The 121,655-nt window shown below is 42.7% G+C and overlaps 6 protein-coding genes across 10 annotated transcripts; 3 read left to right on the top strand and 3 right to left on the bottom strand.

Annotated features, from left to right (window-relative positions):
* Positions 1-12,242: 12,242 nt before the first annotated feature.
* LOC133892349 (methionine aminopeptidase 1B, chloroplastic-like) lies at positions 12,243-18,747 on the bottom strand. Of its 2 annotated transcripts, none has more exons than XM_062333062.1 (11): positions 18,545-18,747; positions 17,608-17,689; positions 16,516-16,750; positions 16,249-16,410; positions 16,119-16,160; positions 15,945-16,016; positions 15,580-15,659; positions 14,487-14,584; positions 13,303-13,350; positions 12,763-13,023; positions 12,243-12,680 (listed from the first exon to the last, which is right to left on the bottom strand). In XM_062333062.1, the coding sequence occupies exons 1-10, from the start codon at positions 18,630-18,632 to the stop codon at positions 12,878-12,880; spliced, it is 1,053 nt and encodes a 350-aa protein (XP_062189046.1). In that variant the 5' UTR covers positions 18,633-18,747; the 3' UTR covers positions 12,243-12,680; positions 12,763-12,877. The 2 variants fall into 2 exon arrangements, with proteins under 2 accessions (XP_062189046.1, XP_062189045.1); XM_062333061.1 differs by having other exon boundaries at positions 12,243-12,662.
* Positions 18,748-36,760: 18,013 nt separating this feature from the next.
* On the top strand, positions 36,761-40,527 carry LOC133892505 (probable 5'-adenylylsulfate reductase 1, chloroplastic). The gene is made up of 5 exons (XM_062333331.1): positions 36,761-36,918; positions 37,193-37,484; positions 39,044-39,392; positions 39,486-39,623; positions 39,840-40,527. Exons 1-5 carry the CDS (start codon positions 36,861-36,863, stop codon positions 40,383-40,385), a joined length of 1,383 nt encoding a protein of 460 aa, XP_062189315.1. The 5' UTR covers positions 36,761-36,860; the 3' UTR covers positions 40,386-40,527.
* Positions 40,528-62,551: 22,024 nt separating this feature from the next.
* LOC133892676 (uncharacterized) lies at positions 62,552-64,570 on the top strand. Of its 3 annotated transcripts, none has more exons than XM_062333576.1 (2): positions 62,552-63,594; positions 64,431-64,570. In XM_062333576.1, the coding sequence occupies exon 1, from the start codon at positions 62,709-62,711 to the stop codon at positions 63,570-63,572; it is 864 nt and encodes a 287-aa protein (XP_062189560.1). In that variant the 5' UTR covers positions 62,552-62,708; the 3' UTR covers positions 63,573-63,594; positions 64,431-64,570. The 3 variants fall into 3 exon arrangements, with proteins under 3 accessions (XP_062189560.1, XP_062189559.1, XP_062189558.1); XM_062333575.1 differs by lacking the exon at positions 64,431-64,570 and adding an exon at positions 63,866-64,130; XM_062333574.1 differs by lacking the exon at positions 64,431-64,570 and adding an exon at positions 63,671-63,787.
* A 233-nt stretch (positions 64,571-64,803) lies between these two features.
* LOC133892675 (ribosomal RNA small subunit methyltransferase, mitochondrial-like) lies at positions 64,804-66,375 on the bottom strand. Its single transcript, XM_062333573.1, has 2 exons — positions 65,812-66,375; positions 64,804-65,703 (listed from the first exon to the last, which is right to left on the bottom strand). The coding sequence occupies exons 1-2, from the start codon at positions 66,163-66,165 to the stop codon at positions 65,002-65,004; spliced, it is 1,056 nt and encodes a 351-aa protein (XP_062189557.1). The 5' UTR covers positions 66,166-66,375; the 3' UTR covers positions 64,804-65,001.
* A 33,587-nt stretch (positions 66,376-99,962) lies between these two features.
* On the top strand, positions 99,963-108,854 carry LOC133892445 (probable potassium transporter 14). Of its 2 annotated transcripts, XM_062333224.1 has the most exons (11): positions 99,963-100,395; positions 103,279-103,507; positions 103,608-103,856; positions 104,015-104,065; positions 104,182-104,442; positions 104,865-104,917; positions 105,012-105,126; positions 105,265-105,519; positions 106,762-107,108; positions 107,203-107,284; positions 108,023-108,068. In XM_062333224.1, the coding sequence occupies exons 1-10, from the start codon at positions 100,102-100,104 to the stop codon at positions 107,278-107,280; spliced, it is 1,932 nt and encodes a 643-aa protein (XP_062189208.1). In that variant the 5' UTR covers positions 99,963-100,101; the 3' UTR covers positions 107,281-107,284; positions 108,023-108,068. The 2 variants fall into 2 exon arrangements, with proteins under 2 accessions (XP_062189208.1, XP_062189207.1); XM_062333223.1 differs by having other exon boundaries at positions 106,762-107,284; positions 108,023-108,854.
* Positions 108,855-118,868: 10,014 nt separating this feature from the next.
* Positions 118,869-121,145, bottom strand: LOC133892669 (dof zinc finger protein DOF5.3-like). Its single transcript, XM_062333564.1, has one exon. It carries the CDS (start codon positions 120,706-120,708, stop codon positions 119,683-119,685), a length of 1,026 nt encoding a protein of 341 aa, XP_062189548.1. The 5' UTR covers positions 120,709-121,145; the 3' UTR covers positions 118,869-119,682.
* Between the last annotated feature and the right edge of the window lie 510 nt (positions 121,146-121,655).

The raw sequence follows: 121,655 nt of genomic DNA, 5'->3' as shown, positions 1-121,655 counted from the left end.
TTTAACTCCGATTTGAGAGATTCTTGCGCTCCAATTTTTCTAAAATCATGATCCATCCAACCATGCCAGTTTCAAGTATCAATTCTCATATTTTTATAGTAGTGTTCCCTTATTAACATCGAGATCCCTCCAACATGAAGATATTATTTTAATTAGTAAATTTATGGTTGTCACAATGACATATAGGTCCTGATCAAATCTACATGTCATTGTGTTACATATATAAGTTTATTTTAAAATAATGTATTAATGTGTAGGTCACATATGTTAATGATTCAATCAATCGTTTCTATCATTTCATGTGGAATCGTTTCTTATCATTTCATGTGAAACCTAAACCCTAGTTCTTTCATCTTCCATAGAGAGTATCCAATCAATTCTGTTCTTCATGTCCAACTCACTCAAAGATCTCAGTCTATCGTTCTTCTCCTTTTATTTGCAATTTGAAGTTTATTTGGTGTTTATTCAATGTTGTTTTTGTTTGTCGGTAGAATTCACGATTAGTCGATAACGCTTCGGATCTGTTCGATGGATTTTAAGATCAAAATTTTGACAACACTGAGCAACATTGGGTAAAAAGTAAGTGTCCTTGATCATCTTGAACCTATGTTTAAATATTTTATTTTATAAAATTGCATACAATGTCTGTCAACTTGATGGGTAATCACATATGTTAGGGTTTATCTAGTTCTTTCTTTACATTTCTTGAAGTCTAAGAGGTAATTGATATGAGTCTCTTAGGTAGAATTGCTTAGCTATACTTTTAGGATGTTGGAAAGTGTCATGTACATGTTTAGTGGATATATGCAATGGTGATGATGAACTTGTTAGTAACATGGGACCCTAGGACTTGGGCAAAGAGTTAGTTTGATTATGATGGTTTATGTGGTGGGCTTGTGAATACGTTCCAAGAAATTTGTTGGTTATTTTCCCTGTTGGTTTGATAATGGTGGTGGGCTTGTGGATACGTTCCAAGCAGAGATGTTAGTTTTGTTGGTTCTTTCCCTGTTGGATAGTATTTGCCCAAGTGTCACATATAAGGGCCGGTTCGTGAAGCTACAACCCAAAAATACCGTTCAAACATAAGGTCGATATGGGTAAGGCTTAGCATATCGATTAGACACATAGCTGACATTTGTTAGAGTACTAGGACCTAATTGATGGACCATGCTTCATAGTGATTCTCCTGGTGACACACCACTTGCATGTGTTAAGTGTCTTGCAAACACGGCAACAAGGATATCATGACTCGTGGCTATAAATTGGACAACCTTTGCAGAGTGTAAAACTATTATAACAGTCGTGTCTATTGTTATGGGAGACTTGGATCCTCACATGATTAGTGGATTGTGGTTATGGTTTTGGTTATAGTACAGGGAGTACTGGACGGTAATGGTATGCAAGGCGGGATCCTTGTATGCTGGTTGTTGTACTGTATGAGTTACATTCACTTAATAATTTTATAATATTTTTTTGAGTCTAAATATCTTTTCATTACTCACATTTACGCAAATATACCATGTGTTAGCCTATTCTTATATAAGTCTGCATATCATTATCTTTCCCACACTTGCTATTTTTCCTATGCCATGCGACATGTATGGTGATGCTCAGTGAGTGAAGATGTTGAAGACTATCAAAACGAGGTTGTGACGTTCTAGGTGCGTGTCTCCCGATTGGTTGCCTGCGGTGTTGTTGGGCAGCAGTGCTTCTGTTCCACTGCAGATATCTTCATAGAAGATAATATATGTCAATTGTTGTAAGAATTAATGTTTATTTAATAAAAATATTACTTTTGTTACTTCACCTGTGACGTCCTTATATTTGTTAAATATCATGGGCACACATAAGTCGTATCTGGTTTTGTCTGTTAAAACCGGGTGTGACAAAAGTGGTATCAGAGTCATATTGATCATAGGACGCAAGTATAAATAGAATGGTCATATCATAAAGTCATATTTTAAAAGTCTATTTTGAAACACCCATCCATATGCTTTTCTAACCTCTCAGTTTCTCTCTTTACTTACCCATTTCAATCTATTAAAAAAATAAATTTTCAACATTCCTCCTTTCAAACTATTAGTTGTTGAACTATCCTGGTTACTTTGTTCGAGAAGGGTGCACTTGAAAGATCTCTCTTGGTACTCCTGCCTTGCGTGAAGATTTATATGATAAAGATGAAGATTCATCACGACAAGGAGGATTCATATACCACAACACTAAAAGCATGAAGATCTACTTGGTTTAGTTTTTTGAGCTGTAGGAGGTTTTATCCACTAATCTTTGGAAACGTTAGAACGATGTTAGTAGTGTGCTTTTGTGTGGTGTACCTTGAGTGATTTGGATTTTCTATTTGATTGCTGGAGTGCGTTGTGGGATGCTTTAGTATCTGGTAATAGTGACATTCCTTATATATCTCTATAGTTAATAGTATAACTGGGTTGTCTCCTTCTAATATTTTCTCTTTTTGTCTCAATTTTCCTCCTCAATCCTGACCAGATGGTGAGCTTGAAGGAAGGTCAAGGTGCCAACCCCAATAACAACAATGGCAACAACTAGCAGGTGCTACCACAGTTCAACAAGGAACAACTCTTGACGACATTGACCTAGATCTCTCAAAGCATGGCTCAGAGTATGAAAGGACTACTACAGATCGCTAAAGCTGTGAGTGCAGAAGATGAACCTAGTCAGCAGGACAACAGGAAGAAGAGTAAGATGTGTATGCTTTAGTTCAAATCTTTTTAAGGGGGTAGACCTACTAGCCAATCTCTTGGTTCTGGACCTAAAGACAGATATGGGAAACGGCTAGTCGGCAAAGGTAATACGGTAACAAAGTGTGCTAAAGGAAGGACGGTACTCAAAAGCTACATTCCAATCTCAAAAATGACCATCAAGAACAAGTACTCTTTTCTCGGAATTAAGATATGCCTCAGTAAATCTCGAGGAATAAGAAGGTCCGCCAAGGTCGATTAGCAGATGAGAAGATCAAGAAATTAAGGAAACTTATCATAAGTACTAAAGCTACGATTCTCAGGAAATAGTTCTGAAAGCACCAAGATATATCATGGTCTCAAGGATCACTGTTGATGGTATAGAAAGAAGAAAGATATAGCAAAGCATGTGACCCTATATGATACATGGCAGAGAGTCGAAGCAGTACCCAGAGACAACTACAACCATTGAAGATAAGAAGCCATCAAAGGCAAAGTGATCAAAGAAAGTCAGCGCAATTAGGATATAGCCAAGAAGAAACAACGATTTGGAAAGCGAGAAGAAAATTTGAAGACCAAGTCCCCTTATCTCCTCTTAAATCTTGAGAGCCAAGAAGAAACAACGATTTGGAAAGCGAGAAGAAAATTTGAAGACCAAGTCCCCTTATCTCCTCTTAAATCTTTCCAAATCTCAAGGACGAGATTCCTTTAAGGGGTAGATTTGTCACACCCTGATTTTTAGATTTCTCAAAATTTTAAATTTTTCCAACATTAGTTGATAGATCAAATAATTAGAATAGGAAAAATCTTAATTTCTAAATTCAATTTCAAATTTGAATTAAGGTTATTAATTGTTTGATGCATTCATGCTGGACTTATGCATTTAGGGTTTATTTGGGTTTTCATTTTGGAAGTTGTTTTGCTCTAGTTTAGAAATAGAAAACCTAAACCCTACCCGGGCCACCCCTCCTCTCTCCCTAGCCTGCCCTACCTTCCCTCCCCTCCTCCCCTTCTCTTCCCTCCTGGGCCGCGCCCCGGCCTAGCTCCTCAGCCCGCCTGCTGCCGCGCCCCGCTCAGCCTGCCGCGCCCAAGACGCCTCGGCCGCTTTCCTTTTTACCCCCGCGCCCACGCCAGTCTTCTCCAACTCGGACTACGTCGTCATCGTCATGTCCGAGATGAACTCCCACTACCGCCATAGAGTCCTGGTGTACCCCGAAGTCCCTCGACCCGCCTATATAGGTCCCGGCCCCCATTTGTTCTCATCTCGTCCCAAAGCCGTCGAGTTCCGAGCCCTCTCATTGAGATTCGAAGCTCCGTCGCTGCCATTGTTGCCGCCACTAGTCGATCTCGCCGCCGAACCGCTCCAGTGCCACCTAGCACCGTTCGAGCTGCCCAATAGCTCCACCGTTGACCGCCGAAGCTATTGCCGCTGCCGTCTTCGCTTCTCGACCACCAGAGACCTCTCCCTGTCAAGCTCCCGAGCTGCTTCACCACCCCTTCCGTTACCGACCACCTTCCGGTGCCGCTTCGCTTGAGGTGAGCCTTTAAATGGATCCACATAATCCTAGTCATCCAACCATGCCACCTCATCCTTCCATGTCAACCCATGTGTAAAGCCACATCAGCCTTTTTGCCCAGTCATCATGTCCGGCCAATAATTCTCAATTTCCAGAAAAAATAAATCAATGAATTCCAGTAATTGGCAATTTTGCAAATAGGCCCTTTAGCTTTCCTATTTTAACAAAAGACCTTATCCTTTTTACAGATCAGTCCCTAAACTTTTCCATAATTTTAAATAGGTCTCTCTATTTTTACAAAAAGTCCCCAAACCTTATATTTTATTTTAATTTAGTCATTTTCCTTTTCATATTAAACCTTAAAAAAATATTAACCACAACTTTTTCGTTTTAACTCCGATTTGAGTGATTCTTGCGCTCAAATTTTTCTAAAATCATGATCCATCCAACCATGCCAGTTTCAAGTATCAATTCTCGTATTTTTATAGTAGTTTTTCCTCATTAACATCGAGATCCCTCCAACATGAAGATATTATTTTAATTAGTAAATTTATGGTTGTCACAATAACATATAGGTCCTGATCAAATCTACATGTCATTGTTAAAATAATGTATTAATGTGTAGGTCACATATGTTAATGATTCAATCAATCGTTTCTATAATTTCATGTGGAATCCTTTCTTATCATTTCATGTGAAACCTAAACCCTAGTTCTTTCATCTTTCATCACCTATGACATCCTTATGTGTGTTGAATATCCTGGACACACATAAGCCGCATCTAGTTTTGTATGTTAAAACCGGGTGTGACACCTGCCTCGCCACCCTACCTCCCTGCCCGGCCTCCCTACCGCCTCACCCGAAGCTCCGCCTTCAATCCCCATCGCCGGTTCATCGGTTCCTCGCCGGATTAGAGCTACCCATCACCTTCTTCTCCAACTCCGGCCACCTCATCGACCTCACCGTCGATCTCTTGGTTCAGGCCATCTCCATCTAAGCCAAGGTACTAGAGAGCTCACTCATTCCATGGTGAGCCTTTCCGGCCCCATCTCCCTGAGCTTCCCCTCTCTCTCACTCGTGCACGACCGATTGTCACTGACGACCTTGCTGCTCGCTGCCATGGAGCTTGCTCCGGTGAACTTCAGCAGCTGCAAATGCATTAGACGGAATCCCCTTAGTGCGTTGAGGCTCTTGCTGTCGATCCCAGGCCAAGCCATCGCGCCGCTCACCACCGGCGAAGTTGCATCATACCGCCGTCATGGCCCTCCTGTGTCCAGCCCGACAGACACCCGAAACCCAATGGGCACCCGTCGGGTGCGGGTTCGAGTCCCATTTTTCACCCCTTAATAACTTTGGGCTCAGGTCGGGTTTAGACTATCAAGTTTCAGGTCAAGCGTGGTTTTGCTCCACCCAACCTTGACCTGACCCGTTGCCATCCCTATTTGCTTCTTGGTTGTTGGAGTTTTCTAGGGTTGATTTGAATCTAGATCATCTGACTTCACCCCGAGCAGTCAGAGGCAAACAGTAATTTGTGGGAGGGAAGTTATTTGCAGTCAGGAACTATAGCAACAATAATGTACAAGAGGTACTGTAGTAATACACTGTTTATGGAAATGTTGTAGCATCATATCTTATCTCTCCGTCTAAGATCCAACGCCTCATAGCGGAGAGAAGTCACCATCACTCACTCCCCCGTGAAGTTAGAGGATCCCAGTTGTGATTTAGCGATTACCTCTTGACGATCTCTTTGGTGTTCAATGGGGGATGGGACAAGGAAGCTAATGTCACTAGGACGATAACATCCAGCTCACTCCAAACCTTAATGTCTAGCCCCCGCCACTCCGAATCCTCCCCTTGTGTTGCTTCCCGCCACCACGAACATCACATAATCTGGTTTTGATGTTGCCCATCTCCTTCACCCCTCCCTTTGGATCCACCACACGTCCTAGTGCCCTTGCAGGAATTCATGTTTGTGCTTGTCGATTGTTGCCACACACTATGCTCTTACGATATCCTAGCTAGCAACACTGGTATGCGACGTGATCGTTGATAGCAAAACTTCTGTGGTTACTTTATCAATCTTTAAGTTCCGCATATCCGGCCTTCAATAGACGATGTATGAGTTCGCGTGTGCTGCTATGAGTGTGTAAGTACGTCTACTAGTTATACTGGTGTTTAAAAAAACACTTTAACCACCCTCATCCTCCTCTTGCTAAGATCACTGCAGCAGATATCTGAGCCCTAACTCGGTGACTTGAGGAGGATTATGGTGCCATCAAGCGGAGCACAAATGAAGGAGGGCACTACACGGTGGTTAACCACCAGAGAAACATATGGGGAGGGTGAGATGCTCTCAAGGGCCTCATTGCTATCCTGCGTATCCCTGCACCCATGCTCCTCCATTCATCCAGGCACATACGAGGGAAGAGGCGGGAGCGCTGGTGCCATAGAAGGCCAGGTGCGACTCAGGGCTACGATGTGCGAAGAAGCTAGCCGTAGGACACGAGAGGCCAGGCGTAGGGCACCGGCACTGGCAGCATTGAGCAGGGGTAGGAGCGCTGACAAGTCTGCATTAGACAACGAAGTAGGCTAAAAAGAAGCACAGAAGGAGCTGAACTTAATCATACATGTGTGTTCCTTTTTTGGTGCACACTTCCTAATTTTCAGGTGCCTGAAATTTAAAAGCGTGAATCAAGCGACAGTGGCCGGTGAGGTTTAAGATTCGGGGAGGAGGTTTTCAGGGTCGTCGATGTACTTCCCGAGCTTAGAAGGATGCCCGGGGAAGCAAACCGGCCCGATGGAGGAGATGAGCACAGGGGTGGGGCGGTGGAGGAGCTGGCGATCGCGAGCGGCAGAGGACGACCGATGGGTCAATGCAGATGGCGGAGGAGGACAAGGACGTCAGGTTAGCGTGCTGGCAGACAACGCCAGAGGATCCAGCGATGGGAGCGCCGCCGAAGACGGGTAGAGGAGGGTGAGCGAGGCTACGGGTGGAGGTTGAAGACAGTTGTGAGTCATTGAATACCTATCCAACGGCTCACAATCGTCACTTGATATATTTTTTTTCAAAAATAGATGTCTGTGTTTTAGCATCCACCTTTTTTTAGCATTACAACTAAGGATATGTTTCTATAAATTAACTCAAGGAAAATTACGGAGACAAGAAAATACAAATTTTAAATCTCGACAAAAGCTGAAATAGGTTTTAAGGAATTCCAAAAATGTTGAATCAAAATGTCTCAGGAAACAGACGTAGAATCAACATAAAAAGAATGTTGAATCAACATCTATTATGCAAAAATGTTGATAAACAAAAGAAATGCTGAATCAACGAAAGAATTTTGGGTCAGGAGCTCTCAGAATAAAATGTTGAAACAATGAAAAAATATTGAATGGTCAATTGTCAGATAAAATATTAAGTCAACAATAAAATGTTAAATCAATCATTTGCCAAAATAATGTTGAGCCGGTAAAAAATGTTATATTAATAAAAACATATGAATCAACATTTCTTATTTAAAAATGTTGAATCAATGGCTCTGAAAAAATATTGAATCAACAATCTCTAAATAATGTTAATTCAAAAAACATATTTGAATCAAAATTGAATGAACATGTCCTGTAAAATACGAAATTAGTAAGTCTTTAATAAAATATTAAATTAACAGGAAATGTTCAATAAAATTTGAGTCCCATGTCTTGTGACTCAACACTAACAAAAGGAAAATGTTAAGTCAGTAGGTCTCCTAATAAAAAGTTGAACTAAAGAAATGTCGAATGGTCCAATCTCAAAAGATAAATGTTAGTGAACACTTAACAAATAGAAATGTTGGATAATGAATAAAATGTTGAGCTAACATGCTTATATAATTGTTGAAACTACACTTAAAAAAGTTGTTCCATAAAAGAAATTGAATAAACATTTGTAAAAAAATGTTGAATCAACACTTTAAAAATGTTGATCCTAACTAATCTCATGCTCGTGCAATTAAAAAAGGACCACTGGGCCAAAAAAAATCAAGAAAAGAAGAAATTGCACTTCGGATTTATATAGTGTTGAAACATAAGACGTAAGGAGATGAAAAGGAAAAGGAATAAAATAATAAAAATAAGAGAAAAAGGAAGAAAGAAGAAAAAGAAAGGAAATACACTTTACATTTTATTTGTGTATAGAAAACAATAAGAAAGGGGGGAAATGAAAGAGATGAAGAATAAAAGCGAAATCGAAAGAAAAAAAGAGGAAAAGCAAAATACAAAAGAAACTACCATAACACAAATAAAGAAAATGGTGGAAGGAGGTGGAAGCCAAAATTAAAAGTTGTGAGAGTGAGAACTGAGAAGCTCAGAAAAGAAAAGTGGTGGGAGGGGAAAGTAAACAAAAAAATCAACCTTGAAGGGAGAGTGACCACTACTAAGTAGCGGTTGACCACCAAATAGAGAACTCCCAAATAGATAGCTAAGTTTCTGGTTCAGGTGACAGAAAATGGGCAAATCCATTATGTTAATATTGTAGTACGGTAAAACAACTTTGTTTTTGCTTTTTTGACGAACTAACGTGGGGGCAAGGAGCCCACCTCAACTTTGTTTTCCATTTGATCTAAAAAAAATCCTTCGTTTTCCATTTCATTGTGTCCAACAAAACAGAGATCGGCGAGGCTGGTTTTTTGGGGCAGGCATGGCGCCCGATACAGCCGGGGTGGGGCCGTGGCAGGATAGGGAGGGATTGAACAGAGTCTATTGTACTCTCTCCATCTATATTTACAGAGCCTATTAGCATTTGGAAAAAGTATATTTTGACATTAATTTCTGTTACAATATATTATTAATTGTTAAAAAACTAATATTTTATTAAAAGATATATGAAATACAAATCTATGGATATATCTTTTTTACAATAAACATATACATAATTTAATAAATTATTAATCAAATTTTATAAAGTTTGACTTTTTAAGCCATAATATGTCTTATATCTTGAAAGTAACCATCTACAATTTGCCGCTGAATAAGTACATATTCTATAATATATCGTCTAGTGTGAGAATGATATGTAGGGTCTGAACCCATCTATCATTAACATACTAATAGCATGATATATCGTAGAACACGTAGTTTATTCAGTAGTAAATAGTAAAATCTCCTATTTTAAAATAAAGAGTACTATATTTTGAAACTGTAGTGACTAACTGATTATCAGTTGATTAAATACTGCAACATGCCCCCTGTACCACGCTAGACCAGTCAACGCAGGTGCTGCAATCAGTGAAGTGCAGGTGCCAGCCAATTCAGGAGACCAACAGCAATGTAAAATACAACATGTCCGGGTTGGAAACTTGTAACGTCATCTTCAACTATATTTTTCTTCATTTTATTCCCTTTCTAATTTCTCTTCTCATTCTTATTCACTTTATTTTCTCTTATCTCTAACAGCTTTTTTTCGAAGGAATTTGTAAAGTAAAAAAAGAGAATCTCATCCTGAAGAAAATAACCTTAGAATCCCTTCGTGAAAGAACGTTGAAGCGCTAAAAAACGAAAATCCCTTTGTAATTTTTTTTTTTGAATTTTGATCCCTGACGGAAATCACTTGGAGATGATCTAACGCCCAAAAACCCAAGAAGTTATGACTCACTCGTACACATTAAATTTAACAAACACAACCTCAAATACCTATGCGTCATGTTACAATCCCGACGATAAACAACACACCAGTTTCCACCAACAAGACACTAGTCTACATTTGCAGTCACTACGTGAAAAATAGATAAAAGAGATATGAAGTAAGTGACGAGTCATGGTCACTATGTAAAAAATAGATAAAATAGATAAAAGAGATATGAAATAAGTGACGGGTCATACTAGTGATAAAAATAACGGGTCATAGTTATGACCTATCATTTATGATAAATTATAAGTGACAGATCATCTTAAATCAGTCATAAATGACGGATCGTAGTTGTGACCTATCACCTATTACAACTCATAAGTGACGGGTCGTCCTAGCCAATTATTGATGATGGGTCACAACTTGACCTACCACCAATAACTACTCATTAGTGACGAGTCATCCTAGCCAGTTATCAGTGACAGGTCAGGTTATGACCCATCACCAATAACTTGATCAATACATAGAGCTATTATTTCATATATTGTGTATATATATACCCCTAATTATTCATATACTTAGGTTTATGTAGATATATATACACAACATTTATGGTTATTTTTATAGATGTACATGATCGATATATAGAGCTATTATTTCATATGGTGCAAAAATATATGTACTTCTGATTTATACCATGTGTGTATATATATGTATAATAGTATAAATATATACTCATATATATATATATATATATATATATATATATATGTATTCTATGTCATTTTTCTCTATTCATCAAGAGTGTATATATATATAATATACAGCCTCAGGAATATATATCTATATATATGTATATGATGCTTAAAAAATTATTTTTCTTTTATTTTTCTCTTATTTTTTCTCACCTCAACAGCATAGAATATGAATTATTGTACAATTTTTCTCAAGTTTGATATAAGAGGTGGCGGCTATAGACACGAACGCACATTCTGAAAATGGTGTAGAAACTTGCAGGGACGAGAACTCAATCTTTCAAGCCGCTTTTGGTCTCAAAAAATTTGCCAAAACTGACGTTATAGATGTTCGTAAAGTAAAAAAAAAAACATCAAAATTAGAGTCCATATGCAAAAGTTATATCCTTTTTACTAAAATTCCAGATATAACATTTCAGAAAAAACATCATCGGTGACGAATTATAATTGTGACCCGTCACTTATAACTTGCATAGGTGATAACCGTTACCTATGAACTTCGGTTATAAAGGTTAAAAGGATATCATATCGGGTTTCTATCATAAGCACGTGATAGCTGAGATGGTAAGGAGTCGGGCGTGAGACCCTGAATGCGGGTTCGAGTCCCATAAAATACAAAGACTAAAATATGTTTGAAGATTATGTGGATTTAACATATGTGACGGACCCTGTATTAGGTGGCTCTCAGATGAAAAAAATATAATTTTAACTTTTTTATGTTAAAAAATAAAAAAATATTTGTCAATCATAAGTGACCCGCCACTTATAAAGTTAATAAATGACATGTCAAGTTTTAACATGTCACCAATGATTTGTCACCAGTAACATTTTAACATGTCAGCAATAACATATTCAAGGTGACGGGTCACCTATGACAATTATAACCCATCACTTTTAAGATTTTTTTTTCACGTATTGTGTCTGAAGGACCAAGTAGATCTGCAGTCTGAGTTATATGGATGAAGACAAGTGCTCAATTGCTTGCTGGACCAAGCATTTGGTAACAAGTGACTTGCAGACATATACAGTAAAACACTAAAATATTACTCCAGGGAAAAAAAGGACAGGCATAAAAACGTACAAGGGCACAGAAATTTTTTTATCGAATGGTTAAATGGGATCAGGTTCGTAGGCCTAAAAGTGCTAGGTGTCTAGGAATCTGAAACATGAACATTTGTCTACTGGTAACATGGATGAACAGAGTGGAGAATGAAAAGATTTCCACTATGGAATGAACTATTGAGGAAAAAAAGTATTCAGAAGAAGAGTAGTATGGCAGGAAGAAACACACCGTGCAAGGGGTCCTCAGTTCTGGAAAGAACTGATGTGGGCGATCGAAGGGGCGGTCAGTGGCCAGAAAACCAAATTCTGGCCTCATGCGTGGGCGTCACCAAGAGACTCGGTAAAGTGGGGATTGGAAAACAAGGTATTTACACAGCCAGATCCTTGTATCCTTCATGGCCTCCTCAAATGGGTGTTGATAAACTTAGGGTGCGAGATAATTTGGCTACTGATATACCTTTGAAAAGCAAAAGCTTCCTCTGGTAGCTCGTTCAACTTTCAAGACAAGGTCCAGCCTGCAGTTCAACTCAAAGGAAGAAACTGGCCTTGTCCAGGGTTCAGAAAACTATGCAAATGCAGTAGAGAACTCTGAACGTATCATGTTCCAAAGCCCGGTAGTTCATCTTGCGTGGTGCATAACATACCGTGTGTTATCAAGACACGGTGTGTAGTGCAACATATTTAACATACGCTGATGCAGGCGTACGGAGGAACGGTTGTGACAGAATAAAGCTGGAAGGTCTTCCTTTCAGCCAAATTAGATGACAAGCATGAATTTCCATCTAATTTTTGGAACAATATCTACTTCCAACAAACTTAACTACTATTTCATATACAGCAGCTCTTCCAGAAGCTTCATTCATAACAAATGCGTCAGAGACAGGACTTCCCCCCAGCAAAAAATCACTGCAGCAGCCAGCAGGCAAACAGCAAAAACGACGAGCAAATGCAGTTGTATGCCCCCACTTATCCCCTGCCTGGTTACCACAAAGGGGAAATCCTGCCACATGTGGGCCTGCAACAGACCTCAAAACTGGATCACTGTGCAGATTACAAAAATAGGATGCCTTAAGATAGAAATGGTTGAGAACAGCAACAAGGAAAAGGAAACATACCTAGGACATTTTATTACAGATCTCCGATGTTAGGCTGGAGGATGATGCTTCTGCATAACCATCTCGTTCTGAAAGTAGGTGGATCACTTCTGACCAGAATCAGCAAGATCTAAACTCAAACTTTTGTCAATATTTCTGCACCAGTCCTAGTGACCAGTATGGTATGCTCAAACTGAGCGGCCCAGCTACCATCGGCAGTGACAGTGGTCCATCCATCTTCCCATGTCACACACTCTGTTTTTTCCATTGTAAGTATAGGTTCTGCAAAATTCCATCAAGATCTTTTTACTCATTTTGAAATTATATTATAAGAGAAGTGTCGGAACTCTGTTTCTGCATAGTGTGCAATACCGAGGACCTGTAGGATTACTTACTATGCCCATTTATCAAAATTTACAAACTCCTGACATTTTCTTTGTACCAAGTTTTCCCTCACAAACATATTCAAGCATCGGTAACTCACTACAAAATCTCCAGTACACAATTATTTAAAAATGGAAGTCCAAACATACAATTGAAAGGACAGAAAATAGCACATACCAATTGTAAATGTTTGACCTTGAATCATCCGCCCTGAGTTTTCATTGGCTACAAAACAGAGAATTCATTAGTCCAATGTATGCTCAATAGTCATGTATTATTTCAGCATATGAGGCAGTGGCGCCGTGGCGGAGCCAGGATCCCTGGGCTGCGCGTTCAAACATCAGAGGTACCATAAAGTGTTAATGTAAAAGGTTAAGGTTCATAATAGTAAAATCCGTAATATAAGGTAAATTTCTTATATTAGACATTACTAACTCAAGTATTTAAGTGAAATTACAATTAATTAGTAAATTTTAACTTTACATGGCTTGGCATGAGCCCATGATTCACAGACCACCGAATTAACAATTGACAATTTGCTAAACTTAAATTATGAATCAACCATACAACCATACTAAATCCTGAGAGTAGAGAGAGGTTTAGCTGTTGGATCTTGCGTGCTTATCAGCTGTGTGCATGTGTGCTGAGTGCTGACACATGACAGTGCTTCTGCTCTCTTGAGTTGGGCCCACCGCTGGCCGCCCGATGAAGCAAAGGCAAAGTGAGGGAACAGGGATCTGGGCTGGGCTGGTGAGTGGAGACAAGGGGTGTCGGTGCATGAAAGAGAGAAAAATAGGGCAATGAAAGGCTGTTTTGGGATCGGGAATGAGATCTTGGCCCAATATGCTGTATACATGTACATATGTCTAATATACATTACATATACTTGATTTTTTACTTAAAAATTAGGCATTCAACTGAATGCCCTTGAATCCAGGGACGTCTGCCCATTATGAGGATAATACTGGAAATAATATTGGCACAGTTCGGCTTAAGATGGATAGGACATGTCAAATTCACATCGACCCTTGGAAAGAAACACAAAAGTGTAATGACAACATCACCAATTTTGTGAAAAACGATTCTGTTCCAATCTTGCTGGTGCTAAATTAAGACACAACACAAAATGACTTGCTTAGCTAACATGCAACTAAAAATTGCTTGGCACTACATATTGCTGGCCTAAAGGCCCTAAACAAGCAATGAGCAATTGTGCCTAACAAGAAATGTAATATAACAAAAATATTAGAAGACATGAGCACTAGTCATAAATCGGGTAATATAATAAGCCGAACTCCAAAAAATTGTTTACCCAATAGAACAAAAATAATGTCAAACAAAAAAAGTAGTAAGATACTCACAATGATGTAAGATAAGTGGCTCGGAATGATACATAGTTCCAATCCCATGTCCAACAAAGCGCTCCACCACATAGTAGCCATAAAAATAAGCAAGCTTACTGAAACAATGAGAAGCAAAATAAGAAGCATGCGCTCTAACATAGAAGCAAAATCAGCAACATTTTAGCAGAATTCTATCAGTGAACTCAATCGTCTGCTTTCTACTACTTTGAATGTTCCCTATGTTTTCTCAAATCAGCAAAAGCTATGCAAATGGTGTCGTTTGGAATTCTCTAGGCTACCAAAGAGATAAGGGGCTGATTTTTATGAAACATGGCTACACAAAGGTAACTAAAACATCATGAATAAATCTAACATCACCCAGAGAGGTATAGAGTGGTGACAACCTAGTGGTGGCCTCACCACTGACATAATGTGATGTACCTGTAACACAAAAGTTGATGTCATACAAGCTCATCTAACAGTTCAGGTTGCCTCTTAGGTGATTTTTTTCTTCTACGAGCACTGTTTCAAAAATAGGCCGCCTAGGTGGCACATAGGCGCTAGGCGCCATCTCCCACCAAGCGTCCAATCGCCGACTAGGCACACCACCCCACCGCCGGAGTAGTACCTAGGGCTTTTTAAAACACTGTCTACAGGTACATCCATTGTGAACCATTTTCACTCAAAGTTCCTTTGATCAGTGCAAAGGGACCTTTCTTTTCTGGAGTCCCCAATTCAATCATTTGACTGAAATGTAAACCAACTCAATGATATTCTGAACTTGAGTGTAGAAATGACAAATCTATAAGCAAGAAAGACTGCTAGTGTTCAGAAAGTTTAGCTTGATAGTTTCTATATGACTGACTCATGAAGTCAAGTTAGAGTTGAATACAGCTTCCCTGCATTAAGAGTCAAGATAAAGGTCCTGGAGGCCACCCTCATTTTAGAATCCTATAAGTGATTGGCAATTTGAACTATGTTGATCTTTTTGCTTACACGTTATATAATTTAACCTGAGCTTATAAGTACCACAATTTGAATACATTTAACCTGCAAGTAAGCTAAAAAAAAATCCAGTTTTCTAAATTCTCGTGATAAAACAAAAAAGTACCTTATTTTCTTGCCAATCTTTCTGTAGTTCACACCATCCCTGCAGACAGAAATGCCCTTCTCCAAGCATTCTTCAGCTGCCTGATCCAATAAAGAATTAAAGACCATTTGTGCATGTTCTGATGTAGGGAAGAATTGTTTGCTCAATAAAGCATATAAGAGAAGAGAACCAATGATATGACCCAGATGCAAAGCCTTCTAGAACCTTTTTCTTCAATGTATGTCTAAACTAGAACTAACATTACAAAGGTATGTGAAAATCAGACGTGCCGCAGCACATAAACATGGCAAAAATTTGCAATGCAAATCACCAGAGCAGCTATTTGAATACTGAATGAACCATCTCACACATCAGTAATGGCTTACCTTCAGAAAATGCTTGATAGATTCATCCACATGTCCACATACGAATGTTCTGGAAGTACCCCCATGGTATCCCTGTGGAATACAAGAAAGTTGTATTAAATAGGAACCTGTCATCAGAATTTGATTATGCCAAATATACCAAGCATATGCACGATTTTAAGAGAGGTTTCTTACATTCAGGAACACATTTACATCAATATTTATAATGTCCCCATTCTGCATCATAAAGACCTTTTGTCAGCCCACAGTACTTCAGTACTACACTGCATATAGATGGGAAGAGGCAAGTTTCATTGGATATAACCTGCAGCTGTGTTGAATCAGGTATTCCATGACAGACACACTCATTTACTGATGTACATATACTTTTAGGAAATCCACGATAGCCAAGCGGAGAAGGATAAGCACCAGCCTCAATGATCATATTATGCACTGCTGCGTCGATTTCATTTGTAGTAACTGATGGCTGAGACGAGATTTAAATAAATAGTACATTATTAAATGTATAGAAAGAAAAATATTGAGATAGAGAACAAAAAGAATTTAGATAACTACAATAGAACAGTCTTACCTTAACTAAAGTTCCAGCAAAGTTCAGTGCACTGGCAGCAAGTTTGCAAGCAGCTCTCATTCCAGCAATACCTTGAGCATCGTGTATTTGGCGCACATCGCATAGTTCTGGCAATCCTTTTGAACCAACATAAGATGGTCTTGTAATGTGCACTGGTACAGGAAGCTGTGGGGAGACCTTTCCATGCCTCAAAGGTGGCCTTTTCTTTGATTTTACTGAACTTTGCTCTTGTGATCTTCAAATGTGAAAGAGTATTAGCAGAATCGTTAAGGATGAGACATAAGGCAAGTTAGTCACTTAATCTCCAGTTTAATGTATCCAACAGACCAACACCCAAAAAATTGTAAGGTGTCATGAGAAGATGGGTATCAACCAGTAGGCAGTTAAGGGTCCGTTTGGTTGGGAGACAAAGTGGGATGGGATAGGACCGTCCCTGTTTTTAGGATGGGATGATCCTGTTTTTTGTTTGGTTGGTTAGATGGGATGAGTCTTTTTTTTGTTTGGTTGGAGGGACGAGGACGGATGAGGATGAGAATCATCAACTAATTATATTTTTTAATTTTAAATAATAATTATTAATAATACACTAATCAACATGCACCAACATGTATTAACGTTACTCTTGCCATAATCATTACTAATTAACAATAAAATATACTAATTAACCATAATCATACTCTAATTAGCTCATTAATTAGCAATAATTAGTACATTAACCCTTACAAATTCTAATCTCGTAGTAATATGTACTAATAAGTAATACAAGTATACTAATATCATTAATCATTTTACTAATGTGCATGATTAGCAAAGGTGGATGGCTTCATCCCATATATTTTGAGGGATATCTTCATCCAGCATATTGAGAGAATATTCCTCAGGAGGGATCATCCCATCCCTGCTGCCTTTGAACCAAACAACACAAAAACAGGGATCGCCCCATCCCATCCCACCTCATCCCTTGAACCAAACGGACCCTAAAAGATTACAAGAGATCTAGAATCTAGACCAAAGATTATGGCTTTTGCTAAATGTCTTGATAAAAAGCACTGCCAAGAGCTTGAAACCAATATAATAGTAATAGAATTATACTTTCTTATCTCTTCTAGCTCATCTTCCACCCATGCAAGTCTACTTGACACAATGAAGCGGCTCTTTGGCGCTATCACTTTCCCTGCGGAAATGCAACCAAGGACAATCAGTTAGGCACAGTTCTAGCACACTGACCTCTGTTATAAGCACACTACTCACAGTGCATGGCATTGACACATGGTGCAAATGACAACTTAACGGCAATAACCACACCAAAACCACCTGAAGGGATGAGCGGCTAGTGTACAAAACAGAATTTTATCATGATTCCCTGGCACCCACCAGTAACAACATAACAATACACAGTAAGCAGTCGCAAGGAGCAGCGCCAAATCAAATGTCACTAGAACTCTTAAAAAATGCAGATAACAAATATGAATATTGAGTGCAGTTTTTCTTATGACAACACAACGCCCCCAACAAATTGCAAATGAATCAGCCTCCTATGCAGCGCAGCACCATGTAAGGCTAACTTTCACTATGATGTATACTCAAGCAAAGCAAACTGATCTTTCGGCCATGCAGAGGTTAACCATATTTGAGTAAACGCTGCAAAACTATTCAGCACAGTTTCGTTACAATTCGTTTGGATTTATACAAGCACACAGATAAACAGCATAGCTCGCTAGTCAACCGGTCAGCCCCCACCAAAGCCTAAGCTAGACCACCAAAAGTCCGCGTATGCTTGGGCACCAGGATGTAGTAGCACAAAATGGGCCAAGGTTTTTCTAGCTTACTCTGCAACTTAACATATGGAACAACTACTAGAATGCACTGCAATTGGTCGCGAGAAAACCGAAAGGAAAGCCGGAAATTATGCTAATCAACGAGAACTGGCACGCACGGGCAGAGAACAACGATCGTTTATTCGATTAGGAAGCGAGCAGGGGAGAGAGCGGGGAGGGGAGTGGACGAGTGGTCGAGTACAAACACGTACCGGAGCTGGCGGAGAGGAAAGGGGCGGCGAGCGGCCGGACCAACAGGGCCTGGTAGGCGGCGGAGGGGCGCGCGCCCAGCCCGGCCATGGAGGGATGCAGGCCTGAGGACGAGGGGATCCAGAGAGAGGGAGAGAGAGGGTTTAGGCGAGAGGAGAGAAGAGGCGAAGGAAAGCTGGAAAGGGGATAAGGCCACACGAACGCTACACGACCCGCTCCTTTCGTCATCCAAGGTCGGGGCCCGTCCCTCCGAGCTCCGCGTCCTTTCCGCAATCTCGAAGACCGTTTCTTCCCCTTCCGTTCTTGGTGGGCCTAATGGGCTGGGCCTATGAAATAGGCTCGGATCGGGCCGGACAAAAGCTCAATAGGCCCACTCATATGTAGATTTCGAAACACAAGTTTGTGTTTTTTTAAGTTTTTAACACCCGTTTAGTACAGCTCAGCTTTAGCTCCACGGTTACATTTTGATGTTATAAGCTATAATAAAGTAATTTTATAATAAAGTAATTTAAGTTATTATTTTTAGTTTAAAATAAAAACTCGCTTTAGGAATTTTTAGAGCAGGATATTCCTAGCTCAGAAATCCGGTAGTTGAGGATATATCTTACTTATATTTTAGACTAAAATATTTAAATTATTTTATATTAACTTATAAACATCAGATCTGATATAAAGATGAGAGCTAAAGCTCCACTAAACATAGCCCTAAGAATACTGTCAAAGTAAACTAGCTAAAGGTTGATTACAGAGAAGAAAAGACACGTGCGCCAATGCTTGCTCGATTTGCCTAAAGGAAAAAATGCACAAACCCTTCAAAAATCACTTGGATTTTGACTTTCCTCCTCAAAATTTATTTTGTTAAAAAAACTCTCCAAAAATTTGATTTTGTTGAAAAAACTTTCTAAAAATTTAAAAAAATCCAAGTGACTTTTGGAGATGATTTGCTAAATTTGGTCCGTTCGTGTGAATATGGTTGCCAAGACGCGTTCTATGTTTTCCCTTCTAGTATACACAGAGCCGTTCATGATCAAACGAGGGAACAAAATCTTATGAGACAGGTCTTTGCCTCATCAAGCTGAACCCCTTCAAATAGTGACGTGGCAATCCGATATGATCAGAATCTGAGTGGTTATCAAAATCAGATAAAAAACAGAATTTTAGAGCAAAGTTTTATGCATATCATTGATCTCCAATAAAACTATAAAAATAGCTCGAGACTCGTAAGCTACTTGAACTCGACTCGATATAAGTTTGATTTGAGCTCGGCTCGATATCCTAACAAACTAAGCTACAAACTCGCAAGCCTGTCGAACTCGAACTCGAATAGCTCATCAAAAGTTCAGCTACCTCTAACTGCTATCGTAGATGCAAAGTCAATGTCCATTCACTATAGCTGAGTTTATTTTTTTAACCTCACCATCCAACACAAAATCCAATCGTCTAACCTCAAAGCCACATGATTACATACACATATGACTTATATAGATTAGACTATAAAAAACTCGAAACTCATGAGCTATTCAAACTCGATTTGCTCTAAACTCGATTCGAGTTTAGCTCTAGGCTCTAACAAGCCAAGCTCAAATTTAGTTATAAACTCAATTAGATCACGCTTAGCTCAAGTTTTTATCAAACTCAAACTTAAAGTGACGGGCTCGCTCGAGCCCTAATCTCCTAAAGCAAAACAAACTGTGATTGGTATGTTCGATCCGGTAATTACAATAGGATAAGAAATGACAACAATCCTCTGCAGGCTGCCCCACACGCGAGGATGACGACATGGCTGCCTGGTACTAAGCAATGGTGCCGCCTGGGGGCATCGAATACGAGCACGACGGCACTGGCGATGTTGTCGCGATGAAAGGCCCTTCCCGGCCGAAGCGTCGTGGTGGTCGGAGCCCAGACCGGCCATGGCATCATGACGGAGCCCGGAGACCGTCCGTGGCATTAATGGAGATGATGAAAACGATGAGCCACGGTTGTTAATTCCCGATTTCCTTATGCTTATGGAAGGATTGGTTAATGGAATCCCTAGGTTAACAGGGTGGTTGGTGGGATGGCTGCCTCAAGATCAGTATTGCCACGTGTTAATATTCGGAGTGGGTCCAGCTTGATGGATGTAGAAACCTGGTCTCGTAGGATTTTCAATTGAGGCCCGTGCAAAATTTAAAAATAGGCCCTACGTATGAGGAGAGTCATCTCTCGGAAAATAGTATAAAAGAATGTACTTCCGAATTTTATTTATTTATTACGCTGGTAACAGCTTTTTATAGAAATTACATCTTTAAAAACATATTTTAGAACTATAGTCTTAACAACTACGCAACCACGTACATGTTGAAATTACAAGACAAAAATAATTAAAAACAAAAAAGTTGAGGATGCACCTTTATATATGGAAGAAAAAAAATGGTGTATTAATACTTTTTAAAGCTGATAGCACCTATTAATTGCAGATTTCTAAATTAATTAGAAGTTTCTAAATAATTGAGAGCAGGAGACGGGGGGATCGACTTTAATTGTAGATTGTTTGATCATGTAATATTATGATAGGGATCGTTCAGATCTGCCATAACTAAAATCAATAATATTGTGACGAGGGCTAAAAATTTTCACAGGAAATTTAATTAAAAAAAACTGAGGTGCACTCTATATATGGAAGAAAATAATAGTGTATTAATATTTTTTAAAGCTAATAGCACCTATTAATTGTAGGTTTCTAAATTAATTGGAAGTTGTCAAATAATTGAGAGTGAAGAGAGGAGGGACCAATTTTGATTGTGACCTGTTTAATCACGTAAGATGTATGGTATAGATAATTCAGATCTAACACAACAGAAACCAATAATATTGTGACAGGCAAAAATTTTCACGGGGAAAATAATTAAAAACCAAAAAGTTGAGAATGCACCTTTATATATGAAAGAAATAAAGGTGTATTAATATTTTTTAATACTAATAACGTCTATTAATTGTATGTTTCTAAATTAATTGGAAGTTTTCAAATAATTGGACCTAAACTCAGGGCACACCGTAAATCGGAAAGATTTATCTTCAAGAATATAAAGGAAAAATACAGAGAACGTACGACACCCTTATATGTATATGGAGCTAAGGAACCTTGCGGAGGATAAATGATACGAAGTTATTAGAGCTACGCAAGCTAATACAAGCCAACAGAACCCGAGGAGGAAGTCGCTGATTAAGTTTAGGTCCATCTAGGCTAGCTACACATCCTCTTATAAAAGACTCAGATCAATACAAGATAAATATAATGTAGAGTTATTTTTCTCAGGGATATTCAAACCTGTCTAAAAACCAATATATATTCCCTTGTAATTCATCTACTTCAAGCATCTTCTATTTCTTCAACAAGTTCGTTATATCGGTTTAATCTAGTTTGTGTCATTTAGATTTAAGATAATATGTCTAAATAGATTGTGGGTCGTTAGGAGTTTTCTGTAAGTTCTAAGTGTAAGTTCTAAGAGTATCTTGTCGTAATAATAAAGATCATATTGCCTATGAAATTGATCGATTTTTTTCCTGTCTTTACTTGTCTTTCTGTGCATCTTCATGTCCGACAAATGGGGTAAGTCGCTTCTGAGGTCCTTCATTCCAAACATGCACCTGAGGCTGCAAAAAGCTTATCTTGACCCCAAGGGCAATATGAGTTCCTTTTGCTTCAAAGATGTTCCTTTTCCTTTTACTATTTGGACTGCCTACCGAAATCTCTATTTTCGAGTAGACAGTCAAGGAGCGTAATAAGTACTAGGTGCTGCAAACCAAAAACAATATATTGTGTACCCTTAAAAACATATTCCAACAAGAAGAGAAGAATCGTTGCGTTATGAACTCAGGGTTGCAAAAAGGCTGTCTATCGCGTTCCATAAGTGACTAGGGGCTACGACGCCTCCCACTCAAGCGGACCGAAGACCGATCATAATAAGCGCTCAACTAGTGCTCAACGTGTCCTAAACTAATAAAATAAAAAAGCTAATAAAAAACCATGATATGCTGTCAAAAGAGTCCATCACAAAGTACTTACATCAAACATGAAAAATATTTAAGTTCCCGACTAAAACTAACAAGATCTACCAAGTGTTTTTACAGACTGCATGATAAAAATATAGAACTACGATGAGGGCAAGAAGTCCATCACGTCTACGAAGTCCTTGGCTATCCCGGTCGCCTCCTCAATCTTGTCAGCCGATGGCTCCTCCATCTCGTTCCTGAAACCTTCCAGAAGGATGTTTGTGTTGTGTTGAACTCTGATTGGTGGGTCTTCAGGATGGCTAATGCATAGGTGAGTACCAGCTCTGCACTCTGTCGGCACTAGCTCAAAAGGTGTTCAGTGACCATCCCTCGGAACACAACTAACACCTTAGCAAGCTTGATGGCTTGGACATCAAGCCCTGGAGTATCCTCTTCGCCGGAAGCCATTGTCTGGATCCTAACCTCAGTAAGCGCTTCTTGGAAGACGTTGAGCGCGGCAACAAGATGTTGGCAGGCGGCTAACATATGGACCCCTTCCTGGGTGATAGCTTCTTGGGTCATGGAGAGTTCTGCAAGGCGACATGTGTAGCGAAAATGATCCTATTAGGTCATGATTGTGGTTTTGGTGATTAATGAAAATATAGTCAATGGGACTAACATATTTATCAAGAATATATGTTAGTAGGTCTCATAGATGCAATACATGAAGAAGCCACCGAAGCTGGGATAAAGTTTGATTGAATTGGAGAAGTCTCACAGAAAATGACTATACAGGATAGTCCGATGATGCCACAAGTATACACACCGGAGCATTTTTCAAAAGGGTAGAAAACTAAGCTGAAATGAGATTGTACTCACCGGCAGGTCTAGTGATTAGAATCAGTGTACACTGAAGCATTTAGCAGAAGATCTGCAACTGTCGGAGACTGAAGATTAATACACCGGAAGGTCCGGTGATGAAAAAACAGTACACACTGGAGTATTTTCTAGAACTCAGAGAAGATGAAGATATATACATCGGATGGTCCAGTGATCAATGTTGTGTACACCGAAGGCTTACACTGGAGCATTTAACAAAGTGTGTGAAAAATCCTAAGAAAATGAAGCTATACACACTGGAAGATTCGGTGATCAGAAGATTAAAACACTGGATAATTGAACAGTGAAGAAGTTGGCTCGGTCAGGCTCAAGTATACACACCAGATAGTCCGGTAATGGAGATGAAGTATACAACGGATAATCTGGTGTTCAGAAGTGGTTCTAAGTGGGTTCTAACAGCTACTTTTTGAGATTGTACATACCGGATGGTCTGGTGCTTGTACTACTGTCATCATCAGGTCATCCAATGTTTATAGTAAAGTTGAGCCATTGAAGCAACGGTTAGTTGGAGAGTTTGAGGCTATAAATACTCACCCACTCGGCCATTTTAAGCTATTGAAGTCCAGAGAAGTCCTTATACACTTGAGAAGACATCCAAGTTATCAAAGTGCTTAAAATGTTCATCCAGGGTGATTAAGCACACCATTAGATAGTGATTCGTACTTATAAGTCTAGAGAGAAGTGTTGCTAGGTGCTGCAATCTAGAGAATAGATCAAGGAGTGATCCAACAGTGTACCGAGAGGTATGTCGGCGCCTTGGAGTCTTAGTGACTCGTTGGTAACTTGTTAACCCTCCGACTTGGTGTGGAGTAGCAGCAAGAAGTTTGTGCGGGACGCGGTGGCCCTTATCTTTGTGACCAAAGCTCCGAAGTGAAGATAGCGCACAAGTGGTCGGAAGAGAGATTAGTAGTGATACCTCACCTTGGTAGCTTGGTGGCTCATCGTGGTTGAGACCCTATCTTGATGACTTGGTAGCTCAAGAGCCATGACCGGAAGAGACTTGATGACCAGAAGCATATCCTTTATGTAATTCTAACATCTACTATGGATGGCTTGTGTGCCACCAATACCACAGGATAAAAATCTCTTGTACCGAGTTTGTCTCTCTACCTCATTTATGTTTTCGCATTTACATACTTACAATTTACCTTGTTAGAGTAGGTTGTAATCCTTTTGACCGGTAGAGTAGACACAGTAGATAAACATAGAGCACATTTATATAGAATTTGATATAGATTTATTTTGTGAAGTTTTTAGAGTCATTAGTTTTTAAGTGTCCTAATTCATTCCCTCTTAGGGCGTCATCGTTCCTCACAACATGTTAGGAAGACAAAATAGATGAGCAGCCTGTCGGGATACTAGAAGCTCACCCTTGATTCGGTCCTCCAGCACAATGCCTGCCTTCTCCTTCTTTGTCGTAACCTAAGAGAGCTGGTGGCATACCTCGCAAGCCTTCTTCTCGTGCTTAGCCACTCAGACGGTGGCCTTATCGACATCGTAGCGGGTCTTATTCAAGCGATGCACGACAAACTTCAAAGAACGATAAGGTCAATACCATTAATTTCACTAATTAGATTGCTAACCTGCAGGTAGAATCTTATTTCTAAGAAGGCGTTAAACATCGAGTCTGGCTGATGGCCTACCCACTCTTTGAGCATTCCCCCCTAGGTTGCATCCAATGGAATCTCGTATCCCTTATGTGGAAGGGTAGTGGTGACCTCAACGTTGGTTATCTCCAGTTCCTAACTGGTAGCCCCCGATGTCGAGGGCTCACTAGGATTGCTGCCATCTCCTTCAAAGGAGGGAGGGGTTAGAGGTTGGGGAAGTCAGGGCTTGGGTACTATTGGCGGAATTACGGTTAGCCTGCAAGAAAGACGAATTCAAACCATATATTCCATCAAGCATAGGAAATTCATTCTCAATATACCTAAACCATTTCTTGGTCAGTGAATGCTTCACCAGGACCAGGAGGGACGCTAGTCTCTTTCTTCCCGCGTTCCTGGGCCGAAGGCTAGCATGCCCAAAAAATTAAGAACAGGCATGACCTCAAGGGATTTGGGTAAATGTTCAACTTACCAAGGTTGGGGCTGTTGTTGATGTCGGCACTGGGTTGGCAGAACCAGGAAGAGCAGGAGCAGTTGGCGTCAGTGGCGTAACGGCACCAGCCACTGAATCTACTCCTGCGAAGTCGTCACCTTCCAACACCATGCCGCTATCGAAGGAGGTGATATTCAGCATGCTGCTGCCACTCTCGCTAGGACCCTTGCTCCCTGTGATAAGTACATCATCCGGGTCTGTAGTCGGAACCCCTGCATTCTTGGCCTTCAGATCAGGCTCTTCGTGTCCAGGAAGTTGTCCAACCTTGTGGTAACCATCACTAAAGGTATGACTACTCGAAAAGAAATCAAGAATTGAGAGGGTTTGAGGCACTTACCGACATGATTCTTACTCGAGCTTCGAAGTCCATCTCCACGATGGGAACTGGTACGTTCTTATGGCTAGAAGAGGGGATGGCCTCAAAAATAATCCAGACCCTCTTATCAACGCCCTCCGGTGATACACTACGAGAAGAAGCAACAATCAGTGAGAATAGATCTTGCAGATCCCTACATATGGCTACTTGGTATCAGGAAGTACCTATCTCACCATTTGGAACCGGATCCAATCCGGCTGGAAACTGCCAAGCCTTGGTAATCCTTAACATCAGAGTACTAAGGGGGTGCTTGATGAAGTCCTTGGCAATGTCATATGTCATCATGTTCCTATCCTTTAGGTGTAAAATCTCTTTGATAATGTTCCGACGAAGGGTGGTCATCACCGGCTCCTCTGTCCAACCACGCCTCGACAGTAGCAACAAGCCCCAGCAAGGAAGCCCCTTCGGGCCAGCTTGACAGTAGAACCACTTCTTGTGTAAACCATACCAGGAGGATTTGGCGGCAAAGTCAATATACTCCACCAACTTGCCTTCTTGGAGGCAAAATCCAGCACCACCAGTGACCTTGTTCTGGAGCCTCTTCAGGACATAGAAGTACCGGAAGAGGTCAAGAGCTAGGCGGACCGCAAGGAAGGCATCACACAGATGCATGAAGATGCTCATCATGATAATTGAGTTAGGACTGAGGTGGATAAGTTCGAGGCCATAGAAAGCAAGCACCTCAAGGAAGAAACTGGAAGGAGGGAAGCCGAAGCCACAGCGGAAGAAGTCAAGTAAGACCATCGAGTTGTGGGTATCTTGGCTTGGGATCATTTACCCCACCGCCGACATGCAGGGGATCAGAACCCAAGGAGGAATCACCTCCTCACTCTCGGCCTTCTCCAGAACCTCCTCTGTGATCTCGGATTCCTACCACTCCAGGATCGCACTCGCCATCTCATCGGCGAAAAGATTGAGAGAAGAGGGTTTTCGGGGGGTTTTGGAGCAAAGGCGTAAGGAGAACAACAAGTGTGATGAAAAGCAATCGATGACAGAAGAATGAACGTTGAAGTGGGTTCCCCCTTTGCCTTTATGCAGAGCTGGGGCTCCCAAAAACGGTGGTTTAGATGATGACATGACACAACTAGAGGCTACAATCTCCCTCTTTATCGTTGCGTCGCATTTAATGCCCAGCACACGCGGGGTAGTTGGCGTTATACCTCGAGGAGTTCAGCTTCTCGCGTTGCTACCATAATCATGGTACTATGGCAGAAAAAGATTTTCACCACTAAGGTATCGCACAGATGCATGAAGATGTTCATCATGATAATTGAGTTAGGATTGAGTTGGATAAGTTCGTGGCCATAGAAAGCAAGCACCTCAAGGAAGAAACTGAAAGGAGGGAAGTTGAAGCCACAACGGAAGAAGTCAAGTAAGACCATCGAGTTGTGGATATCTAGGCTCGGGATCATCTACCCCACCGCAGACGTGCAGGGGATTGGAACCCCAGGGAGGAATCACCTCCTCACTCTCGGCCTTCTCCAGAACCTCCTCCGTGATTTCGGATTCCTACCACTCCAGGATCACGCTCGTCATCTCATCAGTGAAGGAGCTCTCTTTCTCGATCTTCTTCTTGCCTATGGCGGCAAAGAGGATTTTCGGGGGGGGGGGGGTTTGGAGCAAAGGTGCAAGGATGACAGAAGAATGAACATTGAAGTGGGTTCCCCCTTTGCCTTTATGCAGAGCTGGGGCTCCCAAAAATGGCGGTTTAGATGATGACATGACACGACTCGAGGCTACAATCCCCCTCTTTATCGTTGTGTCGCATTTAATGCCCAGCACACGTGGGGCAGTTGGCGTCATACCCCTTGGAGTTCAGCTCCTCGCGTTGCTACCATAATCATGGTACTATGGCAGGAAAATATTTTCACCACTACCCGAAATCTCCACTGCGACGTTTCAATTTTTAAAATTCACCAATGACAACCTTTTTCCTTCCAAAGGGCAAAGCTAACATAAACCTACTCGGATGAAATGGCTTCTCGAGAACTCTCTTGGGGACCTGAAGGCATTCAAAATCCTAAGTAGAAAATCAAAAAACCCAGTTAGATGCTTTACCCTAATCGGGGATTCAAGTCCTACTTGATGACATGGTCAGACAAAATGCTTATCTTTCCTGACTATATACTTGACCCGTCAGAGCCTTATTTCACGTACTGGTGGGGGTTTAATGATGAATAATGAATAATTATCATATCCAAACACCCTAGCGTTTTTCATAATTTTTGGGGCATATCTTTATTTCTGGGAAGGGGGTCACTAGAAGAAAGAAAACCACATGTAGGTACCCAAGGCATCCCGTAACCGTGAAGGTTTATTTCTAAGAATAGAAATGAGGAGTCCAGAGAACATACGACATACCTATATATATACAGAGCTAATGGGCCCTACAGAGGACAAGCGATACAAAGTCCTTAGAGCTACACAAGTCAATACAAGCCAACAAAACCCGAGGAGGAAGTCACTGGCTAGTTTTATATCCATCTAGACTACCTACACACCTCCTTATAAAAGGCTCAGATTAATATAAGACAAACAAGACCTATGTTTATCATCCTCAGAGAGGTTCAAACCTATCTAAAAATCCTTATGTGTTCCCTTATTATTTGTCTACTTTAAGTACCTTCTATTTCTTCAACAAGTTTATTAAATCGGTGGTTCACCAATCATCGACAATGATCATCTAATATTCATAATACAAAATATTTTTTTAAATAAAATCATAGTGCAAATTCTATCAAAGTGACAGTTTTAATGAACAAGGTCCTTACCACTGGCTGCATGTGCTTCTTTCCATATGGAACTTGTGCGTGATTGAAGTGGAAGGAGATGAATTACCATATGGAAGGAGACATCTAGTATGAAAGACAAATAATGAGTGATTGATAGTATTTTTGGAAGAAAACAGGATCTAACTTTGCACGGTGATTATTTAATCAACTCGAGTGGATGGTGGAAATCATCCGGATCTGCCACAACTAGTGAATTATATATGAGTATAGAAGTATAGATAATCAATCTTTTAGATGCAACGTGACATCCTTCTAGCGTTCCTTGATATCAAATCTTTGATTCAATTTCCATATGCAACCTTCTGTAAAATATTATTTTTTAGTACTATTGTAGGCAATCCACTAAATCTTTCTTATGTGGTAGAATCATGGAGCGGCGACACATGTGACTTTGGTTGCTCTGCTTGGCTATGAAACAGGGCGGCATCCTCACTTCCCAATCTTGAACTGACTAACTCTAAGTCTACAATCAACACCGATGCACAACAGTGGAGAACAATGCGTGAGATGTGAGAAGAAAAACCACCCGATAAAAAATAGATGAGAGATGGAGGTTGTAGGCAACGCACCTATTCACTACCAACCGATTTATTTTTGAGAATTTGCAAAGCAATTAGCTATAAAGAGAAGAATTAAAATGGGAGTTAATTTCATATAGAAAGTTAGATTTGTATTGCCTTGTGTCGCTGATGCGATTGGGAAGAGAGAAAAAAATGGACGTGCCTGCCTAGGAAATTTTCTAGAAAGGAGAGACTGCGGGTGTAGTCGGTAGGTTTCTACTTAGCAGTAAATGCTTTTCTTTATTTAGTACTTAATCTTTTATTTATGCAATAATTTCTTATTAGTACTACTAATTACTAGTGTTTACAAAATGAGGGCCCTAGTTTTTTTGCCTGTGCACCCTGCACATGCCATCGGTACGGGCCTGTGTAGGCTATACCATAAGCCTGCGCTCAAGTCTGCCGGAAGACCAGAGGCCATAATGCCTGAGGTGTTGCCGTCTTGCCGAGGTCCACACAACAGCGCCGAAAAGGATTTGAGAATCCGGTCATGACAGGGCCGTACCACAGTATACAGGAACCCTGTATAAAATTGAAATTACACTCTAAAAAAGAAGACATATTTTCTCGAATACAGTTGTATGTGTACTGTTAAAAACAGAATTAATGCTATATATGGTCAATATTTATAAATAAAAGAGGAATATTTGAGAAATTCATAAAATATAATAATGTCCAATCTAGAAGAGTTGTGGTATGTGAAGAGCCTATTTATATTCTATATACTATACCATAATATCCAATTTAAATGAGTGATGAAAATTCAGTTACACCTAAAGGCTAAAACATACTTAGTACTTAGTAGTATAGTTCTATCTAATCTTCGTATAAAAATTCATAAGACGTAGCTGTTCGCAGTGAGATAAATGACCAAATTAATAGCTTGTTGACCTAATTAATAAGCTAAAATTATAGAAATTAATTTTAGTAAAGTAGAATTGATAGCTACATAAGACCCTTGCAGGGTGGGGGCCCTCTGCGGTCGCCCACCCTGCACATGCTAATCAACGGTCCTGGGTCATGTGGTGTGTGTTGTGCCCACTCCCCCGGTCCCTAGTGAAATTGTTATCAGGACATTATTGATGCTACAAATCAGTTGCCTCAAATACGGGGGTTCCGTTAGAATTTGTTGTGATTTCTTACATTCCTAGCGTCGATTTCGCATAAGACCATCTCCAACGGAGTTCTCAAACCTACAAATTCTAGTGCTACAGTACTTTACGGTCTACTGTAGCACTAGAAATCCATCTCCAACAGATCCTCTATCCAGTGATACAGTACTGCTACAGTGTTAAAGATAGGAGATACTGTAATAGTGATAGGGGATACTGTAATAGTATTTTGAGGATGAAAATTTAAGGTAACTATTAGAGATGGTCTAAAATGATCCTTGTGTTGACACTCGAAAAAGACAAGCATGTCGTCCAACTATGCCGTCAGTAGCTTCTCATGCATACATGAAGCTCTGGATCCACACAAGGACTTAAGCCTGCTTGTACGTGCTTTTGTTTTTGTTTTTTTAAAATGCAGTGTTTTTTTTGAAAAACTATTTTTTAAAATATGCTATTGACTTCTACAATAAATTTTTGATTTCTCAGCATATAGCTTTTAAAAAAATATCTCTAAGCGAATTTATCAGTTTTAATTTATTTTTCTCATAAACAGGTTTCTGACTTCTTTAAAACTATTATTTTTAGAATCACATTTATTTTGATTTCTATTTTCTGACATTAATAAAAATAGAAAATAAATAGAGCCTTAGGCCATCTCCAACAGCTACCTTAAATTTTTATTCTAAAAAATACTATTACAACATCCCCCATCATTATTACAACATCTCTTATTTTTTTTCATCTCCAACAACTACCCCATTTTTTACCTTCTACTCTTCTTTTTCTCTCTTCGGTCCCGCTGTCAGACTCTGTAAACAGTACTACTACATTGTTGCTACAGTAACCATCTGTGTTTTCCTCCCTTCAGTCCACTGCAGCCTCTGTGAACAGTTGCTACAGTAGTACTGGATTCTGTAAATTTGCTTTCTCTGCTGGAGACGATCTTATCCGCACTAAGTTATTGTTGCTGGAGGCTAAAAAGCACCCCGCCGCCCGCCTCCCGTTTCAGCGTCCACACTCCACCACAACGAAGGGAACGGTTCTGGGTTGCCACATCTTGTTAGCGATAGCTAGCTGCCGAGCTCGATCACTCCTTTTGGTCTACACTTTCGTGCATGCATCGCATGATCGCAAAATGAAAGACAGTGGCGGTGGGTGTGTAGCCACTAAAAAGTTCAGAAAAACTGCAACCACTTAGACAGAAGCTAACTAAACCGCACAAAACTAAATTGAAACTATTGCAGTGAAAGAGACGGCGAGATTCATGGCGATCTTAGAAGTCCCCGTCACATTGAGAATATGCCTGGAGAGAGAAAAGAACAAATACAGTGGGAGAGCCACGATTTTGACCCTGTATGGTGTAACTATACATAAACAAAACTTGCGTGGCTACCTATTTACAAAAATTCACTGAATTTAACAAACGATTATCAATGTTTTACCTAGAATTTGAAAGGTCCGTTAGGACACATTCACAACTCCAAAGTTCTCATTTTTAGGGTGTAATAAAGGAGGGACCGACGGGATCCAGTTCGTTAAAATTTAGTTCAACTTATAGGGTAAGTTTGGTTAAAGGGCGAGGTTGGATAGAATATGACAATTCATATTTTTTAAGATAGGATGATTCAATTTTCTATTTGGTTTGAATAGATGGGATAAACCAGTTTTCTATTTGGTTCGATGGATTTGATAGGCTGAGTTGGTTATAATGATTTTTTGGTGAATTTACCCATTGATTATGCAGCATTTAGATGAATTTGTGCGTATTTGCATTTGTTTGAATTCAAATTGAATTAAAAAAGAATATCACATGAAATAATAAAAAATACATATAAATAGAGCATTATAAAAGAACTCACTTTTTCACAAAATATCCTAGTATTGGAAATATTTTTATAAATTAGTACATTACATGAGAAGAATATTAATAAATTTTTCTAGATTTGTGAGAATTTATTTGAGGTATTAAAAATTGCAAAACATTATAAAAGTAGACTTCTTTGGAGAAATTTAATTAAATATTGGCTTAATTTTTTTAATCAAACCAATTAAAATGGGTTGCTAGTGAGCTTTAGTTTTCCCAAGAAAAATTAGAATTTTTTATCACTCTTGTACTCTAAATAAAATTGAGAGTTAAATAAAAAAAATGAAAACACACAGCAGACAAAAGCACGAACCAGCGCGGGAGCAGACATTGGATGGCTCTGTCTGGCTTTTTTCGCCTGGATCTTCCCATTCAACATCTAAAAAATAATATTTTATATTTTTAGACACTCTATCCATACAACCAAATACCCTAAAAACTAAAACGGTCATCTCCCATCTATACCCATCTTATAAACCAAACACACCCTAAAGCAATGCTCTCGTCCATGCAGTCAGCGGTGGAGCTTGACAAAGAATTGAGGGGGGAGGGCAGTAGAGAGAAGAATTAGTATATAGTTAACGATTAAGTAGTAAAATTAATACTTTCTTCAACAAAATTTTAAAGTAAAGGGGCAAGGCCCCTATTGGCCCCAAAGAAGCTCCGCCAGTGCATGCAGTCCTTTGAAATGAAGATGTTTGCCTCCCATATATATCGTAAAGGCATACACAACCTAAAATGATCCACCCGATCAGATTCCAAACATTTTCTGAGGTATCATCTGCATTTGACACTCGACAGAATATAAAAAACGCAGAATAGGTGAAACCTAGTTTTTAGCAAACCAGCATTCTTGCTAAATGCTATGCGGATGACAACTTGGAAATTCCATACAAATAACAAGCTCACAATTTTCCTGCGCGAAAACGAGTGTTGATGCAAGGAACCTGTCCAAAATCGAAACGGCAGCCAAGAAACTATTTAAACAAACAATATTTTAAGGTTTTCTATTTCCATCACTAAGTGAAAAACAAACATAGTAGACACTATATAAGTGAAGGATCCTGATGATCTGTCACTAAAGAAAGTGACAGTTTTTGCTACGACTCGTCACTTATATAGTCTCAGATCGGGATTAGATTATGATCGTTACTTATAAGGTCATCAGTGACATGTCTTAAAGTTTATCGTCACCGATGACATAAGTGATGAGCCAAGTTGTAACCCCTTATTTATAATTAACTCATCAGTGATGAATTATCATATACCAGTTATGAGTGATTGATCAAATTATGACCCATCACCAATGATGGGATAGCTTGATCCATCACTAATGACTAGATGACCCATCATTTTTAAACTGTTTAAATCATTCACCAATATATATAAGCATGCACAAGAGCCCAATACTTTATGGAACAGTTTGAGTTGGAAAAAAATACATTGACTAAGCTATGGCAAAAAAAAAAGGCAACAAGCATTTTCATGATTACGTAAAAAGAGTATCAAATTAAGCTTTAATTTATCAATATTTTAAACGGTATATATTTATGGACAAAGAGAGTTGTTAGTTACATGTGTGCAATATGTGAGCATGCCTTTCCATTCTTTTGATATAAGATCTTTTGGTCACTTCATCTTTCACAAATATTTTATTTATTTTATTAATTTTCTCCTATTTTTCTCACCTCAGCAACACTAGAATATGAATCATTGTACATTTTTGTTCAATTTTGATGTAAAGGGTAACGACTATGGATACAAACGCGCGTTTTGAAAAGTTGCAGAAACTTTAAGGGACGAGAAATTTGATATCAAAAAATTCACCAAACCTGATAAGGTTGGAGAGAAACGAATGCAACTTTTTTTTTATATCCGTAGAGTCAAGAAAACATTGAAATCAGAGTCTTTATGTAAAAGTTATGCTTATTTTACCGAAGACACTTCGGTTCACCTATTAAATTGCAATGATTAACATGGGATATTCTGAAATCATAAAATATTTATGCAAATTTGGCATGAGATATTCTAAATTTCATAAAATTTTATATGTATATCAACAATTTGACAAAAATAGTCATCAGCAACGGATCATAATTGTGACCTATCATTGATGAACATCGACAAAAAAGGTTAAAGTAATAAAATATTTGGCTTTCTTCAGAATGCACGAGACGGTGAGGTGGTAAGACGGCTATGCGCAAGAGGGTAGGTCGTTGGTTCTATCCCCATGGAACAAAGAGTATAAAAATAGTGTGAAAATAGCAAGTGACACGTGGCAAGTGGTAATGGCCCATGCGTGGGATGGCTTGGGTGATTTTTTTGACTTTTTTCGTGTCAAAAAATACGAAAATCGTTCATCAGGGAAAAGTCATAAATAACGGATCAAGATTACGATCTATCACTTATGACTCATCATTAGTGACGCGTTTACGGTGACAGGTGTGAAACCTATCACCTATGATAATTATCACCCGTCATGTATGTCTTTTTTACGTAGTGCTTATCTTTTTGGGGCCAACATATGTTTGGGACGTATAAATTTTACAGTGAGGGGCTATTTGGTTGCAGGTCTTATTGTGCCAAGCCAAAAATTAGACATGGTCAAAATCAGAGAAATATCAAAATTTGATGAAAAAATAGTTGTTTGATTCGTGCTCAAGCCAAAATTTAGTATCGTGGCCAAAACTTATGTGGCTAAATCGGCCGCTCAAAATTTACCCTAGCCGTTAGTTGACTGTAGACAAGCACGGCTAAAAAACTCCAAAATTTTAGCTTTAAACTAAACGCAGGCTTAGTCACATGCGTATGATCAAAATTTAGTCTGGCTTCCTAATGTCCAAAACCAAACAGGCACCGAAACATACATTACGCAGAAACTTTTTTAAGGGGGTCGGAAAAGAAGAAGAAGCCAACTATTAGCACTATCAGTTTGCCGATTGCCACTCCTAGAGTGACCCTTTTGGTTTTGGCGATTTGTTGACCCCAAAGATCTCTGCCCCCAGGAACCAGTTAGGAGCCGCCCCCAAACAGCCACGTTCCATAATTTATTCCTCCTTATCGCCGCTGCGCATTACACTTTTCTGGCCTCCCTGCCAATCAGGATCGAGTGGTGTCAACCTACGTCCACGGTGAAATGCGACCTGCCTCGGATTCTTCTCCGAGCTGCCGAATCTTGGCGGTCCACGTCCAAAAGGCTCTCGGCGGCGAGGCGAGGCGACCCCAACCGGCGCAATCGGTCGCCGAGTCGCCGGCGCACGCAAACGCGACGAATCTTCGCGCCGGGTCCGGGCGATCAGCGCGTGCCGTGACGTTAGCGCAAATAATCTTTTTGTGCGCCGTGACGGGCACTGGGACAGGAGTCTTGGATAGAGTCGTCGCGTGATTAGCGACCTCGGTGTTGTCAGGCTGTATGCAAGCGGAGCCAGACGATGGTTGTGTAGGGTGAGGAGGGATCTTCTGCGCGACGGGAACGGTGTGGCTTCTGGGGATAAATAAATGGCATAAAGGGGATGGAACTGCAAGCACGTTGAGATGCGTCGCCTTTGGTGATGTAATAACGCTGAATATGCAGCTGTAAACGTTCTCGCCCGTTGCTGGGTATCGTACCTAAAACTCCAAAAGAAAATTACTTGGACCCTTTTTTCGAATTGTTGATGCTCGGGTTTAATTTGTGAGGCTAGAAAAAGGGAAACATGAGGGGTTATGAATTTGACCTAGACCTAACCAAATTATCCATTAGGATGGATCTGAAATTGACCAGGTTTTATTATGGTTTCTCCCTCCCTTGGTCTGCAGCTCTGCACTGCCTCATTCCTGCGCAGTTATTCCCTCTTTCCTAGGTACAACTAATAGCAAATAGTTTTACTTATTGTGTAATGTTGGTTGAGTTGCTTAACGCTGATCCGTGTGGTCAACATTAAAACAAGCATACACAGTTCAATCTAAAAAAAGTAATTAAGAAAAAAATAGAACACAAAACAAATATATATTTATCTAAAACACATAACAAATATGTACATTATAATACATATATAGTTATGGTTATACTCTATATTTATAGAGAAAGCACATTTTCACTTCACATATACTAAGTTATATTGGATAAAACTATAAACGGAGCTACACCTTTATCTTTACCTGGAACGTTTTAGCGAAAATGTCCATAGTGATTATTTATTCGTTACATTTCTGAGAAGCTGTAGTTCTGATCGCTGAGCGCCCTAATAAACATCTCTTTTTTAGACTTGAGAAACAACTCAACGAGCCATATCTACCATTTGCCTAGGGGACGTGAGGCAGCCACACAACCAGCCAGCTCATCGCCCCCTACGTCAGTTCCACTGCCATGTGGTGCCCACTCAGGCCGGGCCGGGCCTTTCATCTCCGCGGTGCCCAGTGACGCCCCTGCTTCGATCGGCCACGAAGCCGCGCGTGCGCTCAGCCAACCGCCCACTGCCACGTGTCCCCACGGCTGCCACTCCGGAACCCGTCCAGGTGCGATGAACCCAGGCGCCGCCAGCGCTATATGTAACCACCCGCTCGTTTCCCCCCGAACGCCACAGAAAAGAACGCAGGAGCAAACGCATTTGCTCGAGAAAAATCACTGCGAATTTGGAAGCCCCCGGAGAGGCAGAGAGCTTCAATGGCTTCCGCTACCGCCTCCTTCTCGTCGCTCTCCGCCGACCTCCGCGACGTCAAAGGTGAGATTCTGTTCTCAAGCTTTGGCTTTGTTGTGTTTAATTCCGTGGTTTTGTAAAGAATTCTGCTCGAATTGGTGGGTTTAGCGAAAAATTTCTTGGTTCCTAAGCTTGAAGCGTCCACTGTTTCCTGTTTGAATTTGGGGATTTCGCGTTTGGGTTGAGCATTCTGTGAGATTTCTACCCGCGAAATGCGCGGCTTCGTATCAGAATTCTTCCGCATTTCAAGCAAGAGTCGACAATCCGTCTGAAATTCCTCTATCCGTTGGGTGTGCAGCCACGAGGATTGGCGCCGTGAGGCAGCAGGTGGCCGCGGCCCCTGCGGCGGCGAGGGGCCAGCGCGCTCGGGCGGTGCGCCCGCTGCGCGCGGCGGAGCCGGGGAGGCAGCCGGTGTCGGTCTCCGCGGCCTTGGCGGCCCCGGCCGCGCCCGTGGCTGAGGAGGCGGCCTCGGCCATCCCTGCCGCGGTGGACTACGAGGCCCTGGCCCGTGAGCTGGAGGGCGCGTCGCCGCTGGAGGTCATGGATCGGGCGCTCGCCATGTTCGGATCCGACATCGCCATCGCCTTCAGGTGAGTCCAGTGCGCGGTTCTTTCTCCTTATCGGGTTTGATCCATTGCTTGTTGGATTCGCCCATTTGGCTTTGGCTTCGTTACCGTTAGGCTCTTGGTCGGTCCATGGTGGACTGGGTTTAGGCGCGCCGAGGTACGGCCCGTTATGCTCGCGGCATCATGGGAAGGAATTTCCTGCCGGCATCATGGTATCTTCCGAACCTGTGGCCGCAGAGATTCCTATTACTCTAGGTCGCCTTGGGCGTCACTGAACTATGGGTCCCACGACTGACATATGGGTCCAGAAAGGTTACGGTACACGTAGTCTATATTAAGTTGTAGTAAGGATATAATGGAATAAAATTAATTTTCACTGGTGAAAGAGAATATAAAACGAAATTGAAATCCTTCATATACATACATTATGAATGATGATAGTTCATGGTCCTGACAGTCTTACACCCATTAGGTACTCCCTTTTTAATTTTGTAATCATGCAGTTTAAGTGTTTAGGTTGGATTAAGCTAGTACAACCCAACCCGTTAGCTCCTCTTGAAAAAACCCGTAAGCTTCGTATTCCAATGCGTATCTGGACGGGTGAGCAAAGCCTGGGACACGTCCAGGTTCATTGAATCTGGGGGGTCCAAGATTGTGCTTTCGACCGGAGCTAGAATCATGGCCCACCATCCACGCACAAGTGGACAAACTAGTTGTTTGACCATCAAACGAAACCATAAAAGTAATGGCGTCTAAAATTGATATTGTGGCATAACAAGATTCCTATGGGTTCTACTCCTTTTGCTTTCAGTAAAGCTAGAGATATAGATCATGTTAGGTATGACTTTCTGCTTTATCTCATATCTGATTTTGTAATTTAATATAAAGTGATTTAAATATCTACTTTAATCTACATATAAAAATGATTTAAATATCCACTTTAATCTACATATAAATAAGATAAGTTATGTAAACACCTTAGTGTAACCTCATCTTGAGCTACACAAATTTCTAAGCTATAGATATATTACTTTAAAAATTCTTAAAGCTAAAGCTCTGCATGTATGTCAGTATAACATACATAATGTATGTGCTCTTAGTCTAGTGCATACTAGGCTTCTTAGAGGAGATGCCAAAGTATGAGACGCATGTTGAACTCGTCGTGTAGGATTATATATGTTGCTGGTCCTTTAAGTGTGACATGGATGTACATGTCTTGTGTATCAATATACGGGATAGCCTCACCCAGCTTGTTGTTTTGTATCAGGCACTTGGTGCATAAACATGCATATTGGCATGATCCCGTGCATGGTATGATGCCAAATATCCTCACACGGATTTGCATCATATATACAATGTCCTCATAGGTCATACTATGTGCATCAAGTAGAGTACATGTAAACTTGTGATGCAGCGAGCTTAATAAGAGCATAAAAATTGTCCTAAAAGTAGTAGCAATATCGTAACGTATTCAATTCGTAATCCGCATTTAGTTTGACTGTGCAATAGTATGCCCTTCCTGATGATGATCTAAGCAATTTCAACACCTGATCACTGATGTCGATCGCTCTTGCCTCGTGCAGTGGTGCCGAGGACGTGGCGCTGATCGAGTACGCGAAGCTGACGGGGCGTCCCTTCCGGGTGTTCAGCCTGGACACGGGCCGGCTGAACCCGGAGACGTACCAGTTCTTCGACAAGGTGGAGAAGCACTACGGCATCCGCATCGAGTACATGTTCCCGGACGCCGGTGAGGTGCAGGCGCTGGTGCGGAGCAAGGGCCTCTTCTCCTTCTACGAGGACGGCCACCAGGAGTGCTGCCGGGTGCGCAAGGTGCGGCCGCTGCGCAGGGCACTCAAGGGGCTCAGGGCCTGGATCACCGGACAGAGGAAGGACCAGTCCCCCGGCACCAGGGCCAGCATCCCCATCGTTCAGGTACGCTCTTGCGTTCCATCCATGGTGTTTCGATCTCTGTATGGAGTTTGATTTTCTGACGTCTGATTGTGCGCGCAATTGGTGTCAACGCAGGTTGATCCTTCCTTTGAAGGGTTGGATGGTGGAGCTGGTAGCTTGATCAAGTGGAACCCCGTGGCCAACGTCGACGGCAAGGACATCTGGACATTCCTGAGGACCATGGACGTCCCTGTCAACCCCCTGCATGCTCAAGTACGTACTGCTGTTGCAGCTCAAGCTTCCATTATGTCTTGCAACTCACCTATGAACATTTCAGCGCTAGATCGAACAGCTAAAAAAATTGTGTCAATGAAACTATGATCATAAACTAGCTAAACATGTTATTACAATTTTGAACCTCTTCATCTTGAGATGTTTTAGATGTGCATGCGATTGACATTTGCGCACTGGATCAACTGTGTTCTTCAGGGTTACGTGTCCATTGGATGCGAGCCATGCACCAGGCCGGTCCTGCCGGGTCAGCACGAGAGGGAAGGTCGGTGGTGGTGGGAGGACGCCAAGGCCAAGGAGTGCGGCCTGCACAAGGGCAACATCGAGAAGGACGGTCAGGCGGCGCCAAAGTCAGCCAACGGCGGGAACGGCTCGGCCGGCGCCCCGGACATCTTCCAGAGCCAGGCCGTCGTCTCCCTCACCCGTCCCGGGATCGAGAACCTGCTGCGGCTGGAGAACCGCTCGGAGCCGTGGCTCGTCGTGCTGTACGCGCCCTGGTGCCCGTTCTGCCAGGCGATGGAGGCGTCCTACGTCGAGCTGGCCGAGAAGCTGGTGGGCTCCGGCGTGAAGGTGGCCAAGTTCCGCGCCGACGGCGAGCAGAAGCCGTTCGCGCAGGCGGAGCTGCAGCTGCAGAGCTTCCCGACGGTGCTCCTGTTCCCGAGCCGCACCGCCAGGCCCATCAAGTACCCGTCGGAGAAGAGGGACGTGGACTCGCTCCTCGCCTTCGTCAACAGCCTCCGGTGAGAGGCCTCAGGGAGCGAGAACCATCGTTCTCGGCCTCTATGGCGTGTTCGGCGTCCGTGTAGGCATTGTATTTAGAGAGGGAGGGGGGGGGGGGTCAGGTGGAATTGGGCTTGGTAGAGAGAGAAAGGGAGGGTTCAGAGAAATTTCAGATGCAGATGCTGCATCTCTAGCTTTTGTTACCGCAATATGATTGCAGGTAAACCTGAAACCTGAAGCCCTACCTTTAGGGCATAGGGGGAGGTTATTTGTGTGTACTTATAGCTAGTGGGACAGGATTGTAAGGGAAATCAAATAAGAATTTCAGTTTTGGGAGCTCTTTTTGTTCATGCTGTGTTTTGTGAACTCGATGTTGAGTTGGGTAGCAAACAAGCACAGCTTAGCAGCCCCTTGTAGTGAATTGTGGGGACAGTTGTAGGCTTGTAGCTAACGGACAAGCAAATCAACCAGCAAAAAGTAATGGGTCTATCTAATCATCTGATGACAGTTTTTTTTTTCTTCTCCAATGGCCACATCCAATCGATCCAATCCAGCAGCCACCTTTCTGCATCACCCATTGCCTACCTCACGTGCCGCCCACTCCATCGCTAACTTGTCTTCAAGTCACCCTCCCCCCACCATCCTTGCCTACCCGGCGGTCCTCCATTACCTATGGCCGGTGGTGCCTCTGCCACCTCCCATCCCTCTACAAACAAATTAGCCAACAAAAAGTAATGGGCTTCTCTAATCATCTGATGATAGAATTTTCTTTTTGCAAAATCTGTCAAATTTGGAATCATTGGATGGAGATCCAATAGCCCATAACCCTGCCCCCTTTCAATCTCAAGACTGTCTTCCCCGATGACCACATCCAATCGAGTAGTCACCTTCTTGGAGCACCCTTCGCCTACCTCACATGCACCCTTTGCCTCTTGCCCTTCGTCATCGGCGAGGCCATCGGCTGACCTCCGTAACAACACTCATTTTCTACCGGCCTCCTCTCCTTCTCCATCTCCGGTAGCGAGATGCCTTCGCCTCGCCCTGCCATCCTACACCTTCTCCTACGGCGCCCTCCGTCCACTCCATCGCTAACCCGTATCCCTAGTCACCCCCACCATCTCTGCCCAACCGGTGGTCCTTTGTTCCCCGTGGCTAGCAGTGTCCATGCCGCCTCTCCACTCGCCACCGCAACCACCACCACCACCACCACTAGGCCGGCGACCTAGCTAACCATTCCTCTATAGTCGGAGCCCACCAAATCCCCCCTAAATCCTAAACCATAAGCTTAACCACAAACCCTAACTTCACCAGAGAAGAAGACCTGCCAGAGATGACGATGACCCACCAACAAGTATGAATGTCCATGTAAATTCTACAGCTATAAATTCGACAAATCCTCCCAAAGAATATGTCGACAAATATCTACTTCCTCTGATCCCAAATATAAGTCTAAAGTCTATTTAGCATTGTCCTAAGTTAAACATTTTTAGTTTTGACCATACATTTCTAAAAAATCATATAAATTGAAAATATAAGTTTGATGTTACTAGATTCATCATTAAATATACTTTCATAATGTATAATTATTTTTATTTTAAATAATATATTCTATAGATATAGCTAGTCAAAATGTCATTTTGAAGATTCTATCGATGTTCTAATGAATTTATATTTGGGATCAAAGGAAGTAGCAATCTCTAAATTACAACTTCAACACAAGAAACAATAGCAACAACGGTTAACAAAAAGGTAAATAATCAGGTTATAAAGGAAAAGAAACACAATTATTTTATGATGCATTTTTTTCACCAAAAATGTTGCATGGTCCCAAACACCATTCAAGTTATGCAACATTTTCAAACCATCTTCGCAATAAATCCAAACAATATTTGCAACCCAACAAAGTGTTAATTTTTTTACACATAACTTCATTTCCATCGGATATGTCCTAGAACATTAGTCATCCGTGTGTTCGGCCGATTTTAGTTTTTTTTAAGAAAATCATCTGGTTTATATTAATAATAATGCAAGGAAGTAAATAAGTACCAAACTATTACATTGGATATCCTAGATACATAACATGTTATCATCAAATCCTTGAGACGATAAATCCGCTAAACTTCTGTAGCAAACATGCCTTTAGGGAGTTTGTAGCAACTATTTTAGAGTATGTATGTGATTTTAGTAATTAATGATAATATAGTCAATGTGACTAACATGTTTATCAAGTATGTTTTAGTAGGTCTCATGGATGCAATACATGAAGAAGCTACTGAAGTCAAACTCAAAAAAGTTTAAATTGAATGAGTTCAAAAAAGATTGTACTCACTGGATGGTCCGGTGCTCAGAAAGAAGAACACACCATATGGTCTGGTGCTCAGTGAAGTGTACACATCGGAGTGTTTCACTCAGAAGGGAAGATTCGGTTCTATACACCGGATAGTTCGGTGTTGGAGTAATATGCTCACAGGAGCATTTTTCAGGAGAAGTTCAGATCTTCAGAGGGAAGGTTTGAGCGCCAGATGGTCCAGTGCTTAGAAGGAGTGCACACCGGGGATTTCACCAGAGCTTTTTCTAGGAGAATTTCAGTGGAAAATGAGTTGTACTCACCGGATGGTCCGGTGATTAGAAGGTCAACACGCTAGAGAATTGCACAATGAAAAGTGGCTTGCTAGGTAGAAATATACATACTGGATAGTCCAGTCATGGAGTTCAAGTTAATGTCGAAATATTCGGTGTTCACAAATGGGTTTGAATGGGGTTTCAACAGCTGTATACATCAAACGGTCTGGTGTTTGTAATGCTGCTGACGATGGATCATCCGGTGTTCACAGTTTATTGGAGCCATTGAGCAACGATTAGTTCACGGAGTTGAGGCTATAAATATCCCCCCATTCGGCCATTTGAGCGTGCTAGAGTCCAGAGAAGCTTATATACACTTGAGAAGACATCCAAACCACCAAAGTGCTTAAGTGATCATCCAAGGCAATTAAGCACAAGATTAGGAAGTGATTAGTAATAATAGGCCTAGAGAGAGTTGTTGCTAGATGTTGCTGCCTATAGAGGAGATCAATGAGTGATCCTATATTGTACCAAGTGGTACGCTACACCTTAAAGTCTTGGTGATTTGCTGGCACCGTGAGCCTTGGTGACTTATACTTGTTGACCTTCCGACTTGGTGTGAAGCAGTTACAAGACTCTTGTACATGGATGTAGAGACCCTTGCCTTGGTGGCTCATGCTCCGAAGTGAAGCGATGACAAGTGACCAAAAGAGAGGCTTATGGTGAAACATTTCTTTGGTGGCTTGGTGACTCAATCTACTTGAGGCCTAGGTGGCTCATGGGCCATGACGAGATGCCGTCCGAGACCTATAGCCTAGTTGGTTGCTCTAACGTGAACTAAGGATGGTATTTATGCTATCGATACCATAGGATAAAAATCCCTTGTGCCAAGTTTGCTCGCTGTATCTTATTTACGTTTCTACATTTACATACCTGCAATATAACTTTGCATGTTTATCTTCCTATAGTAGTTTGCTAGGATTGACTATATGTTGCAAACCTATTTGAACGGTAGAGTAGACACACTAGATAGACCTAGAGCACATTTAGATAGAAATTGATATAGGTTCATCTTATGAAGTTTTTGGAGCCGATTAATTTTAAGTGTCCTAATTCACCCCCCTCTTAGGACGTCACCGATCCTTTTAATTAGTATTAGAGTCTCGTGCTCTTAATAGGCTTAACATCCTAAAAAATTATGACATATGGGGTAGGGATGGATACCAGGAGTGCTCCACATTTTGACGACACTCATTTCTCCCATTGAAAAATTCTAATGACTTGTTATTTGCAAGCCAAATATTTAGATGTTTGGAGAGTCACCGAAGAGGGGATGAAGAACGACTCACAAACAAGGAGAGACAATTCGATGCTTTAGCGAAGAGTATCATTTTATCTTCTCTAAGCATTGATGCATTTAATTGAGTATATTATCTTACCAATGTTCATGATATTTGGACTAACCTAATTGAAATAAATGAAGGCACAAAAGATATACACAATGAGAAATATCATGTGCTAGTTTCTAAGCTCAATAGCATTAAACAGCTTACCCATGAAAGTGCAAATGACATGTACTCATGTTTGAATATTCTCGTGAATGAGATCAATGGGCTAGGTTTGACGCCAATTAGAGATGATCAAGTGGTGAGAAGAATACTTCAAACTCTTCTTCCAAAGCACATGTTGATAGTCTACATCATCTACGGCAACCACATGGTGCTTTACTCATTTTCCCAATTAGAGATGGGAAGGCAAGAGCAAGAGTCAAGCTCAAGCGAAAATGATGACGATAAAGATGAAGAGAGTGATGAAGAAAATAAATAAAGCACCTCAAGTGATGAAGAAATAGATCCCAAGATCACCAAGCGCATCTCAAGATTGAAGAAAGACCTCAAGAGGATCAACATCAAGATTAATCATCCAATCTCCTCAAAAAACTTGCTCAACACAGTTGATCATATCAAGAAAGAGAAAAAGACCAAAAATAAGAGGGAGCCAAGGAGAAGAGGTAAAGCATTTGCAAGCATAAGAAGATGGAGGAGTGAAGATGAAGATTCAAGCTCAAGTGATGATAGTTTCACTATCTACTCCACCAAAAGAAGCTCTTCCTCAAGGTCATCATTACGCAAGTGCCTATTGGCCAAAGGTATGGAAACAATGTAACTGATGATGAATCTGATGAGATCAAGAAGAACTTCTTGAATTGATCAATGAGTAACAAAGGACCTTAAATAAACAAGCTAAAGAACTTAAGAAATTTAATATCCTTAATGACATTCATGCTTCTTTTGTTTCTAATTTAAACAATTATTGAGAAAATTTGAATTGCTAAATAAGGAGTATGAAGAGCTCAAGGTAAAAATTGAGGGCATTGAATCTAACATAAGGTTCCTTTGAAGTAATCCTAAGGTAGATGCTTTTACTTTTTATGATGATTTGATTGATATATCTAGTTCACCCCTTTGCAGTTAGACATGTGTTGAGAATGTTATTATAGAATCATATAATGATCTCATTGCACAAGAGAATAATGAGCTCAAGCAAGAAGTGGAGAAGCTCAAGAAGAACTAATAAGATTAAAAGGCAAGAACCATATCCAACCTCCTCAAGATAACTGTGATACTATCGTGAAGAAGCTTGTGGAGGTGTCAAGATATGCTTAAGTGTCATCAAGAAGGTTACAAGTCCTTTCAATGCAAACAAGTCAAGAAGAAGACCAAAGAGAAGAAAAAAGATGATGAATCTCTCCAACAAGACCTCTAACATCTACAATAAGTCTAATTACAAGATCAACCACTAAAAGCTCAAGAAGAAGGACAATGTCAAGGTAGTTGCACATATGATTAGACGGAAGGACCGGGGGTGGAACCAACCCATTTGGGTGCCCAAAAAAATCATCACCAAAATGAAAATACTCCAATTGATTTGGGTTCCCAAGAAGACTTGAAGTCTACGGGTCGTGAGGGGATTTGGAGACTTGACCTACAAGATGTAGTGAAGATTCAAGCAAAGAAGTCAAGAGTACATGATTTGACACATTGATGTAGATCATGATCATCATATACTCAAATCTCTTATACGAAGATAAAAGAAATAATGATAGCTAGGTTATTGTTCATGCATTATGTTTTGCATCAAGTGCCTGTGCCTTGTCTAAGATTGCATGTGCATATTTTATTTCTTTGCAATTCCTAGTGTAGATTTTTTTTTCATAGAGTAAATTTAAAAAACATACAACTATTTTGATATATGTTGCAGAAAAGTACAACTTATGGTGCCTATTTAAAAAATATACAACTATTTTGACACATGTTGCACAAAATTACAACTTTCTCACCGTGAGCCCACCTGCCATCCTCTATAGCATGTAATAGGAGGATTAATCATGGGCCCACCTGTTACCAAAGGATGATAGGTGGGTCCACGGTGAGAAAATTATATTTTTTTTACAACATGTGTCAAAATAGTTGTAGGTTTTTAAAATGAGCATCAAAAGTTGTAGCTTTATGCAACACATGTCAAAATAGCTGTAGTTTTTTGAGATTTACTATTTTTCATATAGTAGGTTGCTTGTGTTTTGTAACACCCTGTGTTTAGTATTTTAGAATACAGCAAAATTCATTCATGTTTGAAAATTTTCTAATAATTAAACCAGTATAAAATTAAGGAAATATATATTTGAATACACACATGTATATACACACACTTGTATGTGTGTATTCAAATATATTATTTTGAGATACGTATTCCAAAAAGCACCAAATTAATTTTTGAATTAATCCTTGCAATAATGAATCATATGAATTTTTGGTTTATTTTATTTTCATGGTTCTTTGAGTGTTGTTTTGAATTTGATCCTCTCTCAATTTCAAATCTAATTCTTAGATTTTTTTTTTCATATGAAATTCAATCAAATTCAAATCTTTTAAATTCAAACCTCTATCAAATCCTGAGGCTTCACGTTCAAATCTTTTTGCTAATTCAAATAACCATATTTAAATTAATGTCAATCTCAATTTCAATCCAACTTCATACATTCTTTTTGAATCAACCAAAAATCAAATCCAAATCCTAATTCAAATAAACCTATTTGAATTAGTATCAAATCGTATCCAAATCCAAAGTCATACAAATCATCGACGATTTCGTATTCTAAGGCAAATTTGAGTCGTTCGTTATATATTCTATTCATTCCAGTTCAATCACTTTGCAACCCCAATTCAATCCGATTCAAATCTTGTTTCAAGTTCTAATCTTGTATTTCAAATCATCGTTCCAACATAATGACCATTTCAAGTTAAAATACATCATTGAAATTTAACATTCAAAAGTTCTCTCTCTGAAGATCTTTTCACATCTCTCTCTGTTCTCTCTGCCTCTCAGATCTTTCTGCACTCAGTACATGATGGTTACTGTTCATCAAGCATAGAAGTCGTGGTTACTATTTATCCACTCAAAGAATTGCCGACTACCGCCACTCTCCTCTCTGTTCACACCATGTTTCCTCCACTATCACGATGTCTCCGCTCTCCCTCTCCACCGCCTCTTCCTACGTCACTCCGGCATGCGCCGTCGCGCTTAGCCGAGGCCGTCGACGGTGACCTCCTCGCCCCGGTCCGACCTCTCCCCACTGACCGTCTCCTTACACTACCCCTCTCCCCCACCATGCAAAGCCACGCACCAGGCCTCCGCTGTGCGTGCGCATCTCCCTGTTGCGCCCGTGTGCCCTACGCGTCCCCGCCATAGCCTACTGCGCCGCCCGCCACTCAGCTGGCCCTGCCTCACACACATTGCATACCGTCCTACTGAGCCGCCGAGCCAAACCCGCCATGACGTCAGACCATCTCCCGCATGCGCTGCCCCGGTCGACCATCTCCTTCTCTGTCACGTCCTTGCCTCCCTCTCCCTTTGGTCTCTCTCTCTCTTCCCTGAGCCTCACGCTCCCATGAGACCACAACTGGCCTTATCTCCTCTCCCTCACACCGACAGTGGGTCCTATCACTCTTCGGTCCACCGGCCACCGGTCCATGGTGGACCACATGCCCTCCACCACCCTTCGGTCCATGGCCCGTGCACCGCGTCCATCGCACAGTGCCCGCCGTGCCCATGAAATCAGTCCATGGTGCACCACCCCTCATAAATCCCCTCTGGTTCACATATCCACGGACCAAGTCTGTTTCCCTCATCTTTTTCAGATTTATCCTTTCCAGCAAATCTCCCGTCGACCATATCTCCTCTGTTTCAACTCCGATTTTACCAAATTCTTTCGCCGATATTCCTCTAAAATCATAATCTATCTCCCTTGCCAATTCTTGTAATTTTTGGATTTTGTTTAATTTTCTCATCCGATATTTATTTTCATGTCAGGACATTTAACTAGAATATGTTTCGCCATTATTAATAATATGGAGTTTAGATAATTCAATAACCATGTTTAGGTTATAATCGTAGATTAGTCACTTATGTTAATCTAGCATAAGTATAGGTTTAATCATGTTAATTAAATAATAGTTTTTAGAATAAACTAAATAATTAATATTTTAATTAAATGTTTAGAAATATATTGTTATTTCATGATATAGGTTCTGGATTAATCTTAGTTTTATTAATATAATTAGATTAACCAGTGTAGCTAATAAATAAATAAATACATATCATTAGACTATAATAGAATAATTTAACATTAGTAATTAAATATTGATTACCTTTTTAACAAATAATTAGATTAGGTTAATGCAGTAAATTAAACCTAGTTATTTAATTGCATGCATGTTTTTACCATAACTATACTTTATAGCTTAATTAGAGTGGAAATTAAGCAACACTAGGTAATAAGTTTAATTACTAGATAACCTTGGTTAGTGCTATAGGTTAGGATTTTTAATCAGACACTTGAGCACATATAATCACTTAGAGTTATACTTACGTATATATGTATACATATTCACATACATTAGACATAAGTATCACACATACATTTATATATGTACACGTGCACTAATACACGTAGAAACCATAACTATCACTTTTTGGCAATTAAGCTAGTAAGCGTTCACCTAGTAGTCAATAACTTGATTAGGCTTTCTCTTAAGTTAATGAAATGACTAGGTTAAACAACTTAACCTAGCTTCACTAGATAATCTTGCTAGACTTCATATGTTAGCTTCGCTTAGCTAAGAGTTGCCGATCGTCTTTCTGCTAGGTTAGCTTTCGTCATTTTCCTCGATCATTCTTTCTTTCGCTTTGGTGTTCCTTTGGTTTTGTTTTGATGTTCATTTACTTAGTTTCTGTGTGCTTTTCATTGTTAATCTGTGTAGGCTCGAAGCTGAGAATCTAGGCAAGGATGTGAGGAAGGAACTAAAGGTGAGGCCCAATGATAAAGAACACGAGAGACTCAAACGACAAGACCAATCAAGATTTGACCTTTGTAAAGGAAAGTCCTATTTCCTTGATCATATTAAACCCATGTTTTCAATAATGTAATTGATCAACTTAAAACATGACTTACTATCGCATGTGCTATGTATTGTGCTATTTTCTAACTACTTATAGTAGTTAAATTCTATCAACAATTGTCATGTCTTAAATTTCATCATCTAGAATACATATCACCCTAGGATTACCTGCCATTATCTATATTAACATCAGATGAAGCCTTGATTTCTAGCATGCTTAGGATGGAACACATCTCATCAGAGATGTCGCTAATGGAATACATCTCTTCGGAGATGTCGCTTCACAGTTTATCAATTAACCCATATACCATGAATCGTTGATGGTTGTGAAATCCTTGATGTTGTGTGAGATATGGTGGGTGGTATATAAAATGGGTGAAAACTATTTTGGTGGGGGCATATAGAGTAGTCCCCCGATCGACGATGCTATTGGAGGCTTGAGTAACCTTTGTGGTATAATTGCCAACGTTAGATGCCTGCCCTGGCCGCTTAAGGGCCAAGTCATTGCGTCATCATTCTAAGTCACCCCACTGCAACCATGCACTTGAATGGGCAAATCTTGACTTTTCTTCTCCTGACCGCATTGGGCCTCATACTAGGAGGCTAAGAGCAACGAGGACGTAATTAACTTACCGACTCTCTACTTGAGTGATGCGAGGACCAACAACCTAGGATCTTGGATCATGTACGAGGACTCTGGTACTTGGTTTGTCTCGTAGAAAAGCCCAACAAGAAAAGGTGATTGAAGTATCTTAGTATGATTCTCTCCTCTGGTTGCAATGGTTGGAGACTGAGCACATCTCGTGGGTACAATGTACAACCTCTGTAGAGTGTAAGACTATTCGAATAGTTGTGTCTACGGTCATGGACATGCGAAGCAAATACCTCTTTGATTAGGCTCAGGGGTGCATGTGTCTTGATGAGTGAGTGTGTGGACTAGATGTTCATATAATGAGGTCACTGGCTCAATCAGCCAGGAGTTGTGTGGTAGAAGAGGTACACTAGATATAATGATAAGGACTGTTGAGCGAGGTGTAGTCCATCCCAAAATCGAAGAACTCTTAGATATACCTTATTACCTTGTTTAAATTGTTTCAAAAGCTACTAGCAGAAAATATATAACTAGATACCTGCATAAAACCGCTTTACGATTAAAACTAAACCATAAAGTCTTGTTCTTGCATTATCCCCTATGCATCTATCAACACCTTGAAGTAGTATATGACTTGTTGAGTACCTTCCATACTCAGTCTTGTTACTTTCAGATTATTGAGATGAAGATCAACCTCAACCTAGATGAAGTTAAAGAGAAAAAGTCTAAGGTTGCGTCCGCACCTGAGTTGCTTGAGGTATTAGGTTGTACCATTTGTTTTGCTCCGCTCTGCTCTGCTGTAGGCTCTTTGCTTGATTGGTCCATCATGGATCCTAGTCCACGAGACTATGTTTCGCCCCTTTTAGGTAATTATTTTATTCGAAGTATGTATTTGATACTGTTCTATTGAATTCTGTGCATATCAACTACTTGATCTAGGGGCTAGAACAGGAGGCACAAAGGAACCCGAGGTCGAGGTCCTAACATGTTTCTCTTTAACCCATGGACAACATACATTATTTATTAGTTGTACGCTTTTTACATGGCATATTTTTACAATTGGTATCTTTTATGTGCCATGAATCCAATCTACAGGATAAATTCTTTATTGTTATCAATGATAAGTACATGTTTCTCATAAGTATTCAACACTTATATATACATATTTAGGGAGAGCATATCCTATAGGTTGTGATTTTGAGACTAACATGTATTGCAACTGATATCTTTTGTAGTCTAATGGAGTAATCTACGAGTCTTCAATTGGTACCATTATCAAATAATTTGTTCATTTAAGCTACCACCATGCATAATATGACTTAAACTTCCTATCTTAATATATTGTCTAGTGTGCATGTATTGTAACATACCCACAAGTGATTCATCACAAGTGAGTCTAATTATATTCACACACATAAGGTGAGTATAGACCATAATATGTGAGTTTCAAGAATTGTGATCTATATCCATTTCTACAAGTGGTATCATCTTATATGATCATGATTTATGAAGCTCTCTCCTGTTTGCTCTAACATTTTCTCTTGAAGTCAATATGTGTTTGTAGCCTTTTTGAGATTGTTGATAAAGGAGGAGAATTTTAGCAACCAAAGCAAAATAGCATGCCTAGGGGAAAAACAAGCAAGAAAGCAAATTTCCTAGGGATGCCAAGGTTGACAAAGAGGGAGAAGAATATGCAAGAAGCGCGCAAGGATTTCAAGACATCCACAAGGTTGATCAAATGAGTGTTGTGGTATCAAGGTTGTTGTGGTATCAAGGCTACAAGTGTATCAAGAGTGCGCAAAGTAAAGAGTTCTTGCATGGGTCGATCAAATGAGATAGTGGCGATGGAGAAAGGGGGATAATTATCTTCATGGTTGCCACAACAAAAAGGGGGACAAAGTGAAGGTAAGTACAAGGTATGACAAAGATGTGATCTTTCCTTTACAATTGATCCATTTTCAGTTGGTATCATTGGTTCATTTCAATTGATATCATTGAATTGGTACCATTGGTTGTTCTTACCATGAATCCAAGTAAAGTGGTAAAGCCCTGTGCACTTTATAATTGTTGTCATTCATTATTTGTGCACTTTATATTTAGTATCGTTTATGTTTTGCCACTTGCTTTGATTGTGTTGTCATCAATGACCAAAAAAGGTGAGATTGTAGCTAACATGTTCTTGGAGAGATTATAGTGGCAATGTTAAGGCATGTATACGATTTTGGTGATTAATAACAACATAGTCAACGAGACTAACATATTTGTCAAGTATATATTTTAGTAGGTCTTATGGATGCAATACATGAAGAAGCCATCGAAGCCAAACTCGAAAAAGTTTAAATAGGACAAGTTCAGAAAAGATTGCACTCACTGGATGGTTCGATGCTCAGAAAGAAGATTACACCGAATGGACCGGTGCTCAGTGGAGTGTACACATCAGAGTGTTTGACTCAGAAGGGAAGATTCAGTTCTGTACACTGGATGGTCTGGTGTTGGAGTAATATGCTCACTGAAGCATTTTCCAGGAGAAGTGCAGATCTTCAAAGGGAAGGTTTGAATGCCGGATGGTCCGGTGCTTAGAAGGAGTGCACACCAGAGGTTTCACCAAAGCATTTTTCAGAGGATTTTCAGTGGGAAATGAGTTGCACTCACAAGATGGTCCAATGATCAAAAGGTCAACATGCTAGAGAATTGCACAGTGAGAAGTGGCTCGGTAGGTAGAAGTATACACACTGGATAGTTTGGTGATGGAGTTCAAGTTAACACCGAAATATTCTGTGTTTACAAATGGGTTTGAGTGGGGTTCCAACGGCTAGTTTCTACTGTTGTACACACCAGATGGTCTGGTATTTGTATTGCTGTTGATGCCAGATCATTTGGTGTTCATAGTTTGTTTGAGTCGTTAGTGCAACGGCTAGTTTATGGGGTTAATGCTATAAATACCCCCTGCTCGGTCATTTGAGCATTTTAGAGTTCAGAGAAGCTTATATACATACATCCAAACAACCAAAGTACTTAAAATGATCATCTAAGATAATTAAGCATAAGATTAGGGAGTGATTAGTGCTAATAGGACTATAGAGATTTGTTGCTAGGTGTTACTGCCTAGAGAGGGGATCAAGGAATGATCCTATATTGTACCAAGTGGTACTCTGACACCTTGGAGTCTTGGTGACTTGCCGACACCGTGAGTCTTGGTGGTTCATACTTGTTGACCCTCCGACTTGGTGTGAAGCGATGACAGAACCCTTGTACTGGGACGCAAAGATCCTTGCCTTAGTGGCTCAAGCTCCGAAATAAAGACGGTGGCAAGTGACCAGGAGAGATGTTTGTGGTGAGACCTTACATTGCTGGCTTGATGGCTCAACCTACTTGTGGTCTAGGTGGCTCAGGGTCGTGACCAGGTACTATCCAAAAACTATAGCCTAGGTGATTGCTCCAACGTGGACTAGAAGTGATATTTATGCCATCGATACCACGATATAAAAATCTCGCTCACTATACTTTTTTTATATTTCCGCATTTACATACTTGCAATCTACTTTTGCATATTTACCTTCCTAGAGTAGTTTGCTATAGGTTGTAAACCACTTTGAATGCTAGAGTAGACACACTAGATAAACCTAGAGCACTTTTAGATATAAATTAATATAGATTTATCTTGTGAAATTTTTTATCTGATTAGTTTTAAGTGTCCTAATTTACCCCCCCTCTTTGGACATCACCGACCCTTCAACTTCTTTATCTTCCTCACCTAAGACCTGAGATTTTAAGTGACAACATGATTGTCGATGATCACGGAAGCATGAGATAGATTTTCAACGGTTTTTATTGATGAGTAAGATCTGCGCCATGGTAACAGAATTGTCCATCGAATGAAAATCAAGGGAGGTTTATTCAAAACCAACCATCATGCAATCGATCTTCCACATAGGTGTTGCTATTGTCATCCAAGTGAATTGTTGTAGCAAAACCCATCGCGGGTAAACAAAATCCAACAAACAATTCATTGGAGAAAAATTGTAGAACAAATTGATCCAGAAACAACACAGAAGAATATAAATTACTCCTTGAAAACCACAGGTCCCTCACCCACTCAGCGCTGATGAGAATGTGGGAGAGGAGAGGGTGGGACCGGCATTGGAACACCGGAACACCACTAGCGCTCGTCTTTGCCTCCCTGATGGCTAAAAAGACCAGCCAATTAGCACAACTGCACCAGTGTTTTACTCTTTCGAATACCCCAATAAAATTAGGCCTACTAATAAGTGTTAACCCAACCCAAACCCAACCCCATCCACATGGTACAACCCAAAGAACCCAACCCAAGCCAACCCAAAAAACATCACATACAAACCCACCAAGTTTTTCCACCCAATCCAAATCATCGAAATGGGTTCTAACCCATTCCCCAACCCACCAAGCTGCTGAATGCTCTGATCCACCCCACCCATACTCTCTTTCTTGTCCTCGTTAATGCCACAATAATACCAAGACATCCCAAAAGGAGAGCACCAGAGCGGCATCGGCGCCGGCACCGTGTGATGTGAGCCTCGGCCATGCGGCACCCATGAAAAAACCCATCGAGAAATCCATCAAACTTTGCGTCCCACAATTGTTTTACCATCAAATTGGATTTTCTAGAACCAACAAAAGAAAGGACAATATTATTGTGTTGTTTTAATCAATTATTTAATCTCTAGTATGGAGATGCAACAATATATTAGTCGGATGATGAACCTACTATTAATTACTGGGAGAAGATGCGGCCATAGTCACAGGAGTGGCCATGGGTGCCACAGGTTAGGAGGTGGGCCTTGTAGTCCGAGTGGACAACATAGGCCTTGGAGCAATGAGCACAGGTTCACTAGTGCTAGCTGTTGTTCTTGCAATGCAAATACTTCTTGTTGCCGATGAGATCGCGCAGAGCTTGGGAGGGGTTGTGGTGCTGGCAATTCGGCTCTGGGCTCACGAACACCCACTTCCACACCACCTCTTTGGCCTCCCACTTTAGCAAGTTCCACATCACCTTGTGTCATCACTAGTGCATCTACAGGTTCTAGTTGCAGTGGAACTCCTGCCTGCAAATCTCGCACACATGATTTGACTCCATCAGCATCCATGGAGACAAAAACACCTCCTCCACGTTTGAGTCTTCACCGACTTGCCATTGCCGCACCACACATTATCGACGGGGAGTGGGGAGGGTGAGCGTGACTAGAAGGGCAAGGGCAAGGGCGAGGCGGCGGGGTGGAGTTGGTGACGTCGGAGCATGGTCCAGGGTGGCCTTGTTGTCTTCTTGTTGGTGGCGGACAGGGTCAGAGGTGATGGATCTAGCCACCAGAGGTTGGTAGTGGCTACGTGAGGTGATGGGGGTAGGAGTGGGATGGGGAGGAGGGGTTCCACCCCTAGTTTTCAACCCGGTCTCAACCCACGGGTTTCCACCCATTTCATGTGCTAATGTCCAACTGTAACCCGAACCAAACCAACCTAATTTTTAGTTGAACCCATTTCAACGCAACCCAAAGGAGCCCAAATTTAGACCCAACCCATTAAACCCAAAATAACCCAACCCATTAGTAGGCCTAAATAAAATCCTAACTAAAGAGCAAAGTAAGACTAGCTCCCCTCCACCCCAATACTCAGCAGGCCAGCCCAAGCAGAACCCCCTAACACCTATGCCAAACCAAGCTTCGTACCTGACCCAACAACGTGCTACATAACAACCCAATTAAGACCTATATATATTTGCAAAATTACATGCACATTTTAAAAATTTGCAACAATAGGCTACCCCATGAACGGGCGGCATCTTGTGGGCCCCCTGGTTATAAATAAAAAATGGTGGTTATCAGGGGTCTTACCCGTTGAGCGGGTGAGACCATGCTCTCGCCTGTTGAATGGGTAGATCTTTCTCGCAGAGATGTCGCCCACTGTTTGGACGAGACCTTTTGGGTATAAAATGATACCGCGCCACCTCGGCCAACATCAGTGGCCTCATTTGCATCTAGCTGAGCCGAGAGAGGGGGAGGAGAGGAGGAGAGGGGATAGAAGGGTGGGGAAATTGGAGGTGAAGCCCTGCGGAGGAAGAAGGTACATTTTTTTGATTTTTTTAGCAGTCGGTTTTGACATAGGTTAGAGGTTAGATCTTGGATTTTTTTTATAAACCTAGTGGGATAGCCAGTAGACGTATGTTAGAATGTAGATTTAGGTTTAGGTTTAGACATAGTTTAACAATTAGATCCTATTTGTGCGCATATTTTAGCAATTAGATATAGTATTTAGACATATGTTAGGTATTAGATGTAGGATTTAGACATATAGTAGATATAACTGAGGTAGTAGATGTATGATTTAGAGATGTTTGATGTAGCGACCTAGGGATATTTTATTGCAATGTAGATTAACTGTTGAGCCATGTTTGTATTGAATGTTGCATTATTGTAGATGTAATTTTAAGTATTTTTTATGTCCAGTCGGAACAATGTTAGGGTTTAATGTCGATGGTTGGTAGTTATATCAGATATGTGGTAGTTTATGATTTTTTATAGGGATAATGAAATATATATGGTCTAGAAGAGGTAGTACTGTTGGTATTTGAGTCAATGGGAAAGGGTATCTTCAGACCTATGCAGAAGATTGTTGGACACTTCTACGACAAGTTGATGTGGGGTTTAAAAATAGACCCTGAGTTTCAAGAGATGACAATTAGCATTGTGGGCAACTGTATAAGAGATGGTGTATACTCGGAGGTGTACCCACTCAGGGAAGATCAAGTTTGGAAGATATACTTGCAGGATGTTGTGCGAAGAGGTTATCCACTTATGTTGCTTGTGCAATGGAAGAATAAGGAGGCAGCTGGGGAAATACAGGGTGGGGGTACACGGAGGAGTTGGGTGATGAGCAAGAGTATGATGAGGATGAGGATAATGAGGATGGCGATCCGAATGCTGCACATTCATTGGATGATCTGACTGGTGAGGCAGACGAGAGGGAACAAATCCCTTCTTTAATTAAACAGATGGAGTGGGGCAAACTTGAGGCTAATGAATCTCCTGAGTATGATATGTCGGATGATGAGGACATGAGGAGAATCAGATGCCTTGTGAGTATATGCAAAATGAGGTGATCGATGTGGATAGATATCCTATCAGTCTGGCCATGAAGGATGTTGTTACTCAATGGGTGACATCGCTTTGATAGCAATTTTATGTTGTCAAGTCAAGTAATAAGGAATATGATATCAAGTGCGTGAAGGAGGGTTGCCCGTGGCGGGTGCACGAATTTAAGAGGAAGTGGGTTGGGAGGTATTGATTGTGGTGGACCACACTTGCACGCTGGACGAACTTAAGCCTAGCCACAGGAATACCATCTCAGCCTTTGTCACCAATGTGATGTACGCCTAGATTGAAAACAGCACGAACTATGAACCCGGATCTATAATCAGACAAATTGAGAAGGAGTACAAGTACACTATCAACTATAAAAAGAAATTGAGGGTGAAGATAAAGGCAATTGAGATGAGGTTTGGGACCTACAAAGCATCATATAACAATCTTTCTCACTTACTACAGACTATTGCTTGAAGGAACCCATGGACGTATTATGATATTGATAAGTACACATTGCTATCATAACCTGGCAAGTATGTCCTGAAGTAATGCTTCTTCACATTATGACCATGTGTCAAAGCTTTCGAGCATTGTCGGCCCTATTCTCTGCATCGACGACACTTTCCTTATCTGCGTGTACAAGGGATAGATGTATAGATGTTGACTGCTATAGGGGTTGATGGAACAACCAAGTGCTACCATTGGCATTTGCATTTGTGGAGAGTGAGAACACCAGCAGTTGGTATTGGTTCATGTACCGTGTCAAGATGAAATGTGTACAACTGGGTGATGAAAGGTGTGAGGGGCTTGTTGTTGGTGGGGATTGTAGAGTTCATACTTCAAAGAACCTGCAAGTATTTCAGGGGGCGTTATGCAATAGCACACTCGACGTTAAATGATACTCGTCTAATTTATGGGACGATGATGACCAAGTATATGGAAGATAAGATAAAGAAGACAAAGATGCAACGGTGAAACACATGAGAACTGTACAACACATATACGAAGTCCTTTGCAGGGACAAAGGAAGGAGGGGGGGGGGGAGGGGGCAAGCATGAGAGAGTTATCGAAGAGTGCACCCTCTTCGACGGTATGTGCGTTTGCAGCTACTACAAGTCAATGCTACTGCACAAGCCCTACACATGTGATTGCAGCGTGTGTTGTGAGGGGGATGAAGACTTGGATGTACGTCTCTGACTACTTAAGAAGGAAGCTTTATTCAACATATGGAACCAAGTAGTCTATGGTTTTGAGATGTATGGTTCTTTCATGAAGGATCCTGGGCCTGATTATGTGTTCATCCCCGATCCCGAGAAGATGAATCAGAAGAAGGGACGATGCAGAACGACAAGGCTCCGTAATGACATGGACGAATTAGAAGACGACCGTTGTGTGAAATGGTGCAACAAGTGCAACGGAATAGGATCATGTACACACCTACAAAGCCTCCATGGCACATACCAAACGTGCGTGACACATACCTGGTGCACAGGGACCAGGCGCGTTTGCTTGAGGTACGTAGAGCAGTACGTGACTAGTCTTTTACTACAATTCCAAGTACAAAAAAATCTCTAATAAAATGAAACTTATGTTTGTAGAGGGACATACTATACCAGGCTGGGGTCAAGACAGGAGCGGCCTTGGTGCGGATCAATAGTGGCCTTGAGGTCCCTAGGGGCAAGGTGAGTGCGGTGTTTGGGCGGATCTATCAACAGGTGCATAAGGTGATCAGGTCGCTCTGTTGCAGGTCATCCTAGGACGTTGCGATAGGACCACAAGAGTTGGTTCCTCTTCGGCCACGTTCACCGGTCCCCCCCCCCCCCACCCACCGGTACGTCCGACCTTCATCGCTGAGCCATCGAGGCCTTCTTCCACCCTAACTTCTGACCCCTACTACAGCGACACCTCGGGGAGGCAGTCCTTCACCGGGGGCGGTGACCCAAACTATAGTGGTGTCTGGGCTAGGCATTCTTTCTCCATCACCGGTGACCCTCACTACGGCATCACAGCGTCGAGGCCAGCCTTAACCGGTGCTAGTGACCACTTGTACACTAGTAGTGGGTTGACAAAGCCTTCCTCCGCGGACCTCGGTCTTTTGAGTTTTCATGTCCCTGCCTCAGGTACGTCACTCGCTTAATGAATAACCAATTGTTACATATTTCACACTTTATCGGTGCTAACATGTTTTCTTCATTATTCCATGTGTAGAGATCGGCGATCTTAGGGACGTAGAGGTGCATGGTAGCTACATGGTGATGCTCATCAGGGACGGTACTTAGGTCCCTGGGTACCCATACATCTTCGTACAGAGTGACGAGCTCGATGCGCCGTAGCTACCTAGAGCGCCACTTATAGGGACACAACCCTCCCTGGATGACTACGCCACTCCACCACGCCGCCAGACAGCCTGCATGGGCGATCGTTCCATCAGAATCGCTCATGTATTCATCGCACTATATGAGAGAATAGAGGCGCAGGGTCACGAGGGCGGATGCGACTTGGGGGGTCATCCCCAAGAGGGGACGTAACCTATAGGTTACTATATTATTGTTAGCTTCATGGTGTTATGTTATTGTCGGTGTTACTGTGCTATATTAATGTCGGTGTAATACTACTACCTTCGTGATACTATGTTATTGGCAGTGTCATAATATCTTTCATGTACCGTATTTTTATTTTGTGATTCTATTCCGACCATAGAGTCATACCACGAGCATTCTATAACAATCATAATAAACACATCATAATAGAGCATTCCATAACAATCATAATAAGTATGTCGACCTAACGTACAATGGCATGTATGATACCCATAGTGGTGTACCAGAGTTTTGCCTAACATACCTTAGGGAATGTAAAAAGACAGATTGATGGTACGATGCACAAATAACAACACCATCCCGGTAATGGTTCTAATTGTATTAACTTACAATGAACTGTGAGGAGGCTCCTGAGTCCCAATAATCTCCACCACCGTATTGCGCTGATAGAGGAGGACGAGGTGGAGGGGGAGCATCCCTATTGTGGCACGGGCAGGTACACCATGGATCGATGCATACAGAAGGGTTCTCCATGTGTATTACATGAGGACTTGGCATATTCTCCACCTCTCTCTGCAAGTTGAAGATTTGGTCTCATAGGTGGTGGATATAATCTTGGATATGCTATAGAACATAAGAATCGACCATCGTATTGGAAGTTGTTGGGGTCATCGTCAGAGTCCTGCATAAATATGAAGGTCACAATGTATAATGTTTGAAAAAAAGGATATGAATGGTCATGGTCATATAGTTCTCATCCTACCAAGAGGACATCAGAAGAATCAACACCCCCATGAATGCTCCCATCATACATCTGAACGACATAATCATAGCCATGAGAGCACTTGGTCCAGGACTCATTCGGGTGCTCGTAAATCCTTAGGTGCCTTGGAGGACCAAAATCACTTCTATCCTGCAAAGGGAAGTTGTAGAGATGCTCTTTGTACTCAGTTAAACCAAACGATCCCTCCTATCTCATGACCGGCTGCCCCGCCCCACTTCTTCCTCACCCATAGCCTCCATTGATTATTGTGGCTTCAGTTTATAGATACATGAGCCTTTTATAGATGCGTCATAGCAGCATATGTCATTTTACTGTGGTGTAATTGTTTTCATTGCGCCATATAAAACTTGTCTTTTCATCAACGTGAGGAACACCAACAAAGGTGTGAAGCACTCCTATGCCAACTAGAAGAGAGTGAGCACGAAGCAGCACGTCAACGAAGGGGGGACATCCCCGGTCCATCCAGTAGGAGCCTTTTCCTATCCGCATGAATGTAATATTACCGTCAATGATTATGTGTTACCCGCACATATCCAACAGTGATAATTGGTCACATTAGTAAACATGTACTCCATTTTTAAACATAGCCTTTTCAGACCTAGCATTTTCAAAATAAACATTCTCATCAGTAGCCTTCTCAAATGTAGGCTTTTTAGAAGTAGCTTTTTAAGAAGTAGGCTTTTCAGAAGTAGCATTTTCAGTTGATATGACCACTCATTACTGCAGAATTAATTGCTTTCCCAGGGCTAATTCTTGGGGACTTAGTCTATGCATCAACACGAATCCGCTGTATAAATAGATGATTTTCAGGCCACATGTAGAACTAAACCACTAGGTTCAACCTCCACAACTCCGATGAAAATAGCATTCGATCATTTTCCCAAGAAATACATGTCGACTACTACGTCTGATGGGATTGAAGTGTCCATATGCTGGTGTGGAGATCTTTGTAGGGTTATAAAGTCCTCCGTATTCTCCTACATCTACGGAAGGATGTTCTTCATGTGCCGCAACTATGAGTATGATCCACCCCAAGGAAGCACAAATATTGGCTCCCGTTGTCAGGTAATAACTTCTGGTCAAACTACTACAAAAACAACTAAGATTTGCCACTTAATATTTTTGTCTTCCTTGTAGTCGTCGCCACCACTATGTAACTTTTTCTAGTGGCTGGATGCTGAGTAGTCGAAAGCAGATGTGTTCCTCCTTCACACTGAGCACCGCATCGTTTGGAGATGCTTCCATGAGATGGAAGCCGACGATAGGAGGGAGGCTACATGCAAGCGCATTCACGAGAAGTAGCAAAAGATGAGGGAGGAGTATACCATATGATGGTGGAGGCCTATGAGGTGGAGAGGGAGAGGAAGCGCGAGAGGGAATGTCGGGCACATGAGGCAGGATCAGAAGCGATAAGGAAGAAAAAGTAATCACGTTGCACTCAGTAGATCAGATGTTGTAATCATGTTGCTTACATTTCCTAAGACATGTTAGGTTTAGACGCGATACTTGTTTAAGTTAGAATAATCGTATACCATATATGCCATCATGTATTTCGTAGCTCTCAGTAAAATCATCATGTTCAACCTTCTGTTTCCGTCAAATCCAAGTATCCAAAATATCCCAAACATCTGATGGTACTGGACGAATTGAATTTTTTTTTGATGTATGGACGCCTATTCTGCCAAAAAAAAAGTGAATTAAAGTACAACAAAATATCTCTCGTTCATTGGGCGACACCTTGCTGTCACCCAACCACTATATAAGAGGAAGTTCTCGCCCGTTTAACGGACGACAGTAAGATCTCACCTAATGAATGAACGAGACATGCCACATCACACTATTTTTATTTCTGACCGAATGAGCTCACAAGATGTCACACGTTCATGGTGCGAGACATTACTCTCGCCTGATGAAGGGACAATAATAGCCTATTATTATAAATCTTTAAAACAATTGTGCAATTTTATAAATATTAAAAAAGTATATGTATATAAATTCATCTCTTTTCTTCCACCACGGGAGCCACGCCACGCCTCACCCATCGCCACGTGCATGCAACAGGTGGATAAGCCCGCCACGTGGACCGCTCCACGGCATCATTATTTTTTATTTCCCTTCCTGCGGGCCCCACCCCCTTCTTCCTCGCAACAATATTCAGCCTCTCCCCTCCTCCCAATGAAAAGCGAAAAAAAACCCAAAACCCTCGAGAAATCACCCACCAGAGAGGCAAAAGCACCCCAAATCCACAGGAACATTTCCTTGGCCGCTGGGGGAAGGGAAGGGAAAGGATCCAATCCTAATGGCTCTCCTCCCCCAAATCCTCCACTCCCCCCACCCACGCCTCGCCGCCGCCTCCCCCTCGCGCGCATTCCGTCGAGCACCTCGCCTACATGCCCCCGCTTCGGCCCGCACCTCCCGCCGCGGCTGCCGGGGTCGGGGCGGCGGGAGCGCGTCCGGGCCCGGGTCGTCGTTGCCGGAGTCCTACCCGCCGGAGTCCGACGACGGGCTCGTAGAGCTCCCGCTGTTCCCGCTCCCGCTCGTGCTCTTCCCGGACGCGACCCACGCGCTGCACATCTTCGAGTTCCGCTACCGCATCATGATGCACACGGTGCTGCAGACCGACCTCCGCTTCGGTGTCGTCTTCGCCGGCTCCGGCTCGGGGGGCGCCGCGGAGGTGGGGTGCGTCGGCGAGGTCGTCAAGCACGAGCGACTCGCCGACGACCGCTTCTTCCTCATCTGCAAGGGCCAGCAGCGGTTCCGCGTCGCCCGCGTCGTGCGCACCGAGCCCTACATCGTCGCCGCCGTGCAGTGGCTCGAGGACCGCCCGCCTGTCGGGCCCCCGGCCCCCGGGGAGGACGCCGAGGCGCTCGCCGCCGACGTCGAGGCTCTCATGCGCGACGTCATACGCATCGCCAACCGCCTCAACGGCAAGCCCGAGAAGGAGGTGGGCGACCTGCGCAGGGGACTCTTCCCCACGCCCTTCTCCTTCTACGTCGGCAATACCTTCGAGGGCGCGCCGCGAGAGCAGCAGGCGCTGCTCGAGCTCGAGGACACCGCCGCGCGCCTGCGCAGGGAGCGGGACACGCTGCGCAACACGCTCAACTACCTCACCGCCGCCTCCGCCGTCAAGGACGCCTTCCCCTCCTCGCCGTCGTCAGGATGAGGTGATAAGGAGTTTGTGGAGGGTATAGGACTAAACTTTCTTATCACTCTTTTTCGCCCTTTCTTTTTCGCTTTCTCTTACTATGTTTCCATGGTTAGGTGGATAGCATTTTAGCGTGTAAAATTGTATAATTTGGTGTGTGTCAACTCGAGAAAATTTGGAGCTGTGATGATGGTCCTTGATAAGGATAAGGATAAGGATAAGAATTTTGCTCAGGGGCTGATGCTTATGGTGCTAACATGGAGGTATTCTTACTCTTTGGTCAGCTATTGAATCTAGATTTGCAATTGCAGGTAGAATGTTCAATGGAATTCTATTGTCTAGGAAGATCAGCTTAGCAAGTAAGCATGTAAAACTGAAGTAGCATGCTATTGATCTTCCATCAAGTAAATTAACCATGCTATATGTTTCACTTTATATAGAGATGTTTGGGATAGTTTAGTGAGGTTATCCATAATCAAGTGCCATAAAGGCACGATGCCATGGTAGCATGTAACCGATACGAAAACATTGTAAGGTTTTGAAATATTGTTTTCAATCTTGATCATGTTTGCAGAAGTATATTAGAAAAGACTCTTAGGTTTGATTTTCCAAAGGCCTGTCTAACATTTAAGTTAGGTTGTGCTCCAATGATGTTGTGCATAAGAAAGTCATGATGTTATGACCTTGCATCAGTCTATCCAGCCATCTATTAGGTATGCATGCCCTCTCGCGAAGCTGATGGCATTAGAGCATCTGAAAATTCCCATTTTTGTAAAGATGTTTTCTGCATGTTTGGTTTGCGACGCTTCTCTTGGACTTCAACTTTGCATCATTTTTTTCTTCGTTTTAATGGTCTATATGAGTTTGCTGTTGCAGTGGTGCCTAGAATTTATAAATGCGTCGTGGAAGGGACAAAGGCGTAATTTGAACTTTCAGGTTACTTATGAATCACTTATATTCTCACTGTACTTTCTGTTTCGATTTCTTGGTACATAAAGCATTCTTTTCGCGAAAAATGGTTGCGTCGAAATCAGATTCTAGATTCTTTGTACTCTCTGATTAACAATTGAGAGACGAACTTCTGCTGGTGCCTGGACTTGCCTTGTGCCGCGCTCTCTCACCTTTAGTAATGATCTGATCCATATGGTATGGTAAACATGTTAGGAACAGTCCATATGCAATGATCTGGTCATGGTCAGTTATCGTTACCGAAAGCATATTAGGTGATGAGTGATTGGGCTACTTTCAGATATCACAAAAACGCATACCATCAGGTTGCCAAAGTTCACCTCAGCAAAACGGTGTATATTGAACACAGCATGGATAAGGTTGATACTCCGGGAGCACCCCAAAATGCTGCGATTCTGTGAACGCAGCCATCCACCAGGCGTGGCATGACCTCGGCGACACAAACCTCTGTGAAACCATTCACCGCACGAGGTGTGGTCTACTGGAACCGCACCCCCCGCTCGTTGAACAGCCGGAGCAACCGCAGCAGCTCGTCGTTGGACAGCTTCGACGGCCTCTTGCCGGCTAGCTCGGCAGACTCCAATGCTCCGGCGATCCTCTCCTTGAACGCCCCGACCTCTTCCGCGCTGAAATCAACGGCTCCGTCCCTGCTTCGATCATTGCCTTCATCGCTGACATCGTCATCGAGTGCACCAAGGCCGATGTCACCGGCGCCATCCTCGTGTTCCTCCGCTCTCCGGGGCCGGCTGAACAGCTCCATGACCATCCTCTTCTGCTTGAAGATGGCACCGAGGGTCTTGTTCTTCTGCCCGAAGCACACGCGCGTGAACGCCAGCCACTCGTGGAGGTCGACCCCGGGCGCGATCGCCCTCGGCTGGATCTCGACGAGGGAGGAGTCCACTCTGGGCATGGGCACGAAGTCCCTCTTGCTCACGTCCATGAGCAGCCTCACGTTGGCGACCAGGCGTACGTTAGCCGCCAGGCGGTTGTACTCCCCGTCGCCCGGCGCGGCCACGAGCCGCCGCGCGAACTCCTTCTGCAGCAGCAGCGTCGCTGTCCGGAACTGGTAGGGGCCGAACAGCAGCTTGGCGATCAGCGGCGACGAAATCCTGTAGGGGATGTTCGCCACGCAGACGTCAAACTCCGGGAACTCGACCTCCACTGCGTCGCCCTCGATCACCTGCCAACGGGAGGGAGGAGGAAATAAGGAATCGTCATTTGGTCTTCAGCAAGTGTTTCCTATTGAGGCGTTTGGTCGAAAGGGTGGCGAGCAGGCGGGGCCACGGACCGTGAGCTTGTGCGCGAGGCCGAGGGCGGCGGCGCGGGCGGTGACGGCCTCGACCATGCGCGGGTCGATCTCGACGGCGGCGATGCGCTCTGCGGGGGAGGCGAGGAGGCGCGCGGTGAGGTTACCCGTGCCGGGGCCGACCTCGAGGACGGCGTCGCCCGGGCGGAGCGCGGCGCGGCGCGCGATGGCATCGAGGACGCGCGGGTTGGTGAGCAGGTGCTGCCCCCGCAGCTTGTGCAGCCGGAACCGCCCGTCCCACGCCTCCGACGCTGCCGCAGGCGAGGAGGAGGAGGTGGTGGTGCAGAAGTAACCGACGGCGCGGCGACTCCGGAGAGTGGAGACGGCTCGCTTCATGTCTCAGCTCTGAGTCAACAGCATCGAGAAGTGGCTGCTGCGAAGCTATCACAAGCAGCAGCTTCTTGCTCAACGCAATTTCTCCTCTCCAGAATTTCAGCAGGAACCATTTGTTCGTTTCCTAAGGTTGTGTTTGGTTCAAGGTTTACTAAACTGTTTGGGACACGAAAATCGAAACCCGATGGTAACCGAAAAGTCGTGATTATCACGGTCGGCGTAGCTCAAAATTTATTCGATCAAATTTAAAATTCTATGAGAATTTGGATCGAATCGATCGGACAGTAACCGATCGGTTTGAATTTAGCGATTTATCGAGCGTATTTTCTGATTTTTCGTATTATTGGTAACCGTTCGGTTTTGTCGGTAACCGTTTGGTTTTAGTGATTTATCGAGCAGTTTCTCAAATTTTAGTGAAGTAAAAAAAAAGCTCAACTTTATAAAATCAATAACTAATATATTTAAGCTTCAAATTAAGTGAAACAAATTTTGTGGATTTCTTGTAACATGATCTATATGATAAAATTATTTATACTCATAAAAAGTTGACTATTTTCTATGAAAAAATATATTTTCTAAACTAAGTTAAATGCATGGTTTACTCTTTGCTAATCAAAAATCATGAACTCAATTTTGTTAGTCTTCTTATGTGATACTATGTCTTTTAAAAATACATAAACTTATAAAATAAAAGTATATAAACTCATGAAATAGTTATTGTTACATGCAAGATTGTATAAATATGTAGCAACTAGATTAATTCATAAATAATTCATCACACTCCAAAATTAGTGAAACTACTTTTATTAGTTTACTTATACTATATTTTATATAGTAAAAATAATGGTAGACATGAAGAAATTAATTACAGTTCTATTTCTTAACATATTTTATGCTTGTGAACTTTGTAAAAATCATAAAAAAAAATACAAAAAACTAAATGAAGTGAAACCGATTTTAAAGATTCTCTTAAGATATGTCATACATAAGAAAAATATGTGTTTATATGTTAAGATTTTTTTAATATAAGTTAATAAATGAGCTGTGTGCTTCAATACTATTTTTTATTTTTTTCACAGAAGATCTTAGAATTGTCTCTACTTTTTTAAACAAGTTTATATCTTTATATCTTTATATTTTTTATTTTTTTAATTTAAATTTGATTATCGGATGGTTTGTATTACCAGTACGGCCTGATTTGGTTCGTTGGACGAGTCCATCCCTGGATCAGTCGATCCTGCATCAGAGAGCGTCCGCGTGTTTGGTTCTTGAATCGGACCGTCTTGTCCAGGATGAGTGCGTACAGATTCGTGGAATATTCGTGGTTGATGCTGAACGAGCTCGTGCAGCTGGTCCCGACCGAACAGTCTCGTGTAAACAGTAATAGAAAATTTTCTATTACTTTAAAAATCATAATTTTTTAATCCATATGCAACTTATTTTAATTAGATTCATTAAAAAACTGTGTAGAATTAAAACTAAAATTCTAATAATACTATTTTTATAATTTTTAACAATTATTAGGGTCTCAAATAAATTCTAAAAAATATGAAAAAAATCAATAATATTTTTCTTATGTGATGGACTAATTTATAAAATTATTTTTAGTCCTAATTTATATAGTGAAAAAATAAGTTTTTTTACAATACATTATTTATATGTATTTTTATCATACTATACACCTGTTAGTGTATTAAGTAAATGATACCTTGGTTAACGGGCTTCACAGGGGACATAACAACTAAAGCAACATACTCTCCAAAGTCTGATTGATCTTGCAACCACAGCGACCAGTCTAACACCCACCCGACCAATCTCCTCATACCATCGCTTACACCCGCGACCAACCTCACTGGTCACATGGCCAGATTTGACGCAACCTGTCCAGAGCATAGTTGCTAATATCCACTCAAGTGTCTTTCTTTCCCCAGGCGCAAGCACCAGAAGATGAAGTCATGGACGCCACAATTGGGCATTGCCCCATTCCGTAGCATTAAATGCGGTGGGATAAAACTTTGCAGGCCGACACGACGGCGCACGGCGGATGGGACGTTGTCAGCAGCCCAACCACGCAAGTGTACGGGGTCAGAGTAGAAGGGCACTGTCCCGTCCAGTAGCATTAAATACTATGAGGATAGAACTTTAGAGGCCTTCACAATAGTGCACGACGGATGGGACGTTGTCAGCAGCCCGACCACACAAGTGGACGGGGTCGGTGCAGAAGGGCACTGTCACATCCCATAGCATTAGATGTTGTGGGATAGAACTTTGCAGGCTGACATGGTGGCGCACGACGGATGGGACGTTATCAACAGCCCAATCAGGCAAGTGGATGGAGTCAGCACAAAAGGACCTTGTCCCATTCCGTGGCATTAAACGCACGGCAACTAGATGCATGGTGCCCTCAAAGCAAGTGGTCACGCTTGGTCCTCTGTATTGATGGTCTGAATTAGATATTAGGATGAGCCGAGGTCTTTCTGTTTGGACCTACATGTAAGTGCTCCTCCTCCCTACTATATAAAGGGATGAGGGCCTCGTTCCTAGGGGAGGAGCAGGAAACAAGGAAAAACATCATCTGTAATCAACTGAGATCCTTTATAACACACACAGGACGTAGGGCTAGGGCTATTATCCTCCGGAAGGCTCAAACCTGTATCTCCTTATGTCCCCTAGTCCATCGAACACACACACCTGTTTCGTGAAACACCGTCCATGCATCCACTATCTAGCATACCCCAGAATCACTATCAGAGATTTACCCTCGACATTTGGCGCACCAGGTTGGGGGCGCGTTTCGTCGTTTCAGCAAGTTTGAAAAAAAACTTGATCAGGCAACCCATGGCTGAATCCATAGCAACCGCTGAGTTCCATTCCGAGGACCCCGGTCGCCGCAAGGTGTTCGTCATGGGGTACCACCCGGATGAACCCGAAGTGCTCCAGGCATGAGACACCGAGCCGGAGTCCGAAAGCTCCGAGACCCAATGTGCGGTCTACATGGTGGACCGTACATTGGGAAGCACTGAAGGCCCAAACGCCTCAAACATCAGTGGCGAACCCCGAGCTTTACTCCCAGAGGGAAACCAACCTAGTGCTGGACAGGCGGGTGCTTCAAGACAACCCCCACATCCCCAGCATCGTCCTAAGGAGCTCCTACACAGAGCATAGTCGATTACGAGACCATGATGCCGGCGTAGAACCTATAGACCCTGTGGATCCTCCTCAGACACCTACCGGTATCTGTACCATAGGGCTCGTCTATGGAACCATGGTTGCGTGATCTTGTCCTCTTGGTTGAGACCGCCCGACTCCAGACCACGTCAACATGCATCGCGCCTATCACAAGGGCCGATGATGGTTTTGGTGCCGGGGTCACAATAGGCCTCACGACGGAATAGGTCCCATGCTCCCCTAACCATGGGGAGTATTCGCGGACCACCTCCACGTCAGGATAGCCAACCCTCCGACCTGCGTAACTCTCTGCGCCTACGTGACCTTCGGGGCGTGATCGAGGGCCAGGTGACCACTAGAGAGCAGGAGGATAGGTCTCGGCGAGAGTAGAAAAAGGGCAAGGGACTAGGTTCTCACCAAGGAAGACGCAGTAGTTGGACATGGAGCGTCATGAGTCAAGGTAGACGACCCAGTTTGCATCAAAGTACGCAGTCAGGGATTGGACAAGAGATGTGTCGGGATGGAGACCAGTCGAGAGGGTGCCCTTGACGTAGCACAGAATGCATTTGATCAACACAAGGTGCGACTCATGAGGATCAACACAAGGTGCGGCTCATGTGAATGATATGGTTCTAAATTGAACAAATGATCATGAATTTGCTTGGATTTTATTTGAATTTGAGTGAAATTTGAGCAAAAATTGAATGAATTCATCACGAATTTGAAGAATATGAGCAATTAAGCGCATATATGGATGGACATGCCCTCAAATCGTATGGAATAGAACTAATCTTGCGTTGGATTGAACACAATTCTCATGAATTTGCATGAATTTGAAACAAAATTCAAGAATTTGATCTAGGATTTGCAAAAATTGAATATCCGGTTGAAGATGATGCTCACCACTATGATCTGGAGAGAGAAGACGAAGGTGAGGGAGAGAGCACGGCTGCCGGAGACCTAGACGGCAGCACAGAGGGAGGTGGACGGTGCAAGGGGGTGACGCTGGCCTTCTCAGGCGTGGCGCGGCGCAGGCGATGGAGCAGGACGGCGACGAGCGGTGGCGAGCACGGGAGCGACGGCCGATGACCAGCGACGAGCTTGGGAGCAGCGACACGACGGCGAGGTGGAGCCAGACGATGAGGAGACGGTGGGGAGAGACGAGTACGGGCGGCGGTGCAAAAAAAATGACAGAGCCGATCGAGAGCAAAAGCTTATATGATATGTGGGTCCCGCAAAATTTCCAAGCACCGGAAGGTCTGGTGATGCTTCATACTGAGCACCGGACAAAATTCACCAGAAAGCATATCAAACCCTGCCGAAAACGATTTCAAGCACCGGAAGGTCCGGTGATGCTAAGACTTGAGCACCAGACCAATTTCACCATAGAGGATGATAAACATTGGCCGAGATCAACTTCGAGAAATGGATGTTCCGGTGATACTCTTTTGAACACTGGACAATATCACCGGACTATTTTTCAGCATTTCTAAATTTCTTCTTTCACTGAGTGAACACCGGAAGGTCCAATCATAAACCCTTTGCAAACACCGAACCTTTTCTGAAGGAAAGACTGATCTAACACAAAGAGTACTCCGGTGAGTAGTAAGGAATGAGCACCGGACTATCCGGCGAGAAGAGAAAAATTTCTGCTGAACTAAAATCTCTCAATGAGTCCAAACTTCAAATGACCACTCAACCAAAACACATATTTAGACCAGTTTGAGTGAATTCTCACCTTCTCAAACACTCATTTTCAAATATTTACCAAAATAGCTATAACATACATAATTTTGAAATAGGCAATAAGAACCAGAATAAAAAGAAAGGAGAAACTCCAAAGGAAATGTCTGAGCCATATTTCCTATGAATTTAAAAATTAAGTATTTAAATTCTCTAAGACATGATTCATTAGGCATTAAATATTTATATCTTTCTAGTCACAATGATAGATATGTGTGTTCACATCGAGAGCAAACAACAATATCAAAGAGTGATGTCCTCCTTGTGAGCTCTCTATTGCCAAATCATATGCAATGCAAAACAAGTGCATGAAAGTAAACATGAGTGGAAGCTATATGGCATGTGACTTCATAGCATAAGATAAATCTATCTTGTCATATTACTTCCTTTCTCAAGCTTCTTCATGGTGAACCTATCAACATGCCTTGAGAGAAACTAGGGGACCACCATCTCAAATAAAACACATGTTTACCACTATCTTGAGAAGGTTAGATAAGCATCTATCATGAATGCATCTATATGACATAGCATCATATGACGTTATAAGCATCTATCACGTTCAACTCACTTCGCAAACTACAAAAGGTGGCTTCATCTAGAGGTTTTGTGAAGATATCCGTAATTGATCTTCTGACCTTACACCATTAAGAGAGATATCACCATTAGCCACATAGTCTCTATGGAAGTGATGGCGAATATCAATGTGCTTTGTGCGAGAGTGTTACACGGGACTGTTTGTAATTTTCACGGTACTCTCATTATCACAAAGGAGTGGAATCTTCTCTAGATGAACACCAAAGTCTAACAAGATTTGCTTCATATAAAGGATTTGAGCACAGCATGCTCTGGCAGCTATGTATTTGGCTTCTGCGATGGACAAAGCTACCGAGTTTTGCTTTTTAGAACTCCATGAAACTAGGGATCGCCCTAGCAAGTGGCACCCACCTAAAGTACTCTTACGATCCACACGGCATCTGGCAAAGTCTGAATCAGAGTAACCCAAGAGTAGGAAACTAGCACCTTTCGGGTACCACAAGCCTATGCTAGGTGTATGCTTTAGGTATCTAAGGATTTTTTTTAACCGCGCTAAGATACGATTCCTTAGAATTAGCTTGAAAGCGAGCACACATGCATACACTAAACATAATATCGGGCCTAGATGTGGTAAGGTAAAGAAGTGATCCAATCATAGAACGATAAAGCTTTTAGTCAACCGGTTTACCCGTTTCATCCAAATTGAGATGTCCATTCGTAGGCACTGGAGTCTTGATTAGCTTGCAATCATCCATCTTGAACTTTTGAGGATGTCCCTCGTGTATTTCTCTTGATGGATGAACGTCCCTTCCTTCAATTGCTTGATTTGAAATGCAATGAAGTAGTTGAGCTCGCCAATCATCGACATCTCGAACTTCCTAGACATCATGTCACCAAATTCTTTGCAAAACTCCCTGTTAGTTGAACCCATAATTATATCATCAACATAAATTTGACATAAGAAAAGCTCTTTGTAGATGATCTTTGTGAACAATGTAGTGTCCATCCTCCCATTCTTGAATCCTTGGTTGATGAAAAAGTTATGTAGTCATTCATACCAAGCTTTTGGGGCTTGCTTGAGTCCATAAAGCGCCTTGTACAACCTATACATATGATTAGGATATCTAGGATCTTCGAAATCAGGGGTTGTTTAACATAAACAAGTTCATTAATGAAGCCATTTAAGAATGCACTCTTCATATCCATTTGATAAAGCTTAATGTTATGATGTGAAGCAAATGCAAGAAGGATATAGATGGCCTCAAGTCTTGCCACGGGAGCGAATGTTTCGCCAAAATTCAAACCTTCTACTTATGCAAATCCTTGTGCGATGAGTCTTGCCTTGTTGCGTACCACCATACCATGTTCATCTTACTTGTTGTGGAAGACACACTTGGTTCCAATCACATTCTTGTTTTGAGGTCTCTCTTCAAGAACCCATACTTCATTACGGGTGAAGTTGTTGAGTTCTTCTTGCATAGCCATCACCCAATCTGGATCTTTAATAGACTCATCTGCATGTGTGGGTTCTAAATAAGAGACAAACGAGTAATGTTCACAAAATAAAGCATATTAACGAGAGCGAGTTTGTACTCCCCTAGATGGACTCCCAATGATCAAGTCAAGGGGTGATCCTTGGAAATATATATATGTTTCACTTGTGGTTCTTGATGTGTATCTTGCGGTGGTGCAACGTCTTGAGCTTGATCTTAAGCCTCCTCTTGAGAGATATGGAGATCAGATGATGGAAGTAGTTGATCATCCTTGTCCTCATCTTTATCAACTTGGGGCACCATGAAGGTGTGTGGAGTGGAAGTAAAAGGTACATCTTCATCATCCTCATTAGGCTTGATATCCCCAATTTTCATATTGTTCATTGCATCTCCTAAGGGTTCATCACCTATATCATCACAAGAAACACCTTCCCCTTGGGAGCCATTAGATTCATCAAACTCCACATCACATGTTTCTTCAACAAAACCAGTGGTATTGTTGAATACTTGATATGCTTTGGAGTTAGATGCATAACCAACAAGAAAAACAATATCACAACGTTTTCCAAACTTGCATAGGCATTCTCTTTTCTTGTAGATAAAGCACTTATACCCGAACACCCGGGGGTAGGAGATATTGGGTTTCCTCCCAGTGAGGAGCTCATATGGTGTCTTCTTCAATGAACACCCGGAAGTAGGAGATATTGGGTTTCCTCCCAATGAGAAGCTCACATGGCGTCTTCTTCAATAGTCGGTGGAGACAGACTCTATTTGATGCATTGCACGCTGTGTTGGTTGCTTCCACCCAAAACTTTTTCAGTTACCATACTCATCCAATATTGCTCTTACAAGAGTAATCAAGGTGTTGTTCTTCCTCTCTACCACGCTATTTTTTTAGGGGTGTAGGTTGATGAGAACTCATGCTTCATGCCTCTATCATCACAATACTCGTCCACTTGAGTATTCTTGAACTCCGTCTCGTTGTCACCCCGGATCTTCACAATTGTGGACTCAAACTCATTTTGAGCCCTCTTTGCGAACTTTTGAAGATCCCGACGGTCTTGCTCTTGTCATCTAGAAAGAAAGTCCAAGTGTATCTTGTATAATTATCAATAATGACAAGGCAATAAAGATTACCTCTAATACTTTTGTAGGTAATTGACCCAAAGAGGTCCATATGTAGTAGATCCAAGGGTCTTGATGTAGACATCATGGACTTGTATAGATGAGGGCTTTCAACTTGTTTTCTTGCTTGGCAAGCGCTACATAACTTGTCCTTTCCGAATACAACATCCTTCAAACCAACTACCATTCCATTCTTAAACACCTTCTTAAGTTGGCTCATTCCAATGTGTGCAAGTCGACGATGCCAAAGACAACCCATAGATGTCTTGATGAAGAGGTATGTAGTTAAGCTAGCTTCATTAGAGCAAAAGTCCAAAAGATAGATATATCCATGTCTAATGCCTTTAAAAATTAGATCATTATGCTTCTTGCAAGTTACGATAACATCAATATCACTAAATAAGCATGTGAAACCTAAATCACATAGTTGAGCTATAGAAAGCAAATTAAAGCTAAGCGACTCTACTAAAAGAACATTAGAAATAGAGAGATTATTGGAGATTGCTATCTTACCCAAACCTACGATATTTTTCTTAGAATTATCTCCAAATGTGACTTTGTCATGATAGTCCACATCATCTTCTAGTGAGGTGAACATCTTTACATTACCGTTCATATGTTGTGTACATCCACTATCAAGCACCCAATGCTTTCCACTAGCTTTGTAGTTCACCTACACATATAGAATTAAGTTTTTTGTTTAGGTACCCAACCAAGTTTGATACCTTTCATGTGAGACATAAGAGCTTTAGACACCCAAAATTGCCTACGAAGCTTGCCCTTAGTTTAAGTTTCAATGAATTTTGCCAATAATTTTATCACTCTTAAGCTTATGCAATAAGAAATGATGATCATTGAAAGCAGATTTGTATTTACAAGGCAAAGTAGGAAAGGGTTTTGTAGGAATTGGACACTCCCTCGTGTGCTGACCGATGACTTGACAATGTTAGCAATATGAACCAACTTTCTTGATGAAGCAATTCTTGATCTCCGTTGTCTTGATGAGCTTTTCCACCGGGTTGGGGAAGCACCTAAGGCCTCTCTTGTTGTAGTACAATACATTCTTCATGATAATTTTCTTGTGCTTATACTCCCCCTAGTCAACCGGGCCACACATGACTTGAGACTTACAATCTCATTTTCAAGCTCTTGCTCCCTTGCATGGTTAGTCTAAGAAGATGATTTATTATCACATAAAGATGAGCATGTTATATCAAGAAGATCATCACAAAAAGTAGATTCATTAACCTTAACAATATTAATAGTAGTCAATTCATTCAAGCTAGAATCAATGACATCATAAGCTAACTCAAGTTATTGATATTTGCATTTCAAGTCAACATGCTCAAGTTTTAGCTTCTTGTTAGTAGCCTCAAGGGACTTGCTAGATGCAACTACTTCATCATTTTTCTTAAGCACATCATTGTATTTAGCAAACAACTCATCATTGAACTTGGATATCATTCTTGTGGTTCTTCTCATGAGGAGAGCAAGCTCGGTGTCAGAGTCATCATCATCATCATCATCTTCATCGCCTTCACTTGATGATGGAAGCTTCATCTTCTTCTTCTTGTCAACTATTTTTGCCTTGAGAGCAAGATTCTTCTTAAATGAGGACTCTTGATCTCCAAACAAGAACATCTCATGGGCACATATTTTCCCAACGGCGTTAGTGACGGTCATGTCATTGATGTCCCTTTCATGAAGAAGAGAGATGGCAATGTTGTATTGTGACTTTGGAAGCACCATCAAGATCCTACGAATAACATCTCCTTCGGACAATTAAGTGAGTTCAAGAGAATTAATTTCTTCAATAAGCATATTCACGCGAGAATAAATATCATTGCATAACTCATTTGGAAGCATCTTGACTTGATTAAGAGTATTCATAAGCACATGATATCTTTCTTCACGAATTCTCCTAGAACCCATATGAATTTCATAAAGAGCATTCCAAATCTCATAAGCGAATTCCTTGCTTCTAAACTCTAAAGAAAACTTCTTCACTAATTTCCTCAAATATAGCATTTATGGCCTTAGCAATCCACCTAACTTGTTGTTTGGTAAAAGGTTGATCAAACCCAATGGAGGCAGCTAGCCAAACTTCGGAGGAAATAGCCTCAAGATAGCTCGCCATACGAACTTTTCAACAGGCGAAGTTCTTTCCCTCGAACTTTGGCACGCTACTTCCACTCCCTGAGGCCATTTCTCTAGGATTTTGAGCCTATCAAGAGCAAGAGACTTTGATACTAATTAAAAAGATCGGATGGCCTTTGAGGGGGTGTGAATTGGGCAATTAAAAAAACTTCTTCCGATTTCTAGAACAAGTAGCAACCTTAACCTAGATGCAAAGAAATGCGACTACACGATCAAGCTAAGGAAAGGGAACTGAAACAAGCAAGTAAAAACACAAAGAGATATGTGGAAATAAAAGCTTGCAAGAAAGTAAATGCTCGAAGTAAATACAGGAATGTAAAGAGGTGGACAAGAGAATGCCAGATTTTTTTCCAATGTATCGAGGAGTTGGTACTCCCTTTTAGTCCTCGTTGGAGCATCCACCAAGGATATCGCTCCTCCTTGAGTCACCAAGACTCAAGTACTCCTCCGTGATTGCCACTTCTTCATCTCCGGATTGACGTGCATCAAACTAAGTACAAGCTCTTCTCGAGTCTCCCACAAGAATTCCAAGAGCTCACCAAGAACACCTCAAATCACCAAGACTGGCTAGGTGTTGCCAACCACCAAGAGTAACAACCCAAGAACTTCACTTGACCAAGATTAAGTCTAGACTACAGCTAGATGCACACTTGCTACTCTCCAAGCACTAATGATGTCCTTAATATTCAATTAGGGACTTGGAAATCAACTCGAATGATCTCTCTTGTTTCTTGATGACACATAGTGTATGAACTCCTCTGAGTCACAAGAGTGAGGAATGAAACCAAATGGAGGAGTATTTATAGGTTAGAGATCCAAAAATAGTCGTTGCCTAACCACCCACTTTTTCTGTTATCACGGATGGTCTGGTGAGTATATCCTTACTCACACCAGACAATCCGGTGAGTACAATTTTCATACCTAAGTGCTAGTTATCACTAGCCATTACTGCTAAGAATTAATCTGGTGATAAGCATCCTGTGTTCAATACACTGATATCAGACCATCCGGTCAGTTGAACCAAGCCAAACTTCACTTTGCAAGCCTCTCTGCTGAAAATGCTCCGGTGCTCATACATATCCATTATCGGACAATCCGGTGAGTAGACCACTTCAAACTGCACGAAGAAATCTCTCTGCAGAAATTAGTCCGGTGATCTCAACTTTCAATCACCGGATAATCCGGTGAGTTCAACTTCATTTTTTCCGAAAAAATTCTCTTCTGCTAAAATTAGTCTGGTGCTTTAAACACTCTAACACTGAACCATCTGGTGTAACACTTCTAAAAATTTTGGACATGTGTCAACAAAAAAAAGCATCCGGTGATACCCTGGCCTTGATCATAGGAGCATCCGATGAATATAGAAGTGCTTTTTTTGACTTGTGCAAATAATGCTTTGGTGAGACCAATAACACAACCACCGGATCATCCGGTGTGGTAAGTTTTTCTGAGCTCATCCAATTCAAACTTTTCTTAAGCTCTAACTTCTCAACATCTCAACCACGGACTTCTATGGGCTACCTACTGCTAGAATTTTACAAGTGTATATCAAACCAAGCCTACACTCAACTAAGTCAAGCTATTACTCTTAGCCTTTCTTTATAGTATGGTCAAAAGACTAAGAAAGGAAACATATACTACTTTAAATGCCATTCATCTTCTTTCTGACACTTAGAACTAGAACATCCTTAATCTTGATGCACATGTCCTTTGATTGACTAGATTATCGCTGTAGAGATCCAGAGTACCAAATTTCACTATATACTAAATTTTTCGATTCCCTTCAAAATAAATTGTTAGTCACAATGATACGGTTATCATTAACCACCGAAATACTTACCAGTTAACTAGAAGCCTAGATGCTACATCCATTTCTTTACATCTTTTCCCGAAGGGTCCATTTATAAAAACTATTTTTGAAAAGGGAAAAAATCTACGTGGAGTGATTGGCCGTCACGTGATGCCGCGTGGTATCCATGGATCTAACGCCTAAAAAAATAGATCAATAAAATCTCATAAAAAATACTAATATTAATCATTACCAAGTCTCAGGAAAAATCTTGAGTATTAATACTCATATTAAAATGAAAAGGTTGTCACCAAAATGTCACGAGGCATTAAGGAAAAAAATACGGCCAAAAACCAATGATAAACTTGATTTATTGGGTCTGCCAGTGGACCTCAGTAGAAAAAATTTATCATATTTACATGTATTTATTTGAATTTTATCTAATACATTAGATAAATTATATTTACATATGACATCCGGTAAATTTTATTTACTGGTAAGAAAACGCTGGATAAGATCGTGTGTGGATGCATATCACACTCTGGTTCCTTAGCCGTTTTGGATATTCCATACGGATACCAAACGCATCACGCCATTACCTTCACACCTCACTTCGTGCTGACGGCTCAGCTAGCAGAATCAGCTTCTTGATTACTGAACGCAATTTCTCCGGATTTTCAGTGGGAATCATTTGTTCTTTTACTAAAGCGAACCATTTGTACTAAAAAAGCAGATTAAATATGCCCGACTTTTCAACATGTTCTGTCCACACTGTTACCCAACTAACCAGGTCAGCTTCGTTGTAAACTCAAGTTACTACCATGCGATTTTAAGCTTGGGAGCGGGGCTGCTTACATGCAAAGTTTAGGGACTGACGACTGGGCAGCGTGCAAACGTTTGCAGTCTACTCTTAGGATTTTTCAATGATTTCGGTACACCCCTATGCCAGCTGATGAGCAGGGAACGGTCCAAAATACTGAAACGGCGAGGTCGCAAACACGTCTGTCTAAATCTGAAAAATGTTGTTTTTGTTGATTGGCGTAACATGGCCTCACGCCAGAGCCTTTTTGAAGCAAACGTTAAGGAGAGAGCAAAGGGAACATCAAAGAGTGCTCGTAGTACAGTAGGTAGGTATTTGGTTGATTTATTGGTTGATTTAAGCGCCAATTGACTGTATGTCAGCGAGAATGTCCTGGTTGCATTATTTGCCATCTATAAAATTTGATTTCACTCTATATAACTGAAATGCTAGATTCTTCACCCCGTACCATAGACTTTGTATAACGTCAGTTTATGCTCTGTTTGGCCATACGAAAAGTCCATCGTACCCTATTTTATCCGTTTATGCTCTGTTTGATCATACGAAAAATCTATTGTGCCCTGTTTTGTGGGTTATGGAGGATGCAGAAGCCTGGCCATCCTCGCCGCAGGACGTGATGCTCCTACCCTCCTCGTTGCGGGCCGTGTCTTCCCTATCGTCCTCATCGCAAGCCATATTGCCCGGGCCATACTCGTCGTAGGCACCGGCACCATTGCGGTCCTCGTTGCGGGCCGCAATGCCCCTACTGTCCTCACTGCGGCCACAGATGCCATCCTCGCCGCAGGCCGCGTCACCCTGCTCTCTATGCCACATGCCATCCCGATTTGAGAGCTAGGGTTTAGGAGCCATAGTGAGAGGGTCACGGGTGAGGCATGTGTGAGTGGATCACAATGGGATCTAAGGAGAATGGTTTGGGGCTCTGTTTTTGTCTGAGTGCAATATGGCCATTTTAGAAAGTTTGACATGCTAAAAAGTGTGCTGCGAATCGCAACATCACAATAATTATATGAAGTCAAAGTTTTTTATTACCAGTGATATATAGTGAAAATGGATTTTAACGATGGCAAATCGTGAATTGAGGCGTTTACCCATGGCATGTAGTCAATTTGCTCATGATTTAATGTGCTGTTCATATCTGTAATCTTATCCTTGTAGACTCCAACGCTGTTTGCACTTGAGCGTGTCGATAATATGGTTAGTGGCAATTTTACTGCATTGATTAGGGTATATTTAAGTAGTGACAGATATAGAAGAATGAAGCAAAAATGTATATTAGAGTTGTGATGAACTTATATTTGATGCATTTAGGATAAATCTATATTGATTTATATCTGGAATATGAGGGAGTAGTTGTGTTTTAGAGCTATGTTACTTGTCTCGAAATTAGTGCATGAGCATCTGTTGGGGATCATCCCCAGCCGTCCCCATACCCGAGGGCAACTGCGAAGTTAGTTGGAGTTGGAGTCATCCACAACCGGTCCAATGGATGCGAAGACTGGTCTGCCCCGACTACCCGGCGAAGCTACAGTTCGCGCTCCAAGCCTTCGACAGGAGGCAGCGAAAACGGGGCCAGGCCTCCGCCTGATGGATGCGAAGACAGGACCAGGCCTTCGCCTGGAAGTGGTGACGACCGAGCCAGGCCTTCGCCTGGTGGTGGCGAAGACAAGATCAAGGCTTCGCTTGGAGATGGTAAAGGCAGCTCATCGGAAGGCTAGACGGAGAGGGCTTCGACACCCTTCGGTTGAGAAATAGCCGGATAGTGGGCCCAGCTGTCATGGGTACTGTTGTGATTATGGGACCATATTTAATTGTACCATATTGCCCCCGGATATTCCGGGAATGTAGTAGGTTAGGGGGTAATAAGTGTAAACTGGGTCTATGATTGCGGGGGTGTGGGCTATAAATAGAGCCACATTGTAAACGTAAATAGGATTCTAGACTATTCATTCTCCAGTACACGTCACATAACGGGCCTTCGCCAGTTCTACCCCCGAAGGCCCCATCTTGTCTGGGACTTCGATCCCAACAGTTGGCGCCGTCCGTGGGATCGAACCCACGAAGGCATGCCACCGAAAAAGAAAGCGAAGCCACTTGGAGGAGCGAAGGCGCTGCTAGAACTAACAGCCACAGTGGGACCTTCGGCCGATCGAACCGCCCCAGTGGTACCAGAATCAGGAAATGCCTCAACCGGGGGGGGGGGGGGGCTTCGACCACACAACACCAGAATTGCGAAGTTGAGACAGCGCAACAACAAACTGCCGATGGCCGACATGACGACACACTGCGAGTGGACACCGAGCAAATGCCAATCATGGAGCCGATAGATCGCATTCGCTTCGATGTTCCGGAAAAACAAGGCGACACAGGCCGAAGCGAAGAATGGGAGGACCTAGACGACTTCGCCGAGTTGGGAACATGATGAAGAAACAAACGAAGAATGAAATGCTAGATTAGAGGCTGAGGAGTTGGAAAGACAGATTGCGCACAAAAAGCGCATGTTGGACGGCCTAGCAGCATCCCGGAAGCAAAAAAGACGTTGGAGAGGCTCCAAGAAGAAATCGATATACTTCAAACAGAAGGCATCTCTCGCCGACCAATGCCACCAAGAGATTACATACGGGCTTCGCAAGAAGTTCGGCGAAGACCTTCCACAGGAGACCCTGAATCACCCCTGGAAATGGACCTATAAAATCAGCCATGGCCGATAGGATTCAAGATACCTAGGGTGGTCATGTTCGATGGAGAGTCGGATCTGAAAGAATTTGTCATGAGCTTCGAGGCAGCCATGGAGTCAGCTGGAGGTGATGGTGTAACTTTGGCGAAGGCCTTTGTTTTGGCAATCAAGGGAATAGCAAGGTCGTGGTACTCCGCCCTGCCCCTGGGGTCCATACATTCCTGGGAGCAGCTGCGGGCTGCCCTATACAGCAACTTCCAAGGAAACCGAGCAGACAACATTACCGCAACTGACCTCTTCGCCCTGAAGCAACAACCGACAGAAACTTTACAAAGCTACATGCGCTGATTCGTTCACATACGATGTCAGGCGAAGGGATTGAGCGAAGATACCATCATCGATGCTGCAATTCAGGGAATCAGAGGAGGCCTTTTGGCAGCGAAGCTCAATAGAAAAAGACCCGCAAGCGTTCAAGAGTTATTGAACAAGATGGAAGAATACTCAAGGTCTAAATTCGATCATCTACGAAGGAAAAACGAGTTTACTGCTTCAAGAGCAAAACATGCACCAAATAGGGAGACAGTTCCGAGCAATCCGAGAGACAGACCCCAGCGACCAAGAAAACCGGAAGGTCCGGATCATCCGCGGCAAAAAGAAATCAACCAGATCGACCCTGGCCCGCCCGAAGCATTTCAAAATTCGTGCAAAGCTTACAGTTTATCCAATAGAGGGGGCCGGACAAGCAGGGGAAGAGCCCGCGGAGGTAGAGGTGGTTGACTTTCGCATGACCCGACAACTTTTTACTGTGAACTGCACGGTGAAGGAGCAGGCCACCGGACTAAACATTGTCCACAAGTCATGGCCATGAAGCAAAGTTTAGCGAAGCCGACAGTAGATAACGAACGAGTGGTTCACCACACAACAGGCTTCGCAAGAGGCGAAGGTTGGTAGAACCACAATCAAAGCATGATGTTTCCAAACCAATGGAATCAAGTTCCAGCACCACAATTCGCACCCGCACCACCAATCCAATTTGATCAAAACAGACAACTGAACATACGGGGTGATCTGCCCCCGCCTCCGCCAAGGCCAGAAATCGAGCCACCACCAGAAAGTAGCAAATCAGTCAATACCTTGACCAATGGGTACAATGTGGTGCTGCCTATCTTAGGGGGGTCCAACCAGCAAACAGAATCCAAAAGACAGCGAAAAGAATACGTACAAAGGGTTAACCACGTCGGAGTAGGACCAACATACGTTAATTCAAGATGGTCTAACATTCCCATCACATTCTCGCAAGAAGACATGAGGGTATTAGATTATCCGCACACAGATGCCCTAGTCATTACTGCGAACATTTCGGGAAGCGAAGTACACAGGATATTGATCGATGGAGGAAGTTCTGCAGACATTATCTTCGCCGATGCCTTCGATAAGATGGGGCTACGAAGAGATGACCTGAAACAAGCTGGGTCACCGTTGCTGGGCTTCGGCGGAAGCGCAATTAACGTCTTGGGGAAATTAACAATCCAAGTGTCATTCAGCGAACAGACAAATTTCCGCACAGAGGAAATCACCTTCGACGTGGTAGATATTAATTACCCATACAATGCGATATTTGGGAGGGGGTTCCTCAATAAATTCGGAGCAGTCCCGCACCACGCTTATTTGTGCATGAAGATGCCTGGCCTAGAAGGAGTCATAAAGATCCTGGGAGATCAGCGAGTTGCTAGGAGAATCGAAGTAGGCATAGCCCCAGGGAGAAGAAATGTCCACAACGTCGAAGACCCTTCGACGGAGGCCGAAGCAGGGTAAAGAAGCAACATCGTAGAGAAATGCACGAAGGCTGCACCAGAAGGACCTACCAGAGTAGTACCGCTGAATCATGAAGAAGATAAGAAGATTACGATAGGGGCAGAAGCCCCGGAAGAATATCAGCAACAACTAGTCGTATTCCTTCACACAAACCGCGACTTATTCGCATGGTCCCCCAGGGACCTGCAAGGAGTAAGTCGAAGCATCATTCATCACAAGTTAAATGTGGACCCCAGAGCGAAGCCAAGGAAACAAAAGCTTAGAAAGGCTTCGGGGGAAAGGGAGGAAGCAGCAAAAGTCGAAGTAGAAAAATTGCTTGATGCCGGAGTAATACGCGAAGTTATACACTCGGAATGGCTAGCTAACCCAGTATTAGTAAGAAAAACCAATGGAAAATGGAGAATGTGCATCGATTTCACAGACTTAAACAGAGCCTGCCCAAAAGATGACTTTCCGTTACCTAGAATTGACCAGCTTATAGACTCCGCAGCCGGGTGCGAGATGTTAAGTTTCCTCGATGCCTATGCTGGTTACCATCAAATATGGATGGCAAAGGAAGACAAAGAAAAAACAAGTTTCAGAACCTCCTTCGGAACATACTGCTTCGTGAGAATGCCCTTTGGACTCTGCAATGCTAGAGCAACCTTTACAAGATTGGTGCAAGCTACGTTAAAGTCGCAGCTGGGACGAAATGTATTGGCCTATGTTGATGACATAGTAGTAAAAAGTACCAGGAAAAGCCAACATATCGAAGACCTGCGGGAAACATTCGATAATCTGCGAAGTGCAGGTTTAAAATTAAACCCAGAGAAATGCGTCTTCGGGGTGCAATCAGGAAGACTTCTAGGGTTTCTAGTGTCGAAGAGAGGAATCGAAGCGGACCCTCAGAAGATACAGGCGCTCCTGGACATGAAACCGCCAAATAACAGAAAGCAAGCCCAACGCTTGACAGGAAGACTAGCAGCATTGAACAGGTTCATCGCAAAATCCGCCGAGCGAAGTCTACCACTCTTCAAGGTGTTAAGGAGTTCTAAACCTTTCCAATGGGGTGCCGAGCAGCAGGCTTCCTTCGATGAATTAAAAGTATACTTGACGAAGCTTACAGCATTAACCAGCCCGGATCCGGGCGCAGATTTACTGTTATACATAGCAGCTTCGCCGTCAGCAGTCAGCGCTGTTCTCGTGCAGGAAAAAATCGAAGATACCAGAGTGTTGCAAGCACCAGTCTATTACGTATCCAAAGTACTGGCAGGACCGAAAAAGTCATACACCGAGCTGGAAAAAGTGGCATACGCACTTGTAATGGCATCCCGCAAGCTTCGCCACTATTTTGCTTCTCACAAGATCACAGTGCCAACTTCCCTACCCCTTCGAAAAATGTTTGAAAACAAAGAGGCCATCGGAAGAATAGCGAAGTGGGCGACAGAGATAGCTCCTTTCATGATTGTCTTCGCAGCACGAACATCATTAAAATCACAAGCATTGGCGGATTTTGTGGCAGAGTGGACACCTTCAACTGAACCTTCGGATGACGAAACAGCAGAACCAACCTGGACCGCATACTGTGATGGAGCTTGGGGAGCGGCAGGAGCAGGAGTCTCGGCGGTAATATTCTCACCGTCAGGGGCGAAGCTGCGATACGCTGCAAGGTTGGAGTTCCGATCCACAAACAATACGGCAGAATACGAAGCTGTACTCCTGGCACTTCGCAAGGCGAAGGCTTTGGGAGTTCGAAGAATACTTGTCAAAACAGACTCGAAGGTTGTAGCAAGCCAGATTGAAAAAACATTCCAAGCAAAGGAACCAGAACTTGTCAAGTACAGATCAGCAGTGCGAAAGATGGAAAAGTACTTCGTCGGATTCACGGTGAAGAGTGTATCAAGAAATGATAACAACAAAGCAGATGAGCTAGCGAAAGCAGCTTCGCAAAACATGCCCATGCCTCCAGATGTCTTCTATCAGAAACTAAGTAAGTCGACCTGCGATGACAATTCCAGCCAGATACAAATAGTCGCATCGGTTGAAAATGAAGACTGGCGTCTCCCGATAATGGCATATCTATGGGGTCAAAGCAGTATCGAAGATCATGTCGAAAAAAAGTGCATGGCTCAAAGAGTAAGAAATTACAAAATTGTAGACGAAGATCTCTACAAAGCAGGAGTTTGCGCACCATTTTTACGATGCATATCCCAAAAAGAAGGCCAGCAACTGTTAAGAGAAATTCACAGTGGGCTGTGCGGTTCACATATCGGAACAAGGGCTTTGGTAGAAAAAGCATACAGGCAGGGCTTCTATTGGCCAACGGCTGTAATTGATGCAGCCCAACTAGTACGAAGTTGCCAACAGTGCCAATTTTGGGCGAAGGGATCAAGCAGATCGACAACGAAGATACAACTCATTCCGCCGATCTGGCCATTACGGCGATGGGGAATTGATATTGTCGGACAACTGCCGACATCCCCAGGAAATTTGTGCTACGCCGTGGTGGCGGTAGAGTATTTCTCAAAGTGGGTAGAAGCAATGCCACTCGTAAGCATAACGTAAAAAAATATACAAAAGTTCCTATGGCAGAACATCGTGTGCCGCTTCGGGGTTCCAAGCGAAGTGACTGTGGACAACGGTACTCAGTTCGATAGCACTGGATTTAAAGAATTCTATAATAGCCTGGGCATAAAGTTAATGTTCGCATCAGTCTACCACCCGCAATCCAATAGCGCAGTTGAGAGAGCAAATGGTATCATCTTCGCAGGAGTTGCGAAGCGTCTTCAAGGATTGCCGAAAGGAAAGTGGGTCGAAGAACTACCCAAGGTGTTATGGTCATTAAGAACAACGGTCGCAAGACCAACAGGCTACACGCCGTTTCGCCTACTATTTGGCGAAGAGGCCATGACCCCCAAAGAATTGAAAGCCAAATCATTCAGGGTCGGGAATGACGCAGAGCAATGTGATAAACTTTCGTCAAAAGAAGCCCTCGAAGAAGTAAGATTGCAAGCCGCCAAAAACCTGGCTACTTACCAAGAAGAGACAAGAAAATGGAGAGACAAGAACGTATCTGAAAATGCCTTCGCACCAGGAGATTTGGTATTGCGAAGATTTGGTACAGCAACATCGTTTGGCAAACTTCATAGCAAATGGGACGGCCTCTTCATAGTTAAAAGATCCTTGAGACCCGGTTCGTACCATCTGGCAAATATGGAAGGTGAAGAGCTTCCACACGCCTGGAGCGCATACAACCTTCGCAAGTTTTATGCTTGAGAATCGGCAGCATAAGTCCGAGACTCCAATGTAATTTTTATTTTTTATTTTTTATTTTTTGTTTTTTGTTTTTTCTAGTTTCCGTACAAGCCCATGTAATTATCATGTAAGGGTACTGCACTCTTTTCCTCACAGGGGGACCCCTTCGCTAGGGGGTGAGGGTTTTAACGAGGCAGAAACCCATATGAACAAAGATAGTAACCCCCAAAAATATTTCTTGTCTCGAGTAGCACTACCTTTCGTCGAAGTGCGTCACCTTACAAGATTGGCGCACCAATCGACGACCATAACAAGGTGCAAAGTGTAAGCAGGAAAGCATACACTTACGACCTTCGCGGGATTATAAAAATCGCCAAGCTAAATAAAAGGCAGCGAGCTTCGATAAAAGTCGGGGGCTAAGAGTGCATGCCCCCACACCGAAGGAAAAAACAAACCTTCGCTTAAACGAAGCATCGCCAAGCCAAATAAAAGGCAGCGAGCTTCGATAAAAGTCGAGGGCTAAGAGTGCCTGCCCCCGCACCGAAGAAAAAAACAAACCTTCGCTTAAACGAAGCATCGCCAAGCCAAATAAAAGGCAGCGAGCTTCGATAAAAGTCGGGGGCTAAGAGTGCCTGCCCCCGCACCGAAGGAAAAAACAAACCTTCGCTTAAACGAAGCATCGCCAAGCCAAATAAAAGGCAGCGAGCTTCGATAAAAGTCGGGGGCTAAGAGTGCCTACCCCCGCACCGAAGGAAAAAACAAACCTTCGCTTAAACGAAGCATCGCCAAGCCAAATAAAAGGCAGCGAGCTTCGATAAAAGTCGGGGGCTAAGAGTGCCTGCCCCCGCACCGATGGAAAAAACAAACCTTCGCTTAAACGAAGCATCGCCAAGCCAAATGAAAGGCAGCGAGCTTCGCCAGAAGTCGGGGGCTAAGAGAGCCTGCCCCCGCACCGAAGGAAAAAAACAAACCTTCGCTCAAACGAAATATCGTCAAGGCGATCGATGGAAAGCGAACTTCGGCGGAACTCGTGGGCTGAGAGTGCTTGCCCCCGCACCGAAGGAATAAGCAAACCTACGACAAAATTTTCCTAATCCAACCGAAAGGCACAGCACAAAAACTGCAAACATAAATATCAACGGTGAAAACAAGTAGAAGCCGGAAAACTTCGAAGTCTAAGAATCAGACATCGATCCACCCAAAGTAGGCTGAAGTTACCTGCGAGTAAAAGTCAGGGGGGGGGGGGGGACGGCGCTTCGCAAGAGTAACACTGATTAAGATAAGATTACCAACCCAATGAAATCGCAGGAAACTGCGGCAAAAATCGGGGGATGGTTTTCGTCAAGAAAGTCAACCCGGAGAATTCGACTTACGACCCGGGAGAATTGAACAGGAAAAAAACATACTCCGCGCGACGTGCGAAGTGAGACAAAAAAAACAACAGCAAGTCACAACACAAACCAAGTTTATTCCGCATCTAAATCAACCTCTGGATCAACAAAATCCTTATACAAGCGACTAAAATAAAATTGATACTCGATGCCTTCGCTGGCATGGAAACGCGATGATGGGGCCGAAATGGCCCCAACTTGATTACAACACGTTGGCATGGAAGATTTGTTGTTACTACCACTTCGCCTAGCTACTTGCAAAGAGGGACCACGCCGATAACACAATTGGGGTCTCCGGCAAAATGGCTCGTCGTCTTGCGGTTCAATTTTTGGTTCAAGAAGTACCGATGCACTGTCAATGTTCCCTCTCGCCTTGCGGCGAAGAATTCGTTCAGCTCGCCGATTAACTATCGTCGAAGGACGAACTGATTTCCAAAACGCCTTCATCCTAGCATTCATATCGTCGTACGATCTACACTTCGCGTGCCAATAACGTTCCAAGTCGATATCAGCATGGCAACGTTGAAATGATTCCCAGCAGGACCAAGAGACATAGAAATTATCCCTCATCATAGTCAAAGGAACAGCTTCTTCGGCTACCTGCGCAGTGTCCGAAGCAAGGACCTGCGCAGGGAGCGCAAAAAGGTCAATATCACTTCGACATTAATACATAATGTATTACACAGCCACTGTATTGCATTCTAAATGACAAAACTAAAATATGACAACGACCCTTCGCGCCAATTCATCCCACCTTCCCAGTATCTTCGGCCGCCGTATTAGTCGGTTCCGACGAAGTGTCCTCCCTCGCCTTAGCCTATAAATTTTAACAATAAACAAATTATTGCCTTTGAAAAAAAAAATGCAAGTTTGAAATCTGTACCCTTTGACGATTCACTTCGGCCTCTCGAAGAGCTAGCTCGCGTCCATACTTACACCAATAATTAGTGGTGAATGAACGGGCGGCGCTCTTCGACGACTTGGTAACAGCCGAAGTCGATAGATCCGAAGGATACTGGAAGGAGGGTCGTTGAAGGGCAGTATGATGGTCGCAACCCGTCATCTCCACAGACTGCACGAGACTTCGGGCGGCGACCATGGCGCAGAAATCTCCGTATAGCTGAGCGGCTGGAAGCAGGCTACTGCTGGTCTCGTGGATCCAACCAATAAGTCCACCCAGTCCGACGAGTTCAACTGATGGAGGAATTGCCGAGGCGCCTATACCTTCAAATGTATGGCTGATTGCTTCGCAGGCGGCTACTGCCTTCGGCTCAAGCTCCCCAATGACGTTAAGTGCATCTTCGTTATAAGCCTTCGCTTCGCTCAGTTCAATCTGCAGCCGCTCCGCTCTTTCTCTCTCCGATGCGCACTCTGATTGCAGTTCGCCAACTTGCGCTTCAAAGGATTGCAAATTCTGACGGAGACAATTCACTTCGCCGTCAGCAATATCCTTCGCCGCACGCAGCGCTTCGAGCTCCGCTTCGAGCTTCTCCTGTCGCAATTCTGCATCCTTCGCTCGCCGTGACAACTCGCGCTTCTAACTCTCGGCTTTCTCCGCCCGTTTTTGTAGCAGTTCAATCTGGCCCTTAGCGCTTCGGGCGCGGGCTTCAGACTTTTCTGCTTGTTTGCGCTGAGCTCGGGAGAGAAGTAAAACCGAAAATTTCAACTGACAACTTAGTAAATACAAAATTTCCTTTATTTCCATTCAAAGAAAGAGATACAATATACCTTCGCGATTGCCACATCAGAAGCATCAATCAATTCGCTCGAAGACTTCCGACCAAGCGGGATCTCGACCTCAGGGAGAACGAAGGAGCAAAAAATCCTCTTTGCATCGTTTACCTCCCCGGCACTCGGCTCAAAACAGGCGGGCCGCAAAGCCTCGGGAGCAAGGGCCTTCGCGTCAAGCAGCCCGCCAAGATCCATAAGGCCTTTCCCGCTCCGTCGAGGCGCACTTGGCGTCGAATCTTCGCTTTCAGAAGATGAGGTCGACGACGAGGAGGGCGACGAATGCCCTGCCACCTCTACGTCATCGCCACCCTCATCAACGGGCTCCTCTGGGACACCGGGCTCCGATGCCACGCCCGCCCCCGTCAACTCCTCGTCGTCGCTCAGGATTAATGTCGGAAGATCGCCGCGTGTGCAAAACGTAGATTTCGGCGCTTGGCCCTCTTGTACTCCTTCGGAACTCTCCCGATGGGTCAGGCCGCGCGAGGCAGCGGAGCCCTCCGGTGACGTTTCCGCATGAGGCTCCGGCGCAGCTTCGCGTGGTTTTTTGCGCAGTGCGACAGCTTTCTTGGTATGCCTAGTTTTTGGTGATCGTTCCGAAGCCTTTCTTTTCGCCGGAGGGCAAGAAATAGGCTCTTCGCTTACCTCCACTGATGGGGAACCTCCCACGTTGCTCTGCAGGACAGCCGAAATCTTCGGCCGCTCATCGTAAGACAATCCACGGTACTCAAAGATCATGTTTAACCTATGGTTAAGCCCCTGGTCTGCGCAGAGCTGCGCTTCGCCAGGGGTAACCTTCCCAACCAACATCACAGCCTTCGCTTCAACTTCGGCCACTGACAAATCTATAAACAAAGTTACCATTAAAACAACTGTTAAGCAACAAGATTTAAATCAAGATATAGTGCACGTCCAAGAGGGTACCTGCGAAGCCCTCTACAGCAGGCTGAGGATGGCAGAGCCCCTCAGGCCCTTTCTCTTCGAAGGTCGGTATACTCCAGCCACGGCTGAGAGGCCAGATGCCGGCCGCTAGAAACTCTTCGACCAAGTCACGAGTTGACAGATGTTTCACGCACCGTGCGAAGGCTTCAAGCACCGTTTCTTGCGATGCTTTCAACCGAACATCAGGGGCGCGATTTCCCTTTACTCCTTCACACTTCGATACAAGATACTCTTCGCTTTCAACTTTGTGGTAAAACCACCATTGGGTCCAGTCGCTCGGCCACTTGTTCCTGTATATGACCGCGGGAGTGGACAGGCCGGCGCGGTATGCGAAATTAAGGCAACCATAGTGCGCTTCGCTCTGCACTCCGCGAACAAAAACGGATTTTGGTTGATGGTGCAAGCGGTGCGCAGCGGAGAATGCCCTCGCGGAAGCCTTAACTCCCTCAGATCGGGCAGCCCAAGCGAACAGACTCATTCTGACTATGGCATTGGGCGTCAACTGATGCAAGTACACTTCGAAGAGCTTCAACACCTTAATTACCATTTCGTCGCAGGGAAGTCGAAGGCCAGCCCTAAAGTAATGCACAAAAACAATGGCTTCATCATCAGCGAGTTCGGGAATCTCCTGCTTCCCGGGAAGCCGGACGTTAGATACGTCATCAATCAGCCCCTCCCTGACAAGGCCAGCCAAAACTTCGCTATCCACCTTGGACTGTCCAATCCAATATGTCTTCGGACGCGACGATCTGTATTTCGGCGCCATCGAGTTCAAGGGACTTCCAAGCAGAGCGAAGGGAACAGGGGGCTAAGACTAGGCTGCCCGAAGGACTCAAACTTGCTTCGTACAAGAGCAAAGACTCTAAACAAAGGCAAGGTGAAATTTTTTTTTGACTGCCTCTGTATTTATAGGAGAAGTCGAGCGCGGTTAACACCACTAGCATCGAAATCTCAACCGACGCCGGAAAACGCGCTCGGATAACTACTGTGAACATTAAATGCAAACAGTTACCCCTAACGTTTCAACAGGTCAAAAAAATAATAATGATAAAAAATATATATATTATTATTATAACAACAATAATATCAATAATAAAACCAGGCTTTGCCTCCAACTAACTTCGATAGGCCGAAGGGGGACGGCGCTTAGATACCTCAAAATTCTATAGGCTCGGCCTATCGAAGATAAACCTTGCCAGTAGGGGGCTACTGTTGGGGATCATCCCCAGCCGTCCCCATACCCGAGGGCAACTGCGAAGTTAGTTGGAGTTGGAGTCATCCACAACCGGTCCGATGGATGCGAAGACTGGTCTGCCCCGACTACCCGGCGAAGCTACAGTTCGCGCTCCAGGCCTTCGACAGGAGGCAGTGAAAACGGGGCCAGGCCTCCGCCTGATGGATGCGAAGACAGGACCAGGCCTTCGCCTGGAAGTGGTGACGACCGAGCCAGGCCTTCGCCTGGTGGTGGCGAAGACAAGATCAAGGCTTCGCTTGGAGATGGTAAAGGCAGCTCATCGGAAGGCTGGACGGAGAGGGCTTCGACACCCTTCGGTTGAGAAATAGCCGGATAGTGGGCCCAGCTGTTATGGGTACTGTTGTGATTATGGGACCATGTTTAATTGTACCATATTGCCCCCGGATATTCCGGGAATGTAGTAGGTTAGGGGGTAATAAGTGTAAACCGGGTCTGTGATTGCGGGGGTGTGGGCTATAAATAGAGCCACAGTGTAAACGTAAACAGGATTCCAGACTGTTCATTCTCCAGTACACGTCACATAACGGGCCTTCGCCAGTTCTACCCCCGAAGGCCCCATCTTATCTGGGACTTCGATCCCAACAGCATCCCTAAGAACAACGGCTGTCTCACACGTGTCGACATCACTGGAATACTGGGAGGTAGGGATGAAAGTGGTACAGGAATATCTTAGTTCCGGCCCGTGACCATTTCCCTTTTTACCCCATTGTTTTTGTTTTCTCGGATCTAACTTGGGAACGGGACGGTGATTCTTATAATCTCATTTTTAGGCGGGATATTCTAGTTTTTAGCCTGATTCCAGAGCCGCCCGAGCCCATGACCGAAATGGGGAGCCATCCACAACCCTAGCCCTAGAAGCCGGCCGCCGCTGCCATCATCAGCCACCGACGACAGTCGCCATCGCTAATCACGTTGCTCCCTAATAGTGCCATCACTCGCTTGCGGCTGCCGCCTTAGCCCCTGCGTTGGCCACCGCCATCAACAATCGTGTCCCCACCGTCTTTGCCCTCTGTGCCGGCCATTGTCGCCAACCGTGTCACCGCCACCTTTGCCCTCTACGCTGGCCGCTGTTGCCAACCACGTCGTTGCTACCTTTTGCCCTCTGCGCTGGCCACCGTCACCATAATGCGCCATGTCATTGCCATCTCTTGCTGCTTCGTCATACAGCCACCCAGCCTATGCCCGTCGCACCATCACCGCTGGGTTGGTGCTCCTCACCCCTCAGTCGATTCCGCCACCAAGTGCGTCGCTTGGTGTCTTCTGACCCGATTTTACAAGTGACCTAACTTCAATCATGGTTGGAATCACAAGTTCGGTTCGATAGTTGGTGCTGTACTGAGTGGACAAGCAGTTTTTTGTTCTGAGCAACGGCTCTGCACTCGCTTAGGAAGACTCAGTTAGCCTATCAGCTACAACATGCGAGGAAGCTGAGGAAAAGGCCACTGGTCTACAAAGGATTGAAGATGGCTCAGTGATCTCAGACGAATGCACAGTCAAATGGAGAATCATCACAGATAATGCGCGTCATTTTTTTCATGAGACTGCTAAGTACTTATGTGTATATCACTGTCATGTACTTAGTGTATATGGTTAATTTTACAAACCCATCACTTTCTTAGTATAATAGTCACAAAACTACTACTTGTTATGGCTATTTCATAAAACTGCCACTATCTTGGGTTTTTTCTCACAAAACTACCATTTCTGCGATTCGATGAATCTGCCGTTCGAAATTTACTGTACATCAATAGTACTGTTTATGGGCATGGTGGTCTTCTGTTTCTCCAAAAATCAGTTGTATTCTATCTTTCAAAAAATCCTATAACTTTTCGTACGTATTCCATAATCCATGTGAAATCCATTTTAATTGGATTCACACAAAAATTCTGTGTAAAATTTAAATTAAAATTCTCCAAAAAATACTACCTTTATAACTTCTAACAATTGTTAGATCCTTAAATAAAATCCCAAAAATATGGAAACATTCACTAATATTCTAAGTATGTTATGTAATAATTTCTAAAATTATTTTTAGCCCTAGGTTATATGTTGAAAAAATGGGTTACTTTATAATGCTCTGTTTATATGCACCGTGATAAAATAGATGGAAATAAAGTATTACAAAGGAACTCACTTTTTCACCATATAACCTAGAGCTAAAAATAATTTTAGAAATTAGTACATAAAATAATAAAAATATTAGTGAATTTTTTCCAGATTTTTAGATTTTATTTAAGGTACTAACAATTGTTAGAGGTTATAAAGGTAGCATTTTTTTGGAGAATTTTAATTTAAATTCTACACATGATTTTTATGTAAATCTAATTAAAATGAGTTGCACATAAATTATGAAACACATACAAAAAGTTATAGAATTTTTTGAAAGACAAAAGACCACTAATTTTTAAAGAAATAGAAGACTACCGTACCATAAACAGTACTATTGGTGAACATTAAATTTTGAACGACATACTGACGGAATCGCAGAAATGTTAGTTTTGTGAGAAGAAATCTCAAGATAGTGGAATTTTTGTGAAATAGCTTAAAAAAGAAGTAGTTTTGTGACTATTAGATCAGGAAAGTTGTGGGTTTGTGAAATTAACTCTATTATTATATTTATTTCAATGTTTCAAGTCATGAACTTATGGTTTTGAGGTTCGGTCTTATCGATTTAATCTCCAGTTTCTGTACGATACCGACATATTTCTGTTTGGATTGGTTCGTTTTCATATAATTGGCAATCCTATTGTAGTATCTAGGCATCTAGGTAAGTGGTAAGTATTTCGGTGATTAATGACAACTGTATCATTATGACTAACATTTGTGTTTTCAAGGATATCAAAAATTTAGTTCACAATGATGAGTGGGTTTCTTAGCCTAAGGTGATATAATAGATGATCAAAGGATATATTCATCAAGATTAAGGATCTTTATAGTTCTAAGTATCGCAAAAAGGTGAAGGACACTTATAGTAGTTTAGGTCTTTTTTCTTAGTCTTTTGATCGTACTATAAATAGGGGCTAAGAGTTGTAGTTTGACCTAATTAAGCCTAAATAAGGTTGGATGCACACTTGTGAATTTATAGCACTAGGTAGCTCAAAGAAATCTATAGATCCTGAGCTCCATCCACCAACCCGCTGACTCGCTGCCGCCTATCGCCACCCGCTGTGCGCTAGAGAAGCCTTACCGCCAACCAGTGCACTGCCCTCGCCTGTTCGTCGCCACCGTTGGTTTCCTCACTGTCAGCCACCTCCGAGCTCACCGTCAGTCTCCCTGCTCTTCATCTCTTTGAGGTGAGCACTCATCTTCGGCCAAAACTTCAAATTGCTCATGCTCTAGTTTGAATTCATCAAATTTGCTCAACTTTCATTCTAATTCATGCTAAATCCAACCAAATTTGAGCAATCCTCTGATCATGTGTTGTAATTAGAGCCTAATCCTGTACATTGACCACCTAATAGGGCATGTTGATCTGAATTGTGCATCAAATTGCTCAATTTCTTCAAACTTAGGTCAAAATGTTGCTAATTTGTCTCAATTCATGTGCCTTTTGATCAATTTGTTAAAATTAAAGTCAAATCATTTGAAAATTGATCATTACCTAATGTCGCAAACCTGAATACATAGTACATTCATCAAAATTCTCCACAAATTCTTGCTTAGGACTCAAATTCGGGTACAATTCGTTCAAATTTCTTAAACCAAAAGTGTTCGCTCATCTCTCTTTGTTGTTTTCATCCTCTAGATGGGTCATGAACATCGTGCCAAGAGCAAGGTAGTTGTAGAGCCAAAGAAGAAGAAGTCCAAAGCGTAGAAAGAATGGGATCGTGCAGTCACAACAGCAAATGCACAGCATGGTTTTCATATTAGGGACAACTCGTCCACACCTCGTCGGTTCTCCTATACTCGTTCTTCCATGGGGTCAGGTTTGACACCTTTTGGCCTATCACGTAGCCGGAAGAGGGCTCGTCAAAAGCTAGAGATAGAGGAGGAGGAGCAGCCTCAGGGGAAGCAACCCCAGCAGCAACCAGAGCAGTAGCCTCCAGCATAGGGTGAGATTTGCTTGCGTGACTTGACGTCCTTCAAGTCACCAAGAATCAAGAAGTGAAGTCCATGCTAGTCGAGGAGTGGTTTACCCTGTACAGAGATGAGAGGGGTAAATCCCAAGGTTTTGGACCATTCTACAAGAGAGTTTTCGTGCATCTTACTTGAGGAGGAATGTCAGTTTGAGCAAGCATAAGACACTCAATTGGCACTATATGCAATTGGCTACAAGAGGAGTTGACTTGAGACCTCTCTTTGACATCTTCCTAGGACTCTCAGCTCTGCTTACAGTGGTGGACAGATATGTTAAGGAGTGAGTTAGAGTCTTATATGCTACAGTGTGGATTGAGCCAGAGCGCAACTTCATTGAGTTCATGTTTGAGGGAGAGCAGATGAGGTTGTACAAGAGCAACATGCTAGAGGCCTTGGGGGTTCAAGCGAGTGAGAGGTGTTTGCACGAGGTCGTTCATCCGAACGCCAACCCCCCTCGCCATGGTCTCGTTGGAGGAGTCTTCCCTACAGACGACGAGATTATGCCACTCTTTAGGTAGCCTTTCGTCCCAGGTTCATCTCGCCTATTAGATATTCTTACACCTAAGGCAAAGGCAATTCACATGGTCATGAGATGCAGTTTGCTGCCATGAATTGGATACGCATAGTTGATCACCAATTTGCAGCAGTGGCTACTCCTCACCATTATCACTTACTAGCACTTTGATATTGTGGATCTGATTCTATGTGAGATTTAGGACGTGATAACCGATGGAATGACGATGGTTAGACAACAGCCGTATGCACACCTCATATCTCATATACTTGCTCACTCTGTCAGGTTCTCGGGGTTCCTTCAGGCTTACGAGCAGTTATCGAGTTACTTCAGATAGTATATTCCTACTGCTCCTACAAATAGACATCATGGTCAGCGTACGATGTTTCACACATAGCAGTAGGTGCAAGCCGAGGATAGAGAGAGAGTTACAGTTGAGGACCAGGCCTTAGTTGAGGCCGAGGCAGAGTTACCTCAGGCGTTCTTTGACTTGGACAGTGACAGTGACTCAGATGACGTGGACTACTTCCCACTAGTTGCTAGGTCTCACGATGCCGAGGCAGGAGGTTCCTCTCAGGCTGCACCACAAACTCTAGCTCCTCCTCCTTCAAAACCTGAGATGACACCTCCTGTACCTCCTGTTGCTTAGTCTTCCGAGCTTGCTCTCATTCTTCAACAGATGCAGTAGCAGTAGGCTATTCAGCAGCAGCAGCTGGCAGCTCAAGCGGAGATGCAGGCAAAGCTTTAGGCCAACTATTTGCATCAGCAGGAGTACACCGGATGGCCCGGTGTTACCAGAGATGAACACGCCGAAGTATTGCTTGGGTCAAGTCAAAAAGATCTTAAGTACATCATATAGTTTGATGATCTAAGATTCATTAACACTGGAGTATTTTTGTGTGGTGACGTAGCACAAAAAAGTTGAAATCCGCTTGAATGTTTTGGCGTGTAAACAAGGCTACTCTAGAGCATTTATTGCAGAGAGGAATTCAGCAAGGTGTTTGAAGATTATGCACGTGGGATGGTCCGGCGTGTACACCGAAGTATACTGCAGAGTATTTCTTGCAGAGAAGAATTTCAAATTCTAGATTTCGTGGTTCTACACGCCGGATGATCCAGCGTAATCCGGTGTGTGCCCGGAGGCTTCGTCGAAGTGTTTAATAGGCTTAACAGCTAATTGACAGCTAGCAGTTGGGAGTGGTTGAAAAGTATACACGCTGGATGTTCCGGCGTGTGTAAGTCAGTGCACGTTGGATCTTTTGGTGTTCACTAAAAAATGAGGTAGCTGGACAACGACTATTGGACATCTAGCTTATAAATACCCCTCACTCGGTGTCACTTTGATGTCTTTAACCTAGAGGAGATTATACATTGTGTGTGTCATCAAAAAGCAAGAGAGCACATAAGTGATTTGCAAAGTCTCTAATTGAAAGATTAAGGGCATCATTAGTGTTTTGAGAGTAACAAATATAGATCTAATTGTAGTTTAGGCTTGATCTTGGTCAAGTAAAGTTATTGGCTTGTTACTCTTGGTGGTAAGCAACACCTAGTTAGTCTTAAGTGATTGAAGTTTTCTCAGTGAGCTCTTAAAATTCTTGTGGGAGCCTCCAGAAGTGGGATGTACTAGTTTAATGCATGTCAATCTAGAGATAGAGAAGCTACAATCATGAGGGAGTACTTGAATTTTGGTGACTTAAGTGGGAGTGATATCTTAATAGATGCTCCTTCTAGGACAAGGGGAGTGCCAACTCTTCAATACCTCGGGAGAAATTGATGTCCTCCTGTTCATTTTTCTACTTTCTCGTATTTACTTTAAACATTTATATTCTTGCAAGTTTTAATTCTATAATGTATTTAGTGTCTTTGCTTGCTTGTTTTGTTGCTTTGCTCTAATTTGTCCACGTAGTTGTATTATATTTTATTTAGAATAAGATTGCTATTTGTTTTAGTTTTTGATAGAAGTATTTTTAATTAGAGTTCAATTCACCTTATTTCCTGAGTCATCTGATCCATTCACCTATGTTCTTTTCTTTCCTAGCTTCCCCGTTTTCATTTTCATCTAATTAGGAAAGTATGAAAGTAAAAATGGATAGAGGTTTTCTCGATTGAATGAATGCTGTCCTGAATAGCTAGCGTTTGACATATCCTCGTACATCATGCTGTAAGCACCCATAAAGCTTCTGTTTGAAATATGAATTTGCCCTAAGTGAATTCGACTTTCATGAATATCTAATTTTTCGCTACAAAAGCTTTTCAATTTAATTAGACGAACATTCAACACAAATTTTAACTCCATCCTTGAACCTTCAACTTTCGGGGAGGACTCAAGTTCAAAGCTTCTAGCTAAAGAAATCCAGAAGTTTTCAATAGAAACAACCTACTTTCAACTAGCAACTCGAAAACTTTGAAGCAAAGATTGTTTAATTTCAACAAGGACTGTATAGCTAACGGTGGAACGTAGGCTACATAGAGACGAGACGATGGCATTGGCATTGGCATTGGCTAGCTACGGAACCAGGACTGGATACCTCCTTGGATTTGCCTTTGTGCGACACTGGTGGAGTAGGAGTTCTAAATATACCAATTCCTTTCCAAAAAAATATACCAACGGAGATTACGCTTTCAATGGCGAAGGGGAACGAATCAGAAGAAAGGAAATGAAGAACATGGAACATGGTTACAGCTACGTGGCGTTGTCGCCCCTACCACTGTATCTCTTTGTGTAAAGTCGTTCCCTTCATGCCAGTAAGATCTTACGGTTTTTTTTTTGGCAGCCTTGGCAGTCGAAACCAACAACCGGAAAGTTTGTCCAGCATTTTACAGCCTTGGCTATCAACTAGATTTGTTTTCATGTCTATAAGGTGTCGTTTGACTACTAATTTTTATAATATTATATCAATATATACTAATAAATTATATTTTTATAAAAGCTTTTCTGAAAACAAATCTAGTCATATAATTTTAATATAGTCAATCTTGGTAGTTTCAAATATATCAGTGGTTAAACTTTTAAAAGTTTGGCTGCATGGATTTTAAAAGGATAAATAAAGAGAACGAATGTAGTAGGATTTAAATAAGAAAAATAAATGTATAGATTAGAAAAAAAAGGAAATTTGATTTATGTCCAAAAGTTGACCAATCTTTGAAATATATCCGAAGTTGATGTTTTATCATATTTTTCATATAGACTAATTTGTAACAAAGTTTATCTAACATCTCTTACCGGTAAAATATATAATTAAAAATAATTAACTTTAGATATATTATTAAAGATTAATCAACTTGAAACCTATAATAATTTTCCAAGAAAAAAGACCATTGGAGTAGAGCTGTATCCCATCCCACGGCTGCAGTTCTGTTTCTTCTGTCCTCGTCTCACCCCTTCCCCTTCCCCACTCCCGCACCCCTCGGCGCAGCACCCGAACCCGTAGAAGTAGAACCCTTCACGCGCACGCCTCTCCCCTCTCCGCCCCGATCCGAATGGAGACCGGGAGCGGCGGCGGCGGCGGCGGAGGGAGGCTGCCGAAGACGGAGTCGGCGGAGATGCGGTGGGTGGTACCGGGCGGCACCTTCGAGGAGGACGAGATCGAGAGCTCCGACGACGGCGGCGCCGACACCCCCGCGGCCGCCTCAGGCTCCCGCGGCGGCGGGTGCTCGGACGACGACAACTACGAGGAGGACGAGATGCTGCGCCAGCGCCTCGTGCGCACGGGCCCGCGCGCCGATTCCTTCGACGTCGAGGCGCTCGATGTCCCCGGCGTGTACCGCCACCAGGTCCGCGCTGCCATCACCCTCCCCCGCTCGTTGGTTGAACTGCCTTTCGGTTTCTGGTGCGCGCCAGGTGTTTGCGGTGTTGCCTATGCGAGGCTGCGCCACGCGACTTCCCGTCGCCTCCTGCGCGCGTGGTGCTTGTTGGTATTGCCTGCGGGATCGCGATCGAGCAATGTCTCGTGTAGTCGTGCTAGATGTGTCTGCTTTTGCGCTATTGCTTTCTTGCGTGAGCTTTTGCCGTGGTGCTGACGGGGACTTGATTGGTACGGAGTGGTAAGAGTAAGACCATGAATGTGCTAGGGTGTCTGCTGTGGCCTATAGTTTAGTTTGGTCTGTGTATTTCTGTTGGGCTGTTTTGGTCTGTGCATGCGTGCGAGGTTTCTGCTACTTACTTGGGTAGATTACTAGATTGTATGAGCTTGCTGGCTTGGGTTATCTGTGGCTGTTGTTTGCGCGTAAGCTAATGCGCCCTCTTAGTTGTTTAAATTCCTCGGTAGCATCGATGCGTGAACTCTTGATGCTTGTGGTATTGCTTAGGTCAGTGTCAGTCCTGGTTTCCTGCATAGGCTGTTACATGTGGGTAAAGTGCTTGTGTTGTTTCTTAGATGCAAATGTTTGATTCATGCTCTTTATAAGGTTGTAATGGCTGTCTCGGAGTCTCCATTTTTTATATGTGGTAGCAACATATCTAGCCCTCGTTCTTCATGACATTTATGGTGTTTCTGCTACATACGATGCTTGTGATATGCCTTTTGATGTGGTATTTTGAACAAGCATGGAAGCACCAAGTTAAATTAGATTTGTTCTGTTCTTTATCTTTGGCTTCATGAATACCTACTTGGATGCATGATTGGTTCTTGAGCATTTTTCTTTAGAATTTAGATTAATGTTGAATGATTTAGTTTGATCTGGTAGTTGGTTGGTTCAATGGTGGACTTTCAGTTATTGAATGGTTGGCTGGTTGCCCATAGAGCATAGACAGTGGAGTTAATGCCATATATATATTACCCGAGTTTATAGAAAACAGTGTCGGCACTTGACTACAAGGGCCACTATGAATATAAATCTCCACACATATAGGAAAGAGCAAACTTTCAGTTGATATTACGGATAGCAATGGAGGTATTTCTCATCTTTGTGGTTCCACTGAAAGTCTGAAACAGTTGAAGCTGGAATGGCCATGATGATGGCAAGGGAGTTTTCTGCTCGTCACCTTATCATACTGCCCCATCTCTAGGCTTGCCTAGAGTTGGCTGAACTCTTTCAAGTTATGGGGATGTTTGGTTATGTTGTAAAAATACTCACCTTCTTTTATTTGAGTTGAGTGCTTTGCAAGAATTTCAAAGCATTGTTGGATGATTTGCTCAGATTTTTGCCTGTTCGAAGTACGAAAAATCTGTCCACCTCAAGATCTCCTTTAAAAGCATGCCTCATTTGAGAAGCCAAATTTTTGAGCTTTGCGCAAGGTTGTATACTTGTACCTGCACAAGGTTAGCCCTTGAAATACTTTTCCTGACAGTCCGAGGCATAGAGACACTGACCACAATTCCTATATTTTAACACGATACTAGCCTTCTATGACAGCCCAGAACCTCAACGATGCATTAAGGAGATGGAGATATGGAGGTTTTGGTTTTGTTCTTTCCAATTTGGTGTTAGAGGTCCAATGCCACTTTGGGAACTAATTAGTGCTGGAAGGATATGGTGAGGAGTGCACTGAGGGGTGTCCGCCTAAGTGAAACTACTAGAGTCAGTAAATGAGGACCATTTATTTTCTCTAATGACTTGAGAGCAAGCTGGGAGATGTGCCTTTGATGAGGCACCTAATGTAAACACGTCAGGCAAGGTGACAAACTCACAAGGCTTGGTCTCATATTCTCATGATTTGAGGACAGAGAGATGATGCAATGCATGCTGCAGAAGCAAACTAAAAGGGACCCTTTCAGTTGCATACTACTACTGTTGTAGTTTCATAGGCATGGTTAACTGACCTGATCCAGCCCGGCGGTCTGACTGGAGAAAAACTGCACTCAGCACTCTCTGCTGGGCTGAATCCTCTCGTTGGCAAACGACGTGCACCCCATTCGTGCCTAAATTCCATAAATACTGAGAGCATTGGGTTTCGAATCGGTTTCGAACCTGAACTGCATCTTAGTGCATGACCAGGCAAACAGACCAGACTAATAGCAACCTTGTTTGCTTATGTGAACTTGCATCGGGAGACGTGGTCCACTAGTTCGACCAGTGACCTGGTGAGTGGTGACCCTTGACCTTGACCAGGTCGAGGTCCAGGAAGTATCTGTTAACAATTTTCATTGGTCTTGTAGTCTGATTCTTGAAGTTCTTTAACTAGGCTGCATTTCTTTGGATGCAAGGATTTTGCAACACAGTGTCCTGCATCCTCACCTTGTAAGTCATAATTCATTAACTTAAGCCAGAGAGATAAGGGGTGCTTTTACAGACTATGTCCCCTTTGTCCCGGAAATCTTGATGACAATATTTAATAGTCTTAGTTAATGTTGAAATGGAATAACACGGCCGATTAGTGTTTGGACAAAAAGTTTTTCCGTCCTCCCATTTTGAGGACTCACAGAAATGTGAACCCGTTTTGATGCAAATGCCATAAAAGATCAGAAAATAGAGATCACGCTGTTTTCAAAATTTTCTACAAAATTATACTCTGACAAGTTTGATTCGATCATTTTTTTTTCATTGCCTACATTCACCATTTCCCTATTGAAATTTGCTGTCATGGCAAATTGACTAAGTTGCAACTTTAATTCAACATTTTCTACTCCAGCTATATGTTTACTATACAGACATCATGCATGTGTAGTATGCACGAGTATATTAATGCTGCTGGTACCTGTGTTGTCTTCCTTTCAGGAATTTACCTTAGGCAGGAGTATTGTGCTGACTCTTCAGACGCTAGGCGTTGTCTTTGGGGATGTTGGTACCAGCCCACTGTATACCTTTGATATAATGTTCAACAAATACCCTATTACTTCAAAGGAGGATGTGCTTGGAGCACTCTCACTTGTAATATACACTCTCATTCTAATACCATTTCTGAAGTATACTCTGATTGTTTTGTGGGGAAACGATGATGGAGAAGGTATGCTTCTCTCTATGTACTATGGTACTAAAAGTAAATTAGGCAAAAACATTCTTCTTTAAGCTTTATATTCAATATTTGTTTTCTGATTATTTGGCAGGAGGGACATTTGCTTTATACTCGCTAATATGCAGAAATGCAAAGGCAAGTCTGCTTCCTAACCAACTACCTTCTGATACCCGTATATCAAGTTTCCATCTGAAGGTGCCTTCAGTAGAACTTGAGAGGTCTTTGAAGATCAAGGAGCGTCTTGAGACTTCATCTATGCTAAAGAAACTGCTTTTGATGCTTGTTCTATTTGGTACTTCTATGGTCATAGCAGATGGTGTTGTCACACCAGCAATGTCAGGTTCATGTCTTTCTGATGCATTGTTCATTGTATTTTCATATTTTGCTCTTCACCTAGTTGGGTGATCTGCATGTTTGCTTTCCTACTAATGTCATGCTACACCAGTTCCCCCCTCTATAAGAAATAACTCCATTTTGTTTCTATGTTGAAATCTTCAGTGATGTCTGCTGTTAATGGCTTGAAGGTTGGAATATCTAGTGTTAATGAAGGTGACGCCAAATTGTTTGTTTATTGATTCTTGACAACATATGGTGAAGAAAAGAACTAGTTTGCATTGATCTTTAGTCATGCTCAATGCTCACCATTTGCTATAAACTTTTGGCAGGTGAAGTGGTCATGATAACTGTTGCATTTCTTATTGTTCTGTTCAGTCTACAACGTTTTGGAACAAGCAAAGTGGGGCTTGCTGTTGGGCCTGCCTTGTTCATATGGTTTTGCTGCCTTGCTGGGATTGGAATTTATAACATCAGGACATATGGTTCAGAAGTATTACATGCGTTCAATCCGGTTTATATATACTATTATTTTGAAAGAAATCCCACTCAAGCTTGGATATCCCTTGGAGGCTGTCTTCTATGTGCAACAGGCATGTGTTTTGACCATATTGTTTGATTCTGTTTGTAATATACTCTTGAAGACGAAATGAGAACAGAATTTTTATTTTGTAGCTCTGCTTTAGTTATGTTAACCTGGAATGAAATATATAGATTCAACATATAGCCCCTTGGACTCATAAAGTAATAATGTTAATTGGTAGTCCGATAGCAGATTCCGCTGCTGCTATTGTTGGATTCTGTAAAGAAAATGATTGACCCATGACCCGGCATATCATCCAAAGAAGCACAAAATTCCAAAAAGTTCAAATTAACAGCTAATAACATTGATTCAATTGTTATCGACATATAAGAAAATTTCTCTGAAAGATTTCCTAAAAGCTAATATAAAGAGGAGCATAGTAAGAATGAAAGATTTTATATGATAAGATAGTAACATGTAATATTTTTACAGGATCTGAGGCCATGTTTGCTGATTTATGCTACTTCTCTGTTAGATCTGTTCAGGTATCCCCCCCCCCCCCCTTTACTGTTTAGGGTTCAATGTTGTATCTTCAGTTGACATAGTTGATGGTAACTTACTATTTCTCATATGTTGCAGTTTACCTTTGTATTTCTTGTTCTTCCATGTCTTCTACTGGGATATCTAGGGCAAGCTGCATTCCTTATGGAAAACTTAACTGCAAATCAGCAAGTCTTCTTTTTGTCTATCCCAAGTAAGGCAAACTGGTTTGTCTAATTACTATCTACTGTTGCACTATGCTGAAACAAAATTCTGATACAATAATGAAACTGGATTTGGTTTCGCTAGATGTTAAATCCTTTCTGATAGATAATTTCAATCCATGTTGCAGGACATGCATTTTGGCCAGTGGTGTTCATAGCTACTCTGGCAGCACTAATTGCTAGTCGTGCAATGACAACCGCTATATTCTCAACCATAAAGCAAGCAACAGCTCTTGGCTGCTTTCCACGCCTCAAAATTATTCATACCTCTAGAAAGTTCATGGGTCAAATATACATCCCGGTGATGAACTGGTTTTTATTGGCTTCTTGTCTGGCATTTGTTACGGCATTTGGGAGCATAAACGAGATTGGCAATGCATATGGTACGTGATGTGTGCCATGATTATAAACGAGATTGGCAGTGCGTCTACGATGCAATCTAATTTACATACCTTCAACTCTATTTTCTGGATACTTCCTTAACGTACTCTCCACCCTGATTTCCTTTTCCTGCAACATAGTTCTCTGCCTGTATAAACAGCACCTCATTTTACAATGCTATGTACTGATGATCTAGAAGGCATAATTTACTATGATTTTATCATGATCAAGTGTGGATCTGAAGTTTAAACAAGAAACAAAAAGAAATTTAAAAATTTGAATCGATTCAAATGTATTTCATAGGAACTTGGCCAGATAAGGGATAGCAGAAATCGGCTGGTGCCCAGGGGAACCAGCATCCCCATTAGCGAAAATACGATTTATCCGACATGTTACAATGGCCCCGTTAGGCACAGCTCTAAATCCAAGATTTCTTGGAGCTAAACCTTGCTTCAAGAAATCTTGGATTTGGAGATATGGGTGGATTGAGGGTATTTAGTTGAGCCATAGCTCCAAGAAATCTTGGATCTGGAGATGTGAGTGGATTGAAGGTATTTAGTTGAGCCATATGGTTTTTATTTTGGGCTAAAAATAGAAGTTTAAACCTCTTTATTTTATCATACAAACTCTAGATACAGCATGGATCTCGAAGCTGGAGCTGTGCCAAACAGGCCCAATGTTTCAGAAATTCCATAAAAATCATGTATGTAGTAAATCCCCTTGAGGAATATGCTCAGGCTCTCAGCTATGTTTCTACTCCAGGTCTCCTCCTTTTGAATCCATATAATCTTGAGATTTCCTGCACTGGATCTGCTGAACATGGGCCTATCATGTAGTATTGTACCTGATTGTTGAAAACAGTGGTCTGCTGAATATTTATCAGCATTTGGTTGCCATTTCCCCCCCTTGATAGTCTAGGTGGTGTTTTTGCCTCCTTTACTCCAATGTCCAATTGTTATCTTGATTAATATTGAACACTAGTTATTGCCTGGAAGGAAAACACGATTTCAGTGATTCTTAGGAAAAAGAAAACCCCTATATTCAAGCATTATCTTGTTATGTATATGGTTGTTTTCTTCCACTTTAGTCTCAGTATATGATAACCCACAGTTTTTAACATGACAAATCTCAGTATATGTTAATCCGCAGTTTTTAACATGGCGAACTTGCTGCTAAATTACTTTATTTCTCTACTCCAATCACCGCCACCACAAAATCTTTCTAATACCTGGTCTTGGTTGCAGGCATAGCTGAACTTGGGGTCATGATGATGACTACTGTCCTGGTAACCATTATAATGCTTCTGATATGGCAGGTCAACATCGTTGTAGTTCTATGCTTTCTCACCCTTTTCTTGGGGCTGGAGTTATTTTTCTTTTCCTCAGTTTTGGGAAGTGCAGCAGATGGAAGTTGGGTTCTTTTGGTATTTGCAGCTGTACTGTATTTGGTAATGTACATATGGAACTACGGAACCAAGTTGAAGTACGAAACTGAGGTCAAGCAAAAACTTTCGATGGATTTGTTGATGCAGCTAGGCTGCAATCTGGGTACAGTGAGAGCACCTGGAATCGGATTGCTTTATAATGAACTGGTGAGGGGAGTTCCTGCAATCTTTGGTCAATTCCTCACCACACTTCCAGCCATTCATTCAATGATCATTTTTGTCTGCATCAAATGGGTCCCAGTTCCTGTTGTGCCTCAGAATGAGAGGTTTCTCTTTCGTCGGGTCTGCCCAAAGAGCTACCATATGTTCCGCTGCATAGCCAGGTATGAACTTCATTTTTTTAGTTTCTGAAAATAAATGTAAAATGTGATTACCTCCCAAAATGATGTTATGTCTTGAAGTTTCTTGGCATGCTCCATTGAAACCTTGAGGCAGGCTCAATGCGTCTTCTCATGTTTGGCACTAAGACCTCTATCTGTTTGTGTTTCATGTAATGCCTATTCTGGATTTAGAATCTGCTAGAAAGCAACTGCTCTGTTGGTAACTCAAGAGGCTATTCTGCCAGCTTTGTTACTGTGTAAACAGGGCCACAGGACAGGTGCTCTGTTGGGAGTGTGCTATAATTTACTGCTATCTTTAAGTTGTGAAGTGATGTATTTCTTCTAATTGCTGACATTAGGTGACTCATGGCTGTTGTGCCACACTTTTTAGCTTGACTTTTATCCGCTGTTATTTGCTTGCACTATTATCCTGTTGTTAGGGTTGTGCTCATCAAATAAGGGTTTTGTTGTGTTCTATTTCTTGCTCTTTACCTCTTTGGGCACTACCCAGATGCTTTTAACTCTTACAATGGTTGTTGCCCTCTATGATACTGGTAGAGCTACACGTGATGTCTCAGTCTTGGGCATCACGTTCCTTGGTCATAACCTTTTCCCTTAAGATACAATCTATCATGTCTATTTACAGCGTGTTAATTCTACAGCCATATGGTCACTTATGAACACTTGTTTAGTCATTGATTATGCATTATCCGCTTGCATGTTGATCATTCATGTTTGCAGGTATGGGTACAAGGATGTGCGCAAGGAGAACCCCCAAGCATTTGAACAGCTTCTGATAGAAAGCCTTGAGAAGTTCATACGGCGAGAGGCTCAAGAACGCTCCCTAGAGAGCGATCGTAATGATGACACAGACTCTGAAGAGGAGGTTGCTTCTGCGTCATCCAGAGTTCTGGTTGGTCCCAACGGTAGCATCTATTCTCTTGGTGTTCCACTTGCCGAGTCTGCTGGTGCTGATAACTCAACCCTAGGATCAAGCATGTCATTTGATGGATCTCTGGATGAGGCAATGGACGGGAGGCGACGCCTAGACAATGAGCTCTCTTTCATTCACAAGGCCAAGGAGTCAGGCGTGGTGTACCTCCTAGGACACGGGGATATCAGAGCTTGGAAGGAGTCGTTCTTCGTCAAGAAGCTAGTGATCAACTATTTCTACGCGTTCTTGAGGAAAAACTGCCGGAGGGGCATAGCGACACTGAGTATACCCCACACAAGGCTGATGCAGGTGGCGATGCAGTACATGGTCTAGGGTTTTCTACACCCACTTTTCCCTCTTCAGCAGTCCGGATACTAACTCGTGGCTGTAGATACTGAGGTGCGAGACGTGTTTCAAGCTGCTGCGTTATTTTGATAGAATCAGCTCTAACAAATCGGATGTTTACCAAATGTTTGATCAAAACCTACCCCATTTTGCGAAAAATATTATCTAACAAGAGAACCCCTCTTACCATGTCAAGATATATACTGTTGTCTGGACAAGCCTTTTAAGCCACCCCATGTAACTTGTACACACCATACATCCTGCTATGATCTGCCTGGTGGCTTTTGCTTGTCTGCTTTTGCTAAGAATGAACAGACCGCATACCTGCTGCACCAACCAGGAGTCAGTCAAGTTCTCCATTCTGCACGGCCGCGTACCTGCTTCTGACTGGAGCAAGATCCATGCTCTTAAATACTGATTACCACTACGCGTGCTAATCAAACAGCTTAATCAAATTGCCCGGTGCCGTGGTCTTCTCTGGCAGCCAGCAGGGGTGGATCCACTGTGGGAGCCGGAGGGGTTCAAGCCTTTTTACTCTGGGTGTACCTGGGAGCCTTCTAAATCTTCCTTTAATTTTTGCGTATGAAAGAGGAAGAATAAAAAGAAAAGGAAAGGAGAAGAAGAGGAGGAGAGCCTTTGGGATCCGCCACTGCGGCAGGTACGGAGCGGAGTGGCCTAGTGGGTGTAGAATAAGATCAGATCGCAGCCTCGCATCTTCGTTCTCTCGCACCTAATACGTTGTCAATTCTCGCGTGTCGATACGTGTGTCGTGCTGCTGCTGCAGAGGCCCGGATCGCAATCAGCGAGACGGACGGACGGACGGGTGGCCGTGCTAGGCGGTGTCCCGAGAATCCCCAGAGAAAATACGAGACCTGGCTTGAGTGCGACAGGTTCTAGTGGGCGTGTGAGTGACCTGACCTGTGTCAAGGCTCTGGGGATGGATTGGCATGTCGGCTACCGGCGGCACGTCTGTGCTCTTCTTAATAAGTATATTTTAGAAAGGACGGTTGCTTCTTCTTATAATTATTCATCTTCCATTTCCTTTTGTTTGGATGGATGGATGGATGGATGGATGGAATGATGCTGACCCTTGCTTAGTCGCCGTGACCATCTTGGGTAGTTGGATTGGAATGACAATCAAGAGTGATGGAGTGGCGATTAATCCTTTTTTTTCAGCGGAGGGTGATTAGGCGATCGAGTTAGTAGCAACCCGCAAGACATTCCCTTGGGACCATGGTGCTTACGGTGTGATGCGGCCATGTGGCCCACGCGTGAGTGGGAAGGGAGGGGGAGGAACATGTGGGGTGCATGGAGCCCAGCTGCCCAAGGAATCAGTACTCGTGTTGGATGGAGAAACTCCTACTGCTTTAGCAGTAGCTCCATATGCTCATAGAAAGAAGCTCCATGTTCTGTCTATTAAAAAAAGTTCCATATTATGATTGAAATACAAGAAGAAGAGCTTCTTAAATAGCACTTTGAGACGAGAGTAGGGCTGGTCTGATTGGAAAATAGGAATTCAATTTCCCAGGGGGAAAGGATCCCGTATTTATGGAAAGAGGCAGTGTGACCACAAAATCAAATATACACAATTCCTAGATACTCTCGAGAAAATACGATCCATTACCAAATTACTCCATGAGTGAGGACAAGAAAACCCCACCCACTAGCACGCTCCATGCCTCCATCCATTCCCTACTATCACTTTCGAGTCCCCCGTTATATGGTGTATAGACCCCTCCCTCCACTCCTTGTTTTGACAACAATATTGCATCATCATATCAAGTACCTTGCCGCCCCTGTGAGTAGCTCTTGGATATGCTTAGATGTTATGTGTGCTTTGTTAAATTTATCGGTGTGAAAATATGAATATCCGGTGAGTTTAAAGATGTCCTCATTACATTTTCTTTTTGGAAGACACCTTCATTTTAGTGCTAGAAGTTTCCACAGTAAATATGAGGAAGGAAGACGTAAAGTTCTCTTAATAGAGAGAGAAGAATGGTTAACAAGTTACATTGGTGTGGCTAGATTATAATTGTGTACTGGTTATCTCGTACAGATATCAAAAGCTGCTACAGCTTTTTTTCAGCCGTAGGAATTTGAGATGTATGGCAAATACAACTACGTACACTCTTGCAGGAATACATATTGTACTATTTATCTAAGTATTAATAAATCTTAGTACTTGCTTTGATCAAAGATGTGACACCCCCACAATGCTCACAGACACTAAATTGTTATAGGGCAAATTAGGAGAATACTATCGCAAAGAGCTCTTGTTGCTAAATACCATCACAAAGTTGTTGAGTTGAGAAATATCATTGCAAACGTGAAGAACTCTAGAAAATACTAATGCATTTGCAGGTCGCCTAGTTCGTTAGGGACGTGAAAAGACAGTGATGCCCGCCCTTCTATTTGTCCCTCGGTGCCATTGCTGTGCTGGATGGGTGAAGATCTTGGAGGGGATCGTCAGCCCGACCTCTTCCAAACTGTATCGCGCAGGGCTACACGACCATGCCAAGAGACCACGTGCTCGAGATGGTGCCGTGGGGCAGCTGGATCTCAGCCTTGCCGAGATTGTTTAACTCATTTCTAGCTTTAATTCATGTCAGAGGTGGGCGACAGCACCGGCGGAGAGCGCCACCACCGTGGCCGTGAATCGGACTTAGCAACGTTGAATCGGGCGAGCAGCGTGTCACAAATCAATGCGGATTTGAACTAAAATCAGACGAACAACAAGAACACAGCGAATTTCAGAGAAGCGGAAGAGGAATTTTCTATTGTTGCTTGTCTGGAGAGAGAGAGAGAGAGGGGGGCCTGAAGGCTCCATTGTTGGACCCATCCATCCCATCTTCCAGCAGGTCAAGGGAGGCGAATTGATCTTTTTTTTTTTTAAGCCAACGTGACTTGATCATGGAGACACAGAAAGGAGCGTGCATAAGAGGAAGACGAGGGTACGATTGGCATTTCAGCTATTTTCTATCACCAACCTGAGCTTTAACGGACCAGCGGATGGCAAATACAACGGCGTTAGTATTTTTCAGAGGTCTTCGTATTTGTGATGGTATTTTGCAACTCAGCGATTTTACGATGGTATTTAGCAATAAGATCTTTTGCGATGGTATTTCCTAATTTTCTCATTGTACTAACTTTTCCCCCCAAATATTGTCTGTAATATTTAATATGAGTAATTCTTCCATAAGAATAGTGCTATTATTTTAAACTTCTGTAACTTTGGAAACAGATGAAAAAAAATAAATGGTCAAAACGGCATTACACTGACCTTACAAAGTAAAAATCACGAATGATTGACTCGTGTAGAACTAGATAAGCCACTGCTCTTTCGTAATAACTAGCAACCATCATGAACACGAGGAAATTACGAGTCGGCTTGGGTTGGGTCAACACCCTCTGCGGCACTGTAGAAGCCAGTGGAGCCATGGAGAGTGCTACAACCTGCAGCGCCACCGCCATGAACAGTTTACACACCAACGGATGGAGAGTGAAGTTTAAATTTTACCGTTCGGGTTGGCCTGCGCGCGATCGAGAGAGACAGCCGCTGCTGCGCCCTGCCTGCCTGCTCGCCTGAGCCTGAGAAGGCAGGCATGGCATCTGCCGCGGCCGCCGTACAAAGGCGTTGGGGGTACAGATGCATGCATGCATGCCGGGGCGAGCAGGGCAGGGCAGGGCCCCAGGAAGCTGCTACGACCATTTTCCGTGCTCATCCCTTCCCAGTCGTGGCCCGCCTCCAACTCCCATCATTCGCGGCAAGAAAAACCGCGCGCACCCAGCTCGTCGATCGTGGCAGCAGTAAAACGTGGGCAGGGATCTTACCCGGGCTTGGCAGCATATATCGCAGTGCTCGCTGCACCGGCCGGCCGGCAGCGAGCAGAGCACTGTGGTCTGACCTGCTAGGTGTAGCCACAGCTCAATGGCGCGCGCCAACCACGAACAAAACGAGTGGACGACTGCACAGTGCCGGAGAGTATAGGTGTAGGGCGTGAACGTCCGTCCCCGTCCCCCGGTGTAGGAAAATCCACAGGTCCGTTCTTGTTCCCACTTGAGGATAAATTCTTCCCCATCGCCGCTCCCTAGTAGGGAACGGGTCCCCATCTCAGATAGCAATTAACACATTTATGTCCATAATAACAATAAATCAATATATTTTTAATCAAAATAATAATTTTAAAGAGTAAAATATACATAATATATTTATGAGCATGTTAAAAGAGATTCGATCGACTTATATATATCACCTCTTATTTTTAAGTATTTACTTATAAATCTATTTGTCATACTCTTTTCTCGGGACTGAATGGAGATAGAGGTAGAGGAATGTTCTCGCCACAAGTACTCTACTCAATAGGAAAATGTTTTCTCGCATTAAAAATCTTGTAAGAGGAAAAAATTCTTCATTTTTATTTCTAATAGAGGAATTCCCCGACAGGGAGGAGAGAACCAACCATTGCCATCTTAGAGTGCACTCGGAGTAGATACTATGCCAAAGAAAAAAATGTGGGAAAAAAGCTTTTTCCCTTCTTCGTCTGCGCTCACATTTCATGATATTCATGCTACTTATGTAAATCTATACTCTATAAAATACATATGTTGTGGTGGAACCAAATAACCTTTATCATCCATCCGAACTGATCAAACGGTCTATGAGATTCTTCCCGTTCCCCTTTCTAAAAATATATTTAATCTTATATTAATTACCTTCTATATCTAAATTTCCAATATTTGTTTTTCATACATTCTAAAAATACATTTAATCTCTCATTATTTACCTTTCATACTTAGACATCTAATATTTATGTCTCATACGTTACTATATTATAAATTAATACAATATTCGTCAAATACGTGTGCAATTACTGTTGGAAGGAACGGCCACTCAAAGGTGATTTGAGCGGACATATGAGATGAAGCCCGACGGTCCTGCAACAGCTGCCGTGGTGGCCGATGGTACCACGCGTACGCTGGCCTGCCCTGACACGGCCTAACGAGAGCTGCTGTCATGTCTGGTCACCCATCAAATTCAGAGCTCCAATTATTCCACCGTACGCCGCAGGGATTGCGCGCATCACCGTTGCGCCAATTACTAGTAACAATTTACCCTTCCCCCAGTGGCAGCAGCGTACAACACTTGACCTCAGCCTTCTTTTCTGCGGCTGTCTCCTTTGTAGCGTGTCGCATGCAGAGTGTGTGCGCGCGCGCATAATGTTCCTCTGAACCATATCTTGCTCAGTGCGTACCGCTACGACGTACTACTGCTGTTTTAGTTACACACCTTAATTGCTCGTGATCTCAGTTGATGTTTCAATACTCAGCAGTAGCTGCTGGTGATGCTCTGAGTGAGGATATTTTTTTCATGAACAAAAAGATTATAATAAGCGTGTGTGTATATATAGTGTCTTCAGAAAATAATTAATAAGGTAAACTGTGTCCTGAAAGGTGGTAAGAGTAGTGCCTCAGGCTTCATTCCGTTGATTCTGACTATCATAGTTTGACGAGATGGTTCACACAGAATGCCACTCTTTAAATGGAAAAGGGCAATTAACTGGGACCAGAAAGAAAAAGACCGGTGTCGCACAAAATAAATTATAATCTTCTTGTACGTGGCAGTCTTTTTGTGTGCGGCATGCATGTTGGTAATTCATATATCTGAATGAAATTAAAAGAACATAAGAATATTAAAACACGTCGAAAATTGGGAAAGAATTTAAAAACAATCGTGCATATATTAGAGGTGTACGACGTACTTCCAACTTTAATGACTATTGTGACGACCATCATTGTGTTTATAGTATTATGTCAACTATAAAATAGATATCATTTTAGGATGAAAGCAATCAAATTATTTGAAACTAAAAGAACATAAGAATATTAAAACACGTCAAAAATTGGGAAAGAATTTTAAAACAATCATGCATACACTACGTAAGAAATTAGCAAAGGAGACACCACATTAGTAATAGCTGCTCAACACACGTCACTAATGTCCCTTCTGATCGGAACCAGATATAAACCTGTCACTAATGATAATAGTGACAGGTTAAGTTATGACCCGTCACTGATGACTAGGTCATCAGTGACGGGTCGCCCTAGATCAGTCATTAGTGACAGGTCAATTTGAGACACGCCACTAATGATAAGGTCATCAGTGATGGGTCGTCCTGGACCAGTTATTAGTGAAGGGTCACAACTTAACCCGTCACTAAGGATCCACTCATTAGTGACGGGTCGTCATATACCAATCATTAGTGATGGGTCAACTTGTAACCCGTCACTAATGACCAACTCCAGTCACTAATGACGGTATTTGCAAATATTTTTATTTTTATTTTATTTTTTCTCTTATTTTTCTCACCTCAGCAGCACTAGAATAGGAACAATTGTACATTTCTGCTCAAGTTTGATGTAAGGTGTGGCGGCTATGGATACAAGCGCGTGTTTCGAAAACGGTGTAGAAACTTTTGGGGATGAGAACTCAATATTCCAAGCCATTTTTGGCCTCAAAAAATTCTCCGAACCCAACAAAGTTCGGGAGAAACGGATGCAACTTTTTTTGATATCCATAGAGCCAAAAAACATCGAAATCAAAGTCTGTATGCAAAAGTTATACCCATTTACCCGAATGCACTCCGAGTCACCTATCAAATTATAACCCTCGATAAAATTTGGCAAAATTAGTCATTAGTGACGGGTCATGGTTATGACATGTCGCTAATGACTTTTAGTAAAGAAGATTAAAAGAATAAAATATCCGGTTTCTATCATAACTACATGATAGTAGAGGTGGTAAAGTGATCACATACACGAGTAAGAGGTCATATGTTCGATTCCCATGGAACGCAAACTTGAAAATAATGTGAAAAAACATGGCTTGTGAGGCATATGGGATGAGCCTGCGTTGGGATGGCTCGGGTGAAAAAAATATTTTTTTGACTTTTTTATCCAAAAAATACGAAAAATGTTTATCGATCATCAGTGATGGGTCAAGATTACAACCCGTCACTAATGTTCAGTCAATAGTGATAGGGTCGCGGTTACGACCCATCACTAATGACTTTTTTCACGTAGTGATATATTAGAGGTGTACAATGTACCTCCAACTATAATTGATATATTAGAGGTGTACAACATACCTCCAACTATAATGACTATTGTGACCATCATTGTGTTTATAGTATTATGTCAACTATAAAATACCCTGTCACTGTTGACTAAAGACCCGTCACAAATGACCTATCATTAATGACACGATAAGAGTAACGGATACAGAACACGTCACTAATACCAGTTATCACCCGTCACTAATGATTTTTTTTTCACGTAGTGATATATTAGAGGTGTACAACGTACCTCCAACTATAATGACTATTGTGACCATCATTGTGTTTATAGTATTATGTCAACTATAAAATAGATATCATTTTAGGATGAAAGCAATCCAATTACTTAAAATTTGACCACTAATATGCCTTGTTCTCTTGTTTTTTCAACATGACATTGATGGATTAGTCATAGACTCCTATGACTGAAATTGCATACTTGGAGCTTAATTATATAGGCCATGTAGTTGTAGTAAATACTGTCTTGCAATTACATGTGAAAAGAAATAAATCCAGAGATCATCCTCACATGAGTGAGTTATATGTAAAATGATGCATATATATGTGACATTAATTGAAGCGGATCACATCTGTCCAACGGTCTAATAAATCAGACCTTTCGGGATTTCTATGAAGCGTTTGCCCTGTATACTGCACTTGAATGCATATGGATGCACAATATATGAGTATATATTAATTTACTCGGTCCTCCTGTAAAAGGAAAACAAAAGAGCAGACTGCATAAAGTTAAATAAATATATATATATATGTGTGTGTGTTCACTGTAGTTTATATCTGCGCACACTCCACAAGTTGTAACTTACAGTATTTCGGGTTGTAACTGGGGATGTGCGCAGTGCGAATAATAAGTTGTAACTCACGGTGTTAGCTTCTCGTATTGCAATTATGGACATGAAGTTGCAACTGGTCTACCTAACAAGTTGTAACTCATAGTGTTTCGGGTTATAATTGGGGGATGTGCGCAGTGCGAATAACAAGTTGTAACTCACGGTGTTAGATTCTCGTGTTGTAATTATACATTTCTGGACGTAAAGTTGTAACCGGTCTACCTAATAATTTGTAACTCTAGTGTTTCGGGTTGTAACTCGGAGATGTGCGCAGTGCAAACAGCAACTGCGCATAGGTGCAGAATAGCCTCACCATGTGTGTACGCGCGTATATATATATATATATATATATATATATATATATATATATATATTCAATGATATTGTGTTCTCAGCCAGTTGTGCTAACAAACTAACTATCCTGCTTAAGGATCATGTCAACAAGAGAGAAATAACAATGTCAGTAAAAACTGTGAAGATCTTGTCAACAAATTGACTATACAGATGCACGGTGCAAAATAAAATGTATACAAATTGGTGTAATCTTATATTACTTAGTTTGAGTACACTGAACAGCCTCCATTATAACTTAAAATATAGAAATGTATAGTTATTAGATCTTTGATTGCCGTAGCAGAAAGATTAAATGGGTTCACTACTGTTTACTTATGTCTTTTGTCTTTGCCGTACAAGTAGATAGTACCGCTGCTAGCTAGTTGAGCTAAGTGGGCGTGCATGATGCAACACTGTAGCATGCTGTTAGAACCTGCAGTATTTGGGGATCGCTGTGCATAAAATCCACTTCATTAATCGTCCAAATATATTGTTCCAACAATTCAAGCAAAAAAAAGGAAGCATGTATCAAGTTAAATTCAACATCCTTCTATATCCATCAAATATGTATCCGGAGCAAATAAATGAGGCAAATGCATGCTACCTAGAAACTAAGATAACTGGCATCATCACTGTTATCGGTGAACATGATGTATATTATTGAGTATATTGTTTTTAAGGAGCATGCATACGAGTATATATGAATATATTGTACCATCAACACTGTTATCGGTTGCAGTCATGAGCCGAAATATTTACAGTCTTAGTGTATGTGTGTAACACATTGTTCTTTTTTAGCAAACAGGAGAGGAGCTGGTTTATCCGTATATCGCACTAAAATTTTACGCTGTTGACAGTTTGCAACATATATACAATATTATAAAATATATACAGTGTTAGTTTTTTTTTCGAATTCACATAAGTTTAACACACATATTTCTGATGAGCATAACTGAAATGTTAACTAAATTTCCTTAAAGAACGCAAAAGGAAATGAGGCAGATTGGGTGTATCCATGGAAGCTGCTCTAAAAAAGAGAGCCATGCATGGAAAAATATTAACAAGCATAATTGTTTGCTGACTACTTGGCATTCTGAGTTCTGACACAAAGATATACTCCATTAGAGAGATCTTCTAGCAGTGCGTGTCCCCCATTCTAAATATTACTGCACGATTTAATGTCCAATTAATATTTTGTGCTAAAAAATTATTTCAAAACGCTAGCCTTCACCCAGATCTGTATGAATAAACTTCATAACTAAAATTCCGTTTTTGGAAAATGCTCAAAAACCATCAACTAAACTAATTAGCGAAACAAAAGAAGTTCATAAGCTTTTTGTGTTGCTTTTCATGTAGTAATCTGAAAAAGGAGAAAATAGGTGTCAACATCAACTTGCTATTTTCACCTTGCATCTAACTAGCAAATTCATTGTCGAAGAGCACTAGCCCAATTGGTAAAGCAGCACAAAAAGGACAGGGAAAAGAATACAAATGTTGCTATAAAAAGCTAACTTGGTAAATAAAATTTTGAAAACAACAAAATGCCTACTAGTGAAAAGCCACACATGCAACTCAGTTCTTCCCCATTTCAGGCTCTAGGACATAAACTGGGTTCCATTTCTCCCTTTCTGTAATGCTCATCCTATCAGTGTGAAAATAGCTAGCATCAAGAAAATGGAGCTCAAAGTTGCTACAAGACAAGCAGGTACGAACATGCGACGCAGCCATTTTTTTATCGTCTCTGCAGCAGAACGATCGAGGGCACAAAAGATTATGATCACACAACCATGATAACTGCAACTGGAATCCTATGATCCTGTAATGAAAAAGAAATATAGGAGCACAGAATTCAAAGATCAGATCATGCACTCACACTCGCGCATGAAAAAGAGAGCAGCCAAAGATAAAGGCGCCTGCACGCGCATCACCAAAAGTGAGACATCCATGCACTAAAAGTGATGAAGTAACACCAGCACAGCATGCAGTAGTGGTACCACTGCTGAGAAAAGCATATGTATCTATGTAGCATCATGAGAACTGCAGATGTTTTAATTTCTCATAACTCACAAAGTCATCATACTTCGTACAAGCAAATTAAGTTTGAACAAAAAAAGCCCCAAAAGAAAGAAAAAATTCACTCTAGAAGAAAGAAAGAAGTTGATGCATGAACCCTTGCCGGCACTAATGCATGAGAACTCAAAAACAGTTCGCTAGTTCAGCTGCAAAGGGGTAGAAAGTACTAGTATTAACTTGTACATCTAGAGAGTTCTTCCCAAATCCATGGTAGAGAGAGATATAAAGTAACCAATTAAACACACTGATTAAAATGCCGAGATGAGAGAGAGGCCCATAGCTTGCACCACCATGCTATAGCTGCTTCTCTCATGGCTAGCTTTTAGCTATTGTATCCCCCACACCATATGCCCTATGTACAAAACACCCAAGGAAGGAGAAGCTAGCCAAGAAGTAGCAAATCAAGGAGTGGCAACACTGCACTTACACTTCTTGGCTTCTTTGCTTCTCCTGGTCTCCTCCTCCTTCATCTTCTTCTCCATCACGCATGCTAATTGTCGTCTCAATCATCGATCTACGGTGAAGAACATGGATCCGATGCGAAGAAAATCCTCTAGAAATATTGGATTGTTTGATCGATTTGTCTAATTTCCTGCCCTATGAGGCCGGTGAGATGATCCCTCTTCATCCACAGTGCTCTCTCTCTCATCTCAGCTTCCCCCCACAAATTACATGTTATTTTAGTCAAGAAAAAATTAACCAGAAAATTTAAGGTGAAAAAATAAAGTTAACGAGCCAGCAGGATAGCCAGGCGGGCTAGAATAGCGTGGCAATGGAGGATCCGCAGTTGGCGATGTCCGGCCACGCCGCTGCGGCGCCTCCAATACCGCCGTTGCCCCAGTACATGAACGAGGAGGGCGCGGCGGGCGCCGCTGAATTTGAGCTAACCGCGGGGTTCATGGACGCGGCCGCGGCCATGAGCGCGTCCGACGCGATGATGTTGGCGTCGATATTGGACGACGACGGCGTCAGCAGCTCCCAGCAGGTACCGCTCTGCTCCCCGGCTGACGTCTTCTGCTGCTGGTGCTCCCCGGCGCTGGCGGCCTCCGCCTTGACGTGCAGCTCCTCCAGCCCCGGCACGATGGAGCTGGACAGCAGCGGCGCGTAGAAGCTGTCCATGATCCCACCGCCACCCACTCCGGCCTCCTGCATCCACGGCTTGAGATGGATCTGCCCGCCAGCGCCACCGCAGCCGTAGCCGAGGCCTAGCAGGTGGTCCACCTGCGTCTGCTGCTGCTGCATCTCGTAGGCGGTTGCGTCCGAGGAGACCACCGACTGCATGGCCGCCTGGAAGAGGCCGAGGTGGTCACCGCCGGAGCCGCTGCCAAGAAGCAGCGACGCCAGCGAAGTTCCCCCGTGGAGCCCCAGCGCCGACGTCAGCGACGGAAGCGAGCCCGGCGGCGGCGGCGGCAGCGACAGCGTCGACGCCGCCGAGGAGGACGTGGCAGCCGCAGCGGCAGAGGAGGCCCCGTTCCTCCCCCCGGCGCCGCCGCCCACGGCGCTGCTCCTGGAGCGCTTGTTCTTGCGGCAGCCCCCGCCGACAGGGACGTTGCGGAGCGTGCCGCCGCGCGTCCAGTAGCGCTTGCACGCCTTGCAGAAGTGCCGCGGCTGCGACAGCGAGTAGTTGTTGTAGTAGCAGAACTTGGTGTTGGCCGAGTCGCACCGCGGGCACCGCAGCGCCTCCGCCCGCGGGTCAGCCACCGGCGCCCCGGCCGCCGTGGCTCCCCCGCTCCTCCCCGCCGCCGGCTGCTGCACCGCCGTCGCACCCCCCGCGCCAGCCATCTCCGCCACGCACAGATCGACGCAGCCGATGAGCTGAAACGGCCGAGAGATCGGTCGGTCGAGCTAGTCTCCTGTGCAGAGAGAGAGAGAGAGCAGCGAGAGGAGAGAGAGGGAGATGGAAGGAAGTGAGGAGGAGGAGGAGGAGGAGAAGGGTGGGTGGGGTTTTCAGGGGGGAGGTTCGCTGACAAGAGCTACAAAACAAAGCGGGCGTGCGGTATTGTTGAGCGCTGATGGCGATAGCGATACTAGGCACTTGCAATACCGCCGCAGCGCAACACAACACAGCAAGTCAGCAACCACTTCGCTGGTCGAAACGCCGCCACGAATGAGCAGAGAGAAGGGGGTGCACGCAGTCTAACCTAATTTTATAGACGACGGCGACGACGACGTAGCAGGGCTGCCTGCGTATAATAGTGGCGGTACGTGTATATATGTATGGAATGTTGGGGTGGTTAGTGTATGTGTGATGGGTGCAGTGGCGCCTTCCTGCCTGCCTCGCGTGTTTCTCGCTTTAATACACGTGGTTTGAGTTGAGTGTGTATTTGACTGGAGCATGGAGCATGGAGCACCAGCTGGGTTTACCAGGAGGGAATTGAATGAGCTTCTGCTAATCAGTAATCAGTAATCACGTGTTAATTGTGGGGGCTGGGAATGCTTGAAGACAGTGCACCTGGTTGTGAATAAATGTGTCCATTCAAAAAAATTTCTTCAGGAAACGGTTGTGAACTAGTAGAACATATACAACTGCAGAACCGTGTGGCTAGGCATAAATGTAGTCAAATTCACAATGCAGTTCTGTTGCGCACAGTTAAAAATACGGTTGCATTCATTGATAAGTAGTTCTTCTGGAAATGATTAGAATTAAATTCACTTTTCTTAAGAACGTTGCTACGACAATTCAATTAATCTACACCCCTTGTAGTGTATCTCCACGAGTATAACGTTGT

The sequence above is a fragment of the Phragmites australis genome, chromosome 15 (genome assembly GCF_958298935.1).
Source record: "Phragmites australis chromosome 15, lpPhrAust1.1, whole genome shotgun sequence".
NCBI classification, from domain to species: domain Eukaryota; kingdom Viridiplantae; phylum Streptophyta; class Magnoliopsida; order Poales; family Poaceae; genus Phragmites; species Phragmites australis.
The sequence above is the reverse complement of the archived record's forward strand: the minus strand, read 5'-3'. Positions and strand labels throughout refer to the sequence as shown.

Coding starts and splice junctions, on each gene's coding strand:
- LOC133892669 (XM_062333564.1), bottom strand. CDS start 120,708: ATGGCTGGCGCGGGGGGTGCGACGGCGGTGCAGCAGCCGGCGGCGGGG.
- LOC133892349 (XM_062333062.1), bottom strand. CDS start 18,632: ATGGCCGGGCTGGGCGCGCGCCCCTCCGCCGCCTACCAGGCCCTGTTG. Junction 16,161..16,248: donor CTGATTCAACACAGCTGCAG/GTTATATCCAAT, acceptor TTTATGATGCAG/AATGGGGACATTATAAATAT. Junction 15,660..15,944: donor CTATCAAGCATTTTCTGAAG/GTAAGCCATTAC, acceptor TTATTGGATCAG/GCAGCTGAAGAATGCTTGGA.
- LOC133892676 (XM_062333576.1), top strand. CDS start 62,709: ATGGCTCTCCTCCCCCAAATCCTCCACTCCCCCCACCCACGCCTCGCC.
- LOC133892675 (XM_062333573.1), bottom strand. CDS start 66,165: ATGAAGCGAGCCGTCTCCACTCTCCGGAGTCGCCGCGCCGTCGGTTAC. Junction 65,704..65,811: donor GCCTCGCGCACAAGCTCACG/GTCCGTGGCCCC, acceptor TCCCGTTGGCAG/GTGATCGAGGGCGACGCAGT.
- LOC133892505 (XM_062333331.1), top strand. CDS start 36,861: ATGGCTTCCGCTACCGCCTCCTTCTCGTCGCTCTCCGCCGACCTCCGC. Junction 39,393..39,485: donor CCAGCATCCCCATCGTTCAG/GTACGCTCTTGC, acceptor GTGTCAACGCAG/GTTGATCCTTCCTTTGAAGG. Junction 39,624..39,839: donor TCAACCCCCTGCATGCTCAA/GTACGTACTGCT, acceptor TGTGTTCTTCAG/GGTTACGTGTCCATTGGATG.
- LOC133892445 (XM_062333223.1), top strand. CDS start 100,102: ATGGAGACCGGGAGCGGCGGCGGCGGCGGCGGAGGGAGGCTGCCGAAG. Junction 103,508..103,607: donor GGGAAACGATGATGGAGAAG/GTATGCTTCTCT, acceptor ATTATTTGGCAG/GAGGGACATTTGCTTTATAC. Junction 104,443..104,864: donor CTGTCTTCTATGTGCAACAG/GCATGTGTTTTG, acceptor ATATTTTTACAG/GATCTGAGGCCATGTTTGCT.